The sequence below is a fragment of the Lissotriton helveticus genome, chromosome 3_1 (genome assembly GCF_964261635.1).
Source record: "Lissotriton helveticus chromosome 3_1, aLisHel1.1, whole genome shotgun sequence".
Lineage (NCBI taxonomy): Eukaryota > Metazoa > Chordata > Amphibia > Caudata > Salamandridae > Lissotriton > Lissotriton helveticus.
The window spans coordinates 528,269,265-528,413,443 of record NC_136061.1 but is presented as its reverse complement, the minus strand read 5'-3'; positions in this window follow the sequence as shown (position 1 = coordinate 528,413,443).

Below are 144,179 nucleotides of genomic sequence, written 5' to 3'. Positions count from 1 at the left end.
TGTGGGATGCCGTTGAACAAGACGTTCCCGTAGTCCAGGCGGGATAGGACCAGTGCGGACATGATCAGTTTGAGTGCAGGGAAAGAGAAAAAGCGAGAAATAGATCGGATAGTACGGAGAATAAGAAAGCAGGAAGAGACCACCGAACCTATCTGGGAGTGAATGGTGAGTTTATCGTTGAGCTTGATGCCCAACGTCTTGACAAAGAAAACTGGGGTAGGGGGAGAGCCAAAGGAAGGGGGCCAAAATAGAGAATTCCAGGGACTGGAGCAACCACCCGTAAGCAACAGTTCCGTCTTACCAGGATTGAGCTTCAGGTGGTTGAAGTTCATCCAGTCCCTGATAAAAGATAAGATTGATTGAAAATTAGAGATAGAGTCAGAAGAAGAAGACAGGTTGAAGATGAGCTGGAGGTCGTCGGCATAGTTGTATACCGTGACCTCCAGCTGCTGAAGAGCGAAGATAAGGGGAGAGATGTAGAGATTAAATAATAAAGGGGACAGAGAAGAACCCTGAGGCACCCCGCACTGGACCTGACAAGGGGTAGCTGAGAACTCCCCAAGACGAACCGCCTGGGTCCGGTCCCTCAGGAAGGATGAGAGCCAGATGAGGGCCGAGCCTCCGATGCCCGCCGCCCTGACACGGGAGAGTAGGATGGAATGATCCACCGTGTCAAAAGCGGCGGACAAATCAAGGAGGACCAGCGCCTGGGGTTGACCAATGTCCATACCCTCTCTGAGTGAGTCCAGCACAGACACCACCACTGACTCTGTCGAGTGCCTAGGTCGGAACCCCGCCTGGCAAGGGGCCAACACCCCATTTTCCTTGACAAAGGAGCTGAGCGCAGAGGTGACATGTCGCTCCAGTACCTTGCCTAAAAAGGGTAGCAGGGAAATGGGGCGGTAATTAGCCAAGGCAGAGGGATCGGCTCCTGTTTTTTTTTAAATGGGAACAATAGAGGCAGATTTCAGTGACGGAGTCACGACACCCTGGGCCAAGGAATCGTTAAGGAACCCAAGAGGGGGCGAGGTACAAACTGAATAGATCTGCCGTAAGATATGTGCAGGGCAGACATCTGCTGGGGAGCCAGATTTGATTTTAGGGAGAAGAGAAAGGAAGATTTCCTCAGTAAGAAGAGGAAAAGAATTAAGAGAAGCTTGGGCAGGGGGTAACTGGGGATCAGCAAAGAGGGGGGAAGGGGGGGGGGGATATTAGTTTTGATTGTCTCAATTTTTTCCACGAAATATGAGTTCAAGGAATCGCAGAGTTTTTGAGAGGGAAGAGGCTTCAATGAAGTCCTATCGGAGAAGGCCAGGTCGTGAGTGATGGAAAAGATCTCCTTGGGTTGATTCTCTGCCACTAGAATTTTGGCTGAGAAGTAAGCTTTCTTGGTCTCTAGGATGCTTTTTTTGTAAGTCCCTAGGAGAAGGACGTAACGGGAAAACGTAAGTATGCCTACTTTTGGTTCCGGACGCACGCTCACAGTTCCAAGAGGCTTGAACATATGCAGTCCCACCCTTACCCTCTTTCCACTATCCTTCCAAACGGACTGAGGAGAACGCCGACTGAGAAACATAGCTTACAAACCACAGAATGGGCATGGGAGTAGCGAGCACTCACCCGCTGTCAAATACAAAACATGGGCAACATGTTCAGAGATGGTCAATTACATACGTTGGCAGACTTGACAACAAACCGGGACATAAACACGTTGGACCTCTTTCTTGTGCATAGAACGAGAGTGGCACTGGTCACTGCGCTTCACCGTGAGACAGAGGAATCTACAGACTTCCTCCCACTAACAACAATTATTACCGCACCTGGTGGTGAGGATTTAATTTCCTGGCTGTATCGACAGGCGCAGGCACTCCGACCAATGATGGGTGGTGGAGCACGTGCGGCATGGGAGAGTGATCTATTGCAGCCTATGACTGAGAAGATGTGGGCCTACTGTTATGAGAAGACGCGCTTAGTTTCTAATAATTATAAGCATAAACTCCTGCACTTCAAATACCTACACAGCATCTATGTCACTCCTGTGTTGCTTGCAAAGATTGACTGTACGATAACAGGCTTCTGTCAGAGATGTGTGATGGTGCATGCCGACTTCATTCATTTGGCATGGAACTGCCCAGCGGTGCTGTCCTATTGGGAGCTGGTGTTTGGGCATTCTGAACAAATGATTGAGGTTGAACTCTCACACACACCGTTACTGGCCCTGCTGGGGTATGTACTCCTGCTGAGCAAGGGGATAAGACGCTTCACCACAATTGCGCTAGCGCTGGCTAAAAGGCAGGTGTCCCTGTCCTGGGGTGGCACGGCGATGCCGCAAGCTGGGACTCGGCTCAGAGATATGATGTACCATGATACAACTAGCAATGTATATGCATCCCTACTCCCACCAGCTTCCTGCCCTAAAAAACATTTGGTAGCCGCTCCATTCCTATCAGTGCATCCGGAACTTACTGACTGAAATGTATCAGATGATGCTATGATTGTTGGGTTAGCTGTCATATGGATCGGGAATGCCAAAATGTTTCTGTTAGATGAGCCTGTATTGTTGTTTCATGTTCATAATGACTGTGCTATCAATGCTCTGTGTGGCCAATTGTCTTTTTAACAATATTTGTCAATGAGTGGTTCGAGTGAGCAACACTGGGATATCAATGTAATTTCTTCTTTTCTTTGTATCATTTCTTGAAAAATGCAATAAAAACAAGTAAAAAAAATGTAAAAGCAATGCAAAAATTCAGTAGACTACAGCAATTTTCAACACATGATTCATAGTAAGACAATTGTAAAAGTTGCTTACCTTAGATCCTGGCGACAGGTAATTCATTAGGCATCATGGTGGAGTCGGAGCAGCAAAGAAAATAGATGATGGGTTTCAAGATGGAAACTGAAGTGGAAAACTGTAAAAAGGTAAGTTCTTGCCTTATTTACTTAGATTCTGTCAAATCAAAGTAGGAGGTATGCTCACCACAGTTGCCTTGATGGAAAGCCAAACCATGATTAGCTCAACAGTCATCTTGGCTTCACTTCCGCTGGCGTACACTTCTGCCTATGGTGAATGCAGGTGAGAATTCCTGGTAGAGTCAGTGGGACTCTGCTGGTCTTTTGTTCCTGGACCCACCAACGTCCAAATAGAGCAGGCCATCCTCCAAGTAGGCAGGCAATGAATCCATTGAAAAAGTGACAGCGGGACCATTACTGCCAAGATCTAAATCTGGCCCTAATTCCATTTCCAAACATAAGCCAACACTTCTCAAATTCACAGGCATCCAAACAATGGCCTAGGCATCCAGGCTAACATAACTGAATGCCTTGACCTTACTTTTCATTAGATGAAAAATAACTTTTTGTGTCTCAAACACGCAAAAATAAAGATCTTGTTTGTGGGAGGCAATAACCAACAAAGGCTTCTATTTGCATGGTTCAGAAACTTTGGAACTCCCTCAGACCATGCAGAGATAGCTGAAAACCTGGGAGCCACCTTTAATACGGATATGTTCTTTTCATCACCAGTAAATGGAGTAGTAAATGGGTGACCCTCTAAGTCTCTTTTTTCAGAACAAATATTCAGAATTCACAATCTAGAGTGTACAAGATCTTCAGTAAGAAGTTGTCTACACAACTGCAACATTATCTATATGGGGTTCTATTAGACAGCTCAAAAACTGACTTCAAATGCCACCAGAGCAGGCAGCACAATTATGCCTCAACTTGCGGAAATAAGACCAAGGGCATATTTTCAAAGAAATGACATGGCGCTGCATAATTTAAAAAACTTAGGATACAATTCCTTGACCTACCCTAAAAGTCCATAGTCCATAGTAGATCAGGGAGATTGAAACTACCTATAAGACCTAAGGGGTCTATTATGATGTAGGGTGGGTCACCACCGCCTGCATGGTGGTGACGATTCACCCAACATCATCCCCCGCTCACCTCCCATATCCCCCTTCCATAGTATGATGGTGGAGGACCGCAGCAGATGGGAAGTTGGGGGGTACATGTGGGGTACCTATGATACCCCCCTGCATTTGCATGGATGAAGTGGCAGGCATCATGCAGTGCCTGCCACATTGTGCATGCAAATGCACAAATACCTTTTTTGAATTGCGGCTGGTGCTACTGACAGCACTGCCCGCCGCAATGCAAAAAATGTGGTATGTGCCCGCCAGTGTGGCAGGCGCATCATAATTGCCCATGCGGGACCTCCCTACCCTCCGCCCGCCATCATAATAGACCCCTTAGTATATAATTGGGTCGGAAGTTTAGAGACAATCAGTCTTTCTTTGCACTTCCATGCATGCACTGCTGAGTGCTAAGGTCATTTTAAACGTTATAGCAAGAAGGGGTTTGGCCCTAGGCTGCTGAACAGGCCATATAATTGGAAAAGAAATTGTCCTAACCATCACATTCATATGCTGTTGAAGCAATTTAACACACTACAGACAATAAATTCAATTGATATGGACTTATAGCATTTATTTGCTAACTCATTCTATTAGTTAAAGGACCTTTCATCCACATTATTTCATGTTTCAGATAAGTACAGATGAGTTTCAATTAGTGCGTGTTATAACAAAAAATGTGGCAAAAACATAAAAAGGCACTCTAAACAACTTTGTGATGTGATAATGTGACAAAACATACACTATATAAAGAAAAATAAAGAAAAACAATTGTGTGTGATACAACACCAGTCTTGATTCACAACAGGAGCAGCAACTGGACAATCTAGAACATACAAATTGTCTATCACATTTTCAGTGCTGCTACCCACGGGGAAAAGCTATTGGGCCTAGTAGTTAGAAATGTAAACAGGAAAAAAGCATTGCGAACGGGCAGAACAAGCAATTCTGTGTGTTCGCGGAACTTTTGCGTGCTCGCAGAGATTTTTTACCGTTTTGCAAAGCTTTGCATAGCGCGACTACACAAATTCCGCTCACCCATTCAAATTGGTATGTGAATGGCACAATTTTCGCCGGGCGGGCGCAATATTTTGTTATTGCATTTAAGTTGCCTGCTGCCATGTGAACTCCTGATTCATGCGAAATAATATCTTCGTTTTGTCACTCAAGTTGGCTCACAGTTGGATGGATTATCGTCGCGTTTGATCGAAAGAGGGCAGAGCGTCTGACTGTATCCCGTTCTCAGTTGCTATTTGGCGTGCGCTACCGGTTTCCTGGATATTAGCTAATTTTAAAAGTAGCCCTGATCTGCAGCACTGCTTTAATAAGTAAATTAACTAAAAACTTAACTTTGGTTCGATCGGACTTTAAAAGTGATAGTCTACATTATTGTAACATATATTAGGTGCCCCCAAAGTCCCCCCTAAGTGTCCATGGGATGGAGAGTTATGTAACTGTAAGCAGGGTCCTTTTAAATGATGTTTTATAAACCCTGCTGAGGGAATTCTGTCCACTGTATTTTTGGCCCCATTGTAGAAACTTAGCCCATAGGCTAAAATTGCAATATTGTATGCATGCATAATTACTGCTAGGAAGAGAATAACATAATATTCAAAGTCTTAGAAGAATAGTATGGATAAATCCAATGAATTACATTGTTGAATTTATCATAACGTGTACAGAAAAGTATTTATAAGACTTTCTTTTCTGTAAGCTAAAATCCAGCCTTTCTGCAGTCTTTCCTGATAGTAAGGTCAAACAGGATTAGCCAGGCTACCTTGATCAGGTGACACATGACTTCAATGCCCAGAGATTATCCAATGGAGTGTGTTCTGCAGCTGTAAAGGAATGCCAGAGCAGGGGGGTGAGCCATAAAGCATGAGCCTCAAATGAGAACAGGACAGGCGAGAATGCTAGCCAGGCCCACCCCCTCTTCCTGCAAGATGGCAGGCCTAGCAGAGGAATTTGCAGATGTGGGGAGGGGGAGCTTATGGAAATGAACCACACTGTGAATGTATTTAGCTAGCTCTTAGTGCTCTGCCGAAATTTTAGCCATGATCGATTTTGGAGAAGCCTCAAGAAGGCTTTGTTATGTTATGTTATGTTATTATAATTTATTGTGCGCGCAGCTACTCCAGCCAAGGAGCCTCCCTGAAGCTACAGGTTTACAGTACCCACTTGCAACATCTCCATCAAAAATCCCCGCCCTGGAGTGTGCCCAGCAGACATTTAAGTATTTTGCCAGCTGCATTGTGGGAAATGTGGTCCAGCCCTTTCAGAGACCATACAGGAGATTTTAGACCTTGGGATTTGTGTTTTGGACACTTTAAATCTACAAGGAAACTGTCAGGAGGGAGATCCTGATGCTTGCAGTAGCCTGAAGAAGTTTGGAGTACTTTGTGGCGCAAGCTACACAGAAACCGGTGCAAGGCCACGTGAAGCTTCGCAATGCCTCACAAAGCTTCGCTGCGCAGCTCACAGCTTCTCAGTTCCGATGCAGGAAGACGCTGGAGGACGTGAGGCGTGGAAAGGCAATGCTGTGCTGGATTTAAGGTATTTGATCAGTGGGACCTGCGTGGTTCCTGTAGCTGGCCTGTACATTTACACAAATGCGACCTCAAACTTTGACTTTGTTCCAGTCAAGCACAACCAGATGTCCCAATTTGGCGCTGTTGGGTTATTAGCAATAGAATGTGTTTATTCATTAAAAATTAATATCCCTGTTTCTCTAGTCATTGGACTTTTATTATTTTGGTGTCATTTTAAAGATAGAAATATTTTCTATTTTTAAAAATTGGTGTGGGATTTTTATTGTGTATTGTGTCTTACTTATTTAATCTATTGGTGTTTCTACATGCTTTACATACCTGTCTCCTAAATTAGGCCAGACTGCTCGGTGACAGCTATCAGGGGTTGAGCAAGGGTCTAATTTATTGAGACCTTTACTGGACCCTATATCTTGTTAGTGGGCTTAGTACTAGTGGTAGGTGCATGCTTACCCCTACCAATAACGCACTTTCAAACAAGGGATGATTGTTTTAGTGCAGGAAGGGACACCTTCCTTCACATAAACAATCAGTAAACGTGAGTTGCCCCTTCTTTGTGTGCTGTAAAATGTAGGACACATATAGCAAAAAAGAGGAGATATAAAAGTGTTTCTTCTCATTGCGCCACTCTAATGTATGCTTTTCAGTGGTGTTAGTTGTTGGTACTGCCTCAGATTTACACATCCTTGTAAATCTGTGGCAGTGTCAAAAAGCAATGGGTGTTACTATGGAATTCCAAAAGCAACACCCATTGCATGCCCCTGTCACGCAGATACTTGTGTGACAGGGGATGATATTTACAAAGCGGCATTAAGCCACACAAAGCAGCTTGACACCGTTTTATAAATATGGGGCAGGGCATTGTGGCACTGGGGCATTGTAAAAAGTGACAACCCAATGACACAACCCCTTGTAAATATGCCTCCATGTCTAACAAGCTCTAAAAACCTTCCACTGCCCTGGTGGACTTGAACATAACATTCAGGACAATGCTATCAACAAGTATCACCTAAACAAGGGCCTTGTTTAACATCAACATCAGGCTCCTCGCTATATTCCTTCCAAAAGGTCAGCTTGCACATTAATCAACCTCGCAGGTTCAGATGACAAAAACATGAGGCCAGTTTATTGGAAGCCCAGGGACCAGCCTCTGGAACTTGTTTATACCCAGGTTGTGAGAAGAACTCAGACACCTCTAGTTCTGTAAATCTTTGAACAGTGAACTCATTCAAATATCATTTATCTAAAGACAGGACTTTTAGTGGTGCGCACATGAGATCATCCTATAAATATGGAGAAGCGTGTGAGGTCACACCTGCATTTGGTTGTACTACTCCTGGGTCAATACAATGATCCTCCTATGTTCATATGACGTAGTTCGCTGTAGTATGCGTTGGGCAACGTTTTACTGAAACTCTCTAATAAATTATGTGATCAGGCAGCGGTTATAAAGTAGGACAATTTAATATCAAAACAAGCAATCTGTGGTAGAATACACGTGGAAAAGTATCTCGAAAATAAGCGCTAAATAGGAATACAGCTAAGGAAGAGGGTAAAAAGCAGGGTCTTTTGGGGTACATATTATGGTACCCAGATAATCACAATACATTTTCTATGCATATATTCAAAGTTGATGTAGCACGCACGCTGCATTAAGGATGCGCTATGCATTCATGTGTGAAGCACAGCAGTGGCGTTCATTAAACAATTATTTTTCAATAGCACGATAACTGATTTCTTCCAAATATCTAAGAGTTTCTCGGCATTTCCCGAACTATCTGATTGTGTAATCACCGAACTACTTATTATAAAGTTTCAATCTCCTGTAGTATAATCTTGTTCTATAATGTGTGCAATCAATGTATCACGTGCATAGTAGTACTGTGAATTATTCTAAAAACTGAATTTTAGAATGATGACACTATTCTTATACTTTCCCAGCATTCATATAGCTACTCATAGAAATGTTATTATTTGAGTTCCTAAGAAATAGAAACTTTATGAAATATAACATAATTTGAACACATTGAAAGTATTTTACCTCTGATTTACCCTCATTTAGCAGGTGGCGCCAGTTATCTCAAATACCTCTACAGCGTTCACACTCCAGGAGCGAATATGATTTGTTACACTGATCTCTCTTACTGTGGCTTACACTATGGGAAAATACATCTACCTTGAAGAAACTCTTTCTGTGCAACTGCGAAAAAACAGCAGTTTGTGCAGAGATATGTTTTCTTCGTCTTACTTTTATGAGATTATAACCTTGCGTTTACCCCACACTGTGCATGCTGCTGTTTGAAAGGCACTTGTGGTGCAGTAAATTTACATCTGTATTTCCAGATGCTTGATAACAGCAGGCCTGCCGAGTCTTCTCCGTTTGGGAACTACTGCTTCCCAATGCAGTTGTTTGTGCAGTTCTATATTTAAATGCACATTCTCCTGAAAATGACACAGTCTCACCACTGGTCTCAGCATCTCATTTCATGCTGCAGAACTCCCTCATTTCCTGCCGTTACACTCTTCAGACGGTTGGAATCATGTGTATTTACCCATAATGGAGTAAATTGGCAGTTTCTTCTTCCATGCACGCTCCTCCAACTACATAATGGCGAAGGTGCTGTGAAAATGACACACGTCATCTCCGCCGTTTGAGGAATCGTTGGTTTGTGAAGACGCCGAAGGAAACAGCAACCCTTAGAAGTGAACGAAAGCGCTTCAAGTACACTTTGGAGAAAAGGAAACATACTTCGGATTATTAAAAGCATGAATACTGGAAGGACTTAACTCACTACAACCTGGCAGGAAGCCATTGCATCTGCGCATAGCAGTACCAACCTGGTGAAAAAGATATCCTATCTTAAATAAAGTCCAGCCCTTAACGTAAACAGAGTTTTCGGTCCCACCCACATAAGGTCGAATCGCGTCGGCACTGACTATATAGTGGCTCGGGGCGAACTAGGAAAAGAAGAGACTGATCCATCCTGGATAGTCCAGTGGCAAATTATTCTGCTTCCTTATACTAGCTTGTGAAAATAGTCTCCGACCTATACATGACTTCCAATTTAGGATGCTCTGAGGACCAAGAGATAAATGGTCCCAGGACAGTATGTTTCAAAGAATAGGACAAAAAAAGAGAAGAGGCAATTTAGCTTGTGAACCAAAAACTTCCTTTAAACTCTAATTGAGATTTTGTCTGTTTGGTGTGTATTGTTAAGTATTTTGTATATATATATATTCACTGAAAAAACCATAGGTTATAGACCATATATAGTTAGGAATTAGCATTTAAAAAACCTTATTTTACTCACACAAAACCATTGAAATTCCATATATAGTTAGTTGCACTAACTATATATCGCGCACCCGCAATCCACTGCTGATGATGTCACATATTACATCATTCATGACATGGTCAGTGACATCACTGATGACATCACTGATGACATCATCCAGTGACTGTGTGTTTCTGTAAAGTTAAAATATGTCTTACATATTGAAGAATGAGTGGAAGTATAAGTGTCTGGACGAAGGATTTAGTAGGTGCATGACTGAATGTATGAGTGAGTGATTAAATGTGTCTCACTGAGTGCATGGGTTAGTGACTAAACTGTCTTAATTTGTGCATCATTATGTCTGTTGTTCTGTAAACTGCTGCATGTGTTGATCAGTAGCTATATGAGTAACTATATGGGTTATTGATTGATTGCCCAAGTATTTGCATGGGAGACTGAGTGTGTGTGTGGCTGGCTGGGAGGTGTGTGACTGTGCAGATCAATGTGTACTTGTATCAATGATTGTATAAGAGACTAAGTATGTGTTAGTATATGGTTGAAAACGTAAGGTGCTCTATGTTTAACTGTATAGATTAGAAAATGGAAGTGTGATTGATTCTTTACAGGACTGACTAGGTGTGTGAGTAACTCCATGGATGAGTGGCAGAGTGTGAGTGTCTGTATAGGTGTATGAGTGCATATGATAGTGTTGTAAAGATGATTGATTGTATGTATGAATGATTGTATGGGTGAATGAGTGAATGTGTGTGTAGACGTAGGAATCAGTGAGTGCGTATGTAGTAACTAGTATTGGTGTGTCAATGGTTTCAAAAATTATACTCTGTATTTAACACTGAGTGTAACAGAGGTTATATTAAAATGTGAGGAGATGCATTGTATTGTCACATGAATGATATCATCAGTGATGTGGTCATTGATGTCAAATGAGATGTCATCAGTGATGTCATCCGTGATGTCATTTGAGATGTCATCAGTGATGTCATCAGTGATGTCACTGACCATGTCATGAATGATGTAATATGTGACATCATCAGCAGTGGATTGCGGGTGCGCGATATATAGTTAGTGCAACTAACTATATATGGAATTTCAATGGTTTTGTGTGAGTAAAATAAGGTTTTTTAAATGCTAATTCCTAACTATATATGGTCTATAACCTATGGTTTTTTCAGTGAATTTTCAAGGTTTTGTAAATGCTAATTCCTAACTATATATGGTCTATAACCTATGGTTTTTTCAGTGAATTTCAATGGTTTTTTAATAGCAAATATCATAAGCTGTCGAATGTCAAGTACGTGGTAAGTGAAAACATTTTCGTGTTTATGCACACTGATCTGCTTTGAATGGTGCCCCCCCCCTCATTTCTATTAGGAGTACTCCCTCTTTGCACATAGTGAAGGGTAGTTAACGCAGGCCTTTGCCCCCGTTGTAATACGTCGTGCCTGCTTCTCTCTCCATTTGATTGATTGTTATCCAAGTATTTACTGTTTTAGAATTGGTTCTCTTTGGTTCATTCTCTATTTACAAACAAACACAGAGTCGCAATACTCTGTTTAGTCTTCGCAGATAACGAAAAATCGTGTAAAAAAAAAGAAAAGGAATCGAGCAAAATCAGTAGGCCACTAATGGGATCTCTTTTTGACCTCGCTAAAATAGAAACATTAGGAACAACCCCTCATGACAAATACAAAACTAGTGAGATGAACTGAACTCCACACAATGAGGCTGCAAAACAGCTCGGCTCCGCCACCCACCCCGCCCAAAATAACGATAAAGAACGGCTGCCATGATTGGTTGCGGAATGACCACGACGGAGCTACGAAATGGTGCTGCTCTCATGCTAACGCCAGCTTCAGTCTCAAACATCCAGAAACACTGTAGACTACCAATTCGATCAGTTCCGGTAGCGCCCCAATGTAACCCGGTAGAGAAGAACTAGCCCTCCCCTCTTTGACTGATGGTTCTTGTTGCCTGTCCCTTCTGTTGCCATTTAACAGAACTATTTAGCCTGCTGAAAGGGGTTGTGTTCCGACCGCTGGTTGGTGGAGACATTTTGACTATATTCTGTACCTGCGTTGTCGCATAATGCGTCATATGACGCGCCGCGTTAGCGCATCCGGAAGTCATCCGGGGCACGCAGCGCGTAACGTAAGCATAACAAGTCATGTGACTTGTTAATAAAACTTTTCATTGGTTCATTTTACTTTTCTTATTGTAATGATGAAAGGCTTGGTCATATGACCTAAAAATTACGCTTTTCATTACTTCCGAACATTATTTTTTCTTAAATATATGTTATAATGTTCCAGGCTAATGTACTTTCCCGGAAATTTTACAACTGTCCTGCAAGTAAAATATATTCTTTTTTCGAGAAAAAGAGCGTTTCTTCGTCCCATGACGGAGCCGTTGAGCAAGAGGGTCGACCTGCTGTCTTAGTCGCCGATACGCCTGAATATGAGATTCTTATCGATCACTTTATGTTGCAGGAATAGAAAACACAACAGCCCTTGACCATTTATCTTTACTGCGTTCCTTCGTATTATACCTTTTACCCTTCATGTAATTGGTCTGCTTTATTTCACTTGCCTTTTAATGATTCTAAAACAGTCACTATTATTAAAAACTTTACCAATGTATATACTACTACCATGTTTTCTTTTAAAAACCTTTATTGTGAAAATGTCATTATACAAATACGAGCCTATAACCACGAGGGCCTGCCACAGAGCAAACTGTAATCGTATATGATGAATAGACATTTACACTGTAGAGGAACGTAACGGGCGGGCCATTAGGTTGCAAGAACTAAGGTGTCTAACAGTTACGGAATCGGTGGACGTACATTTTATAATTAAAATACGACAGGGCCAGTTACAATAAAATTATCTAGATATACATTTGCGGGCAAGTACCATGGGTGACGTTAATTCGAACTTTCAACAGTACAGTAATCAATAACACATCAGAACTTAATATCAATAGGGATGTCGAAATAGTCAATCAATTCTCGTCCCCGCCCGCCATGTACTTCAAAACTGCATACGTATCTCGTGATTTCAAGGTTCTGCAACCAGTACACAACAAGGAGTTACGAGTCCCATTTATTCCGGCGCCATTTTGGGCGAGGACGGGCAGGTCCAGGATATAGTCAAAATGTCTCTACCAACCATCGACTATGATGATGTTCATATGCTGTATTTATTAGAGTAACACTCATCTGTCCACATGAAATTAATTTGCCACAATCTAAACATGTCATTTTAGTCTTTCCAAAGTTCTTCTAAATATTTGGGACCGTTTCCCTTGCCTCTGAAGCTCTCAGTGCCACTTCTTTGATGAATGTACTAGCAGGTCAGGGGTTCTCCTCCAAATCTCTCTTTTATGCAGCACTATAATTAATTGGTGCCACCTCTCCATATGACGATGCATGGTATAGTTACCACAACTATATTTTTTTTCGGTTCCTCTGGAGAGTTCATCGTGGCAGATGAAGCGTGTAACGTACCGGGCATTTACCTTTTTTTGCATGTACAGGAAAGGAAAAAAAAATCGAGCGTCCGAGTTCTAAGGTGTCCCAGGGCCATTTTAGTGGACCAGGCCCAAATCCAAAGAACAGGCCGCCATTTTGAGAGTCCTCTTGCAGCCGCCTGTCGCTGTAGCATCAAGAGCAGCCGAAACTCAGCTGAATGGCAACTGAAACGGTAAAGGGGCGCCCCACTACAGCAGACGAGCCTCCACCTAGGAAGGCCCATTCACGCCGGCTCCCCCCCCTTCGGGCACCCCACGCCGTTATTCGGAGCAGTATTGTAGGATGGCCACACCAGTGCGGCAACTTGCTAGACATCACCTCGGTGGTAACCGAATCTCAACGCCTTGTGGTGTCTTCTATTCAAAAAACATTGTTATGCTGCCTTCGACCTATTCGCCGCAAGTGCGCACACAACTCAACTGCATAGCTTGCTAGACACCACCTCGGTGCCATCCGGATCTTGGAATGTCAGCACCTTTTGGTGTCTTCTCTTCAGAAAATATTGTTGCGCTGCCTTTGGCCCCATTCGCACATCAGTCCGCTACTGACGCCATCTCACAGGCTAATGGGGCGCCCCACGCCGACTTTCAGCATTGTAGAATGACCACACCAGTACAGCAACTTGCTAGACATCACCTCGGTGCCATCCGGATCTCGGCGCCCCACTGCAGATGAAGTGCCTCTCAACTATGAAACCACCACGGTGACATCCGGATCTTGGCGCGTTGTGCTGCCTTCGGCCTATTCGCACATCGGTCCGCTACTGACGCCATCTCACAGGCTAATGGGGCGACCCACGCCGAGTTTCAGCATTGTAGGATGACCACACCAGTACAGCAACTTGCTAGACATCACCTCGGTGCCATCCGAATCTTGGCATCTCAACGCCTAGTGGTATCTTCCATACAAAAAATATTGTTACGCTGCCTTTGGCCCCATTCGCACATCAGTCCGCAACTTAGACATCACCTCGGTGCCATCCGGATCTTGGCATCTCAGCGCCTTGTGGTGTCAGTCAGAAAATATTGTTGCGCTGCCTTTGGCCCCATTCGCACATCGGTCCGCTACTAACGCCATCTCACAGGCCAACGGGGCGCCCCACGCCGACTTTCAACATTGTAGGATGGCCACAGAAGTGCGACAACTTACTAGACACCACCTCGGTGCCATCCGGATCTTGGCGCGTTGTGCTGCCTTCGGCCTATTCGCACATCGGTCCGCTACTGACGCCATCTCACAGGCCAACGGGGCGCCCCACGCCGACTTTCAGCATTGTTGGATGGCCACACCAGTGCGGCAACTTACTAGACACCACCTCGGTGCCATTCGGATCTAGGCGCGTTGTGCTGCCTTCGGCCTATTCGCACATCGGTCCGCTACTGACGCAAACTCACAGGCCAACGGGGCGCCCCACGCCGACTTTCAGCATTGTAGGATGGCCACACCAGTGCTGCAACTTGCTGGACACCACCTCGGTGCCACCCGGATCTTGGCGCGTTGTATTGCCTTCGGCCTATTCGCACATCGGTCCGCTACTGACGCCGCCTCACGTGCCAACGTATTTTCTACGCATTTTATACCCTATGCCGCATAACAGGTCATGTGACTTGTTTATAAAACTTTTCATTGGTTCATTTTACTTTTGGTTTCCTAATGATGGAAGGCTTGATCATATGACCTAAAAACAACACTTTTCATTGGATGAAAACTTTTTTTTTTTCCCAAACGATGAAAGCCCCACCTTGTTTCTGGATGTTTCAGACTAAACTGGCGTCAGCATGAAAGCACCACCATCTCGTAGCTCAGTCGTGGTCATTCCGCGAGCAATCATGGCAGCCGCTCCCCACCAGAAGCCTGCAGGAGTCGGGGCCCCCAAAACTTTTGATGAATTCTCAAGGCGGAGGGGACGCTTTCGAGAATGGGGTCCAAGACCTAGCAGACAAGCGTCCGATTTCCAAGGTGTCCCAGGGCCATTTCAGTGGACCAGGCCCAAAAAGGAAAGAGCCTGCCGCCATTTTGAGAGTCCTGTGACAGCCGCCTATCGCTGCACCGCAAGAGTGGGCGCAACTCAGCTGAATTGCGGCTTTTGACACAGTGGACCAAAAACGGACGGAATGGCAACTGAAACGGTAAAGGGGCGCCCCACTACAACAGATGACACTCCACCTGGAGAGGCCCGTTCACGCCGCCTCCCCCGGGGCGCCCCACGCCGTTATTCGGAGCAGCATTGTAGGATACCAAAACCAGTGCGGCAACTTACTGGACATCACCTTGGTGCCATCGTTCTGCTGCCTTGGAACTATTCGCACAACAGTTTGCTACTGATGACCCACCCCCCGCGACGCCCCACGCCGTTATTTGCTGGGTGGCAACTTACTAGACATCACTTTCGTGTCATCTAGATTTCGGCGCGTTCTGCTGCCTTGGAACTATTCGCACAACAGTTTGCTACTGATGACCCACCCCCCGCGACGCCCCACGCCGGAAATCTGGACGTTGTGCTGCGTTGGGACTATTCGCACAGCCGACCGCTACTTCGTTGTTTTTCCCTAAAAATGTTTATATGTTATTACTATTTTTGTTTTCTTGTATATATTTATAAATTATTAAAGTTTTATAATCTTACTACTTTGTCGGAGTGCTATATATTTTTTATGTGACACATAATTGTAAAAACTTTGATGTACAAAGAGTCATCCCTGGAATCTTCCGCTTCACGCTCGGTCCCCTCCCCAATCACAATACAGGATGGTTTTCAGATAATAGCAACGCTTCTGCTGTGACGGATCTCATCGAGTGTGGGCCTTGATCTACTATAACTCCTTTGAAGAGGGGTGATTCTTTACAGCTGTGGCCATAAACTACATCTGCAGGGCTAGCTGATAGCCTAGGACCGGCCTGGACAATCGGACACAGAGGAAAAGAAGTGTCAGAGGGTGCGGTAGTGAATAGGGCGTAAGGGAGGTGTCGGGCGGGCACAGGGTGTGATTCTCAGGGAAGAGCAGCGCAGAGGGGGGGAGGTTTATTACCCATGCATAAGACAGAGAGCGGGGGTGACCACTGCCTGGGTGAGATGCTTGCGAGGGTGGGGAGCCATGCTAAGGATCGACAGCGTGCACAGAGTGGGTCTGGTCAAGGCATCTAAAATGGCTGCCGTGCACGACAAAAGTGTGGCATTTGAAAAAAGACAAGATGGCGCAGACAATGTTTTTCAACACTTCCTGATTTCCTTCGAATCGAACGTTAACAGACGTTGGGGCATATTACCAAAGTTAAGCGATATTTATCCCTAACGATGCATTGCAAAGATTTTTTTACCGTCAGAAATTATCGCAGATAAACCTTGCTATTATCAAGGTTTATCGCAAATACGATAAAAAACGACCGCAATGCATTAATATCGCTGAAAACTCAGCGATATTCATGCATTACCGAGCTAATGCTCTTAGCCATGTTATCCACCTCCCATTGGATAACATGGCTAAGAACTGCTCAGGGCAGCTGTTACTTTTTGGAGATATTCGCGCTTATCTCGAATATTTCCAAAAGTTGATAATAGGAGATAGCGATGTTAGCGACTGTTTCCAGTCGCTAACATCTTGGCATGCCCACTTTGCATGTCATTAGTGATAAATATCACTCACATGCAAAGTGGTCGCTATCTCCTACTAGCCGTCGCTAACTGGTGTTAGCAACAGCTAGGTAATACAGATATAATTTTATCTCCGCGAAGCGGAGCGCTGTTACAGATATATATCTTGTTTTTGAACGTTAATTTCTCAAAATGCACTGAAGCACATATATTGAGACCTAGCAAAGGCACATCGGGCTACCAGTCCCTAATATTTTACCAAGTTTCATGCAAATCCATTCAGCCGTTCGATTATTATTATTATTATTTTTTGCCCCGCGGGGCCCTTTTAAAACCTCCACATCAAACCTAGGGGGTCAGCGAGGATCTACTATGCCCCCTTATGGTCATTTGCCCCTTCGCTTTGGCCTCCTCTTGTCTCTCGATCCTACCGAGAGACAAGATGGCGGCCACTACGTACTGTTTGGAATGTTTACAGACACCGGAGAGCCAATCAGCTTCGCTTCGCAAAGCTCCGTAACGCGAAAAGTACGCGAAGCGGTGCGCTGTTACAGATATATATCTTTTTTTGAACGTTAATTTCTCAAAATCCACTGAAGCACATATATTGAGACCTAGCAAAGGCACATCGGGCTACCAGTCCCTACAATTTTGCCAAGTTTCGTGCAAATCCATTCAGCCGTTCGATTATTATTATTATTTTTTTTTTTTGCCCCGCGGGGCCCTTTTAAAACCTCCACATCAAACCTAGGGGGTCAGCGAGCATCTACTATTCCCCCTTATGGTCATTTGCCCCTTCGCTTTGGCCTCCTCTTGTCTGTCTCTCGATCCTACCGAGAGACAAGATGGCGGCCGCTACGGACTGTTTGGAATGTTGACAGACGCCGGAGAACAAATCAGCTTCGCTTCACAAAGCTCCGTTGCGCGAAAAGTACGCGTCCTGGAGCGCTGCCTGGTCCGCTGTTACAGATATGTATCTTTTTTTAAACGTTAATTTCTCAAAATCCACTGTAGCACATATATTGAGACCTACAAAAGGCACATCGGGCTACCAGTCCCTACAATTTTGCCAAGTTTCGTGCAAATCCATTCAGCCGTTCGGGCTAAAAGTGAGGCCAACGGCCCTATGGAAAACTCAATGTTAAAAACACGTTTTGGGACCCCCCTTTTTTCTCGACCCCCCCTGGACGAACCCCCCCCAATTTTCAGGGGCTGCTCAGAAACAAAATGTGCCATTTTCCAGAAAATTTCAGCCAATTCCGTCCACAAACGCCAAAGTTATTAGACATAGAATTTTCAAAAAACCCATAGAGAAAAAATCCTAACTATATATTACCTACTGGCGGTCGCCAGTAGGTATATATAGTTAGGATTTTTTCTCTATGGGTTTTTTGAAAATTCTATGTCTAATAACTTTGGCGTTTGTGGACGGAATTGGCTGAAATTTTCAGGAAAATGGCACATTTTGTTTCTGAGCAGCCCTTGAAAATTTGGGGGGGGTTCGTCCAGTGGGGGCCGAGAAAAAAGGGGGGTCCCAAAACGTGTTTTTAACATTGAGTTTTCCATAGGGCGGTTGGCCTCACTTTTAGCCCGAACGGCTGAATGGATTTGCACGAAACTTGGCAAAATTGTAGGGACTGGTAGCCCGATGTGCCTTTTGTAGGTCTCAATATATGTGCTCCAGTGGATTTTGAGAAATTAACGTTTAAAAAAAGATATATATCTGTAACAGCGGACCGGTTAGCGCTCTGGTTCGCGGACTTTTCGCGCAACGGAGCTTTGTGAAGCGAAGCTGATTGGTTCTCCGGCGTCTGTCAACATTCCAAACAGTCCGTAGCGGCCGCCATCTTGTCTCTCGGTAGGATCGAGAGACAAGAGGAGGTCAAAACAAAGGGGGAAATAACTATAAGGGGGCATAGTAGATCCTCGCTGACCCCCTAGGTTTGATGTGGAGGTTTTAAAAGGGCCCCGCGGGGCAAAAAAAAATAATAAAAATAATAATTGAACGGCTGAATGGATTTGCACGAAACTTGGCAAAATATTAGGGACTGGTAGCCCGATGTGCCTTTGCTAGGTCTCAATATATGTGCTCCAGTGGATTTTGAGAAATTAACGTTCAAAAAAAGATATATATCTGTAACAGCGCTCCGCTTCGCGTAACGGAGGTTTGCGAAGCTGATTGGTCATTCTGTCACTGGGCTATAGTTGGGCTACATCTGGCTGATATTTGGGCTACATTTGTTTTTTTGTGTGTCTGGCGGCCATCTTTGGGCTACATTGGGCTACATTGGGCTTCATTGGGCTACATTCGGCTAATTAGCAAATAGCTCATCGCAAACTAGGAATGGTAAAGAATCGCTATTTATTCCTTAAAGTTCGCTATTTAGGAAATGCAAATAACTTTGATGATACATATGGCGGTTCATCTCTAACAAGATAAGAAGCATAGGGATAGATTTATGATGACTGGCGCATCACCAGGGATGTGTTAGTCATTCTGTGCCGCTGTTCCGTCACCTATGGTGTGCTGCATTTACAATGCGGCGCATCACGGGGCAAAAACAGCACAGATGCGTGATGTATCTGTGCCGTAAAGGTGGCGCATTGCTGGAGTTGTATCGCAAGTGTGATGAAGGTCCAGCAAGGGTCGGGGGTGCCCCTGTCGCAGGGTTTCTGTTCTCACACAGAACTGTGGACAGAGGATTGGAACCTCGGCGAATTAGGGTGTCCCAAAACTCACGTTAGTAATCAAAAACTATTTAGCAAGCTAGGTACAGTGTCACATTGGATATAACAAACTCTCAATGTTTAGACAATCCAGAATATGAACTTATAGTACCTCAGGATACGTGGAACTCATGAACAGTCGGTCGTTATATATTTCTTAGAAACCAGAACATGGAGTTAAGAAGAACACATGTGTATTTGAAATGTTTATTTACTAATGCCGTCTTCTCAGGCGTAGTACCTTAGATAATAAAAGTACACATATTATCAGTAGCAAAATTACCAGCATAGTTACTAGTACATAAAAAGTGAATGGTGATAGTATGTTAACATGCTGTAAATGAATAAGAGTTAGCAACACTTATAAGCAGCCGCGGGCCGTGGAGGGAGTTACGGTGAGGCAGGGAGGCGGGGAGGGGGAGAAGCAGGGTGGAGAATACAAGTACACATATTATCAGTAGCAAAATTACCAGCATAGTTACTAGTACATAAAAAGCGAATGGTGACAGTATGTTAACATGCTGTAAATGAATAAGAGTTAGCAACACTTATAAGCAGCCGCGGGCCGTGGAGGGAGTTACGGTGGGGCAGGGAGGCGGGGAGGGGGAGGGGCAAGGTAGAGAGGGCTCCACCCTGCTTCTCCCCCTCCCCGCCTCCCTGCCTCACCGTAACTCCCTCCACGGCCCGCGGCTGCTTATATCTCACCCTCCCTAATACACATATTATATTATTTGCTAAGAAGGTCTCTTTGTGTTGGTTTAGGGCGTGCCCATACTTTAGTGTCTTAGATTTGAAGGAATCACATCAGCATACACCAGCTCTCTCTTCATGTGAACCGCATCAACTGTTGTGTATGTGTGTTCGGCAAAGCAATATAAAACCCGCCTCATGCCCAGAATTGGCAGAAGTTGCACTTATGTTATGAGTATGAAGTCGTGGAGATCAGACCTCATAACAATTCTGTACCGTGTTGTTCTTGAAACTTTAGCACTCGCTGTACAGATATAGTTTAACAAGTAAAGCAGATAGTAGACCAATAACATATTATTCTCATGTAAACCACGATGAACTACTAGGTGGAAAGCTAAAGCAACAACTAAATGTCGTGTGCAGAAGTTGCAAAAAAGGAAAAATGGCGTTTAAACCGGTAATGAGCCCATGCTAACTTAACACGGTGTAAAGATATCCAGGACCTAGATGACACCTCCTCATGATCCGGAAACGAACTGAATAAGATAATAGAAGTGCCATCTCATGAGAGCAGATTGCAAGTTTATATGTGGACGGTCCGCAAGGTAAAGCATTAAAAACTAGGAAAATTCAATGCTAAAGAAAAATAAAACAGCCAAGTACTTTATCGAGTCTTAAGCCAATAGGCAAGGTAAATAATAAAAACTTGACAATTAAGTCAATGAATTGTCAATGAAATGCTAGTACTCAGCATATGAAACATGAAAAAGGTCTATGACATAACTGTGTATGCAAAATAAGCTGCAACAGCCTCCAACAGGAAGTCACCGTCTTCATCCGAAAACAGTTCAGCCATCCAATTTAAAAGCGGAAAAGAACATACGTGCTCTCCCAGCACCGGATCCTCTATCACCATCAGAGGACAGCTCGGTGGGTTTTCAAGAAAGCTGTGTTCCAAGAAAGACTGTGCTGCCGCCAGTAAATTCCAGGGACCAAGTAGTCCATGCATCAATGCCACAGCCATAATCCTTTCGCCAGGACAAATCAACTCGTGAGTAATGATAGGAGTCATCAGCTGATTAAAGTCGACGTCAGGAGAAACCGGTCCGCAGAGACACAAATCAATGGCCCAATCGAAATCACAGGTCAGGCAGTGAAATACAGGCTGGACACAGGTGAAGTAGGAGAACCGAAAAGATAATCCATATGCCGTGCTTAATATCGCCAACGGCATTGTGCCATAATATTCTAGCATGCGATTGCGGAACAGTGTCAGCAGCTGCAGGGTCGGAGGTTGCATAGGAGGGACATCCATATTTAAAAATGTAAAAAAGTACAAGAGCGTCCGCTGGTAATGCAAGTAAAAATGCAATCCACGAACCAGAGTGGAGAAAATGGAATGAAAGGGAGCAGGGATGACTCCAAAGATTTTCTCAAATGAAGTCACGAGACCACTGGTAACAACTTTAAAAAAGTGTGCCAGGGATTTTGTGGAGGATGCGTTAAAGATAGTCGGAAACATGTTGCTGAAATTGAAAGGCAAACCTGTGTACGGGTGTTCGCTATGTGAAGTACGAAAGTTTCACGGGCCGAACTCAAGGCCACCTCTCTCTGAGACAAAAGAGCTCTTATTCTTGTCATGCCGTTGAAACGTGTCCCAAGGTTGGTATTTGTGGCCAGATTGAAAACTCCCTATGTTCATGTGTGGGAGGAAATAGAACATTTCTGCAGCAAATAACCCGTTCACTTACTGTTACGATAAAAGGAATACTTTTAATTAACTCAGAACAATCTTCATTATTGAGCATCAAATAACTACCATTTTCCAACAACTTGAACGTGGGGATGATAGCAGGAACTGGCGTGCCTTGCATCACGCAAGCCATATTTGGTCGCTGTTTGTTGCATGAATCGTGTAACTGTATGTGCCTACACATTAGTGAATGATCTGGCGTCTCAGTGCATTCCTCTCCATTCAGATAAACTTCTTGATCATCTTTGAAACATCTGTATGTGTATGGAAGCGACCAGACCTCATGAACAAAAGCACTACCTAAAGGTTCATAAAGACCTATTGGTATATATTTCATACAATTTGAAAACTTATATAAAGCAAAAGGCAGCGTTATTAAACCGTCGATAAGGCATGTTGCCAAAAAACCCGCAATCCTCTGCTGATGATGTCACTGAGCATGTCATGAATGATGTAATATGTGACATCATCAGTAGTGGATTATGGGTAATAGTATCTCTAGTTTACTCCCCTATAGCTGTCTTTCTTTTAACATAAGTGTGTGTTTCCTTCCCTTATTCTTACTGTTTTTGGTTCGCTTCCAGTTCGCGTACCAGCGAGCGAACTAGGAAGCGAACTAAGAGAAATAGAGGTTGGCACAGTTCCAAATATTGTACCAATTTTTTAATAACGGGGAGGTAGTTCTGAAAAGAACTTTTTTTTTTATTTTTCTGAACATTTTTTTACTGTAAGGTTCCCGATTCGCGAAGCGGGAACGAAGAAAAAAAAATATTTAAAAAAATAATTATTCATAAACATATAAAATATATTTTTGGATTTAAAGAAGAATAAATTTTACAGCTACAGATATTAGCTGTTAAAAAACCAATGAAATTCACTGAAAAAACCATAGGTTATAGACCATATATAGTTAGGAATTAGCATTTACAAAACCTTGAAAATTCACTGAAAAAACCATAGGTTATAGACCATATATAGTTAGGAATTAGCATTTACTAAACCTTATTTTACTCACACAAAACCATTGAAATTCCATATATAGTTAGTTGCACTAACTATATATCGCGCACCCGCAATCCACTGCTGATCATGTCACATATTACATCATTCATGACATGGTCAGTGACATCACTGATGACATCACTGATGACATCTCAAATGACATCACTGATGACATCTCACTTGATATCAATGATCACATCACTGATGATATCATTCATGTGATAATACAATGCATCTCCTCACACTCTAATATAACCTCCGTTACACCCAGTGTTAAATAGAGAGTATCATTTTTGAAACCATTGACACACCAATACTAGTTACTACATACGCACTCACTGATTCCTATGTCTACACACACATTCACTCATACAATCATTCATACATACAATCACTCATCTTTACAACACTATCATATGCACTCATACACCTATACAGACACTCACACTCTGCCACTCATCCATGGAGTTACTCACACACCTAGTCAGTCCTGAAAAGAATCAATCACACTTCCATTTTCTCATCTATACAGTTAAACACAGAACACCTTACATTTTTGAAACATATACTAACACATAGTTACTCTCTTATAGAATCACTGATACAAGTACACATTGATCTGCACAGAGTCACACACCTCCCAGCCAGCCATACACACACTCAGTCTCCCATACAAATACTTGTGCAACCAATCAATAACCCATATAGCTACTTATATAGCTACTGATCAACACGTGCAGCAGCTTGCACAACAACAGACATACTGATGCACACTTTTAGACAGTTTAGTCACTAACCCGTGCATTCAGTAAGACGCATTTAATCACTCACTCATACAGTCAATCACGCACCTACTAAAACCTTCATTCAGACACTTATACATCCACTCATTCTTCAATATGTAAAACATATTTAAACTTTACAGAAACACATAATCACTGGATGTTGTCATCAGTGATGTCATCAGTGATGTCACTGACCATGTCATGAATGATGTAATATGTGACATGATCAGCAGTGGATTGCGGGTGCGCGATATATAGTTAGTGCAACTAACTATATATGGAATTTCAATGGTTTTGTGTGAGTAAAATAAGGTTTAGTAAATGCTAATTCCTAACTATATATGGTCTATAACCTATGGTTTTTTCAGTGAATTTTCAAGGTTTTGTAAATGCTAATTCCTAACTATATATGGTCTATAACCTATGGTTTTTTCAGTGAATATATATATATATATATTGTCTAATTAATTCACAGTTTGTCTAAAAACTATGTAATTGTGTATATTGAATATATTCGTTTCTGTATATAGATGTTTTATGTGTTGATACAAACATAGGATATGTGTAAATATATTTGATGAAGGAAATTCTCAAATGGAAAAAGTTTCTGAAGTAAATAACAAATATGAGTTGATACCCCAAGTCAATAAAAAGGACTTTTGTGGCTAAAAGAAACGGTGTGATCAATAATACCAGAGGTATTTTGTTTATGAATTTGTGAAAATGACACAGAAATCACATATATATATATATATATATATATTACCTACTGGCGGTCGCCAGTAGGTATATATAGTTAGGATTTTTTCTCTATGGGTTTTTTGAAAATTCTATGTCTAATAACTTTGGCGTTTGTGGACGGAATTGGCTGAAATTTTCAGGAAAATGGCACATTTTGTTTCTGAGCAGCCCTTGAAAATTTGGGGGGGGTTCGTCAAGGGGGGGCCGAGAAAAAAGGGGGGTCCCAAAACGTGTTTTTAACATTGAGTTTTCCATAGGGCGGTTGGCCTCACTTTTAGCCCGAACGGCTGAATGGATTTGCACGAAACTTGGCAAAATTGTAGGGACTGGTAGCCCGATGTGCCTTTTGTAGGTCTCAATATATGTGCTCCAGTGGATTTTGAGAAATTAACGTTTAAAAAAAGATATATATCTGTAACAGCGGACCGGGCAGCGTCCTAGGACGCGTACTTTTCGCGCAACGGAGCTTTGTGAAGCGAAGCTGATTGGTTCTCCGGCGTCTGTCAACATTCCAAACAGTCCGTAGCGGCCGCCATCTTGTCTCTCGGTAGGATCGAGAGACAAGAGGAGGCCAAAGCGAAGGGGCAAATGACCATAAGGGGGAATAGTAGATCCTCGCTGACCCCCTAGGTTTGATGTGGAGGTTTTAAAAGGGCCCCGCGGGGCAAAAAAAAATAATAATAATAATAATCGAACACCTGAATGGATTTGCACGAAACTTGGCAAAATATTAGGGACTGGTAGCCCGATGTGCCTTTGCTAGGTCTCAATATATGTGCTCCAGTGGATTTTGAGAAATTAACGTTCAAAAAAAGATATATATCTGTAACAGCGCTCCGCTTCGCGTACTTTTCGCGTTACGGAGCTTTGCGAAGCTGATTGGTTCTCCGGCGTCTGTCAACATTCCAAACAGTCCGTAGCGGCCGCCATCTTGTCTCTCGGTAGGATTGAGAGACAAGAGGAGGCCAAAGCGAAGGGGGAAATGACCATAAGGGGGCATAGTAGATCCTTCCTGACCTCTTAGGTTTGATGTACCATTTTGCCAAGTTTGGTGTAATTCCGTTCAGCCATTCAGGCTGTAGACGTATGTAAATGTCCTATGGAAAATTGCATGGGGAAAACACATTTGAAAGTGTTGAAATTTAGAACCAATTAAAATGTTACTTTGGTTTTGTATTTGTGTGTGATGAAAGTTAATTGGTTATGTATATATGTCAAATGAGAGGAAACCACAGCCATTTTGTGATACTACTGTCTGAGGTACATTTGTGAGGAATTTTTGGTGGTGAATTTCTGGTGTTTGATTTACACAGTACTAACACTTCTGCTACTTTTAAAAAGGTGAGTTGTTAATTTGTAAGGGGAACTATGTTGTACACTTGAAGATAATTTGAAAAATGTTTTCTGTTATTTATTTGCAGTCCTTCTGTTATACTAAATACTTGATGAAGTTAGTTTTATATTATGTATTACTAAAAACGATAAATGAAAGTGATTATTTTTTTCTGCAATTTACAGCAAGCAATTTCAAAATAAAATGGCTCACAATGAAGAGACCGTGGCAATTTCTTTTGAATTGTCCACTACATTGATTGAAATTGAGAGCACCAATAATGAAATATTGTCACAAGGAGGACATGACTTGTATGATTCCATTAGATTGATTGAAATGGACAGCACCAAGAATGAAATATTGTCACAAGGAGATGACTTGAATGATTCCACTACATTGATTGAAATTGAGAGCACCAATAATGAAATATTGTCACAAGGAGGAGATGGCTTGTATGATTCCATTAGATTGATTGAAATGGACAGGACCAATAATGAAATATTGTCACAAGGAGGAGATGACTTGAATGATTCCACTACATTGATTGAAATTGAGAGCACCAATAATGAAATATTGTCACGAGGAGATGACTTGAATGATTCCACTACATTGATTGAAATGGACAGCACCAATAATGAAATATTGTCAGAAGGAGGAGATGACTTGAATGATTTTTTTGATCAATCTCTTGATGGCGAATTTATCGAGTGTTTGGAGACCATAGAGTTACAAGAATCATCATTGCAGACTTTTAATGAGGAGATTCCAGATGAGATGATTGAAGAGGAAATTACTGATGAGGACATGTTACTAGTTGTTTCAAATTTAGAAAATTTTGAAGAATAAATTTATATTTAGAAATCAAAAATTGTTTGAGACATTATTTATTTTTATTTTTAATTTATGAGGTTGTAGCGAAGTGATTGTAGTATAAAATGAGACTTATAGTATAGAGTGCAACATTTTTATGTTACATGGTAAGTTTACTCATATTTACTTCCCTTCTGCCACTATATTATCTCCAATGTGTATTTGACATGTCTTCTTCATCTCCGGCCTCCTTTCTCTCACTGTGTGTCTCCGATGCATCTTATCGCTGGTATTTTGTGTAATTACAGAAGAGAGTAAAATAAAATAGTTCGGAACGTGAAAAGGGGGCAAAGTAGAGTACTCCTCACCCCCTAGGCCTTTTTAGGCGGTCCCAAAAGGATCAGTTTCTGCTTTCCTGAGAGATTATGGTATGAGTTCCATATACCACAATAACTTGCATTACAACATGCAAGATATCTATCTCCTATTACCAACTTTTGGAGATATTCGCGCTAAGCGCGAATATCTCCAAAAAGTAACACCTGCCCTGAGCAGTTCTTAGCCATGTTATCCAATGGGAGGTGGATAACATGGCTAAGAGTATTAGCTCGGTAATGCATGAATATCGCTGAGTTTTTAGCGATATTCATGCATTGCGGCCGTTTATTATCGCATTTGCGATAAACCTTGATAATAGTAAGGTTTATCTTCGATAATTTCTGACGATGCTTAGTGGTAAAAAATTGGTTGGTAAGCATCGTTAGCGATAAATATCGCTTAACTTTGGTAATATGCCCCAACGTCTGTTAACGTTCGATTCGAAGGAAATGAGGAAGTGTTGAAAAACATTGTCTGCGCCATCTTGCCTTTTTTGAAATGCCACACTTTTGTCGTGCACGGCAGCCATTTTAGATGTCTTGACCAGACCCACTCTCTGCACGCTGTCGATTCGTAGCATGGCTCCTCACCCTCGCAAGCATCTTCCCCAGGCACTGGTCACCCCCGCTCTCTGTCTTATGCATGGGCAATAAACCTCCCCCCATCTGCGCTGCTCTTCCCTGAGAATCACACTGTGCCCGCCCGACACCTCCCTTTCGCCCTATTCACTACCGCACCCTGTGACACTCCTCTTCCTCTGTGTCCGATTGTCCAGGCTATCAGCTAGCCCTGCAGATGTAGTTTATGGCCCCAGCTGTAAAGAATCACCCCTCTTCAAAGGAGTTATAGTAGATCAAGGCCCACACCCGATGAGATCCGTCACACCACACGTGTTCCTACTATCTGAAAACTATCCTGTATTGTGATTGGGGAGGGGACCGAGCCTGAAGCGGAAGATTCCAGGAATGACTCTTTGTACATCAAAGTTTTTACAATTATGTGTCACATAAAAAATATATAGCACTCCAACAAAGTAGTAGGAATATAAAACTTTAATAACATATAAATATATACAACAAAACAAAAACAGTAAAAACATTTAAACAACGAAGAGACCGTGGCAATTTATTTTGAATTATCCAATAGATTTATTGAAATTGACAGCACCAATAATGAAATATTCTTGTCAGTAGCGGTCTGTTGTGCGAATAGTTCCAAGGCAGCAGAACGCGCTGAAATCTGGATGTCACGAAGGTGATGTCTAGCAAGTTGCCGCCCAGCAAATAACGGCGTGGGGCGCCGCGGGGGTGAGTGAGTCCAGTAGGCACCACAGCTATTCTTACCGGCATTGCAGAATTACTGCTGGGGACAATGCCTGTGCTGGAGCAGGGTCACAGCAGAAACAAAAAGGATTCTGTTGAAGATGTTGTTGGTTTTCAATTTGAAAACAGTTCTGGTGTCAACTGCTATGCTAATGTAGTGGTTAATGTTTTGTTTTCTCTAGAAAATGTAAAAGAGGGGGAGGCAGTCCAAAGTTCCGTTAAAAGGGCAAAGGAAAGGATCGGTGGTTTGAACTATCAGTCAAAAAGGGGAGGGGGTGCAACAATTTTTCCTACCGGGTCACACTGTGCTTTCACCGGAAGTGAGGTCTGCAGGATTCTAGTAATTCAAAGTGAGGCTGGCGCCGACGTCCCGCGGATACAGTTTCGTCACTCCACGGGTGATCATGGCAGTCATTCCCCATCGGGGGTGGGAGACTCCCGCGGCTCCTCTAGAATCTTCAAGGTCGTGGAGGACTACGGTGGTGGAGTCAACCAGTGACCGGGCCATTTCTTTATGCTGGGCCCGCTCTTGCCAGGTCGACCGCCATTTTGAGAGTTCGGTAGCTACTGGCGATCGCGGGGTCAAATGAACGGACGGGCTCCACCCTGCCGGGCGAGACGTTGCAGCATGGCCACAGTGGAAGAACTCTTTTCCGGGCGCCTGGACCGCTGAGGGTGCAGCTGGGAAGCCTACACTGGGGAGGCGGGAGAGGCCTGTTCGCACCGTCTCTCCCTCCCAGTGCACCCCACGGCGTCTCGCTTGAGATTTGTTATGGCCGGACCAGGCGATGAGGACGAGGGGGGGGTCGGAGGCATGTGCAAGACATCCCCCCCCAGTGTTGTCGCAGCCATTATAAAAGAAAGAAGTGTCCCGTCCGTCTTCGGGCCGGGCTTCCGGTGGATGTCGGCCGGACGCCCCTGGCTCTGGCCCCATGAACGGGTTTCTTGGTTTATCGGCTGCAGCCGGATTCCGTCGGCCTCGGCCCCCCGACCGTTGGTGGCCGGACCGGAAGAGCATGTGGCGGGACTACCTGCAACTCTCAAGGGCCACCGCGGCCGGACTGGGAGAGAGAGGGGAGGGTCGAGGAGACATTCCCCCCCCCCTGCAACTGTTCAGCGTTGTAAAGGCAATCCCCTGGCCGGGTCCCGTTGGTCTCGGCCTCTCCTCCGGCTACACCCTACGTTAGGATCTCCTGGCCGAGGCGTGGCAGCAGGACCTGCCTTATATGGGCTGCTCCCGGCTGGGCGTAGCCGGAACCCTGCCCCACCTTGGAAGTTTCCAGAGTGGGGGCGGATGTTCTACTGACTTGCATTTTCCCTAGTCTATCGATTTTTTTGGCGTGGCAGGCGGTGGGACAGCGAGGGGTGATTTGGTTTCTCTTACTGTTTTTCTGGTCTCTCACCACTGGCATATTTTAACGTTTTCTTGTTTCTAGGACATTAATAGGTTTTATCATTACGTTATGTTATCGTTTCTTTGTTCGTTGTTTAATAAAAGTTCATGTTCATCAGTGGCCTACTGATTTTCGTTTTCCTATTCTTTTCTTTCCAGGTTGTTTCATGCTAAAGTTTCTGTTAACAGGATACAGTGATCACTTCGTTATTATTGCATATGTCCTTTTCACTAGGGGTGCTCTCTGGTCGGGCCAGATGACGTATGTCTAGTAAATGGTCCGGGTGAAACAGGTGCATCAATCAGTGGGGATAGGCATGATAGATTACAACGGGGGAGAAAGGTCCGCATTACGTACCCTTTCACTACTTGCAAAGATTTTCCTACGTTTATTTGCAAACAGGGAATACCTCCAAAAAGAACTAATTCCCAAACAGTCAATGTTCGGACAATCAATCAATCAATGAGGAATGAAATAGGTACGACGTGTTAAAGGCTTGCGTTACCTACCCTTCACTATCTGCAAAGGGAGAGAGAATATTCCTATTCTTCCTCGTTTGCAGGTAGAGAAGATCCTTAAGAGAATTAACATCGAACAATTCAATGCTCGATTGAAACAATCAACAAGGGGTACTGTGAACACAAATGAACGCCGCTTATGTACATACGCATTGCTATTTTCAACAGGTTGTTCCTAATGTTTCTATTTTAGCGAGGTCAAAAAGAGATCCCATTAGTGGCCTACTGATTTTGCTCGATTCCTTTTGTTTTTTTACACGATTTTTCGCTATCTGCAAAGACTAAACAGAGTATTGCGACTCTGTGCTTGTTTGTAAATAGAGAATGAACCAAAGAGAACAATCAATCAAATGGAGAGAGAAGCAGGCACGACGGATTACAAAGGGGGAAAGGGCTGCGTTAACTACCCTTCACTATCTGCAAAGAGAGAGTACTCCTAATAGAAATGAGGGGTGGGGGGCAGCAATCAAAGCAGATCAGTGTGCATAAACACGAAAAAAAAAATTCTTACCACGTACTTGACATTCGACAGCTTATGATATTTGCTATTAAAAAACCATTGAAATTCACTGAAAAAACCATAGGTTATAGACCATATATAGTTAGGAATTAGCATTTACAAAACCTTGAAAATTCACTGAAAAAACCATAGGTTATAGACCATATATAGTTAGGAATTAGCATTTAAAAAACCTTATTTTACTCACACAAAACCATTGAAATTCCATATATAGTTAGTTGCACTAACTATATATTGCGCACCCGCAATCCACTGCTGATGATGTCACATATTACATCATTCATGACATGGTCAGTGACATCACTGATGACATCACTGATGACATCTCAAATGACATCACTGATGACATCTCATTTGACATCAATGACCACATCACTGATGATATCATTCATGTGACAATACAATGCATCTCCTCACATTTTAATATAACCTCTGTTTCACCCAGTGTTAAAAACAGAGTATAATTTTTGAAACCATTGACACACCAATACTAGTTACTACATACGTACTCACTGATTCCTACGTCTACACACACATTCACTCATTCACCCATACAATCATTCATACATACAATCACTCATGTTTACAACACAATCATATGCACTCATACACCTATACAGACACTCACACTCTGCCACTCATCCATGGAGTTACTCACACACCTAGTCAGTCCTGTAAAGAATCAATCACACTTCCATTTTCTACTCTATACAGTTAAACATAGAGCACCTTACGTTTTCAACCATATACTAACACATACTTACTCTCTTATACAATCATTGATACAAGTACACATTGATCTGTACAGAGTCACACACCTCCCATCCAGCCACACACACACTCAGTCTCCCATGCAAATACTTGGGCAATCAATCAATAACCCATATAGTTACTCATATAGCTACTGATCAACACATGCAGCAGTTTACAGAACAACAGACATAATGATGCACAAATTAAGACAGTTTAGTCACTAACCCATGCACTCAGTGAGACACATTTAATCACTCACTCATACATTCAGTCATGCACCTACTAAATCCTTCGTCCAGACACTTATACATCCACTCATTCTTCAATATGTAAGACATATTTTAACTTTACAGAAACATAGTCACTGGATGTTGTCATCAGTGATGTCACTGACCATGTCATGAATGATGTAATATGTGACATCATCAGCAGTGGATTGCGGGTGCGCAATATATAGTTAGTGCAACTAACTATATATGGAATTTCAATGGTTTTGTGTGAGTAAAATAAGGTTTTTTAAATGCTAATTCCTAACTATATATGGTCTATAACCTATGGTTTTTTCAGTGAATATATATATATATATATATATCTACCTAGATGCGTCACTTTGTATATATGACTCAACAAGGTGCATTTTTTACACCACTGGTGCGTCACAAAAAGTGACGCACCGGCGGCGTAAAAGTGACGCATGGCCTCATAAATGAGGCCCTCAGTCTTCTACTCTAACTTTTTCTTTCACTTTCTCTGTCTCTTCACTCCCTTACTCACATTGTCTCACACTCACTTGTCTTTATCCAGTCTGTATCTCCACACTTTCCTAAACATCACTGCTCTTTTCTTACCCTTCCACACCCCTGTTCCTTTACTACATTTTCTTCACTTATCCTCATTCCCCATGTTCACTCTCCTTCTCCTCACTCTCCTTCCCCACACTCACCTACTTTCAGTCCCCCTACTTCACTTCCCTTCCCCTCTCGTCCATTTCTTTGATTTCTCACTCATTTTCCTCTCCTCTCTCACTGCACTCCACTTCAGTTTCTCTTTTTCATTTTTTTAATAATACAGCTCTTTTTTGAGAATTGGAGGTAGTTCTAAAAATAACTTTTTGTTTTCTTCTTTTTTCATTTTTTTCTCAACACAAACAAAAACAGGGAATGGCAAACTGCTCAACAGGAGCAAAAAAAATAATCCAAATTAGGGCTGGGGACGGCAGCGGTGGTTCTCCAATGCTCGAGCAATGATCAAAATACTTTGTTCCCCGTAACAAAGTAGGGCATCACAATGTTTGCATTTGATGGAGGCCTCATTTAAAATAGCCTGAATATTTGGGATCAGCTGCTGTGGTCACCCCCTCACCGAAGCAGTTGCTCCTCCAGTTGAAGTTGAGGCACCATCTCTTGGAGCCTCTCGTGCCAGACCCCTGACACTCTCCCGGGCATAGTTCTGGGGATGCCTTCTCTGGACATGGCGAATCATGGTAGAATTACCAAAACTGTACTTCCTTCTGGGGTCTCCTCGGGAAAGTACAGTATGGCAGATCTTACACTCCACCTTTGGAGCATTTACTTTTTCATCAGTGATGTAATTTGAGATGTCATCAGTGATGTCATTTGAGATGTCATCAGTGATGTCATCAGTGATGTCACTGACCATGTCATGAATGATGTAATATGTGACATCATCAGCAGTGGATTGCGGGCGCGCGAGTTATAGTGAGTCCAACTAACTATAACGTGGGAATTTCAACGGTTTTGTATGAGTAAAATGTTCAGCTAACTATAACTGGTGTGAAACCTATGGTTTTTTCAGTGAATTTCAAAGTTTTTTAAATGCTAATTCCTAACTATAACAAGTGTTAAACCTATGGTTTTTTCAGTGAATATATATATATATATATATATATATATATATATATATATATATTACCTACTGGCGGTCGCCAGTAGGTATATATAGTTAGGATTTTTTCTCTATGGGATTTTTGAAAATTCTATGTCTAATAACTTTGGCGTTTGTGGACGGAATTGGCTGACATTTTCAGGAAAATGGAACATTTTGTTTCTGAGCAGCCCCTTAAAATTTGGGGGGGGTTCGTAAAGGGGGGGCCGAGAAAAAAGGGGGGTCCCAAAACGCATTTTTCCCATGTTAATTTCCATAGGGCGGTTGGCCTCACTTTTAGCCCGAACGGCTGAATGGATTTGCACGAAACTTGGCAAAATTGTAGGGACTGTTAGTCCGATGTGCCTTTGCTAGGTCTGAATATATGTGCTCCAGTGGATTTTGAGAAATTAACGTTCAAAAAAATATATATCTGTAAGCGCACTCCTGGCAGCGGTCCGGTTCGCGTACCTGACGCGTAACGGAACTTCGCGAAGCGAAGCTGATTGGCTCTCCGGTGTCTGTCAACATTCTAAACAGTCCGGAGCGGCCGCCATCTTGTCTCTCGGTAGGATCGAGAGACAAGAGGAGGCCAAAACAAAGGGGGAAATGACCATAAGGGGGCATAGTAGATCCTCCCTGACCTCCTAGGTTTGATGTGGAGGCTTTAAAAGGGCCCCGCGGGGCAAAAAAAAAAAAAAAAAAAATTGTTTTTTTTTGCGTGGGGAGGGCCCGGTACGCGCACCGGGAAGCGGTCTGGGGAGCGTACTATAAGGAAAAAAGAATGACAGACTATGATATTTTGAAATATTGTATGTTTATTGATTGTTCTTTTTGTTGTTTTTTTTGTTGTTTTTTTTTTATTTAAGTAGCAGTATTTATGATTATTAAATATAAATTTATTTTTGGGATTGTGCACAGTATACTATAAGTCTGACTTTACATTATAATCAATTTGGTACTAGTTTATGAATTACATATAAAAATGATTAAAGTCTCGAACAATTTTTGATTATAAAAAAAAAGTTTATTTTTGTGATTGTTTTTCAAAATTTAATAGAACGTCTAACATTTGACTGTCCGATATGTCCTCTTGTTGAGTGAACATAACTTCCCACATTTGACCGTCATCATAATGAAGTAACAAATCCACAGATTCTACACATTGTAGAAGTTCATGGTCCCGTGATTCATCCATGAATTCCAAGTCAATGGTTTCAATGATTTCCTCATTGTTCATCTCTAGGACAATTTAAAAGGAAACGGTCTGTTCTCCTTCCATTTTTGTGCTGAAATTTGCATAAAAAATAAATATATCAGTAGAGATAGGGCACTGTTGGGTTTAAGTTCAGACAGGTACTTGTGAGTTTATAACAGAGAAGTTATCTATGGGCACTGTATAGTTTCAGGCGTGAAGTAGTACTATTAAAAAGTGCCTGTGAAAAAGCCTAAGTAAATTCATAATTATACCACAGAAACCTAAATCAATCCATAATTATAATAAACAAGCCTTTCTCAATGTGTAACTCTTACAGAGGGATAGTATATAACTATCTGAAAATGTTTTCAAATTTATAAAATAATATCTTACCTTTTAAAAACAAGTTTAAGTTGTGAGTGAAAATGATCTTGCAATGTAGTTCAGGAAGTAGTAGTCAAAATGGCTGTGTTTCTCTCTCTTTTTTTATATATATTCAGGTACATAACCAATCAAATGTCAGGTAAAAAAAGTAGAAAATTAAAGTAACATTTTAATTGGCTGTCAATTCCAACACTTCAGATGTGTTTTGTGAAGTAATTTACCTCAGGGTATTTAGAGAGGTCTACAGGCTAAATGGCTAAATGGAATTCCAATCAAATTTGTGAAAATGGTAGGGATTGGTATGTAGTATGAGCTAATCTATATTTGGTGAAATTGTCTCCAGTGGTTTTTCTGTAAATTACTTTCCCACCTTTTTTAATCGAGCGCTTCCCGGTGAGCGCCCCGGTACGCGAACCGGCAGCGTTACGGGAGTCCTCCATTTTGTGTTTCGGTAGAATTGAGATACAAGATGGAGGGCAAATAATGTTCAGAATGGGTAGAAGGGGGCACGGTAGACGTATCCTGACCCCCTAGGTTTTCTGAGGGTGGCTGAGGAGGTCCATATGTGCGAAAAAATACATTTTTGTAAAAAATTTCACGCGGTTAGCGTCCGGTACGCGTACCGGGTAGCGCTCCAGAAAGCGCAAATTGTGAAAATTAGTAAAAAAAAAATTACATTTAAAATTTGTTTATGGTGATCATAGTTAGGGTAGCTCTGAGAAGAGCTTTTGGGTTTATGGTAGATTTAGGTACTTATAAGTAGGTACCAATGCACAGTCTTAAATTCAGAATGAAAATTCTGTTCCCCTCATCTGAGAAGTGAACTCCATCTCCTCTGTAGATATCTTGCATGTAGTAACGCAAGTTATTGTTGTACATGGAGCCAATTCCATGGTCTCTCATGTAAGCTGAAACGGACTTATTTACATGCTTCCTTGATTTCTCAATTTGTGGACAAAATTGGTTCGACCACCTCCATTTCTGTCTTTGGCATATATTTGAATATACCAAGGCAGTTTGAGGAAAAAGTGCCATCAATTGGTCAAAGGTGTCTATTAAAAGCATTTCCAGACCTACCCCAGTCAAAGTGCCCAAGTCATTTCCTCCACAGTGCACAATTAACAGGTCAGGTTTTGGCAAATGCAAAAAGGTTTTCACCAATGGTATCAATTGGTGACATTTTAATCCTCTGTGGCCAATCCACTTAATTTCCACATTTTATAAATTGAGGTTAGGTAAATGTCTGTTATCAGCATACCTTTGAGCCCAGTAGATGTAACTATGTCCAACAATCCAGACAGAAAACATGATGAGAGAAGGTTCTGCTGCAGTCAGATGAAGTGTGGCAATGAAATGGCAGTTGAAAAAATAAGAGTTTAAAATGAAAAAAATGTGGAGTTTCTGTGTTAATGAAGCAGTAGCAGTGATTGGTGGATTTTGATTGCTGAAAACAGAAAGTTAGGGTGCATGGATGAGTTCTTTGAAAGATGTAATTTGAATGGTCAAGAAAAAATCATTTTATGAAAGATTGCACTGGATATGCAGGTGTACTGAGAGTTCAGAGTTCAATTGAAACATTGTTGTGTGAACTTGCAAACATCAGAGGTCTTTCAGGAGGTGGTTGCTATGGAAAAAAAGGCAGAAAGGGCAGAGGGGGGAAGGGTGTTGATTTGAAAAAAGTGAGGGAAGAGTTTTGATTGGGTGACATGAGAGATATGTGTGATGAATTACAGCATTTCTGTGGCATTGTTGCTTGCAGACTCTGGAGTGCATACCTTTTGCTCTGCTAAAGACAAATTGGTGTGTGTCTGAGACTGTTTTGAAACAAATAAAGTATTTGCTAAGGTGAGAAAAGATTCATTTAATTTAGATAGAGAATAGTATGCTTTAGGGAGAAAATTATGAAGAAAGTTGTGTATTTAAAATGTTGCTTTGTGTCAAGTGTTTTACAAATAGATTTTGTTTCTTTGAGTTACATAGCCATGTTAAAAGTGACGCAAAAATAGTGCAAGGGTCTTACAAACATGCTTTCATGTGTCTTAGGGCATTTTAACTCACTTCCCCATGAATGTAGGAATATAATTGCTTTACAAGATGTGTTTAAAAACGTTTTTTGAAATCAATTAGGTTTCTTGATATGTACTGCTAGAATTTCATAGGTTGCTTGGGGCATATTTACAAGGCTTTTGAGTTCCTTTGATGTAATTTTTCCCATTTTATTTTAAGACATTTCCTTGTGGTGCAAGGTCCTTGTAAATACGCCCCCATGTGTGCTTGGCAAATTTAGATTTTGATTCTTTGAGTTACATAGCCATGTTAAAAGTGACCCAAAAATGGTGCAAGGGCCTTAAAAAAACGCTTTCATGTGTCTTAGGGCATTTTAAGTCATTTCCCCTTGAATGTAGGTATATAATTGATTTATATGATGTGTTTAAAAACGTTTTTTGAAATCAATTAGATTTCTGGATATTTACTGCTAGAGTTTCATAGGTTGCTTGGGGCATATTTATAAGGCCTTTGAGTCTCTCTGATGTTATTTTCCCCATTTTAATTTAAGACCTTTCCCGGTGGTGCAAGGTCCTTGTAAATACGCCCCCATCTGTGCTTGGCAAATTTAGATTTTGATTATTTGAGTTACATAGCCATGTTAAAAATGACCCAAAAATGGTGCAAGGGCCTTAAAAAAACGATGTCATGTGTCTTAGGGCATTTTAAGTCACTTCCTGATGAATGTAGGTATATAATTGCTTTACATGATGTGTTTAAAAACGTTTTTTGAAATCAATTAGATTTCTGGATATGTACTGCTAGAGTTTCATAGGTTGCTTGGGGCATATTTATAAGGCCTTTGAGTCTCTCTGATGTTATTTTTCCCATTTTAATTTAAGACCTTTCCCCGTGGTGCAAGGTCCTTGTAAATACGCCCCCATCTGTGCTTGGCGAATTTAGATTTTGTTTCTTTGAGTTACATAGCCATGTTACATAGCCATGTTAAAAGTGACCCAAAAATGGTGCAAGGGCCTTAAAAAACGCTTTCATGTGTCTTAGGGCATTTTAAGTCATTTCCCCTTGAATGTAGGTATATAATTGATTTACATGATGTGTTTAAAAACGTTTTTTGAAATCAATTAGGTTTCTTGATATGTAGTGCTAGAGTTTCATAGGTTGCTTGGGGTATATTAAAAGGCATTTGAGTCCCTTTGATGTTATTTTTCCCATTTTAATTAAAGACATTTCCCCGTGGTGGAAGGTCCTTGTAAATACACCCCCATGTGTGCTTGGCAAATTTTGATTTTGATTCTTTGAGTTACATAGCCATGTTCCATACAGTGCTCACCTTCTGCGTAGTCTTTGATATGCTAGACTCCATCTGCACAATGAGATATCTAAGCAAAGGAAACACAGGTGATGTGATTGTGAAATGAGCAAAAGAAATTCCACATTTTTCAATTACATCACCTGTGTTTCCTAACTTTACGAATCACATTGTGCAGATGAGGTTTATGCCTGTTCACAGACACAGAAGAGATTTGACCTTTGTTCAAGAGTGCAGTGGACATGACTCACTGCAACCCTGAGTAGGCCTCACCTCAAACAAACCTCTGAATAGGCCATACCTTATTGTCATCCTGAATCAATCATTTAAAATGTTAGGGACAAATTTATAATAGCCGTGTGCCTCTTTTGCGCCGCTGTGCGTCAACATTTAGGACTGTATGTTGCGACATATTTACAACATGATGCATCTAGGCAGATGTGTCATGCTGTAAAATCCTGTGCCACATGAAACCAATGCAGCAGATAAGGCCACACCTTATCGTCATCAAGAATCAATCATTTAAAATGTTAGGGACAGATAGCCGTGTGCCTCTTTTGCGCCGCTGTGCGTCACTTTCGTGACGCAGCGGCGGTGCAAAAGATGTGCTATGTTGCGACATATTTACAACTTGATGCATCTAGGCAGATGTGTCATGGTGTAAAGTCCTGTGCCACATGAAACCTGCGTCAGGTTTCATATAGGCGTTTTGTTGCAGGGTGGGCATTCATTTGCATGAAAGCCCTGTAAAACTAACACAGTGAAATTTAGAAGATTTCACTGAGTCAGCTTTATGGCATTGCTGAATCAAATCCTTACGCCTGTTTGAAACAGGCATAAGGAGTGATGCACCATGCAATGTGTGGCTTGCCCCTGTGCATTGCAGTAGACAAGTCGCTCTTACGACGTGATTCCTGCAATGTGATGCTTTTGCGACACAGATGCGTGACGCATCTGTGCTGTTTTTGCTCAATGGTGCTCCACATTGGAAATGCGGCACATCATGGGTGGCAGAACAACAATGCACGTTAACTGGTGCATCCTTGGGGATGCGCCTGTTAACATAAATCTGCCCCTTTACATTTAAGTATGAGCAGGGGACACAGAGTTGGTGAGGCTTATCCAAGGTTAACAAGAAATGAGTCCTGTTCACTGAAAAATTGGACATAGGCCTCACCTCCGCAGCATCGCTGGACATGGTTAAATAATATCTGCAAAATGTTACTCTTGTTAAAAAATTGTACAATTATAGTCTCTGAGATTTGTCTCTTACTCTTCAACATCTCATTGTTGTTCTCTTTCTTTAAAGATAACGACAACATCAAGCATGAGTGATAATGAGCAATCTGTTGATCTCGATATTATCATTGAAATTGTGATTGAAACATCAGTGGAAGTAGATCCCTTGGATGATTTAAATCCTGAGGATAATGAAGAACATGATGAGGATGCCGATTTGTCAGAATTGTATGACATAGGGTGGGAAGCTTACCTGCTTGAGCCTATGGAACTATAAACATTTTTTTTTAAAAGTTACTGGAAATGAAAAGTAAACATGTAAACCGTTTCATTTAAAATTAAACACAACTTCAAAAACAGGTTGTGTGTAGTGTCTTTAATAAAATAGTCAAATATGCTTATAAAATTAGTTCAGATTCACATATAAAACAGCACAGGTCAAATGTAGAAGCATTCCATTTCTTTGCTACTATTTGTGACTACTAAATTTGCCAATGCACTAAAAATTATTGTATGTAAAAATGACAAGTAGTGTGTTAAATTGTTGACGACTGTTATTGATTTACTGTTTGCTAATAGTGGTTAATAACATTTTTAATTATATTTTACCACAGATTCAACTGCAGGTCAATTCAAAAGTACGTAATGTCGTCTAAACAACGAAACCGAAAGGCTACAAAACGTCAAAGACAGCAGCTTACAAAATTTTTGCAGCAGTCCTCTACAATAAAAACTCGTCAAGTCACCAAGAAAGCTCCGGGTAAGACAACGAAATCATTCATAAGAAATATTTGTAGAAAAAAAAGTAATACTACAGAAAATGTTTTAGTCCAGAAAAGGAGAACGAATTTAAATGGAAAGGAAAGGCCAATCAAAAATGTTACTGCTAGAGCAGGAGATAACTCTGTGCATGGTAGTAGAAGGAAAAATCAGTTTAGGGACATTCGTAGACGAATGTTCCGCAACAGGATAATTGGCAATTTGTTAAAAAATATTAAGAAAGGTCAACAGAAAGTGGTTTTTTATAAGAGAAAAAAAAAATGGAGAAAATTATTGATCAGGCATTTGAAATTAAGCGAAAGTTATTTATTTTGATAATCAATAGAATTAGGAAGCTAAACAAGGCAATTTATGATTTCAAAAGAAATAGTAGATGGAAGAGAACAGTTAATTGTAGTAATTTTTGTGAAGTTTTTTCAGGAGAATGGATGCATAGTTCAAGTTGTGAGGCATTTTTTAATGAGGAGAGTTATTTCCAGGATAATGATTTGGTGCATGCAGTTGACACCAGTGGTCGAGCTTATGAGGTGAAAGATGGTTGTCCAGTTGAAAAAGAAAAACTTGTGACAACAGAGGCAGAAGAGGTGTTAGGTAATGAGGTTTTAGGAAGACGTCCTAAGGGACCAGTGTATATCTGGAAGTGTAGTAGTATTTGCAGTGTGCGACAGGATTCCATCAATTTGCTTTGTGATTTTGTACGGACATTTAATAAAAAAAGTTTAAAGCAGAAAATGAAGTTGTTGCAAGAATTAGATCCTTGCAGAGTGAGAGAAGTGACAGGTTTGCATGGTCATTCACTGGCTTGTCTTTCCAGGAGAGTATGCCAGAGTGTTTTTCATCATTTCAGGATGCTAGCAGTGCATCATAATAAAGTGAGGAAATTAGTTAGAATGTTGTATTATGCTAAGAGTCCAGCAATTATGCTTAAAATATTATGCACTGATCTTTTGCATGGTTCTGAAATAGATGTGAAGAATATTTGTGAAGAAATTGAGTTTTGTTACTTTGCAAGTAAAGAGGAGAATGTTGAAATTGACCCAGAAGAAGAGGGTAATGTGGAAGAGAGTGTACAGGTTTCCAGTACAGATAATTTTCAGAAGGAAATTGCCACGTTTCAGGTGAAATCAAGTGAAAGGCCTAATTTCACTTGTGTGTGTTGTCGACGCACTTATTATAAGAATCAGACTAAGTTAGTGGATTTATATGCGAAAAGTGAAAGGGAAAATAATAGTGAATGGAAGGATTTTGCTACATACTTGATGGTAGAAAATTGTTTTGATTTGGGATTGGATCAACGTGTGTGTACTTATTGTTGTAACAAATTAAATCAAAACCGGATGCCTGCTAGAGCGGTTCATAATAATCTGGAATTGGTTGAGATTCCTTCTGAATTGAAGGATTTAAATACTTATGAATCTATTTTGATTCAAAGTATCCATCCCTTTCAGGCTATTGTAAGAATGGAGCCAAAGACAGGGAAATTGCCTCCATCAGATTTACAGAGAGGATTAAAGGGAAGAGTTGTTTATTTGCCTCTAGATTTGAAGAAAAACATTAATACAATTGGAGTAGAAAAAGTGGAAGAGGAACCTCTGGTTATCTTAGTTAATGGGGTTCCGACAAAGAGTAAGAAAATATGGCAAGATTTAGTGGATGTTAGGAAAGTCAAAAAGGCAACATTGTATTTGAAGAAAAACAATAAGTACTACAAGAATGTATGTGTTGCAGAAGAGGAAGTAAGTGAAGAAGAGGATAGCGATTTGTGTGGTGGTCAAATTGAGAAAGTAGAACCCTCTAAAAATGAAGAAATATATGAACATTATAGTGTTCATCCTTTGCATTCCAAGGAAGTCATGGTGTTTCCCACAGCCATTTCCAACAGGTCAAGGAGGAAGATATGATGAGCGACCTGATCAAATTCCTGCTTCTGAATACCGGACTTTACGATTGTATGCAGAAGATCCTAGGTTTCGTCAATGCATTCCCTATTTGTTTCATCTCCTGTTTGAAAGCGATCTGTCTGGACTGTTATATGCAGTGAACCACATCTTGAAAAGTGGTGTACAGATGCAAAACATCTCGGCAAGTGACTTTATGGATAAAGTCAATGTGCAAGACAGTATTTTGGATTCTCACCTGATTAATCTCATGGCGTGTCAGCGTAGTACTAATGAGTACTGGTACCGTCGTCATGGTGATTTAAAATGTATGCTGAGGAACTTAGGAACTCCCACATGGTTCCTCACTCTCAGCTGTGCCGAGTATGGCTGGGAAGACTTACTTGAATTTCTACGAGAGGCAAATGGAAACATTGCAGGTACTTCAATCATAGATTTGAAGCTATGATGTCTTTCATCATGAACAAGAAAAATCCACCTCTTGGAGAGGTGTTGGATTTCTTCTGGAGAACGGAGTACCAAGCAAGAGGTGCTCCTCATATACATATGCTGCTGTGGATCAAAGATGCACCCAAATTTGGAACAGATCCGGATGACTTAGTGATGAGTTTCATAGAACAGTATTCTACATGTGCTGTTCCAAAGGCAAAGGAAGACAAAAGTCTAAGAGAACAAGTTTTACGCTTCCAAAGCCATCGTTGCGGAAAGTACTGTCGTCGTAAATTCAGAAACAAGGACAAGTTCTACACAAAATGTCGTTTCGGCTTTCCACGACCGGTGATTTCTAAAGGAAGAGTGAACAGTTTGATGTCTTCGCTGCGACATAATGTGATGAAGAAATCACCTAAAAACACATACAATTTGAAAAGGAACGAAGAGTCCAAGTACATCAACGACTACAACCCAGTGATTTTGTCCATGTGGAATGCTAACATGGATATACAGTTTGTGGCTGATAACTGTATGGCTGTGGCTCGGTATGTGACATCTTACATCACCAAAAAGGAAAAGACAGAATTGAAGGATATGTGGGAGGACATTTCCCATGAAAAGAGCCTCAGTAAGAAGTTGTACAGTCTGAAGATGTTGTCCCATCGAGAAATCGGAGCTTACGAATGTTCTGACCGGTTATCTTCAGCAAGTCTCTATGCCAAATCCAGGAGTATCATTTGGGCGAGTCTTGGTCTTGCTGGAACGCGTAATCGAGTTCTGAAACCTGTGTGGGAAATTGAGTATTTGGCTGAAAAGGAGCCAAACAGTACCGATATTTTGAAGACAAACATGTTGGATACATATTATCCAAATAGAAGCAGTCACCTCGAGAATGTTTGTCTGTATGAGGTTCTACAAAATTACATATTCAAGAGGAACATCAAAGAAGATATTGATAAAGGAGTGTATGCTGTAATTGGAAGTGAGGGATGTCTGGTCAAGCAAAGAAAATGCCACTTGGTAAACCATCGAAAATTGAGTGGCGAATCTCCTGAAAAAAAAGAGTTTTTCTATTTAGCACTTTTGCAACTTTTCAAGCCTTGGCGTGCAGAAGAGGAACTGCTTGGAGATTTCCTCTGTTACGAAGACTCTTTCAATGCCGCCAAGGAGACCATAGAATGTCCTGTTTTTCCCAAATATCTAGAAATGTTGAATGCGGAAATCGAGCAGGAAGCAACGATTGCAGCCGAGATTGCTAGAGACAGTATATGACGAAGTTACTAACCAAATTGATCATGGATTAAGTCATGAGAAGAAAGAGTGCTCATGTACGTCGTTGAAGCCTGTCCGACTGTACGTGAGTGGAGAAGCGGGAACTGGAAAAAGTTTCCTCATTAAAGCAATTTCATGTTATTTGCAGAAAAGGACTGAGTCATCGCTGTCTTGTGTTGTCACCACTCCAACTGGACTGGCAGCACATAACATTAAAGGTATTACTTTGCATCATCTACTGATGCTGCCAGTGGAGCATGATAACAAATTACAATACCACAAGTTATGGTAAGAACACCGTTTGCTTTGGGAAATACTCTGTTGTCCTTTAACTAATCCGTGCCCACCACTTTCTGTAAAAAAACATTCTTTTTTTTCAGGAAATAGTTAAAACTGAAAAATAACTTTTGACTCTGTACTATACTTATCCTCAAGGCCAAATAGTGTAGGAGCCATTAGAACCTCTTGAAATTCCTCAGAGCAAATCCCGAGATTCTTTCCCTAAACTTTTGGTTGTAAAAACACCAGGTAAGAATTTTTAAGGCCAAAAGGCAATTTTTTTTTGAAAGTTAAAACAGAATCATTGCAGAATGACCAGCCGTTTCTAGACTTCAAATAAGCTGTGTAATGTCCTGATGTTGTTGAAGGACCGTCATGATATATAATTGCTGCAGTTACAAAAGTCCTTCCTGATATTGACAACTGCGAAGCCACAACATTTTTAATTAAAGTTGTCAATTTTGTTCCATCAGGCCTACCTCGTTGGAACATGAAAATTACATACTGGCCATATGTTCGTATAAATAATGTGGACAACATTTCAGACTTACATTGGCTACACTCCATGTTGTGATCAGCTGCTTTTACTAGCTCATTAAAGGACACTGATTTACTGTCTGGCAAAGTTAAATATATACATTTTTCTGAGTCTACACTAGTAGTACTTGATACCCGAAAGTTCTCGCAGTCATGTTGCCATTGATAAGAAAGGCCAAACAGGTGATCTACATCTACACCTTCATCTTGCAATACATCAAGCATATACATTAAAAACTCCTGACAATCTTGCTGAATATTTTGAGAGAATTGCGTTTGACCTGAACATTTGTCTAACAGATTTCGAATTTCAGACACACTTTCTATTTTTGTTCTATCAGTGCTACATTTCTCTAACACAGAATTCAACAAACTGCAAAATCTTCGATCCGAATTGACCACAATCTCTTCTTTTAAATTTTCTAGAGAAAACAAAACATTAACCACTACATTAGCATAGCAGTTGACACCAGAACTGTTTTCAAATTGAAAACCAACAACATCTTCAACAAAATCCTTTTTCTTTCTGCTTATAATTTCTGGTTCATCGACTTTTCGTCTTTTTGCTACAACCTCTCTACTATTGGTCACATTTCTTCGTTTTCGGCCTACCACACGTTTCTCAAACAAAGGATATTGAGGCAAATGTGGCGCATACTCTCTTCTTTACCTATTGTATCCCTTAACACAATCTAGATCCGCACAAATGTTTGTGACATCACACTCAATCAAGTACAAACCCGATAAAGTTCTGACTCGTGACAATGCCACATATGCCATACCCTCCTTGAACACAGAACTGCCAATATTCACCAATGCACTGTCTACACTTAAACCTTGCGATTTATGGATTGTCACCGCATATGCCAAGCAAACAGGAAACTGCTTACGGCGAACATATAAGTCTTTTACAAGCAAAAACCTAGCAGAGCAACGACCAATTTGCTGTACTTCCTCAATGCCATCAAATGTAATTTTTAAAAATTCAATTCCATCTCTATTTCTGTATTTCTCAAAATCAACAACATTACCCATTGATCCATTTACCAGACCTCTTTCAACATGTAAATTCCTTCTTAATATTATACGGCAATTTAAGCACACATTCAGAGTCTTTTCAAAACCAGCAGTTTTAGATATAGTCTTCTCTAATGAATCCAATTTTGAGTTCAAATTCTCAGACAAAATAATTGTTGCTCCCATATGCTCTACTCTGTCAATAGCTTCCAGTTTCACAATCTCTTGGTTTTCTAAATGCAACATTTTGTTGTTGAAGATGGCACATTCTGCAAGAGTTGGCATCAAACATATTCCAGATTTCTTCTCAGTAATTTTCTGAAAAATATTCTCAGGCACAACGTCTTCTTCTGGATACAAATTTGACAGTAATCGTGCATGTAAAGCTTCTTTCCCATGCTCGGTCACTTTTCCGATTCTAACATCTTGTAGAATATTCTTATAATCTTCACCCTTAGCTTGACGCATATTTTCACGCAGTTCAGCATAATTGAAGTTTAACCATATATTGACGTTGCCAATACTCCCTAGGCACTCCCTGGTATCTTCATGCGTGAGCATTTTGAACACAGGTTGTCCTTTCACTGGTGTCAGCTGCAGAAGATTACCGAAAACAATGATGTGTTTGCCACCAAATAACACATCATACTCTGTTTTGAGAACTTCTTGCATTCTCAAATGCACAAAGGCAAGCATGACATTCGAAACCATGCTTACTTCGTCAAGACTCTTGAAACTTCACAACAAGCATCTCCAGATAACTTGTGGTATTGTAATTTGTTATCATGCTCCACTGGCAGCATCAGTAGACGATGCAAAGTAATACCTTTAATGTTATGTGCTGCCAGTCCAGTTGGAGCGGTGACAACACAAGACAGCGATGACTCAGTCCTTTTCTGCAAATAACATGAAATTGCTTTAATGAGGAAACTTTTTCCAGTTCCCGCTTCTCCACTCACGTACAGTCGGACAGGCTTCAACGACGTACATGAGCACTCTTTCTTCTCATGACTTAATCCATGATCAATTTGGTTGGTAACTTCGTCATATATTTTCCTCTGCTCAACGTTGAGTTTTATTTCCTAGTCTTCTAAGTTAACCGCATCCTCCTGAGCATGTGCCATGGCTCTTTCCACTTCAATCATGGCAGTGGCAGCTTCATTTTCGATAACTGGTCCTCCTAGTGGATCCTGACTCAAAGAAACAGAACTCTGACTGTCCTGAGAACTGTCTCTAGCAATCTCGGCTGCAATCGTTGCTTCCTGCTCGATTTCCGCATTCAACATTTCTAGATATTTGGGAAAAACAGGACATTCTATGGTCTCCTTGGCGGCATTGAAAGAGTCTTCGTAACAGAGGAAATCTCCATGCAGTTCCTCTTCTGCACGCCAAGGCTTGAAAAGTTGCAAAAGTGCTAAATAGAAAAACTCTTTTCTTTCAGGAGATTCGCCACTCAATTTTCGATGGTTTACCAAGTGGCATTTTCTTTGCTTGACCAGACATCCCTCACTTCCAATTACAGCATACACTCCTTTATCAATATCTTCTTTGATGTTCCTCTTGAATATGTAATTTTATAGAACCTCATACAGACAAACATTCTCGAGGTGACTGCTTCTATTTGGATAATATGTATCCAACATGTTGGTCTTCAAAATATCTGTACTGTTTGGCTCCTTTTCCGCCAAATACTCAATTTCCCGTACAGGTTTCAGAACTCGATTACGCGTTGCAGCAAGACCAAGACTCGCACAAATGATACTCCTGGATTTGGCATAGAGACTTGCTGAAGACAACCGGTCAGAACATTCGTAAGCTCCGATTTCTCGATGCGACAACATCTTCAGACTGAAACTGTACAACTCCTTACTGAGGCTCTTTTCATGGGAAATGTCCTCTCACATATCCTTCAATTCTGTCTTTTCTTTTTTGGTGATGTAAGATGTCACATACCGAGCCACAGCCATACAGTTATCAGCCACAAACTGTATATCCATGTTAGCATTCCACATGGACAAAATCACTGGGTTGTAGTCGTTGATGTACTTGGACTCTTCGTTCCTTTTCAAATTGTACGTATTTTTGGGTGATTTCTTCATCACATTATGTCGCAGTGAAGACATCAAACTGTTCACTCTTCCTTTAGAAATCACCGGTCGTGGAAAGGCGAAACGACATTTTGTGTAGAACTTGTCCTTGTTTTTGAATTTACGACGACAGTACTTTCCACAACGATGGCTTTGGAAGCGTAAAACTTGTTCTCTTAGGCTTTTGTCTTCCTTTGCCTTTGGAACAGCACATGTAGAATACTGTTCTATGAAACTCATCACTAAGTCATCCGGATCTATTCCAAAATTGGGTGCATCTTTGATCCACAGCAGCATATGTATATGAGGAGCACCTCTTGCTTGGTACTCCTTTCTCCAGAAGAAATCCAACACCTCTCCAAGAGGTGGATTTTTCTTGTTCATGATGAAAGACATCATAGCTTCAAATCTATGATTGAAGTACCTGCATACATTCACTGGATCCAAGGAGCACAGTTCTCCGGGTGTCTTGAATTCGATATTTTCAATGTTTCCATTTGCCTCTCGTAGAAATTCAAGTAAATCTTCCCAGCCATACTCGGCACAACTGAGAGTGAGGAACCATGTGGGAGTTCCTAAGTTCCTCAGCATACATTTTAAATCACCATGACGACGGTACCAGTACTCATTAGTACCACGCTGACACGCCATGAGATTAATCAGGTGAGAATCCAAAATACTGTCTTGCACATTGACTTTATCCATAAAGTCACTTGCCGAGATGTTTTGCATCTGTACACCACTTTTCAAGATGTGGTTCACTGCATATGACAGTCCAGACAGATCGCTTTCAAACAGGAGATGAAACAAATAGGGAATGCATTGACGAAACCTAGGATCTTCTGCATACAATCGTAAAGTCCGGTATTCAGAAGCAGGAATTTGATCAGGTCGCTCATCATATCTTCCTCCTTGACCTGTTGGAAATAGCTGTGGGAAACACCGAGCTTCCAAATGTTCCTCCCAAACACTAATGGGACTTCCTTTGGCTTGTTTCATTTGAAACAACTCTATAGCATTCCCCATGACTTCCTTGGAATGCAAAGGATGAACACTATAATGTTCATATATTTCTTCATTTTTAGAGGCTTCTACTTTCTCAATTTGACCAGCACTCAAATCGCTATCCTCTTCTACACTTACTTCCTCTTCTGCAACATATACATTCTTGTAGTACTTATTGTTTTTCTTCAAATACAATGTTGCCTTTTTGACTTTCCTAACATCCACTAAATCTTGCAAGATTTTCTTACTCTTTGTCGGAACCCCATTAAGTAAGATAACCAGAGGTTCCTCTTCCACTTTCTCTACTCCAATTGTATTAATGTTTTTCTTCAAATCTAGAGGCAAATAAACAACTCTTCCCTTTAATCCTCTCTGTAAATCTGATGGAGGCAATTTCCCTGTCTTTGGCTCCATTCATACAATAGCCTGAAAGGGATGGATACTTTGAATCAAAATAGATTCATAAGTATTTAAATCCTTCAATTCAGAATTAATATCAACCAATTCCAGACGATTATGAACCGCTCTAGTAGGCATCCGGTTTTGATTTAATTTGTTACAACAATAAGTACACACACGTTGATCCAATCCCAAATCAAAACAATTTTCTACCATCAAGTATGTTGCAAAATCCTTCCATTCACTATTATTTTCACTTTCACTTTTCGCATATAAATCCACTAACTTAGTCTGATTCTTATAATAAGTGCGTCGACAACACACACAAGTAAAATTAGGCCTCTCACTTGATTTCACCTGAAACGTGGCAATTTCTTTCTGAAAATTATCTGTACTGGAAACCTGTACACTATCTTCCACATTACCTTCTTCTTCTGGGTCAATTTCAACATTCTCCTCTTTACTTGCAAAGTAACAAAACTCAATTTCTTCACAAATATTCTTCACATCTACTTCAGAACCATGCAAAAGAGCAGTGCATAATTGTTTAAGCATAATTGCTGGACTCTTAGCATAATACAACATTCTAAATAATTTCCTCACTTTATTATGATGCACTGCTAGCATCCTGAAATGATGAAAAACACTCTGGCATACTCTCCTGGAAAGACAAGCCAGTGAATGACCATGCAAACCTGTCACTTCTCTCACTCTGCAAGGATCTAATTCTTGCAACAACTTCATTTTCTGTTTTAAAGTTTTTTTATTAAATGTCCGTACAAAATCACAAAGCAAATTGATGGAATCCTGTCGCACACTGCAAATACTACTACACTTCCAGATATACACTGGTCCCTTAGGACGTCTTCCTAAAACCTCATTACCTAACACCTCTTCTGCCTCTGTTGTCACAAGTTTTTCTTTTTCAACTGGACAACCATCTTTCACCTCATAAGCTCGACCACTGGTGTCAACTGCATGCACCAAATCATTATCCTGGAAAAACCTCTCCTCATTAAAAAATGCCTCACAACTTGAACTATGCATCCATTCTCCTGAAAAAACTTCACAAAAATTACTACGATTAACTGTTCTCTTCCATCTACTATTTCTTTTGAAATCATAAATTGCCTTGTTTAGCTTCCTAATTCTATTGATTATCAAAATAAATAACTTTCGCTTAATTTCAAATGCCTGATCAATAATTTTCTCAACTTTTTTTTTCTCTTATAAAAAACCACTTTCTGTTGACCTTTCTTAATATTTTTTAACAAATTGCCAATTATCCTGTTGCGGAACATTCGTCTACGAATGTCCCTAAACTGATTTTTCCTTCTACTACCATGCACAGAGTTATTTCCTGCTCTAGCAGTAACATTTTTGATTGGCCTTTCCTTTCCGTTTAAATTGGTTCTCTTTTTCTGGACTAAAACATTTTCTGTAGTACTACTTTTTTTTCTACAAATGTTTCTTAGGAATGATTTTGTTGTCTTACCCGGAGCTTTCTTGGTGACTTGACGAGTTTTTATTGTAGAGGACTGCTGCAAGCATTTAGTAAGCTGGTGTCTTTGACGTTTTGTAGCCTTTCGGTTTCGTTCTTTAGATGGCATTATGTACTTTTGAAATGATCTGCAGTTGAATCTGTGGTAAAATATAAATAAAAATGTTATTAACCACTATTAGCAAACAGTAAATCAATAACAGTCGTCAACAATTTAACACACTACTTGTCATTTTTACATACAATAATTTTTAGTGCATTGGCAAATTTAGTAGTCACAAATAGTAGCAAAGAAATGGAATGCTTCTACATTTGACCTGTGCTGTTTTATATGTGAATCTGAACTAATTTTATAAGCATATTTGACTATTTTATTAAAGACACTACACACAAGCTGTTTTTGAAGTTGTGTTTAATTTTAAATGAAACGGTTTACATGTTTACTTTTCATTTCCAGTAACTTTTAAAAAAAAATGTATAGAGTTCCATAGGCTCAAGCAGGTCAGCTTCCCACCCTATGTCATACAATTCTGACAAATCGGCATCCTCATCATGTTCTTCATCATCCTCAGGATTTAAATCATCCAAGGGATCTACTTCCACTGATGTTTCAATCACAATTTCAATGATAATATCGAGATCAACAGATTGCTCATTATCACTCATGCTTGATGTTGTCGTTATCTTTAAAGAAAGAGAACAACAATGAGATATTGCAGAGTAAGAGACAAATCTCAGAGACCATAATTGTAAAATTGTTTAACAAGAGTAACATTTTGCAGATATTATTTAACCATGTCTAGCGATGCTGTTTCAAACAGGCGTAAGGATTTGATTCAGCAATGCCATAAATGTGACTCAGTGAAATCTTCTTAATTTTACTGTGTTAGTTTTACAGGGCTTTCATGCAAATGACTGGCCACCCTACAACAAAACGCTCACATGAAATCTGACGCAGGTTTCATGTGGCACAGGACTTTACAGGATGACACATCTGCCTAGATGCATCAAGTTGTAAATATGTCGCAACATAGCAAATCTTTTGCACCGCCGCTGCGTCACAAAAGTGACGCACAGTGGGGCAAAAGAGGCACACGGCTATCATAAATCTGTCCCTAACATTTTAAATGATTGATTCAGGATGACGATAAGGTGTGGCCTATCCAGAGGTTTGTTTGAGGTGAGGCCTACTCAGGGTTGCAGATGAAATTTAGGCTTGTTGAGTACAGAGAAGATAATACATGTGCAGGCCTACCAATGAAGTGAGTCAAGTCCACTTCACTCTTGAACAAAGGCCAGACCTCTTCTGTGTCCGTGGACAGTCCTAAACCTCATCTGCACAATGTCATTCGTAAAGTTAGGAAACACAGGTGATGTAATTGAAAAATGTGGATTTTCTTTTCCTCATTTCACAATCACATCACCCTGTGTTTCCTTTGCTTAGGTATCTCATAGTGCAGATGGAGTCTAGCATATCAAAGTGTACACAGAAGCTGAGCACTGTATGCAAAAATTTTGACATTTACAGAAGATTCAGCTTCTCCATGCCCCCTACACAGTCCTAAATGTTTACAGTTTAAACTGACGGTATCTTGTTGGAGATGAAGTGAGGCCTATCTTGCAACATGGTGCATCTTTTGCATCACTGCTGCATCACAAAAGTGACGCAACAGCGGCGCAAAAGAGGCGCACGGCCATCATAAATCTGCCCCTAACATTTTAAATGATTGATTCAGGATGACGATAAGGTGAGGCCTATCCAGAGATTTGTTTGAGGTGAGGCCTACTCAGGGTTGCAGATGAAATTTAGGCTTATTGAAGAGTACAGAGGAGATAATACATGTGCAGGCCTACCAATGAAGTGAGTCATGTCCACTGCACTCTTGAACAAAGGCCACACCTCTTCTGTGTCCCTGGACAGGCCTAAACCTCATCTGCACAATGTGATTCGTAATGTTAGAAAACACAGGTGATGTAATTGAAAAATGTGGAATTTCTTTTGCTCATTTCACAATCACATCACCTGTGTTTCCTTTGCTTAGATATCTCATTGTGCAGATGGAGTCTAGCATATCAAAGACTACGCAGAAGGTGAGCACTGTATGGAACATGGCTAATTAACTCAAAGAATCAAAATCTAAATTTGCCAAGCACACATGGGGGCGTATTTACAAGGACCTTGCACCACGGGGAAATGTCTTAAATTAAAATGGGAAAAATAACATCAAAGGGACTCAAAGGCCTTGTAAATATGCCCCAAGCAACCTATGAAACTCTAGCAGTACATATCAAGAAACCTAATTGACTTCAAAAAACGTTTTTAAACACATCATGTAAAGCAATTATATACCTACATTCATGGGGAAGTGACCTAAAATGCTCTAAGACACATGAAAGCGTTTTTTTAAGGCCCTTGCACCATTTTTGCGTCACTTTTAACATGGCTATGTAACTCAAAGAATCAAAATCTAAATTTGCCAAGCACACATGGGGGCGTATTTACAAGGACCTTCCACCACGGGGAAATGTCTTAAATTAAAATGGGAAAAATAACATCAAAGGGACTCAAATGCCTTTTAAATACACCCCAAGCAACCTATGAAACTCTAGCAGTACATATCAAGAAACCTAATTGATTTCAAAAAACGTTTTTAAACACATCATGTAAAGCAATTATATACCTACATTCATGGGGAAGTGACTTAAAATGCCCTAAGACACATGAAAGCGTTTTTTTAAGGCCCTTGCACCATTTTTGCGTCACTTTTAACATGGCTATGTAACTCAAAGAATCAAAATCTAAATTTGCCAAGCACACATGGGGGCGTATTTACAAGGACCTTGCACCACGGGGAAATGTCTTAAATTAAAATGGGAAAAATAACATCAAAGGGACTCAAAGGCCTTGTAAATATGCCCCAAGCAACCTATGAAACTCTAGCAGTACATATCAAGAAACCTAATTGATTTCAAAAAACGTTTTTAAACACAACATGTAAAGCAATTATATCACACACATATCTCTCATGTCACCCAATCAAAACTCTTCCCTCACTTTTTTCAAATCAACACCCTTCCCCCCTCTGCCCTTTCTGCCTTTTTTCCATAGCAACCACCTCCTGAAAGACCTCTCATGTTTGCAAGTTCATACAACAATGTTTCAATTGAACTCTGAACTCTCAGTACACCTGCGTATCCAGTGCAATCTTTCATAAAATGATCTTTTCTTGCCCATTCAAATTACATCTTTCAAAGAACTCATCCATGCACCCTAACTTTCTGTTTTCAGCAATCAAAATCCACCAATCACTGCTACTGATTAATTACTACAGAAACTCCACAGTTTTTTTCATTACATACTCCTACTGTTTCAACTGCCATTTCATTACCACACTTCGTCTGACTGCAGCAGAACCTCCTCTCACCATGTTTTCTGTCTGGATTGTTGGACATAGTTATATCCACTGGGCTCAAAGGTATGCTGATAACAGAAATTTACACAACCTCAATTTACAAAATGTGGAAATCAACTGGATTGGCCAGAGAGGATTAAGATGTCACCAATTGATACCATTGGTGAAAACCTTTTTGCATTTGCCAAAACCTGACCTGTTAATTGTGCACTGTGGAGGAAATGACTTGGGCACTTTGACTGGGGTAGGTCTGGAAATGCTTTTAAAGGACACCTTTGAGCAATTGATGGCACTATTTCCTCAAACTGCCTTGGTATATTCAAATATATGCCAGAGACAGAAATGGAGGTGGTCCAACCAATTTTGTCCACAAATTGAGAAATCGAGGAAGCATGTAAATAAGTCTGTTTCAGCTTACATGAGAGACCATGGAATGGGCTCCATCTACAACAATAACTTGCGTTACTACATGCAAGATATCTACAGAGCAGATGGAGTTCACTTCTCAGATGAGGGGAACAGAATTTTCATCCTCTATTTAAGACTGTGCATTGGTACCTACTTGTAGGTACCTATATCAGCCACAGGACCCAAAAGCTCTTTTCAGAGCTACCCTACATCTGATCACTCACAATAATTATTTTACTCTAACTTTTTTCACTAATTTTCACAATTTACGCTTTCCAGAGCGCTACCCGGTACGCGCACTGGACGCTAACCGCGCGAAAATTTGAAAAAAATGGTTTTTTTTCGCACATATGAGCCTCCTCAGCCACCCTCAGAAAACCTAGGGGGTCAGGATACCTCTACCGTGCCCCCTTCTACCCATTCTCAACATTATTTGCCCTCCATCTTGTATCTCAATTCTACCGAAACACAAAATGGAGGACTCCCGTAACGCTGCTGGTTCGCGTACCGGGGCGCGCACTGGGGGCCGGTCTTTCAGCTGTAAGGCTCCCCAGCTGTGGAATACTCTTCCACTGGTGCTACGCAGTACCCCCAATCTGCTTCAGTTTAGGAAGAGCCTGAAAACTTGGCTTTTTAATCTCTAGTTTCTTTTGGGTGGGTTTTGTTTTGTCTGTTTCTGTATTTGCTTTTCTTGTTATGTTATTCGGTATTGAGCTGTCTGTGGAAAGCGCCGGGACACTCTTTTAGAGTAGCCGTGCGCTGTATAAACTTTGTTTAACATAACATAACATAACCGGGAAGCGCTCGCTCAAAAAAGGTGGGAAAGTAATTCACAGAAAAACCACTGGAGACACTTTCATCAAATATAGATTAGCTCATACTACATACCAATCCCTACCATTTTTACAAATTTGATTGAAATTCCATTTAGCCATTTAGCCTGTAGACCTCTCTAAATACCCTGAGGTAAATTACTTCACAAAACACATCTGAAGTGTTGGAATTGACAACCAATTAAAATGTTACTTTCATTTTCTACTTTTTTTACCTGACATTTGATTGGTTATGTACCTGAATATATATAAAGAAAGAGAGAGAAACACAGCCATTTTGACTACTACTTCCTGAACTACATTGCAAGATCATTTTCACTCACAACTTAAACTTGTTTTTAAAAGGTAAGATGTTATTTTATAAATTTGAAAACATTTTCAGATAGTTATATACTATCCCTCTGTAAGAGTTAGACATTGAGAAAGGCTTGTTTATTATAATTATGGATTGATTTAGGTTTCTGTGGTATAATTATGAATTTACTTAGGCTTTTTCACAGGCACTTTTTAATAGTACTACTTCACGCCTCAAAAGTACCTGTCTGAACTTAAACCCAACAGTGCCCTATCTCTACTGATATATTTATTTTTAATGCAAATTTCAGCACAAAAATGGAAGGAGAACAGAACGTTTCCTTTGAAATTGTCCTAGACATGAACAATGAGGAAATCATTGAACCCATTGACTTGGAATTCATGGATGAATCACGAGACCATGAACTTCTACAATGTGTAGAATCTGTGGATTTTTTACTTCAATATGAGGACGGTCAAATGTGGGAAGTTATGTTCAGTCAAAAAGAAGACATATCGGACAGTCAAATGTTAGACGTTCTATTCAATTTTGAAAAAGAATCAGAAAAATAAAATTATATTTAATAATAAAAAATTGTTTGAGTCTTTAATCATTTTTATATGTAATTCATAAACTAGTACCAAATTGATTATAATGTAAAGTCGGACTCATAGTATACTGTGCACAATCACAAAAATAAATTTATATTTAATAATCATAAATACTGCTACTTAAATAAAAAAAAAAAAAAAAAAAAAGAACAATCGATAAACATACAATATTTCAAAATATCATAGTCTATCATTCTTTTTTCCTTATAGTACGCTCCCCAGACCGCTTCCCAGTGCGTGTACCGGGCGCTCCCCAAGCAAAAGAAACAAAAAATTTATTTTTTTTTTTTGCGCCGCGGGCCCTTTTAAAGCCTCCACATCAAACCTAGGGGGTCAGGGAGGATCTACTATGCCCCCTTATGGTCATTTCCCCCTTTGTTTTGGCCTCCTCTTGTCTCTCGATCCTACCAAGAGACAAGATGGCGGCCGCTCTGGACTGTTTAGAATGTTGACAGACACCGAAGAGCCAATCAGCTTCGCTTCGCGAAGTTCCGTTACGCGTCAGGTACGCGAACCGGGGCGCTGCCCGGAGCGCGCTTACAGATATATATATTTTTTTGAACGTTAATTTCTCAAAATCCACTGGAACACATATATTGAGACCTAGCAAAGGCACATCGGGCTACCAGTCCCTACAATTTTGCCAAGTTTCGTGAAAATCCATTCAGCCGTTCGAGCTAAAAGTGAGGCCAACTGCCCTATGGAAAATTGCATGGGAAAAACACGTTTTGGGACCCCCCTTTGTTCTCGGCCCCCCCTTGACGAAACCCCCCCAAATTTTAAGGGGCTGCTCCGAAACAAAATATGCCATTTTCCTGAAAATTTCAGCCAATTCCGTCCTCAAACGCCAAAGTTATTCGACATAGAATTTTCAAAAATCCCATAGAGAAAAAATCCTAACTATATATTTATTTATTTTTATTTATTTTAAACATTTGTAAAGCGCGAAACGAAGGCCCTTGGGCATCTCGGCGCTAAGTAACTGCAATGTTTGGCCAACAAGGGGACTGGCAGATCATTGATTAAAAAGCCAAGTTTTGAGGTTTTTTCGGAAAGACCAGAGGGACGTGCTGGTCTTGATCGAATGAGGCAGTGTGTTCCAAAGTTTTGGAGCAGCCACAAGGAATCTTCTGTCACCCCAGTTGACAGATTTAGTTCGGGGGATCACCAGGTCCAGGGAGCTGGAAGAGCGCAGTGCTCTAGATGGACAGTAGGGAGTAAGGTTCTGGGTGAAGAATGCTGGGGCAGCGTTGTGTAAAGCCTTGTATACCAGGCACAAGGTTTTAAACTCAATCCTCTTCCTCACCGGAAGCCAATGGAGTTGTTTCATGGTGGGTGAGACCGGATGGAATTTGGGGATTCGCCCTAGGAGCCTGGCGGCCGCGTTCTGTATAGACTGCATTTTTGTTAGCACTCTCTCCTGGGCCCCTAGAAACAAAGCATATATACCTACTGGCGACCGCCTGGATTCTTGTTCTCTTGGGCTGAGGCGGTATTGGGGGACCAGAGGAGGCGCTTCGTTGTGGACTCTGAAGCTGACTTTGCTACACATTATTCATGTAGAGCGCACCCTGTGTCCCGCATCCCCGCCAAACTACAAGATTACCTTGGTTTCCCCCTGCATACTTTCGAGGATCCATCCACGAGGATTCTGGGACTGGTAGTTTCCTGACACTCCCGGAACGCTACCCAGGTGTGCTGTTACCAACAGGGGGAGGAGCGGGCCAAAGTACATCCAGGTTAAAAGGCGGGACTTACCTACGGAGTGCTGCATCATACTTGGGAGGCTTCTGGGCGCTGATGAAGGCCAAACCAGGCCGAAATGCATTCGCCATTGCTGCAATAAAGAGCCTCCAACTGATATCCCCCTGGGTCTCTGCTCTTTTTTTGGAAGGAGTTTGCCTGCATCAAATTGTGCGTCAGCCAGAGACGCATTTGAGAGCACCCCCGCCTCGTTTTGGGCTCGGACCTCACTGGCCTGAACTTTCGCAGTTCTTTCTTTTCTCCAATGTTGATTGGATGGTCCATAGTCCGCCCTGGAGCACGGGAGGAGAGGTGGTAGTATTGGGGTCAGTGACTCCACGCCGGGCAGCGGACATTGTTTCTGCAGCCCCTGCCGCATGGATTCTTGTTCTCTTGGGCTGAGGCGGTATTGGGGGACCAGAGGAGGTGCTTCGTTGTGGACTCTGAAGCTGACTTTGCTACACATTATTCATGTAGAGCGCACCCTGTGTCCCGCATCCCCGCCAAACTACAAGATTACCTTGGTTTCCCCCTGCATACTTTCGAGGATCCATCCACGAGGATTCTGGGACTGGTAGTTTCCTGACACTCCCGGAACGCTACCCAGGTGTGCTGTTACCAACAGGGGGAGGAGCGGGCCAAAGTACATCCAGGTTAAAAGGCGGGACTTACCTACGGAGTGCTGCATCATACTTGGGAGGCTTCTGGGCGCTGATGAAGGCCAAACCAGGCCGAAATGCATTCGCCATTGCTGCAATAAAGAGCCTCCAACTGATATCCCCCTGGGTCTCTGCTCTTTTTTTGGAAGGAGTTTGCCTGCATCAAATTGTGCGTCAGCCAGAGACGCATTCGAGAGCACCCCCGCCTCGTTTTGGGCTCGGACCTCACTGGCCTGAACTTTCGCAGTTCTTTCTTTTCTCCAATGTTGATTGGATGGTCCATAGTCCGCCCTGGAGCACGGGAGGAGAGGTGGTAGTATTGGGGTCAGTGACTCCACGCCGGGCAGCGGACATTGTTTCTGCAGCCCCTGCCGCATGGATTCTTGTTCTCTTGGGCTGAGGCGGTATTGGGGGACCAGAGGAGGCGCTTCGTTGTGGACTCTGAAGCTGACTTTGCTACACATTATTCATGTAGAGCGCACCCTGTGTCCCGCATCCCCGCCAAACTACAAGATTACCTTGGTTTCCCCCTGCATACTTTCGAGGATCCATCCACGAGGATTCTGGGACTGGTAGTTTCCTGACACTCCCGGAACGCTACCCAGGTGTGCTGTTACCAACAGGGGGAGGAGCGGGCCAAAGTACATCCAGGTTAAAAGGCGGGACTTACCTACGGAGTGCTGCATCATACTTGGGAGGCTTCTGGGCGCTGATGAAGGCCAAACCAGGCCGAAATGCATTCGCCATTGCTGCAATAAAGAGCCTCCAACTGATATCCCCCTGGGTCTCTGCTCTTTTTTTGGAAGGAGTTTGCCTGCATATATATATATATATATATATATATATATATATATACATATATATATATATATTACCTACTGGCGGACGCCAGTAGGTAGTTATAGTTAGGACCTACTTTCCATAGGAAATCCACAACATTCTATTTGGAATAACTTTGGCGCCGGTTGACGAATCTTCGCGAATTTCTCCAAGGTAATGGCCTGCTCGGTTCCGCTCCTTCCCAGAAAGTTTAGGGTTGATTTGTCAAGTGGGGGCTGAGAAAAAAGGGGGGTCCCAAAACGTGTTTTCCCCATGCAATTTTCCATTGGGACCTTTAGCCAGGGCTACAGCCCGAATGGCTGAACGGAATTAAAACAAATTTGGCATAGAGGTATAGTTCATTTCGCAGATTGTGCTTTTTGTTAAATGGTGTAAATCCGTTCAGTAGTTTCTGAGAAAATTACAAGTAAAATCATAGCGATATCTAGAGATGGAGTTCTACACGCGGACGGAGATCCGTTCAATTAGGAGCGTGAACTGCATGCTGATTGGCTGTCAACTGTCTGTCAACACTCGAAACCAGGAAGTGTTGGTGGCCATCTTGTACCTCGGTAGAACCGAGTCACAAGAAACCAGTAAAACAAAGTTGAGAAATAAACAAAGGGGGCAGGCTGGAAACATTCTGACCCTTTACGCTTGTTCAGGGGGTCGTACATGGATGTTTAGGCTCTGTTTTAACAAAAAAAACAAAAATCCCAGCGTACTCGTACGGAAATACGTACAATTACGAGCAGGAGCTGCATACTGATTGGCTGTCAATACTCCAAACCAGGAGCGCTATCTTGTTTGTCGGGAGAGCCGAGTCACAAGAAAACAGTAAAACAAAGTTGAGAAATAAGGAAAGGGGGCATGGTAGAAACATTCTGACTCTATAGTCTTGGTCAGAGGGTGGTACATGGATCTTTAGGCTCATTTTTTTTTTTTTAAATATAAAATAGCGGGGTACTCGTGAATTACTTGTACACGGTGGAAAAAGTGAAAAAAATCTAGAAGTCCGTTTTATTCATTAGGTCCCGGGGGGGCAAATTACGGGGGCCATTTTTTTGCATAATGGGGGCTTGTAAGGTGCCCCGAGTACTGGGGAACGGCACTCCTATGGTTTTATTTTGAAGTATGCGGGGGGTTACGGTCCTACACCCCACAGTCTTCGGGAGGGGCACCCCTAGGGTCTTTTTACAAAAAAATATGTTTTGAGCTCTCCCTCCATCTATCCCCGTACACGTCGCGGGGAACGTCACCTTTCTGGGGCGGTAATATGTAAAGTGACATTCCAGCTCCGGGTACCTGCATTGCCTGCTGTTTTTTATTAATGTTGGGAGGGTGGGCTTGATAATACGTCCTTGTTAATTCCCATAGAAGCCTATGTTCTGGTGTTAACATGGGCTTCTATGGGAAATAACAAGGCCGTATTATCAAGCTCATTATCGCCGTTTTATCGGCAGTTTCCTGCCAATAAAACGGTGATAATTTAAACACCGGTCCTTGATAATATGCACCTTTAGTTTACTGGTCAATAAAAGAGCAATGGGTCATATTATCAACAAAAGGCGATACATTATCGCCGCTTTTATCAGCAGGAAACTGCCGATAAAGCGGCGATAATGGGCTTGATAATATGCCCTTGTGAATTCCCATAGCAGCCCAGATTAACATCAGAACCTGGGCTGCTATAGGAATTTACAAGGGCCTATTATCAAGCCCATTATCGCTGCTTTAATGGCAGTTTCCTGCCGATAAAAGCGGCGATAATGTATCGCCTTTTGTTGATAACATGCCCCTTCATTTCTATGATAGTATATAAAACTTTCCCTTTTTTGTGTAGCAGTTGTACTCTACGCTTGCGCAGCCTCGTTTCAAAGCCCAACTTTTTTTCTTTTTCTTCAAGTTCCACAAGCAAACCTTTCTTTATTTCAGGTAGTAAATTTGTCGTTTTTTTTTCCCTGGTCGTGTGTGTCATCCGCTGCTGTACTTTTGTAATATATTAATAATCATATTTCTTCTATATTTATTTGAAAGGTAGTGCCGAGGTGCCAAACGTTGATTACGTACTCCGTCCACCGCCATTTTAGTAGTTTTTCACTGTTATTTTTATTATATCTGTTACTTAGAACTCAGAAGTTTTCAATCCTAGTCTTGAATACCTTACTATAGTATTTCAACATTATTTTTATTGTGGACCGTCATACCACCCCACAAAATAAAAGAAGTATGTCATTTTTTTAATTAACTTTTATTAAAACAATAAATGTGTCTATAAGTTTAAGAGAGAAAGAGAAATGATGTCACAGAGAGTGAGAGAGAGAAAGATAGAGAAAACAACATTAAAACTGTGTCGCAGAGTCTGGAGTTGAGATTTTTTCTTGAAAAGTCAGACGTACATTTACAAGCTCCTTACGTCACTTTACCCATGTTAAAAGTGACTCAAAAGTGGCATAATAAGGTTGTGGATCTGTTTGTCAGACTGTTGAAATTATGGATTTTACAGAGAAGCTGCTGTACACTCAGCACTCTGGGCCATAATATCAACCCTGGGCGATAAAATTATCGCCACTTTATCGGCAGGAAATTGCCGCTAAAGTGGCTATAATGGGCTTGATAATATTCTCTATGGAATTCCAATTGAAGCTCATGTTAGATGTCCTTCACAACCTGGGTTCAGCCCAGGTTAACACAAAAACCTGGGGTGCTATGGGAATTCACAAGGGCATATTATCAAGCCCATTATCATCGCTTTATCAGCAGTTTCCTGCCGATAAAACAGCCATAATTTGAACACCGGTCCTTGATAATATGTCCCTGTTTGTATTGTGATTATATTCGGTACATTTCAGCGATTACAAAAACGTTACTGCTATTGGGAAAAAAATTCAATATGTAAATTAATAAATTATATAGGAGTGCGTTCGTTTAAAATATTAAGTCGCAGTTTTGTATGTAGTCAGCTACAACCCTTTGACTCTTTTTGATGCGTAATCAAGTGTCACTGATCACCTTTTGGGAAACGAGTTTCTTCATGATGTAGTCACGATCTCCAACAAAGAAGTCTCATACTTGTTGCCGAGTCTTGATACCTCTATGGCTCACGACATACTTGTGCTCCCATCATCGCAGGTTCTTCACCCGCTCAGTGCTTCGGGCACTACTAACTCAGTGACCAAAGAGGCCACTCATGTAGCCCTTTGTTCGGTGCTTTGGGAACAACTCTAAAATGGCGTACAACACGTGCTCTCTGTCTTTTTTATACATAGGGTCACGCGTGTAGTGACGGATGCGCTGAATGGGTGTGGTGTGGGTGTATACCAGCCATGAGGGAGTGTGTGTGTCGATCTGACAACTAGACCTGCAACTAAGAAATCACTACAATGGAAGTTTGGGCCTTGTACTTTTGTTGGGTTTTCCTGGTAGTGTAAGAGTGGCTTTCTTTTTTCTATGTGACGTTATATAGTCACCATGTATGTAACCTATTTTGTGACTCATTTTATTGTACAATGCGTTTCAAAAACTAGTTGTGGTGGGTTGTTTTTCAGTTAAACTGTATACTCTGGTTACGAGTTTGTTGAGTGCAGAAGTATATATATATTTTTTCTATTTTATATTCTATCATAATTGTGCTGACTTTTCTGCTTTAGCGTGCAGTACTATATTATTTTATAAAATGTATAACAAACTGTTGATATCATGTTTGAAATTAGAATGTAAGCATGTAAGCTGCTCTCTGTGAGGAATAGCAATGCCGGCTCCCGCAGGAAGTGGGGAGCCGGCTTGGATTGTGGAGGCCTTGCGGTTGTTCCCACGGTCCGCAACGTTAGATTTGAGCCCCGGGGGATGGGGTCCTCGGGAATTATAGAAAATTAGTGATAATATGCTCTATCGAATTCCAGTCGAAGCTCATGTTAGATGTTCTTTCCTGTCGATAAAGTTGCGATAATTGTATCACCCAGGCTTGATAATATGCTCCCATATTCGCTCCTTTTTGCATATTTTCTACACTCTGGGCCATATTATCAAGGCCTGGTGTTAAAATTATCATCGTTTTATCGGAAAGAAACTTCCGATAAAACGGCAATAATGGTCTTGATAATACGCCCCTGTCAATTCCCATAGAAGCCCATGTTATGGTGTTAACATGGGCTTCTATGGGAATTAACAAGGGCGTATTATCAAGCCCATTATCACCGTTTTATCGGCAGTTACCTGCCGATAAAATGGCGATAATTTTAACACCGGGCCTTGATAATATGGACCTCTGTTGTCATACTCCCTCCTCTCTTGTCTTACTCCTTCCTCTCTCATTAAACCATCTTCTTTTTCATATATTCTGTTCTCTTTTTATACTTTTTTTCATACTTGCTTCTATTTTTGCATGTTTGTCATACTCTTTATATTGTCTCTTGTCTTTATATTCACCACTGTCATCATAGTTGTTACTGTCTTCTCGTAGTACTCCCTCTATGTGTCTTCTTACTACTGAGTTTTTCTTATGTTGCCTTTTGTCCTGTATTCCTTCTGTCTGTGTTCATATTTTCCACTGTTTCTTCATATTTCTTTTATATTTTTATTTTCTGTCCTCTCTGTTTATACTTAAATCTGTTCATATTTTTTGCTCACATCTGTTACTGCTCCTTGATTCACTGTATACACTCTGCAGCACTTTCCTCATATTCTCTGTCTTTTCATACTGACCTCTCTCTTTTTATTTGTTTTTTATCTTGTCATACTTTTGCCTCTTTTGTCATACACTTTTCACTCTTTATAATCCTCCATCTGTTTATACTCCTTCTTTTCACCTCAAACTGTATCCTCTGTTCTTCTTTACCCCTTTTTTCCTTTTGCTCCACTTTTCCTGAAATTGTTTGTGCTTTCTTCTGGTACTGTTCTCTCTGTCCTTATACATAGTGTCCTTTGCTAGTATTACTTTTTTATTCTTATAGTTGCGTATCTTTTCACATGTTCCTTCTTTTTTATTTAGAGTCTTTCTCCCTCTCCTTATAGTGCCCCCTCTGTCCTCTTACTCTCTTTTTTTCTTCTTATACTCTTTGTTCTTCTCATATTTCCATCTTTCTCTTCATACTCTCCCTTACCTATTCATACTTTCCAGTGTATCCATACTTCCTTTATTCTGTTATATTTCAGTGTCTATGTATACTCTCTTTTTTTATTATATTTTCCCTTATTTCATACTCCTTCTTCTTTTGTTGTAAGTCCTTTTATTTTTATAGTCCCAGGTTTGTCCTCATAATCCTCCATCTGTTCTTGTAAGTAATATAATAGAATATCTGATATATTTATTTTTGTAATGTGATATATATTTTTTTATTATAATTCTGTTTATCGATACTGAAAAAACTGTATGAAGCCTACTAAGTTTCAAAAGCGGAAACAACGAAAGAAAGGTGTGTATGTGAAGAGAAGTCATCAACAAGATTTACATGAACAGCAATGTGTTAACAAAGAGAAAGAAAGTCCTGGTAAGACAAGGAACACGTTTTTGAGGAAAATATTAAAGACTAAGAGTAGTGTGCCCAAACAGAAAAAAGTTATTAGGGTATCAGCAACGAAAAAAAATACAAATAAAGAGAACAATTATGGAAAATCAAGTGCAGAGAAAACTGTGTATAGTAAAAGGAGGAAAAATCAATGTATGGAAATTAGGAAAAAATGTTTTATAATAGATTTGTCTCAAATTTAAGTAAAGAAATTAAGGTATGTAAAAAAAAGACAGTATGTTATAAGAAAAAGAAAGGTATTGAAAATGTAGTTCATAAAGCTTTGGAATTGAAAAGAAAAGTGTTCATTTTAGTAATCAAAAGAATTAGATCACTAGATAAGCCAATCCATTTAATAAAGGCCAAAAGTAGGTGAGAAGAGTAATTTGCAGAAGTAATTTTTGTGAGTTTTTTGGGGGTGAATGGAAACATAGTTCAAGTTCTGAACCTTTTTTAATGAAGAAAGTTATCTTCAGAGTAATGATTTGTTGCATGCAGTTGAAACTAGTGGTCGTGCTAATGAGGTTAGAAATGGTTGTCCTATTGAGAAAGATAAAATTGTTCCTAGAAATGCAGAAGAGGTGGTAGCTGGTGAAGTTTTAGGGAGACGTCATAAAGCTCCAGTGTACACTTGGAATTGTAGTAGTATTTGCAGTGTGCGGCAAGAATCTATTGATTTTTTACGCAATTTCTTACGTAACTATACTAAGAAAAGTGTTAAACAAAAGATTAAGATGTTGCAAGGACTAGACCCTTGCAGAGTGAGAGAAAATACTGCTTTGCAAGGTCATTCTCTGGCTTCTAAAAAAGTATGTCGAAGTGTTTTTCACCATTTCAGGATGCTAGCAGTACATCATTCTGAAATGAGGAAATTAGTGAGAACATTGTATTATGCAAAAAGTCCAGCACTAATGTTAAAAAAGTTGAATAGTGCTCTTTTGCGTGGGTCTGTATCATATGTAACAAATGTTTGTGATGAAATTGAGATTAGTTACTTTGGTCCTCAGGAAGACAGTGCTCACACTGAGACATTAATAGAAGAAAATGTGAAAGAGAATGTAGAACATTGCAGTGTAGACAATTTTGAGCAATAAAATTATAAAGTTTAAGGTGATTTCAGGTGAAAGGCCAAATTATTCTTGTATCTGTTGTCGACAAATTCATTATAAAAATCAGACCAGGAGTGTTGATGTGTATTTAAAAAATTAAAAGGAAAATAATAATGAGTGGAAGGATTTTGCAACTTATTTGTTGTTTGAGAATTGAATTGATCTGGGTTCTGATCAGCATATTTGTAAATATTGTTATAACAAATTAGATGAGAACAAAATGCCTGCTAGAGCTGTGCATAATAATCTTGAGTTGGTAAATATTCCTTCTGAACTGATGGATTTAAATACCTATAAGTCTATTCTTATTCAATGTGTGCATCCATTTCAGGCTATTGTTCGTATGGAGCCTAAGACTGGAAAATTGCCTCCTTCAGATTAACAGAGAGGATTAAAGGGAAGAGTTGTATATTTGCCTCTACATTTAAAGAAAAATATTGAAACAATTGCTGTAGAAAATGTAGAGGATGAACCTCAAGTTATTCTTGTTAATGGCGTTCCTACTAGGAGTAGAAAATCTGGGAAGAATTAGTGGATGTTAGGAAAGTGAAAAAGGCAACGTAGTATCTGGTAAAAATCATCAATATTACAAAAATGTGTATGTGGCAGAAGAAGAAATAACTGTACAAGCAGATAGTGACTTGCCATCTGGACAAATTGAAAAAGTGGATGTGTCCAGAACTGAAGAAATCTACGAACATTACAGTGTTCATCCATTGCATTCCAAAGAAATGATGGGGAATGCTATAGAGTTATTCCAAATGAAAGAAGCAAAAGGAAGTCCCATTAGTGTATGGGAAAAAAGCTTGGAAGCTCGTTGTTTCCCTCAGTTGTTTCCTACAGGAAAAGGAGGACGATATGATGAACGACCTGTGCAGATTCCTGCATCTGAATACCGGACATCGAGATTATATGCAGAAGATCCAAGATTTCGACAATGTATTCCGTATTTGTTTCATCTTTTGTTTGAGGGTGATTTGTCCGGACTTTCGTATGCAGTAAACCATATATTGAAAACAGGTGTACATCTGCAAAATGTTTCGGCAAAGGATTTTATGGATAAAGTACAGCAGAAATATAATGTTTTGGAATCTCAGCTGATTAATCTGATGGCATGTCAGGGTGGTACTAATGAGTACTGGTACCGTTGTCACGGAGAACTCAAATGTATGCTAAGGAACTTAGGAACTCCTACATGGTTCCTTACTCTAAGCTGTGCTGAATATGCTTGGGATGATTTACTGCAATTTCTTCGAGAGGCAAATCCAAATATACTAAATATCGAATACAAGACACCTGGAGAATTGTGATCTTTGGATCCTGTTAATGTATGCAGGTATTTCAATCATAGATTCAAAGCTATGATCTCTTTCATCACCAATTAAAAAAATCCTCCTCTTGGAGAGGTTCTAGATTTCTTTTGGAGAAAGGAGTATCAAGCGAGAGGTGTTCCTCACATACATATGCTATTAAGGATCAAAGATGCTCCCAAATTTGGAACAGACTCAGATGATACTGTGTTGTCTTTTATTGAAGAATATGCTACATGTGATGTACCCAAAAGTACACAAGATAAGGACTTAAGACAACAAGTCTTACAATTCCAAAGCCATCGTTGTGGGAAATACTGTTGTCGAAAGTACAAACATAAGGACAAATTCTACACCAAATGCCGTTTTGCATTTCCACGACCTGTAATATAGAAAGGAAGAGTGAACAGTTTTATGTCATCTTTGCGACATACTATCACAAGAAAGTCTCCAAAAAATACCTACAACCTAAGAAGAAATGAAGAGTCAAAATACATAAATGACTATAACTCAGTCATTTTGTCCATGTGGAATGCTAATATGGATATTCAATATGTTGCAGACAATGCCATTGCTGTTGCTCGATATATGACATCGTACATAACAAAGTCAGAAAAGACAGAATTGAAAGAAATGTGGGAAGAGATTTCCCATGAGAAGAGTCTAAGTAAGAAATTATATTACAGTTCGAAGATGTTATCTCATCGAGAAATTGGAGCGTATGAATCCTCGGATCGCTTATCATCTGCAAGTCTGTACTCCAAATCTAGAAGAATCATTTGGGTGAGTCTAGGCCTTGCTGCAACATGAAACTGAGTACTTAAATCTGTACAAGAAACTGAATATTTAGCTGAAAAAGAGCCAGAAAGTACAGATATTGTGAAAACAAATATGTTGGATACATATTATCCAAATAGAAGTCATCATCTTGAGAACATTTGTCTTCATGAAGTGCTGCAAAACTATATTTTTAAACGGAATATTAAAGAAAACATCAATAATGGTATATATGCTGTGATTGGTTCTGAAGGATATCTGGTGAAAGAAAGAAAAGGACATTTGATTAATCACCGTAAACTGAGTTGAAAAACACCTGATAAAAGGGAATTTTACTATTTAGCTCTTTTGCAACTTTTCAAGCTATGGCGTTCAGAGTTGGAATTACTTGGAGATTTCGAGAGCTATGAAGATTCCTTCAATGCAACTAAAGATACTATAGAATGTCCTGTTTTTCCTAATAATGTTAAAATGTTGAATGATGAAATTGAGCAAGAAGCTAGAGTTGCAGCTGAGATTGCTAGAGACAGTTCTCAAGGGAGTCAAACTTCTGCTCCGTTGAGTCCGGACCCACTGAAAGAACCAGATGTTCAAAATGAAGCAGCAACTGCTATGGAAGAGGTGGAAACAGCAATGTATCAAGCTCAAGAAGATTTAACAAACTTTGGAAACTTGGAAGAACAACTAAATCTTGAGCAGAAAGAAATAGATGAGCAAGTGAGAGAACAGATTGACCATGGATTACTTCATGAGAAGAAAGAGTGCTCTTGCTCATCATTTGACCCTATCCGAATGTACGTGAGTGGACAAGCTGGAACAGGCAAAGGTTTTTTAATTAAAGTAATCACAACTTTCCTACAGGAAACAACTGAGTCACGTTTGTCTTGTGTTGTCACTGCTCCAACTGGATTAGCAGCCCACAATATTAAAGGAATTACTTTACATTGTTTATTAATGCTACCAGTAGAACATGAAAACAAATTAGAATACCACAAGCTATCTGGAATAGCTTGTTGTGAAGTTTCAAGAGTCTTGAGGAAAATGATACTTCTCATTATTGATGAGGTAAGCATGGTACCAAACTTAATGCTTGCTTTTGTGCATTTAAGAATGCAGCAAATTCTTAAAACAGAGTATGACGTATTATTTGGAGGAAAACACGTCATCGTTTTTGGAGATCTTCTACAACTTACTGCTGTAAAAGGACAACCAGTGTTTAAAACACTGTCGCATGAAGATACCAGAAAGTCTTTGGGGAGCATTGGAAATGTAAACATTTGTTCATATTTTGAGTATAAGGAACTTATTACAAATATGCGACAGACAAATGATGGTGAATATGGAACTATTCTTCAAGATATAAGAATTGGAAAAATGACTGAACATGGCAAACAAGATTTACAGAGACGATTACTTTCCAATTTGTTTCCAAATGAAAATATTGTCCCAAAGAAAAAATACATGAGAATTGCAGAAAACAAATCATTAATCTGCTTAATGCCAACACTACGTGAATGTTCTATACTCAATGAAGAAATGTTAAAGTTGGAAAATAAAGAAATTATAAATTTGGAAGCTATTGATAAAATAGAACATGAAGGAATCACTATTATTTTGACTCAAAAGTTGAAGAGGAAATTGGATTCTTTAGAGAAATCAATAAGTAAAACTGCTGGTTTAGAAAATAATTTGTATGCATGTGTAAACTGTAGGGTAATTTTACAACATAATTTGAATGTGAAAAAAAGGTTTAGTAAATGGTACAATGGGTAACATTATTGATGTTGTTAATTATGTAAATAGAGATGGGATTGAATTTTTGAAAATCAAATTTGATGAAATTGCTGAAGTACAACAATTTAGTCGTTGTTCATCTCGGTTTTACTTGTAAAAGATTTGTATGTACGCAGAAAACAGTTTCCTATTTGTTTGGCATTTGCGGTGACCATTCAGAAATCTCAAGGTTTAAGTGTAGATAGTGCTTTAGTGAATATTGGAAGTACCGTGTGTAAAGAGGGTATGGCATGTGTTGCTTTGTCTTGAGTCAGAACTTTATCTGGATTGTACTTGATTGATTTTGATGAGACAAAGGTTAGTGCAGATGCAAATTGTGTGAAAGAGTATAATAGGTTAAGAAGAGAATATGCACCCAATTTAGGTCAATATCCAGTATTTGAAAAGCGTGTAGTAGGTAGAAAGAGAAGATTTGAGAATATCTGTAGTGAAACTATAGAGAAAGAAAAAAAACAAGATGAAGTTGCGCCTGCAAGCAAAAAGAAAAAGGACAGTGTTGAAGAGAATGTTGGTTATCGGTTTGAAAATAGCTGTGGTGTCAACTGCTATGCTAATGTAGTTGTTAATGTTGTTTTTGCTCTTGAAAGTTTGCAACAGCAAATTGTTGAAAATTGAGATGAAAGATTCTGTTCATTGTTGCATTCTGTTTATGAGAAATGTAGTAGTGATAAAAGTAAAATACAAAGTGTTTCTGATATTCGAAATGTTTTGGACATATGTTCTGGTTCTAGTCAACTTACGCTGAATATTAAGCAAGATTGTCAGGAATTTTTAATGTTTATGCTTCGTGTACTGAAAGATGAAGGTATAGATATTGAAAACCTTTTTGGCCTGTCTTATAAATGGCAACATGACTGTCAAAATTGTTTGTTTACATGTAGCACTAACATCGACACTGAAAGATTCATATATTTGACTTTACCTGACTGTGAATCAGTGTCTTTTAACAGTCTAATTAGAGGAGCAAGTCAAAACATAGAGTGTAGCCAATGTAAATCAGAAATGTCATCAACATTATTTTTAAAAAGATATGGACAATATGTCATTTTAATGCTGCAACGTTGTAGAGCTGATGGACGAAAATTAGAAACTTTAATTAAAAATTTGTAGCTGGTCAAGTTTGAATATCAGGAAGAACTTTTGTAGCTGTTGCAATTGTTTTTCATGCTGGACCTTCTACGCCTTCTAGACATTACACTGTTTATTTATAATGTCTGAAAGGTTGGATACATTGTAATGATAGTCAATTAGTTTTTAAGCAACGTTTGCCTAAAGAGTTACCAAATTCTTACCTAATACTTTTGAAGCCAAAATGTTAAGATCAAAATTTGGCCTTACTGCTGTTAAGGTAGATTAGTCTGGTGTTGTAGAGAATTTTGTAAGTGAGGGTGAGGAGCTTGAAGGTGATCCTCTTGTTGATATTGAGGCAGTGTAGGTGTATCAGGTGGTGGGTGATGTGGCTGCAGCAGGGGACATTGAAGATCACTCAGGAGGAGGTCTTTTGGATTTGTTGTAGTTATTGTAGGTGTTTGGCTGCAATTCCTGTGTAGAGTGTTTTGCCACAATGTAGTCTGCTGCAGATGAGGGACTGTGTCACTGTTCTTCTTTTGGTTAGCATCCACTTGTAAATGTTGCGGAGCATGTGGAGGTTGTTATAGCAGTACGAGGAGATGGTGTTGGCTTGCTTACACATGGAGAGGGAGCAGTTGAGGATTAATCCTAGGTTGTGGATATGGTTGGTAGGTTTTGGTACTGTCCACAGTGTAGTCAGCTAGCAGGAGTCGTCCGAGGCTGAGGGGGTGGGTCTGAGGATGAGTACCTTCATTTTGTGCGTGTTCATGTTTAGAGAGCTGCTCTCTATGTAGTTGGTGACGTCCTTCATTGTGTTGTGAAGTTTGCTTTTGGTGGTATGTGGCTTCTTGGTGAGGAAGAGGATGAGCTGGGTGTTGTTGGTGTAGGAGATGATGTTGAGGTTGTGATGGTGGGCTAATTGTGTGAGGGTGGCCATGTAGATGTTGAATAACGTCGGGTTGAGGGATGAGCACTGGGTGACGGAGCAAATGATGTCGGTGGTTTTGGATAAGAAGGCTGGGAGGCTTATGGTCAGGATTACTATTGAACAATTTCCAAAGTAAGAATTTGACGGATACTATTTGGCCGTGCGGAAAAGTATGTGAAACCAATAAAGAGTTTTTGTTGTATATTTTTCAGCATATATTTGTAAGTAACATTATTTACAGTGTATGAAAATTAATCATAATGTTTTGTTATTTTGTGATTGTTTGAGATGTGTCATATTACGTAAGAAATTGCTCTTAGAAAAAAACATTTAAGATATGTTCTATTTCTATTTTTTAGATTGTTATTGAGAATTTTAAATGTTTTTTTTTAAGATAATCTTATTGATTGGCTTTTTTTTGCCCGCTGTTATGTGATGAGTACTATTGAACTCACTGTTTCTAGTGAAATTCAATATATTCTGAGAACAGCAAAAAAGGCAAATGTAATACATTACAAATTATTTTGTCTTGTAAAACATATATTGTAACTGTATTTTTTATATTATATATATTTTTTATTATTTATTATGCTTAAAGTTAGTGCAAGTAACTGTTAAAAATGTTCGATGGAATGTGCTTCAACTGAGCTGAAGTAATAAAACATGGATGGAGAACACAATGATATACTGAGTGTACCTGTCAGAACCCTTAATCAATCAGTGGATACGATAAACACTTATCTAAACCCTAGCTGGCGCGGGAGAGATAAAGAATCCACAAGGAAACAGACTTGGAGTGCTTTAGTGCAACAGAGGAATTCTAAGATGGCTGCCTCGAGGAAAGACGCGGTGGCGTTCTAGTCATTTACCACACACCTGTGGGGAATCCTTGGTGAGGCGCGCGCTCCCTAACGAGTGCGCACTTCACCTAAGACGTTCCCGAGTTCAGACCCATTTTGAATTGCTCCATAGATATTCCTAAAGAGAAAGCACAAATATTTCTGAGAGAGTTAAAGAAGGTTCCCGGTGAAACTTACCTTAGTTATCGTGCCCGCAACTAGAATTCAGCTTCCGAGTTGGATGAAGCCCGAACATTGCACAGTGGTTGATTTTCCCATCGCGCCTCCTTCCGGGCAGACAGACTCAGTCGTGTTCGGCACCTGAAGAGCAGAGAGTACAAGACACTATACAAGAAAGCTAAGTGATACGTTATAGTTGACAAAAGTATATTCTTGGAAAATAATCGTATGACAAGTTACTGAGTGACTAAACTTACCTGACATTATAGACAATATTCAATGTACTCAGTCAATGTATTTTCTCTAACCTAAAAGAAGAAATGATAAAATTCATGATTAGCAAGGTCTTAAGGGTAAAGTACACATTGAGTGAGGAATACCAGAAAGGCTCTTCAATTAAAAAGGAACATTAGTGAAAAACACAAGATATTCAAGGATTGACAGAATAGATAACAAGCAACTGCATAAAGAATGGTTGGTAGAAGAACACAAGGAAATTAATAATATAAAAATTAGACAATAAACTGAGAGGCCTAGGTTAATAAATGTTATGAAATTATAGGTTCTCAGCAGTGAGAAAAATAAAGAACCGCATGCTACAAGGTTTCAGATAAACACTAGAAGAGAGGCTAGTTAGAAAGACCAAGGGGTAGGTAATAAGTAGCGTTAGACTAAGTTATAGATAAGGAATAGAGCAGAGTAGGTTATTAAATAATTGTTCTTTGTTGGGGTCCGTTATGTATCCATGTGAAGGGATTGTCTGTGAATAAAACAAGACAGCCAGAGAGAAGGTGCCAAGGAGGAAATGCAGAGGTCACGAGCCAGTCTCTTTTACTTTATTATTTTTTCCCACCCCCCTTCTCCCGGGTGTTTTTTTTTAGAGACTAGATTAAAAAGTTTGGTCTCTGGAGGATCCTGGAGGGCCCTGGAGGCGGAGTTGGGATCTAGAGTCATCTGTTCCTGTGCAAGTATTATGTAAGAGTTTCTGGGCTTACTGTTCCTGACAGTACTAGTGTTCTATACCTGTTGTTGTGAGTATTTTCGAATTATATAAGGAATTACTACTTTTTAATTATGTTAAAAGGTAAGTACTTGATAGGTCTTTAAGAGTTTATTTGTGTGAAAACACATGAATTTTTAAAAAAGTATTGTGATAATGATATCTAAATATACATAGATACATAGTGTTATTCTGGACAATCAATAGTATCTCTTGCATTTTACTAAAACACATTTACTATTTTGGAATGGGTAAGGTGAATAGACATATTAGTCTTTTCCTATAGTCATAAGGAGTGACTGGTTTCAAAATTTAAGAAAACCTAAGAACAGGATATCCTTATAAGTAATTATATTTATATAACTCTGTAAAGGAGTAAAACTCTACTAATGGAATGTAATTAGATAATGATATTTATATAATATTTTTTGTATGCCAAAATAGGTGAAAAAGCTAGTTTTGTATTATATATTATGAAAACTGATAAAATTAACTGTTTATATTTTTATACAAGGAGCAACAACATAAAGGAAAAATTATGGAAAGAGAACAGCCTCATACTGAGGAGATTTGGGATATTACCTTGAGTGTAATTGAAGAACTAATCGTATCTGTCACAGGCAATGAGAGTGAAGAAGGGGAAATTAGAGCTGCAGACATGAGCTATGATTTCGAAGATGAAAGCTTTGATGCAGATGTTCTGGAGGCATTAAATTATGTTGAAATGAATTCCAAAACTCCTAACGAGGGAATTGATGTGTATGAAATACCTGATGAACTTGTTTCAGAAGGTCGGTTAAATTATGAGATGTTAGAAGTATAATTTTATTGTTTAAAAATAATGAAGGTTTGAGCACTATCTACTAATGTATTCATTGCACTAAAAGTGAAGCACTTATAGATTCAGTTATACATTCTTTACATTTTTGTATTGATTTAAAATATGCAAAGTGGGTCTGAGGGTATGGATTGCTTAAAATCCCTTTGGAGTATACATGCAGTCTTCTATGGACCTGTAAACTTGTGTTTTATACCTTCAATTCCCCAGTCTGTATCCTTAGACTTCCACCAAACACTCTGACACTGCTGTTTTAGTATTGTAGTGAGCCAGTCAGCAGTATGTTCTTTTCCATTGTACTGTGGTAAAACTGAAGCTGTAATAAATTTAGTGAGGATCTTTCTTTGCAGAACTGTAATGATCCACTCACTATCTAGATACTCATGGAGTAAAACAGGCGTTAGCCCATAGGCTGTTTAAACCCCTATAAACTGTGCATGCACTGTTCTATGCACCAGCAAACTTATCTTTTATACCTTCAATTCCTCAATGTGTATCCTACACTTCCAGCAAACACTATCATACTACTGTTTCAGTATTGTAGTGAACCATATAGTAGTATGTGTTTATCTATACATTGTTGTAAAAGTAAAGCTGCTATGCATTCAGCCACACACTCTGCTTGCAGAATTGTAATAATTCAGTCAGTACCTAAGTAATCTTGGTGCAAAATGGGCCTTAGGGCATGGGCTGCTTGAATCTGCTATAGACTCCCCCGCTCTCGCCCCCACAGCCGAGTAATCGCTGCTGGGGCCCCCGCCATCTTAGGTGAGGGCACGAGAAGGGCGAGCAGACGACTACTCGGCCCCTCCCACCCTCCCGCCATTTTCTTCAAAAAGCCACAATCCTCACTCCCCCACTGACTACTAGTGTGTTTGGGTGTGGTAAGAATCGTCCTGAGGCGGAAAGCCGGGACCACTTAATTTTAATCAAAAACGCTATTCTGGAGCGCATTTTTAAAACTGTGTATTATTAATGCTTTTACCTCCGTATATTTTTACTGACTGATTTTAAGAGTTAGCAAATTTTACAGTGTGATAATTTACCTGTGTTTTGACCCGCTGCCACCGCCTCTCAGAACCTCAGGTGTGCCGGTGTCTCGAGGCTCCCCCGCTCTCCCCCCCACAGCCGAGTAATCGCTGCTGGGGCCCCCGCCATCTTAGGTGAGGGCACGAGAAGGGCGAGCAGACGACTGCTCGGCCCCTCCCACCCTCCCGCCATTTTCTTCAAAAAGCCACAATCCTCACTCCCCCACTGACTACTAGTGTGTTTGGGTGTGGTAAGAATCGTCCTGAGGCGGAAAGCCGGGACCACTTTATTTTAATCAAAAACGCTATTCTGGAGCGCATTTTTAAAACTGTGTATTATTAATGCTTTTACCTCCGTATATTTTTACTGACTGATTTTAAGAGTTAGCAAATTTTACAGTGTGATAATTTACCTGTGTTTTGACCCGCTGCCACCGCCTCTCAGAACCTCAGGTGTGCCGGTGTCTCGAGGCTCCCCCGCTCTCCCCCCCACAGCCGAGTAATCGCTGCTGGGGCCCCCGCCATCTTAGGTGAGGGCACGAGAAGGGCGAGCAGACGACTGCTCGGCCCCTCCCACCCTCCCGCCATTTTCTTCAAAAAGCCACAATCCTCACTCCCCCACTGACTACTAGTGTGTTTGCGTGTGGTAAGAATCGTCCTGAGGCGGAAAGCCGGGACCACTTTATTTTAATCAAAAACGCTATTCTGGAGCGCATTTTTAAAACTGTGTATTATTAATGCTTTTACCTCCGTATATTTTTACTGACTGATTTTAAGAGTTAGCAAATTTTACAGTGTGATAATTTACCTGTGTTTTGACCCGCTGCCACCGCCTCTCAGAACCTCAGGTGTGCCGGTGTCTCGAGGCTCCCCCGCTCTCCCCCCCACAGCCGAGTAATCGCTGCTGGGGCCCCCGCCATCTTAGGTGAGGGCACGAGAAGGGCGAGCAGACGACTGGTCGGCCCCTCCCACCCTCCCACCATTTTCTTCAAAAAGCCACAATCCTCACTCCCCCACTGACTACTAGTGTGTTTGCGTGTGGTAAGAATCGTCCTGAGGTGGAAAGCCGGGACCACTTTATTTTAATCAAAAACGCTATTCTGGAGCGCATTTTTAAAACTGTGTATTATTAATGCTTTTATCTCCGTATATTTTTACTGACTTATTTTAAGAGTTAGCAAATTTTACAGTGTGATAATTTACCTGTGTTTTGACCCGCTGCCACCGCCTCTCAGAACCTCAGGTGTGCCGGTGTCTCGAGGCTCCACCGCTCTCCCCCCCACAGCCGAGTAATCGCTGCTGGGGCCCCCGCCATCTTAGGTGAGGGCACGAGAAGGGCGAGCAGATGACTGCTCGGCCCCTCCCACCCTCCCGCCATTTTCTTCAAAAAGCCACAATCCTCACTCCCCCACTGACTACTAGTGTGTTTGGGTGTGGTAAGAATCGTCCTGAGGCGGAAAGCCGGGACCACTTTATTTTAATCAAAAACGCTATTCTGGAGCGCATTTTTAAAACTGTGTATTATTAATGCTTTTACCTCCGTATATTTTTACTGACTGATTTTAAGAGTTAGCAAATTTTACAGTGTGATAATTTACCTGTGTTTTGACCCGCTGCCACCGCCTCTCAGAACCTCAGGTGTGCCGGTGTCTCGAGGCTCCCCCGCTCTCCCCCCCACAGCCGAGTAATCGCTGCTGGGGCCCCCGCCATCTTAGGTGAGGGCATGAGAAGGGCGAGCAGACGACTGCTCGGCCCCTCCCACCCTCCCACCATTTTCTTCAAAAAGCCACAATCCTCACTCCCCCACTGACTACTAGTGTGTTTGCGTGTGGTAAGAATCGTCCTGAGGCGGAAAGCCGGGACCACTTTATTTTAATCAAAAACGCTATTCTGGAGCGCATTTTTAAAACTGTGTATTATTAATGCTTTTACCTCTGTATATTTTTACTGACTGATTTTAAGAGTTATCAAATTTTACAGTGTGATAATTTACCTGTGTTTTGACCCGCTGCCACCGCCTCTCAGAACCTCAGGTGTGCCGGTGTCTCGAGGCTCCCCCGCTCTCCCCCCCACAGCCGAGTAATCGCTGCTGGGGCCCCCGCCATCTTAGGTGAGGGCACGAGAAGGGCGAGCAGACGACTGCTCGGCCCCTCCCACCCTCCCACCATTTCCATTACAAATGGAGCCACTGCCCCGGAAGCGCAGCGGATGGGCGCAGCGGGCGCGCCGTCAGCGCGCCGAAGGCGCGCCAAAGGCAAGCCCGTCTGTGCCCGTCCGTGACAGTCCGGGGCACGGGGCCAAAACCCCTGGCCCTTCCTATGGTTATCCTGACCCACATAGGATTGGCGTCACGACATACTCAGGCAGTGAACTAAGGCAACTAAACACCACTGGCACACCACATTATGCCATGTGTGCACAACTGGGCCCTTTGAACACCATGGGACCAGTTAGTTGTCGGAATTGCCACTGGCTGAGTGACCCCTGGCACGGTCCCAGTAATCCCACTACCCCTAACGTGACCTTAAAATGTATTCTGCTAAATGTAAGGTCCCTCCCCAAACATGCCATTGAAATCTGGGACACCCTCGAAAGTGACCAACCAGATCTAGCCTTCTTTACGGAGACATGGCTGGACAACCACAATACCCCGGACATCGCTACGGCCCTGCCTGATAACTATAAAATACTTAACTTGAACAGGGAAAGAAAGAAGGGAGGTGGAGTTGCTTTATTGTTCAAGGACTCCCTTACCTGCAGACAGGAAGTAATTACTCAGGCCAGCAGCCATGAAGCGATGGCTTTCTCGGTATCCATCAACACCACCATCATACTTGGCGGTGTTATTATCTATAATCCCCCAGGCTGCGCCTCTGATTTTAATACCCAACTCCTGTCACAAGTCATGCCTATATGCCTTCAGAACAAAAATATACTGCTCATAGGAGACTTCGACATCCACTACGACGATAGTAACAACCCCCTCACCAGACAACTGACTGAGAATATGGAGATCCTGCAGCTGTACCAAAAAATTAATCAGCCAACGCACAGGGCAGGACACACCCTTGACCTGCTGTTCTCCAATATCAACTCCATTTCTATCTCTGCTATTAAACCGCTATTGTGGACGGACCATTCTCTGGTCGAGTTCAACTTTCACCTACCCACAAAAACCCCAGATCCTCCAACCAAGTAACAACCCATAGGAGAAGTTATGCCAACTTCAAAGTTGAAACCTTTCAGAAACACTTTGTCCACCCCCCAAGCGGCGAGTCAGGAGTTGATGAAGCAACAGACAGACTTCAGAGCCACATAGCTTCAGCCTTGGAGTACTGCTCAAAACTCCGTTGCAATGTCAAATCTAGGCGCACTGTGTCCGAAAATTGGTACGGGCCAGATCTGAAGGCACAAAAAAGGAAATGTACCTTGCTCGAACACAAGTGGAGATTAACAAAAACTCAAGAGACGAGGGCTACTTACAAAAACGAACTATCACAATATACCAAAGCCATCAGAAAGGCGAAAAAAGATTACTTTTTTGGTAGAATCTTAGATAACAAGGACTCCTCGAAAGAGCTTTTTAAAATTGTAAAAGAGCTCTGCAGTCCTCCCAACCTCTCGGCCAACTTGACTCCCACTCAAACAGGCTGCGACAAAATGAACACCTTCTTTTGCGAAAAAATTGACAAGATCTATTCATCCTTCCCTAATCTCAACACCATCAGCCTGCTGGAACCCGAGTCCTCCTCCCCCCAAACCTGCTGTGCTAGCTTTGGCCCTTACTCCGAAGAGGAAGTAGGCAAAGCTATGCTCGAAATCAAATCTGGCTCCCCCCTTGACCCCTGCCCTCATCATATCTTCCGGCAGCTCATTCCCCTGATCTGTCCCGCTGTAACTCAGGTACTAAATCATTCATTAGAGGCTGCAGAGTTCCCATCCTGCTGGAAGATCGCCACAGTCACCCCCCTGATAAAAAAAGCTGGATTGGATATTAACAACCCGGCCAACTATAGGCCCATATCCCAACTTCCCTATCTATCGAAAGTCCTAGAGAAACTGGTCAACAGACAACTGGCCAGTTTTCTCGAAGCAAACAATCTGCTGGACATCACACAGACGGGCTTCAGGGCCAATAACAGCACAGAAACTACTCTCCTAGCAGTGCTGGATAACATCAGGATGCATGTCGATCAGGGAAAGACAGCGGCCCTGATACTGTTGGATCTCTCGGCGGCTTTCGACACCGTCCCCCACCACCTGCTTCTGGAAACCTTAGCATCCAAAGGTATAAGGGACAAAGCATTGGGTTGGCTGCGGTCTTTCCTGTCGGACAGATCACAGTCGGTGCACATGGGTAACTTCTCGTCCCCATGCCGGAACATCAAATACGGGGTCCCACAGGGGGCCTCACTAAGCCCAACTTTGTTCAATATTTTTGTTTCTTCCCTGGCAGAAATAGGCAGAAAGTGGGGCGTAGAAATCTGTTCCTACGCCGACGACACCCAACTTACGGTCATCCTGGATGAAAAAAACAACCCCAAAGAAAGGCTCCTTAACTGTCTTACTGAGCTGGCCGAATGGATGCATCAGCATTGCTTAAAACTCAATGCAGACAAATCCGAGATTCTTCTGTTCGGTAGCCACACCGAGCTGTGGAATGACAGCTGGTGGCCAAAAGGGCTGGGCACTCCACCAACCCCGTCGCAAACTGCGAAAAACCTTGGAATAACCGTGGATACTGCACTATCCATGAAGACTCATGTAGCTGCCATTTGTGGCAAAGGCTTCGGAATCCCAAAAATGCTTAAAAGAGTCTTCCCCTGGATCCCACTGGAGTGCAGAAAGATCCTGGTCCAGTCACTCTTGATGAGTAGGCTGGACTATGGCAACTCTCTGTTCGTAGGCATGGCCGAGTACCTTTTTAACAAACTCCAAATGGTACAGAACGCAGTAGCCAAGGCCATTTGTATGAAAAGGAAATACGACTCGGCCAAGAGCTGTCTGCGCCACCTCCACTGGCTACCAATGAGGCAAAGATCATCTTTTAAAATGATGTGCATCACTCATAGAGCACTTCACAAAACTGGTCCCCTCATCCTGAGAAATAGGATTCAGTTCTATGCTCCCACGCGGAACCTCCGCTCTCAATTCTTGGCTCGCGCAAAAACCTGCAGGGTAAAGAGAGCCAGGATGGGCGAGCGCGCTTTCTCCCATATTGCAGCCGCTAAATGGAATGAACTACCTACAGCTCTCCGACTCACAGAAGACCACCTGACATTTAGGAAACAGCTAAAAACTTTTCTCTTTCCTCTTCCCGAATAAATTCCTACTAGGCTTCCATTCATGCTACTTTCACATTAGCTAGCATAGCGCCGTGATATCCTACCCGGGATGATTGTTAGCGCTTTACAAGAACCTAAAATAAATAAAAAAATAACTATGCATGCACTGTTCTATGCACCTGCAAATTTACCTTTTATATGTTCAATTGCCCAGTCTTTATCCTTACACTTGCATGAAACACTCAGTCATTCCTGTTATAGTTTTGTAGTGACTCATTAATCAGTGTGTAGTAATCCATTCACTACCTTCAAACAGTAATCAGCAGATGTACAATAAGTGGTACATCCCCAGAGATATGTCAGCTATTGTGCACTGTGACATCACCACCATGGATGCACTGTATTTACAATGTGGTGTATTATGGGGCAAAACGGTACAGATATGTGCTGTATTTGTGTTGTGAAGGTGGCACATTGCTTGACTTGCGTTGGAAACATAATGCAGCTCCAGCAATGCTCTTGGGGCCCTATGTTTACAATGTTGTGTCAATCTTTACACCTGTTTCAAGCAGATGCAGGGTTTTGATGCAGCATAAGCATACAAGTGACTGAATGAAATCGTATAGATTTCACTTTGTCACTTTTAGGAGGCGTTCCTGAGCCAGAACACCTCCACCCCCTCCCCCCCCCCCTCTGCACAGGAAAGCCTCCTTCTGGTGCAGGGCTTTACAATGTGATGCACCTTCCATATGCATGTCATTGTGAATACCACACACTATGGCACAACTTTTGCACCACCGCTGCATCGCGAAAGTGCCGCAATAGATGTCTAAATGAGGCACAAGGGCGTTGTAAATCCGTTCCTAACACATACAAATTCACCCAGGTAGTTCCACTAGCAGTGAAAATTGAAGCATAGACTTGTAACATATTTATATGGATATGTTCCATTCAAGTGCTTCGGATGTAGTACACTATACTATAAATACCTTATAGATTCATGCTGTAGCACTTCCTTATAGTTCTGCAGTTTCGCATTCACCATACAGTAGTAACATATTCATTCATTCATTCATTTATGAACTACACATTTATTCTGACAAACTTTTACAGACTAACATTGAAATATAGTTCTTTCTTTGAGCAGTGTAGGTAGTTCTAAAAAGAACTGTTTTTTGTGTTTTTCAACAAGTTTTTTTTAAACTAAAAAAATAGAACAGGAACCCAAAATGTGTCCAACAGGAACAAAATGGAATGTGAAAAAAAAAGTAATGACGATGACAGCGATGCTCAAGCTTCCTGCGTTTTATGAGGTCGATGGACTGTTCTCCGTAACATAAAAGTTTGTCACAATAAATGCAGAGGTTTTTAACTTCACTAAAATCATGTTCGATCTGTGGTTGTGGACTGCTTTCCACAGGTGGTGCACTTGATGTACTTGCTACAGCAGCAGGTGGGTCCTCTTGCGACCTCCGTGTTGCAGCTCTTGCAAAATTGTTGGGGTGCAAGGTCTTCACGTGCCGCACCATACTTGAAATGCCAAATGAATATTTTTTTGCAGGATTGCCCTAGAAAGTGTAGTTTGGCAAATTTTACAGGTCACAAGAGGTGCATTGACCTTTTTTTCCCCTTCAGTAAATTCTCCATCAGAGGAGTGGCTGAAAGATGAGTCCATAGGTGTTATCATCGTTCTAATTTGACAGGCTTCAGAGAAGAGATACTTCTTCTTAGAAAGTCAAAGTACTATGATTTAAATAGGAGGGGTCTTTCAAGAGTTGGGATAGGAAGTGTTATGAAGCAATCTAATCTCCTCTTTTTAAGTCAGATGGCTTTGCGTACGCTTACGGTGCATTTACGGTGCTCTTACGATGCGAGTGTGCATGACGTACTTCCGTGATTTGCGTAATTGTTTTTAAAAGTAATGTATGCTTATTATAAGTTTAAAAAAAATAGTTTCACGATTATCCCAGATAATGTCTTCCCTTAATATGTACATTAAATACATAAATATATGTTTTTGAACAATTAGAAACTTTTGAGCCGTACGCGTATGGGACACCATACATGACGTCACGGAAGCGTAGATGCGCATTCGTGACGTGTATGCGTAGAGTATAAATTACAGTACAAAGTATAGTGCGATCACCGTACGCGTATGGTAAGATTATCCCCACAAAAAATCAATGGAAAAGGAATTATATAGAATTTTTTTAAATTTATTGAAAGAAAAATGTAATTAATAAACAAAAATGTTTTGAGTTTAGTTTTATTATTTTACATTAAGAATATGAAATATAACTTAAAAAATAAACATAAATATGTATACTAAAAATGTAGAAAATTAGCATAAAAAGAAAAAATATAATAATTAATACATTTACAAATTATCATTTACAAAACCTTTGAAATTCACTGAAAAAAACAGTGGTTTCACACACATTATAGTTAGGAATTAGCATTTAAAAAACCTTAGATATTCACTGAAAAAACCATGGGTTTCACACATGTTATAGTTAGCTGGACATTTCACTCATACAAAACCATTGAAATTCCCCCGTTATAGTTAGTTCATCTAACTATAACTCGCGCACCCGCAATGCACTGTTGATGACGTCACATATTACATCACTCATGACATGATCAGTGACATCATTCATGACATCACTGATGACATCTCAAATGACATCGTTACGTCTCATAGTAGTGGTTGGGCGATACAAACATAGCAGTAAAGCATCGAGGAGTGACCCCGGCATGTTACGATGAACAAACTCAAGTTGGACGGGAGGTAGAAGCTCCCACCTAATGACTCCCCCTTTGTACAGGAGTCACAGTGACATACAACAACTGGTAGTATCCCCTGCAACTTTTAGAATACCAAATATTTACTAAAGTTAAAAGGAGGGTTAGTGCTCTCGTGTGGCAACTCACCCGTAGTACAGGATCTACTGCCCAACGGGGGTGTAAAGGGGCACAATGTTGCTCCACTCCTTCAAGGAAAAGGAGGGCTTGGTTAATGAGGCTGGATAGATTACAAAGCACTAGCAAAGCTTACCGTGACAGCTGGGACTAGTAGTCACACTCACAGAAGGGTGGCGGCAACCTGCTAGTATGCCTACCCTCGCTCCGGTTCCCCGTAAACTGTAGTCCCATAAGCGGCGTATTAGAGAGGAAAACCTCGTATTGACTAGAGCGTAAACCTGAGCCACCATCTTGGGGTGGTATGTGAAGTTGGAAAAGTTTATTGAGACAAATGCCTGGGCTTCTCGAAGGGAGACTAGGTGATATCAGGGTCGCTATTCGAGACCAATGTGGATCCTATGTGAGTAACTATGGCCAAGTATGCATAAGTGACATCATCCCCCAAAAAATGAAGTCCGTAGTGGACATGCTATGTATCAGGTGGGATGTGTCATGTTGTGGGTGGGAATACATGAAAGCGAAGAGGGGTATCTTAGGAGCACTTGGTGATATCAGGATCGCTAATTGGAACCAACATGAGGCCTATGGGAGATGCTGTGGCCAAGAATGCACATGTGACACCATCCCAAGAAAATTAGTCCATAGGGGGCATTCTATGTGTCATGTGGGATGTATCTTCTTGTTGGTGGGCATACATGAAAGCACCTGGGCCATGTGGGGGTATGTTAGGAGCATGTGCCCGTTTCCAGAAGTGGGGTGAGGCAATGTAGTTCCTAGCTGGATGATCAAGGGGGTCACTGTCGATGACCCGAGGGGAATAATCGTTTTGTCATGAGTGATGGATTGCTGAAGTTGACCGGGCCATGAGAGGGTAGTTGGCAACGCATGACCTCCCCTAACAAAGGAGAGGGCCAGCCAAGGACAGGGTCGATGTTAGCTTAATGTGTTAGAGCCATAGGTTGGGTGGGACCCATCAGTGGTAGCAGTGACCATGGGATCTGGTTACATGGGGGTAGCAGGTATGCAATGAATTAGTGGGTGGTAATGCTGGTCAAATAGAGCAAATGAGAACAGCGCAGGTGGCTCAGGTTCCAAGGGGTTAGTGGTTCAGGGCTGCCCAAGGGATGTCGTCATTAAGTCCTAGTATGTGGGCGGACAGATTCAAAACCCAGCGTTGTTCCCTTTTGAACAGGGATTCTTGGAAATGTTTTTGTAGTGTTCTAGAATGGTCCATTGAAGATCATTGGGTGAGTGTCGTGCTTCCGCATAGTGTGTATACAACTTTGTAGTGGTCTTTCCACACCAGATATTACTCAGGTGTTCTGCGATTCTGGTTTTAATGATGAGTGTTGTCATGCCAACGTATTGGCGGTTGCAAGGGCATGTGAGCAGGCGCACACAGTTGTTTGTGTTGCAGTTGGTATGTTTTGTTTGTGTCCATACCCATGTGTCAGTTAATGCAATTGTTTTGGTTGCTTTTGTTAGAGGATATACCAGGCACTGTCCACAGGGAAAATGACCTGTGACAGGAGGTAATCCCCAGAGGGTGTTTGCATGTGTGGTCTGAAGTTTGGGTCTTGTGTTTACGACCATGTCTTTGATGTTAGACGTTCTTTTTTAGGCGAACCTGGGTTTCTCAAATGTTTTTTCTCCCACCTGTAGGATCCTCCAGTGTTTGTTGGTCACCTTTTTCAGTAGATTAGATACTGGGGTAAAGGTGGTAACACAGGTTAGGACTTCAGCAGTGGGTTTGTCTTGTTTCTCTAGAAGCGCCAGTCTATGAGTGTTCTGGGCTCTCTTCCGGGTGTTTTTAATCTATATAGATGGGTATTGGCATTTGGTTAGGTTGGTGCTGAGTTCAGAAGCCTGACTTTTAAAGTCCTCTAGCTCAGTGCAATTCTGCCTCAGTCTGAGGAATTGCCCATAGGGAAGGTTTTCCTTTAGGGCCTTAGGGTGGAAGCTCTGGTATTGGAGGGGACAATGACTGTCAGTGGGCTTCTTATAAGTGGTAGTGGTGAGTTTGTCGGGGTGTTTCTTGATCAGGAGGTCCATGAAGGGCACTTCACTATAAGAGCTGTGAGCTGTGAAGTTAAGATATGGATTGAGACCGTTGATCCAATATAGGAAGAGTGCGATGGTCGCACTTGAGCCTTTCCAAAAAACAGAATATCGTCGATATAGCGACACCACAATTGGATGTTGGTCCCGTAGGGGTTGGTTTCAGTGAGAATGTGTTTGCCCTCGAAGTCTGACATGTAGAGGCATGCCAGACTCGGGGCAAAAGTGCTCCCTATTGAGGTGCCCTGTGTCTGGTGGAAAAGGTTGTTCTTGAATTGGAAAAAGGTTTCCATGAGGGCAATGTGGGCACATTCCATTATGAAGCTGATTGGTGTTGGGGATGTCCATGTGCAAGTGTGCAGGAAGGACTCCACCACCTTCAAAGTGTTGAGTTGGGGAATGTTGGTGTACAGGGCCTCCACATCCAGTATAATGAGTACATCTGGTAGGAGGCCCTGTTCGTTGGTGGATTCAATTAATTTGAGGACATCTCTTTTGTCCTGAAGAAAAGAGGGCATAGTACGAACTAAAGGCTGGAAAAAATGATCACTAAACTTGGAGAGGGGTTCAAGGATCGACCCTATGCCTGAAACAATTGGTCTCCCCGGGGGTGGGCTAACCCCTTTGTGTATTTTCGGGAGGGTGTGGAAGTAGGGTAGTTTGGGAATTTTTTCAATGAGGAAGTCTGCCTCGTGTTTAGTGATCCAGCCTTGATTGAGGGCTGCTGAGACCATAGCGTTGATCATGGCGGTCAAGCGTCTGGTGGGGTCCGCTGCAATGGACGTGTAGTACTATCAGTTGTTTAATTGTCAGAGGCATTAATTTCTATAGTCGTGGTAAACATGATGACGATTGCTCCTCCTTTGTCTGCCTCTTTTATGGTGATCAGAGGGTCATTAGCCAAATTTCTTAGTGCCTCCATTTCTTTCATCGAAGTGTTCTGGTTGCCGGGTCTAGGACGGGTGGATGTTAAATCATCCGTGAAGAAGGCCTTCAACCGGATTTTGTGGAAGAAGTTTTGGAGCTCGCAATTGGTGCGAAAGTTGTCAATGGTGGGTGTGGGGACACACCCTGAATGCCTTTTGAGTACAGTGGTTTTGACGTCAGAGAGCACTTTTGCTGAAAGATTCACAATTCGTTTTTCTTCTCCTGGTGGCTGTGTAGCTCCCTGGTTGATGCGGGAGTCTGGTCTTGCCATTGTACTTATTTTTGTTGTTGTTGGTTCCCTCTTCTTCTTCTGACGCATCCTCTGGCCCAGCCTCTATCTAAAGAAGGTTGGGGTGGAAAGGGGGCAAAAAGTGATTGAGGGCCCTGTGGATATTGTGGGTAGTTCCCCATCTGTTGGCTGTGAAAGGGTAGGGGCACTTGATAAGCTGGTCCTGGTTGGTAGGCCGGTGGTCCATAGCCGAGTGTCTGGTTGTGTTGTTGTTGGTTACTGCCACCTGAGTCAGTACTGGAGTTGCTGCCTGACGAATAAATGCGTCTCCTGGCACTGTCATCTGATGAATAGTCATCTCTTGAAGGGGTATAGTCGTCCTTTAGATAGGGGTGTACCTTTTCTTTGCTGAACCGGACAATGTCCTTTTGTAGTTTGTTGACTTTCTGTTGCATTAGATAGTCCTTGCTATCATTGATCTCCTTTGTGATGTCTGCAAGTCTGGCTCTAAATGCAGCATTAACAATGGTGGCTTTTAGGGATCCTTCTGCTATAGTAATCTTAGTGATCAATTCTTCTGCTAGACATTTGGCTGTCCTGATAATTAAAACCAGAAGGTCACGGGCACATTTCCAGGAGACCACTGACCATTCCTCCATGAGTTGTTTATCTTCAAGAAAGATCCTGGGCGAGTTGGTGACTATCAGGCCGTTCTGGGTTATGTTGGCCCTCAGATATTTAGTCATTATGGCACCATGCATAATGATTTTCATTAGCTGGCGCTTCATATTGGTAATGGTAGTCCAGTCGCTGTTGTTGCTACCGCGGGCACTGCCACCATCCTGATCAAGTAGTGATGGGGTCCGTAGTATTTCTGACACTGCATCCTCGTCGAAGGCGAGTGCATGACTGAGTTCTATTGTGGAGGGTGGGGAGGGACTTGGAAGGAAAGGGGGTCAGGGGATAGTTCGAATGGGTATGGAAGGGGTACTGCAGAATCTTAGCACAGAGAATTGGTGGTAAAAAGGTCCCTCGGCTGGGCCGCCGTACTAAATGTTAGAGAAAGAGAAGGATCCCCAATGGTGAGGCCAGGCCCCAGGGATGGGGTACCCGGGGCCAGAAGTGGGCTGGGAGGGGCGATGTGGCTCCCCTCCCTTTCAATCAAAAAAAAGAATGGCCAGGCCCCAGGGGATGGGGTCCCATGGGCCAGAAGTTGCACAGGAGAGGGGCCACGTGGATCGCTCCCCTGTAATACATTTTTTTTAAACGGCAGGGTGGTCCCGGGGAATGGGGTCCTTGGGGCTAATAGTAGCATAGGGAAGGGGGGCCACGTGGCCCCCTTCCCAAGAAATAGATTTAACAAAGGAGGCCATGCCATGGGGGATGGGGTCTGGGGGCCCAAAATTGGCCTTGGGAGGGGGGCTATGCGGCCCCCTTCCCAATTAAAAAAAGAAAAGGGGTCAGGCCCTAGGGGATGGGGTCCCAAGTACCCCAAAAATATTAAAAGAAAGGGGGCCACAGCCCCCTCTCCTAAAACAAATATTTTTTTTAAAAACCATCATCTCGCTGGAGGCCCTGCCCTCTCCCTGCAGCACTCTGCAAATGCAGTTTGGAAATTAAGTACCTTTGATTTCTGAGGGTCCCAGGGGGCCAACTAGTCCATCAGGTACTTCCAGTAAGTGCCACATGGCTGGATTGCAGAGAGATAGTCTGAGGCTACACCCCTTCTTACACCCCTCTAAAAACACTCCTCTCGGTGCACTGCTGATGGGGCGATGAGGTCCACTTTTGCAGTGTGGTGTAAAAAGGGGGCATGGCCTTGGACCACTCTCAGCACTCCAGGTGTGTGGCGCTTACCTGGTAGGCTAGTTGGCCCTCTTGGACCCTCAGGAATGAATGGGACTTAATACCCCAACTTAGAATGCACTAGGAGGCACGTTTGCAGAGTTGTGGGAAAGGGGGTGTGGCCTTTGTCCACCTCTCAGCAATCCCACAGTTTGGGGCTTACTGGAGGTAAGAGGTAGGCTAGTTGTCCCCCAAGGATGTCCTTGGGGCCAACTACCCCTCTTGTTACCTCCAGTTAGTCCCACACAGCGGGATTGCTAAGACGTCTTCGGAGGCCATGCCCCCCTTTCTCCACCACTCTGCAAGCATGCCTCCTGGCAGACTACAGGATGGGGGATGAAGTCCAATTTACTCCTGAGGGACTTTGGTTTCCAAGAAGCCCTCCTGGTACCTCCTGTAAGTCCTATGCAGTGGAATTCCTGAGTGGTGGTTGGAGGCCCAGCACCCTGTCTCCAGCACTCTGCAAATGCGACTACTAGGTAAAGAAGTGTTTGGAATGTAATAGGCTTTGCATTTGAGAGAATTAGAGCTATTGGCGTTGTAAATGCAAATGTTTTTTACTAATGTTTTTTGGAGTGGAGTGGATGTGCGTTGTGTGTAGTGAAATTATGTGGCATTGTGCAGTGAAATTATGTGGATAGACAGTATGTGGTATGTAGTGTATAGGAATTATGTAGAGTGGTATTATGGAGAGTAATTATGTGATATGGTTGTCTGTGTTGTGAAGTGGTAACCTCAAGTGTAGTCTTCATCGTTTCCATAGAAGCTCAACTATGAACTCAGTGAGACAAAACAAGAAGGAATCACTGAGGAGCACTTGTGGACCTAGTACGGGGTATGAGCAGGGCCACTGGAATTATGTGACTGGCTGCACGGACTTTCGCACAATTATGCATTTTCTGCATTAGCCACATAATTCATCATCTGGTTCCTAATCTGCAGATTTGAACAAAAAAAGCCTTGTTTTTTAGCTCAAACGTTAACAAAAAAGCAGTGACGTATTACAGCATGGCGTTAGGCCCTTTGCATACCTAGAATGGTCACCTGTTACTTATTGTTAAATGTGGGTGGGCAAGCCACTCTTGCTTCCATCTGCGCCTCTCTTCCCTTTTTCTGCATTTCTATAGATTATTTCTGCATATTTCTATCTGTACTTCTTTTATCTCATTTTACAAATCTCCTGTACTTTCTGCACCTTTCTTGCTGCTTTCTGCACGTCTGTTGCCTCTTTCTGCCTCTCATTTGCTTCTTTCTTTACCCTCTTACGTCGTTCTGCATCCTTTTTGCCTCATTCTGAACCTCTATTCCTTCTTTCTGCACTTTTTTTGCTTCTTTCTGCACCTGTCTTGCTTCTTTCTGGACCCCGCTTGCCTCTCTCTCTACCCCTCTTCTCTCATTCTGCACTTCTGTTGCTTCTTTCTGCACTTATCCTGCTTTTTTCTGTACCTCACTTGCCTCTTTTTTGCACCTCTATTGCCTCTTTCTGTGGTTCTCTTGCCTCCTTCTGCACTTCACTTGCCTCTTTCTGTAACTCTCTTGCCTCTTTGTGCACCTCTCTTGACTCTTTCTGCACCTCACTTGCTTCTTTCTACACCCCTTTTGCCTGTTGCTTCACCCCTCTCCCCCTTTGTACAACTCTCTTGCCTCTCTCTACACCTCTCTTCCCTCTTTATGCACCACTCTTGCCTCTTTCTTTACCTCTGTTCCTTCTTATTTATTTATTTTTATTTATTTTAGTTTTATAGAGCGCGAACCAGACCTGTAAGGGTATAGAGCATTTTACCTAACTAAGGATGGAGTACAAAGCGTTGGGAAGGGAGGGATCACTTGGGTAAAATAGGGGATACATAATGCAAGAAACACGTAGTCTAAAGGCACATAGTCTCTACTCTTGGGGGAATGCCCAGGAGTGCAGGAATAGGTATCGTCCATAGGAAAATAATGTAACATGTTCAGTAGGCAAGGTAATTACCTGTTAAGAAGGTTTTGGTCTCCTTCTTAAGTGTGCCAAGGGCAGATGTCTTCTGATGGCGGGTGAGAGAGAGTTTCAAATCCTTGGAGCACCTCCAGTGAAAACCCGATTGTAGGTTTTTTCTTCCAGAAGCGTGCAGGTTGCAGCAGTAGGTCTATGGAAGATTGGGAGTTTCTGGGTCCTCCTGATATCACAGGTTTTTGTGCTAGAAATGTAGGGGAGTTTGTTATAAAGAGCTTTGTTAGTAATGCAGGCCAGTTTAAATTGGATTCTGGCCTCTAAGGGAAGCCAGTTCAGCGCTTTGAGGTGAAGAGAGATGTGGTTGAATTTCTTTGAGTCGGTTAGTAGTCCGGCGGCGATGTTTCAATGGGGCCAGAGATTTCCTGGGTAGCCCTGCAAGAATAGAGCATCCATATTCTAATCTGGAAATGAATAGTGCTTGTACTGCCATTTTAAGGTCGTACAAATCGAGAAAGGGTTTTAGGTTTTTTAGGTAAATCAGGTGGAATCTAGCCATTTTGGCCATCCAGTTTATATGGCCACACCTGTTCAGGCTGCCGTCCGGGGTTATTCCAAGAGATTTCACTGAGTCAACTATGGCAGGAGGGCAGTTTAGTGCTGAGATGGTCTTGATACATTCTTGGATGTCTGGATTGTGTTTGGGTGGAGAGATCAGAAGAAATTCAGTTTTATTTGCGTTGACCTCAGGGGAAGAGATTTTTATGTACATTTGTGTATCATCGGCGTACATAAGTCAGGAGATATTGGTGGCACGTAGAACCTCTGTGAGAGGTTCAAGGTAAAGGTTGAAGAGTGTAGGGGAGAGGGTTGAGCCTTGGAGGACTCCAACCATAACCGGAGAGGGGGCAGATAGATTACCACAGATGAGGACTCTCTGTGAGCGGTTTTGGAGGAAGGATCTAACCCATGCAAGGAGGGTGCCATCCAATCCCATCCTGAGTTTGAGGCATTCAAGGAGAAATTGATGGTTAACTGTGTTGAAGGCAGAGGACAGGTCTAGGAGGATTAGGAGACAGGTTTTTACTTGGTCGAGGGCTGGGCGAGCATAATCTACAATGCGGAGGAGGGTGGGTTCCGCGCTGTGTCCCGATCTGAACCTGGATTGGAAGACATCTAACAGGTGACATTTGTTGATGTGTAGGCTCAATTGCTGTTGCACACATTTTTCCAGAACCTTGGCTAGGAGTGGTATGTTAGATATGGATCTATAGTTCTCGCTGGAAGCAGGGTCCAGTGTGTTTTTTTTTAGGATGGGGACAACTTGGCCAGCCTTGAGTGAATCAGGAATTGAGCCCTGGAGGAGGGAGGCGTTGATTATTGAGATCCAGGAAGGGATGATAGCCTGAGAGGTTGCAGCTAGGCAGTTAGATGGAAGAGGATCATTGAAGGGATTGTTCGTGTTTAAGGAGGCAAGAATATTGTGATAGAGTGTTCCTCATAGATTTTAAAATTGGACCAGTGCGCTAGGTTTTTGGGTGAGGTTTCGGAGGGCAACGTGTAGAGAAGATGTAGAGCTGGCAGATTTAGATTTTGGTGGTGAGTTGCGGATTTGAGTTTGTTACCTAGGGCAGAGATTTTGTCGCAGAAGAAGGAAGAGAATTCCTCACTTGTTATTAAGGGTTTAGGTGTTTCTTTGGAGGTTTTTGCTAGTTTGTTGGATTGGTGTTTGACCAAGTCAAACAGCTTGCGAGGACAATTGTTGGGGTTCTCCAGTTCAGTTCTGAAGAATTATTTTTTTGAGTTGAGGATTTTCTTATTGTAGGCATTTCTCGCCTGGCGGAGAAGTTTTAAATGTGCTGCTGAAGGGTGTTGTTTCCAGTTAAGTTCAGTCTGTCGAAGGGATCTCCTCTCCTTGTTGAGGGATCCGCTGAACCAGGGATTTCTGCCTTTGATCTGGGTTCTTTTTAATTTTATTGGTGCCAGGTCATCGAGAATGTCGGATATGGTGGAGGAGTAATGATCCGCTAGGTTGGCGACCGAAGTGCACTGAGGAGAGGCCGGTCTCACAACGCGCTGCCAGTTTCTCATGTCAAGGTTCTTGGTGTCTCTAACCCATTGTTTGGGAATCACGGGTTGAGGTGCCCATGTCTTGTGGGTGCTGGACAGGAGGAAGGTGATGGCGTGGTGGTTGGAACAATCACAAGGGTCAATAGAGACAAGTTTGACTGCTGATTCTTTAGCAATGATCCAGTCTAGGGTGGTGCCTTTTGAATGAGTAGGGAGGGAGCAGGCTTGGGTAAGGGCTTGATCGGCCAAGAAGCCTCCAATGGCATTGACCTGAGGATAATTGATTTTGGAGAGACATTGGCTGTGATGATTTCCATGAGGAGGTCCATAAAGGTGTCATTCTTGCCTGGGGGATGGTAAGAGATGTGTAGTTTGCACAGTTGAGAAGTGTTGTTGGACATAGAGAGTGCAAGGTATTCGCAGGAGTCTGTAGGGTCCACCGGCAGTTCCAAGACAAGGAGGTTGGAGCCGTAGATACAGACAATGCCACCCCCTCTTTTCTTTGAGTGCCTTTCCATCCTTACGATGTTATAGTTGGTGGGGACTAAGATGTCTAGGTAGGGCGATGAGGATTCCTTGAGCCAAGATTCAGTCAAAATTGCTAGGTCCGATTTATTTCTCAGGATGAGGTAGGCGACATCAGATGCATGTTCTACAGCTGACCGGCAGTTTATTAGGAGGCCGGATAGGGAGGGGCCTGAGTGAGTGTCAAGGGCAGAAGCAGAGATGGGAACTCTAGCAAAGTTGCTATTTACCACCCTCAGATGCGGAGGGTAGCAGATCTGTTAGTGTTAGATGCCACCGTGTCGATAAGGAGTGCTTCCCTCAGGCCATGGGGTGGTCAAGGCAGAGTAGTGGCCACTGAGGAGGTCAGCCACTTCTTCCTCCAAGAGTTCTGAGGATTAAGCGTGCCAGAACTGGGTTTGTAGGTATGGAGGAGAGCAAAAATGTCCTCCTCCGAGAGGTGGCAGGGTTGCTTGTTGGGGCGCAGGTGTCTCAGGGAAAGTGGTAGGGGTGAAGAAGGACCTTTGTGATGGGGATCGGGGTCACGTTCTGCGAGAGCTAGAGATTGGAGAAGGAGAGTTCGGTGATGTGAAGAAGGTGCTTTAGGTCCAGAATGGACTTGAGGATACCCAGTGTTAATTCAGTGGCTCTGCGGTGAAGATTATCAATGTCTGTAAGAGAGGTCGTTTCTGGCCGGCAGGGTGCCAGTTGCATGGGAGCTGTCCTGATATTCTGTGCTGGCAGCCTAGAGGTGGGTTTAGGCAGGCCGAGGGCTGGTTGTAGGCACGCTATTCGGACAGAATGAGGGGGTCTAGTTCGATCGTTGTCATAATGAGAGGGAAAGTCTTGCAGACAGGGGGCCGATGGGGGGGATTTCGTCTGACAGAGTGTGTGGCCTAGTGGAGGGGGTAACTCGACCAAAGTTCTGGGCTCTATTAGGCTTTTCCATACCAGTATGGTGGGCCTAGTAGGAATTTCCGTATCCCGGAGTGCAGGAAGATTCAGTGGGCAGAAGTTTGAGGGTTTAGACACCCTTCTGAGGGTATGTGCTACACGCGTGATAGCAGGGCTGGGTTGGCATGTGAGGTGGGCCCTAGGGGAGTTTTTGAAGTCAACGGAGTGGGGAGCACTTGAAGGTCTAGGTTCGGTGTTGTGGGCGTGCAGTAGATGGCATGCATTGGTGGTGGGTGTAAGGGCTTGAATGCCCAGTGATGAGGTCACTGGCAGGAGTGTTTGGTGCGAGGTAAGGCACACTAGGCACATCAGGCGAGAGATGGAGCGGAAGGAGTGTGCACTGAGATGCGTTGTGAACATGTTTTTTAAGGAGGGTGAAGAGGTCTGCAAATTTGATGAGGTTTTTGGGAGGCCTTGAATTAGGATAATGCTGCTGTTGTATAAGGTGATGGTAATGTAGTGTAGTTCCTATATTCCCAATAGGCTCTGCGCATTGGAATAATAAATCCTGTAGTTTAGACGTAGGACTGAGGTCGACTAGGTCTCTACCGAATTTATTAGACTTAATTGTGAGTGCCAACTAGCTCAGAGGTCACTAGAAACGTTCTCGAATTCAAAAGAAGGGATTCTTTTCTGACAACCGCATAAACATAACAACTTTGTTTTCCAATAATAAGAAATCTATCTCTAGAGTCGAAACAATAAATAACTATTCTACTCAGTCAATCGAGCATGCTTCGTTTTACCAGCGGTGCAGAGAAAATAGAGAGACGGGTGTTTTCAATAAAAAGTATTTATTGAACAGTCTTCTTTCTCAAGCATAAGAAATGTACTGCTACAATCGTAATACTGGTTATAAAGTACAGGGCATATAATACGATAAGTATTATAAAGTAGTACTGTAAAAGCATGATATGATTTCTAAGCCATAAATTGCCTAAACATATAAAATACATACAGTGATAAAATAATGACTAAAAGTACTCAACTGGTGCCTCTAAAATACGCCTACCCCTGTGTACCTAACCTAAGTCTAGTAGAAGGGAAGAAGTAAGTGAGGAGTAGTTTAAGTTTAGCATTTCTCTGCCAAGAATCTAGCCAAGAGTTCTCTAAGTGTCTTATCAGCTCCGTACTTTGGTTTAGAATGAAGGCGGTTTTGTATCTCTATCTCAGGACTCAATTTCCCAGCAACCCGCAAGGGTAGCCTAGAAACACTGGAGCTGGATTTCTCGGCAGGAGAACAGACAGCGTCTCTCAGTGCGTCAGCTGGAGGGTCGGCTTCCTTCGGCACTTGCTGCTGCAGGGCGTCGGGCAAGTAGTAAGTCGATCAGCTCCAAACCACCGTGTCTTTGGGCAAATCTAGGCATATTTATACTTTGAAGGTGCCAAGTTTGACGTGTGATCGGACTTTATAACGTCATCAAATACTCAGTTCTTTGAAAAGTTTATGATTTCCTAGATAAATTAGTATTCAGGCAAGGGGAAGTCCCTAGCTGCTGAAGGCGGGTTTCTCTAAGAAATCGCTGTTGATTCTTGGAATTTAGTGGAAGTAGCCATGCCGTATTTGGGCTGCATAGGCTCAGTCTAAATATGGTAATGATTTTTATCCCTATATAAGGATTGAACAATCTATACCTATATAAGGGCATGAATCGGGAAAAATTGCACTAAAGTCTTAGATTCATTTACAACAGTATGATCAGCACGCAGGGTTGCAGATGGAGGGATTGAGAGTTTTTTCTGTGAGGGGTGTTCCTGGCTTCCTGTACATTGAGGAGGCTCGAGAAGGCATTGTGCCAGAGGGTCATTTTCCCGGAATAGAAAATGAGGTCATTGATGACAGTGCCCTGGTTAACGCAGAGATGATGGTCAGATATCAAGGTCTCGGGATAACTTTTCAGGATGGAGTGTTTAAGGGATTTGGAGGCAGATTTGGAGAGATTAGGAGAATAGATAGCGGTGTAGTAATTATCCCCCTTGGAGGTCAGGCAGGGCTCTGCCATGCTGGGGAGAGTGATGGGATTGCCGCCCCAGCATTCGGTTTGCGTCGTGAAATATATACGCAGGTCTGCCCTACTATCAAGGTTTGCTTCTGGAAAGTGCAGCCGAGCCCGGATAGCCCATCTGAATGGGCAGCTAAGAGCAAGTGCAAGTGCTGTTAGACATATGCCCATGCCTGGGTCGGGGTTTACCAGGTCACATTCAGTAGAGTAGATTGAGAGGGCGTAAGAACAAAGTCCATACTAAGATGGCCACTGTAAAGGTCTTCTTTCTGTTATTCTGTTCTATCTGGTAGCTTCTGGCCCAGTCCTCTTTCTATTGTTGTGAAAGCATGACTCAGTCCTCTTTCACTTACTATGACTGGGGCAAGTGAGGACATCTTCTACTGCGGGATGCAAGCATCATTAAAGTGGATAAACCAGCACATAAAGGTTAAGATGGCCATCTCAGACAGTTACAATCATAGGGTGTGTACAGAGCAGGCACCTCTAAAGTAGCGCACAAAACTATCACCCCTACAGTCATGGTAGCCAGCGTGGGGCTCACCGTCCGTTAGGTCGGGAAGGCTGTGACAAAAAACAGTAAGTGTCTCTCAAGTGGAACATATAGAGATCACCCCTACAATCATATTAGCCAGCTTGGCGCTCACCTTCCATTAGATAAGGCAGGCTTGTTGGCGGTTTTGTAAAGCAGGCGAGCCGGGATCCGAAGTTAGGGACTCAGGTGAGACTCCCTTCAAGGTGCTCCCCGCTTCCAATTAGTAATTAGGGTCAAGGCGGTCCACAGAGAGATATAGAGAGCAGGACCTGCTTGTCGGGACCCCCTCAGCAAGCAATGAGCGATCCGCACACCAGCCAGCTATTTCCTGGAGTGCCATGAGGAAAACGGCATCAGAGGCGGTCGGATCGCGGGCTCAACACCCACATCCAACTCCGGTGTCCAGCCTCAATTACAAGCAGGCGGGAAGCGGGCTAGGGTCTACATTGGAGGCAGGCTCAACATCGGCATCCAGTTCCGGTCCCACATGGCACCACAGGCAGGTGGATGGTGGGGTCAACACCGGCATCAAACTCTGGTGTCCAGTCACAATTACAGGCAGGCGGAAGCGGGCTCGGCTCTACATTGGAGGCATGCTCGACACCAGCATCCAGCTCCGGTCTCACACGGCACCCCAGGCAGGCGGGAGGCGGGCTGAAGCTGGCATCAAATACCAGGCACAAATTTCTTAAAATGCTCAAAGCTCGACACTGCAAGCAGGCAGAAGACGGGCTCAACAGGCATCAGAGACAGATGGAAACACCCGCACCAAACTCGGCATCAGAAGCGGGCGGAGGGCGGGGTCTACATCGGCGTCCACTCCGGCTGAGGACTTCATGGCAAGCGCGTCCAGCTCCTCACCAGAGCACCATTGAAGTAGAACAATTGAGGGTCCCCTTCACAGTAGGGCACCGATGTGACTCCTCGTGCAGCAGGCAAGACAGTCGGCGATGGAGGGAAAGCGGCGACCCTCTCCCAGAGATCGTCAAAATAGGTAAGCCCACTATCAGGAAAATCACAGCTTTTAGTGTTTCTGTAGAGTGCTGCAGCGCGAGTTGGATGGCAGGGTTATTCGGGGATAGATACCGATTTTGGTGATCCCCAACCCAAGAGCTCTTTCTGCACCCTTTGTACCTCTTTCAGCATCTCTGTTGCTTCTTTCTGCAGTTCTCTTCCTCTTTCTGCACCCCTCCTGCCTCTTTCTGACCCTCTTGCCTCTTTCTGCACCTCTTCTACCCCCATTCTGCACCCCTCTTGCTTTTTTCCACCTCTATTAGTTCTTTCTGCACCTCTTTTGCTTTGTTCCGTACTTTACTTGCCTCTTTCTGTACCCCTCTTGCCTCTTTCTGTACCTCTGTTGGTTCTTTCTGCACTGCTCTGGCTTCTTCCTACGCCTCTGTTCCAAATTTCTGCATCCCTGCTGCCTTTTTCTGCGCCCCCCTTTCCTGTTTCGGTACATCCCTTTGCTCAGCCTGACTACCTGTTTCCTCTTTCTGTACCTCTTTTGCCTGTTTCTGAAACTCTATTCCCTCTTTCTGCAGTTCTCTTGCCTCCTTCCGTACCTCATTTGCCTCTTTTTGCTCCTCTGTTGGTACCCTCTTGCCTCTTTGTGCACCTCTTCTACCCCCTTTCTGCACCCCTCTTGCTTTTTTTCCACCTCTATTAGTTCATTTGCCTCTTTTTGCTCCTCTGTTGGTTCTTTTTCAATGCTCTCTTTCTTTCTGCACCTTGCTTGCAAATTTCTGCACCTCTCTTGCCTCTTTCTACACCTCTGTTCCCTCTTTCTATACCTCTTTTGCCTGTTTATACATCTTTCTTGCCTCTTTTTGCAGTTCTGCTGTACCTCTGTTGCTTTTCTTACACTTATCTTGCCTCTTTCTGCACCTCCTGTTCCTTTATTCTGCACTTTCCATGCTTCTTTCTGCACTCTTCTTCCTTCTTTCTACACCCCTTGTGACTTCTTCTGCAGCTCTGTTGCCTCTTTCAGCACATCTGTTGGATCTTTCTGCACAGCTTTTGCTTCTTTCTGCACATCACTTGCCTCTTTCTGCACATCTCTTGCTTCTTTATACCCTGTTGTTGCTTCTTTAAGCAATTCTCTTGCCTCTTTCGGCACTTATCTTCCTTCTTTTTTGTATCCCTCCTACCTCTTTCTGTGCCATCTTGCCTCTTTGTGCACCCCTCCTATGTTTTTCCTGCACCCCTCTTGCCTCTTTTTGCTCCTCTGATGGCTCTTTCTGCACTGCTCTTACTTCTTTCTGCACCTCACTTGCCTCTTTCTGCACCCCTGTTCCCTGTTTCTGCACCTTTCCTACCTGTTTATACACCTCTATTGCCTCTTTCTATACCTCTTACTTAGAGATAGTTTTAATCCCCCTGCCCTATTATGTACTAGGGCCTTACATGGTAGGTAATGCCAATAACAAGGGTACCCCAACCCATAGTGCACCTTAGTGTATGTAGGTGTTTTCACTGTATTCCAAGTGTCTTTCAGCATAGCACTGGCTCAGGGCCTGGTTAGTCAGAGTCAGAGTCAGTTACCAACAGTACCAGTCAGTAAAAAGTTGGCGGTACAAGATGACTTTGCAACATGGCCTTCTTCTGCATCTCTGTTGGTTCTTTCTGCATATCTCTTGCTTCTTTCTGCATTGTTCTTCATCTTTTTAGACTTCTGTTACCTCTTTCTGCATTTCTCCGGCTTCTTTCTGTGCCTTTCTTCATCTTTCTTTACATATTCTACCTCTGTAGGCATAGTTAGAAATGATCATTTAAAAACACCTTTGAAATTTATTGAAAAAATCATAGGTTTCAGGGACGTTATAGTTAGAAATTAGCATTTAAAAGACCATAGAAATTCACTGAAAAAACATAGTTTTAGGGACGTTATAGTTAGTTGGACATTTCACTCATACAAAACCAGAGAAATTCTGCCTTTATAGTTAGTTGAGCTAACTATAACTCGTACCCCCGCAATGCACTGCTGATGATGTCACATATTTGATCATTCATGACATGGTCAGTGACATCACTGATGACATCTCAAATGACATCACTGATGACATCACTTATCACAATTCAATAATATAATCTGATGCACCTCCTCCTACCCTAATATAACCTTTGATAAACCCACTCTAAAATACAGACTACCATTTTTGAAACCATAGACACACTAATACCAGTTACTACATACCCACTCACTGATTCCTAGGTCTACACACACATCTTCTCATTCACCCACACAGTCATTCATACATGCAGTCACTTATCAATACACCACTATCATTTGTACTCATACACCTATGCAGACACTCGCACACTGCCACTCATCAATAAAATTACTCACACATATAGTCAGTCATGGAAAGAATCAATCACACTCCCATTTACTCACCTATACAATTATACACACACCACCTCACTTATTCATACAGAGACTAATACATACTACCTCTCTTACACAATCACTGACACAAGCACATACTCAACCATACAGCCACTCTTACAATCACTCACTCTTGCATATATTCATTTATATACTCCAACACTCCCATATGCTGCCTTTCACATACGCAGTTACTCACACATGTACCGCAGAGATATCCATTCACTCAACAAACAAACCCATGCACTCACCAACCCATACAGCCCTTCACAGATGCACTCTGCAACCCACACACCCAGTGAATCACCTCCTCACACATCTATGCACTGAGTCACACACCACCCACCATTCCACAGAGACACTCAGGTACCCATACACATTCTCAGACAACCAATCAATAACCCATATAGATACTCATGTAGCTACTCACCAACCCATTCTGCTGCTCAACACCAACTGACACACATTCACACAGTTTAGTCACAAACCCATTCATTCAGTAAGACACAATTAATCACTCACCTAATCATTCAGTCACACACCTACTAAATCATCGATTCAGACAATTATACACCCACTCATTCTTCAATAAACCTTGGCACACATATATATATATATATATTCACTGAAAAAACCATAGGTTTCACACCAGTTATAGTTAGGTGGAAATTTTACTCGCATAAAACCATTGAAATTCCCACGTTATAGTTAGTTGGACTCACTATAACTTGCGCGTGCAATGCACTGCTGATGACGTCACATATTACATCACTCATGACATGGTCAGTGACATCACTCATGACATCACTGATGACATCTCAAATGACATCACTGATGACATCATCCAGTGAATGTGTAACTTTCTGAAAAATAAATATTTTTTATATATGTATATCTAAAGGTTGATGGAAGAATAAATGGGTAAATAAATGTCTAAATGGATTTTTTTTGTGTAAAATTGATTGGTTAACTGACTTATTAAATGTATCTTAGTGAATACATATATTAGCGAGTAATGTTTAAATATTTAAATATCTGTATCTGTGTCTCACTTTGTGTGTAAGTGGCTGCATGGGTTAACTGGTGTGAAACCTATGGTTTTTTCAGTGAATATATATATATATATTACCTACTGGCGGTCGCCAGTAGGTATATATAGTTAGGATTTTTTCTCTATGGGTTTTTTGAAAATTCTATGTCTAATAACTTTGGCGTTTGTGGACGGAATCGGCTGAAATGGCACATTTTGTTTCTGAGCAGCCCTTGAAAATTTGGGGGGGGGTTCGTCCAGTGGGGGCCGAGAAAAAAGGGGGGTCCCAAAACGTGTTTTTAACATTGAGTTTTCCATAGGGCGGTTGGCCTCACTTTTAGCCCGAACGGCTGAATGGATTTGCACGAAACTTGGCAAAATTGTAGGGACTGGTAGCCCAATGTGCCTTTTGTAGGTCTCAATATATGTGCTCCAGTGGATTTTGAGAAATTAACGTTTAAAAAAAGATATATATCTGTAACAGCGGACCGGTTAGCGTTCTGGTTCGCGGACTTTTCGCGCAACGGAGCTTTGTGAAGCGAAGCTGATTGGTTCTCCGGCGTCTGTCAACATTCCAAACAGTCCGTAGCGGCCGCCATCTTGTCTCTCGGTAGGATCGAGAGACAAGAGGAGGTCAAAACAAAGGGGGAAATAACTATAAGGGGGCATAGTAGATCCTCGCTGACCCCCTAGGTTTGATGTGGAGGTTTTAAAAGGGCCCCGCGGGGCAAAAAAAAAACAAAATAATAATAATCGAACGGCTGAATGGATTTGCACGAAACTTGGCAAAATATTAGGGACTGGTAGCCCGATGTGCCTTTGCTAGGTCTCAATATATGTGCTCCAGTGGATTTTGAGAAATTAACGTTGAAAAAAAGATATATATCTGTAACAGCGCTCCGCTTCGCGTACTTTTCGCGTTACGGAGCTTTGCGAAGCTGATTGGTTCTCCGGCGTCTGTCAACATTCCAAACAGTCCGTAGCGGCCGCCATCTTGTCCCTCGGTAGGATTGAGAGACAAGAGGAGGCCAAAGCGAAGGGGGAAATGACCATAAGGGGGCATAGTAGATCCTTCCTGACCTCTTAGGTTTGATGTACCATTTTGCCAAGTTTGGTGTAATTCCGTTCAGCCATTCAGGCTGTAGACGTATGTAAATGTCCTATGGAAAATTGCATGGGGAAAACACATTTGAAAGTGTTGAAATTTAGAACCAATTAAAATGTTACTTTGGTTTTGTATTTGTGTGTGATGAAAGTTAATTGGTTATGTATATATGTCAAATGAGAGGAAACCACAGCCATTTTGTGATACTACTGTCTGAGGTACATTTGTGAGGAATTTTTGGTGGTGAATTTCTGGTGTTTGATTTACACAGTACTAACACTTCTGCTACTTTTAAAAAGGTGAGTTGTTAATTTGTAAGGGGAACTATGTTGTACACTTGAAGATAATTTGAAAAATGTTTTCTGTTATTTATTTGCAGTCCTTCTGTTATACTAAATACTTGATGAAGTTAGTTTTATATTATGTATTACTAAAAACGATAAATGAAAGTGATTATTTTTTTCTGCAATTTACAGCAAGCAATTTCAAATAAAATGGCTCACAATGAAGAGACCGTGGCAATTTCTTTTGAATTGTCCACTACATTGATTGAAATTGAGAGCACCAATAATGAAATATTGTCACAAGGAGGACATGACTTGTATGATTCCATTAGATTGATTGAAATGGACAGCACCAAGAATGAAATATTGTCACAAGGAGATGACTTGAATGATTCCACTACATTGATTGAAATTGAGAGCACCAATAATGAAATATTGTCACAAGGAGGAGATGGCTTGTATGATTCCATTAGATTGATTGAAATGGACAGCACCAATAATGAAATATTGTCACAAGGAGGAGATGACTTGAATGATTCCACTACATTGATTGAAATTGAGAGCACCAATAATGAAATATTGTCACGAGGAGATGACTTGAATGATTCCACTACATTGATTGAAATGGACAGCACCAATAATGAAATATTGTCAGAAGGAGGAGATGACTTGAATGATTTTTTTGATCAATCTCTTGATGGCGAATTTATCGAGTGTTTGGAGACCATAGAGTTACAAGAATCATCATTGCAGACTTTTAATGAGGAGATTCCAGATGAGATGATTGAAGAGGAAATTACTGATGAGGACATGTTACTAGTTGTTTCAAATTTAGAAAATTCTGAAGAATAAATTTATATTTAGAAATCAAAAATTGTTTGAGACATTATTTATTTTTATTTTTAATTTATGAGGTTGTAGCGAAGTGATTGTAGTATAAAATGAGACTTATAGTATAGAGTGCAACATTTTTATGTTACATGGTAAGTTTACTCATATTTACTTCCCTTCTGCCACTATATTATCTCCAATGTGTATTTGACATGTCTTCTTCATCTCCGGCCTCCTTTCTCTCAGTGTGTGTCTCCGATGCATCTTATCGCTGGTATTTTGTGTAATTACAGAAGAGAGTAAAATAAAATAGTTCGGAACGTGAAAAGGGGGCAAAGTAGAGTACTCCTCACCCCCTAGGCCTTTTTAGGCGGTCCCAAAAGGATCAGTTTCTGCTTTCCTGAGAGATTATGGTATGAGTTCCATATACCACAATAACTTGCATTACAACATGCAAGATATCTATCTCCTATTACCAACTTTTGGAGATATTCGCGCTAAGCGCGAATATCTCCAAAAAGTAACACCTGCCCTGAGCAGTTCTTAGCCATGTTATCCAATGGGAGGTGGATAACATGGCTAAGAGTATTAGCTCGGTAATGCATGAATATCGCTGAGTTTTTAGCGATATTCATGCATTGCGGCCGTTTATTATCGCATTTGCGATAAACCTTGATAATAGTAAGGTTTATCTTCGATAATTTCTGACGATGCTTAGTGGTAAAAAATTGGTTGGTAAGCATCGTTAGCGATAAATATCGCTTAACTTTGGTAATATGCCCCAACGTCTGTTAACGTTCGATTCGAAGGAAATGAGGAAGTGTTGAAAAACATTGTCTGCGCCATCTTGCCTTTTTTGAAATGCCACACTTTTGTCGTGCACGGCAGCCATTTTAGATGTCTTGACCAGACCCACTCTCTGCACGCTGTCGATTCGTAGCATGGCTCCTCACCCTCGTAAGCATCTCCCCCAGGCACTGGTCACCACCGCTCTCTGTCTTATGCATGGGCAATAAACCTTCCCCCATCTGCGCTGCTCTTCCCTGAGAATCACACTCTGTGCCCGCCCGACACCTCCCTTTCGCCCTATTCACTACCGCACCCTCTGACACTCCTCTTCCTCTGTGTCCGAATGTCCAGGCCGGTCCTAGGCTATCAGCTAGCCCTGCAGATGTAGTTTATGGCCCCAGCTGTAAAGAATCACCCCTCTTCAAAGGAGTTATAGTAGATCAAGGCCCACACCCGATGTGATCTGTCACAGCACACGCGTTCCTACTATCTGAAAACCATCCTGTATTGTGATTGGGGAGGGGACCGAGCCTGAAGCGGAAGATTCCAGGAATGACTCTTTGTACATCAAAGTTTTTACAATTATGTGTCACATTAAAAATATATAGCACTCCAACAAAGTAGTAGGAATATAAAACTTTAATAACATATAAATATATACAACAAAACAAAAACAGTAAAAACATTTAAACAACGAAGAGACCGTGGCAATTTCTTTTTAATTATCCAATAGATTTATTGAAATTGACAGCACCAATAATGAAATATTCTTGTCAGTAGCGGTCTGTTGTGCGAATAGTTCCAAGGCAGCAGAACGCGCTGAAATCTAGATGGCACGAAAGTGATGTCTAGTAAGTTGCCGCCCAGCAAAAAACGGCGTGGGGCGCCGCGGGGGTGAGTGAGTCCAGTAGGCACCACAGCTATTCTTCCCGGCATTGCAGAATTACTGCTGGGGACAATGCCTGTGCTGTAGCAGGGTCACAGCAGAAACAAAAAGGATTCTGTTGAAGATGTTGTTGGTTTTCAATTTGAAAACAGTTCTGGTGTCAACTGCTATGCTAATGTAGTGGTTAATGTTTTGTTTTCTCTAGAAAATGTAAAAGAGGGGGAGGCAGTCCAAAGTTCCGTTAAAAGGGCAAAGGAAAGGATCGGTGGTTTGAACTATCAGTCAAAAAGGGGAGGGGGTGCAATAATTTTTCCTACCGGGTCACACTGTGCTTTCACCGGAAGTGAGGTCTGCAGGATTGTAGTAATTCAAAGTGAGGCTGGCGCCAGCATGGGAGCGCCGACGTCCCGCGGATACAGTTTCGTCACTCCACGGGCGATCATGGCAGTCATTCCCCATCGGGGGTCGGAGACTCCCGCGGCTCCTCTAGAATCTTCAAGGTCGTGGAGGACTACGGTGGTGGAGTCAACCAGTGACCGGGCCATTTCTTTATGTTGGGCCCGCTCTTGCCAGGTCGACCGCCATTTTGAGAGTTCGGCAGCTACCGGCGATCGCGGGGTCACATGAGCGGACGGGCTCCACCCTGCCGGGCGAGACGTTGCAGCATGGCCACAGTGGAAGAACCGTTATCTAGGTCGTTCCGAAACTGTGCAGCACTGTAGTTGTTAGGATGCCACCGCCTGGAGCGCTGAGGGTGCAGCTGGGAAGCCTCCACCTGGGGAGGCGGGAGAGGCCTGTTCGCACCGTCTCTCCCTCCCAGTGCACCCCACGGCGTCTCGCTTGAGATTTGTTATGGCCGGACCAGGCGATGAGGACGAGGGGGGGGTCGGAGGCATGTGCAAGACATCCCCCTCCAGTGTTGTCGCAGCCATTATAAAAGAAAGAAGTGTCCCGTCCGTCTTCGGGCCGGGCTTCCGGTGGATGTCGGCCGGACGCCCCTGGCTCTGGCCCCATGAACGGGTTTCTTGGTTTATCGGCTGCAGCCGGATCCCGTCGGCCTCGGCCCCCCGACCGTTGGTGGTCGGACCGGAAGAGCATGTGGCGGGACTACCTGCAACTCTCAAGGGCCACCGCGGCCGGACTGGGAGAGAGAGGGGAGGGTCGAGGAGACATTCCCCCCCCCTGCAACTGTTCAGCGTTGTAAAGGCAATCCCCTGGCCGGGTCCCGCTGGTCTCGGCCTCTCCTCCGGCTACACCCTACGTTAGGATCTCCTGGCCGAGGCGTGGCAGCAGGACCTGCCTTATATGGGCTGCTCCCGGCTGGGCGTAGCCGGAACCCTGCCCCACCTTGGAAGTTTCCAGAGTGGGGGTGGATGTTCTACTGACTTGCATTTTCCCTAGTCTATCGATTTTTTTGGCGTGGCAGGCGGTGGGACAGCGAGGGGTGATTTGGTTTCTCTTACTGTTTTTCTGGTCTCTCACCACTGGCATATTTTAACGTTTTCTTGTTTCTAGGACATTAATCGGTTTTATCATTACGTTATGTTATCGTTTCTTTGTTCGTTGTTTAATAAAAGTTCATGTTCATCAGTGGCCTACTGATTTTCGTTTTCCTATTTTTTTCTTTCCAGGTTGTTTCATGGTAAAGTTTCTGTTAACACGATACAGTGATCACTTCGTTATTATTGCATATGTCCTTTTCACTAGGGGTGCTCTCTGGTCGGGCCAGATGACGTATCTCTAGTAAATGGTCCGGGTGAAAAAGGTGCATCAATCAGTGGGGAGTAGATAGGCATGACAGATTACAACGGGGGAGAACGGTCCGCATTACGTACCCTTTCACTACTTGCAAAGATTTTCCTACGTTTATTTGCAAACAGGGAATACCTCCAAAAAGAACTAATTCCCAAACAGTCAATGTTCGGACAATCAATCAATCAATGAGGAATGAAATAGGTACGACGTGTTAAAGGCTTGCGTTACCTACCCTTCACTATCTGCAAAGGGAGATAGAATATTCCTATTCTTCCTCGTTTGCAGGTAGAGAAGATCGTTAAGAGAATTAACTTCGAACAATTCAATGCTCGATTGAAACAATCAACAAGGGGTACTGTGAACACAAATGAACGCCGCTTATATACATACGCATTGCTATTTTCAACAGGTTGTTCCTAATGTTTCTATTTTAGCGAGGTCAAAAGAGATTCCATTAGTGGCCTACTGATTTTGCTCGATTCCTTTTGTTTTTTTACACGATTTTTCGCTATCTGCAAAGACTAAACAGAGTATTGCGACTCTGTGCTTGTTTGTAAATAGAGAATGAACCAAAGAGAACAATCAATCAAATGGAGAGAGAAGCAGGCACGACGGATTACAAAGGGGGAAAGGGCTGCGTTAACTACCCTTCACTATCTGCAAAGAGAGAGTACTCCTAATAGAAATGAGGGGTGGGGGGCAGCAATCAAAGCAGATCAGTGTGCATAAACACGAAAAAAAAAATTCTTACCACGTACTTGACATTCGACAGCTTATGATATTTGCTATTAAAAAACCATTGAAATTCACTGAAAAAACCATAGGTTATAGACCATATATAGTTAGGAATTAGCATTTACAAAACCTTGAAAATTCACTGAAAAAACCATAGGTTATAGACCATATATAGTTAGGAATTAGCATTTAAAAAACCTTATTTTACTCACACAAAACCATTGAAATTCCATATATAGTTAGTTGCACTAACTATATATTGCGCACCCGCAATCCACTGCTGATGATGTCACATATTACATCATTCATGACATGGTCAGTGACATCACTGATGACATCACTGATGACATCTCAAATGACATCACTGATGACATCACTGATGACAACATCCAGTGACTATGTTTCTGTAAAGTTAAAATATGTCTTACATATTGAAGAATGAGTGGATGTATAAGTGTCTGGACGAAGGATTTAGTAGGTGCATGACTGAATGTATGAGTGAGTGATTAAATGTGTCTCACTGAGTGCATGGGTTAGTGACTAAACTGTCTTAATTTGTGCATCATTATGTCTGTTGTTCTGTAAACTGCTGCATGTGTTGATCAGTAGCTATATGAGTAACTATATGGGTTATTGATTGATTGCCCAAGTATTTGCATGGGAGACTGAGTGTGTGTGTGGCTGGATGGGAGGTGTGTGACTCTGTACAGATCAATGTGTACTTGTATCAATGATTGTATAAGAGAGTAAGTATGTGTTAGTATATGGTTGAAAACGTAAGGTGCTCTATGTTTAACTGTATAGAGTAGAAAATGGAAGTGTGATTGATTCTTTACAGGACTGACTAGGTGTGTGAGTAACTCCATGGATGAGTGGCAGAGTGTGAGTGTCTGTATAGGTGTATGAGTGCATATGATTGTGTTGTAAACATGAGTGATTGTATGTATGAATGATTGTATGGGTGAATGAGTGAATGTGTGTGTAGACGTAGGAATCAGTGAGTACTTATGTAGTAACTAGTATTGGTGTGTCAATGGTTTCAAAAATTATACTCTGTTTTTAACACTGGGTGAAACAGAGGTTATATTAAAATGTGAGGAGATGCATTGTATTGTCACATGAATGATATCATCAGTGATGTGGTCATTGATGTCAAATGAGATGTCATCAGTGATGTCATCAGTGATGTCATTTGAGATGTCATCAGTGATGTCATCAGTGATGTCACTGACCATGTCATGAATGATGTAATATGTGACATCATCAGCAGTGGATTGCGGGTGCGCAATATATAGTTAGTGCAACTAACTATATATGGAATTTCAATGGTTTTGTGTGAGTAAAATAAGGTTTTTTAAATGCTAATTCCTAACTATATATGGTCTATAACCTATGTTTTTTTCAGTGAATATATATATATATATCGCTGCACACTTCTCGTATCCCATACGGTATCCAAAAGAAAGAAAGGCCGGCACGCTGGTATCCAATTGCAAAATTTTTAATCACCAAACCCCCCTCACCCCTTACAGACGCGTTTCGCCTTCACAGGCTTCGTCAGTGTAACGTTACTGTGCAGTTAAAATCACCATTTTAAAGCCAATGGTTTACTACACCCTTCATGAACATAAAAGAAGGACAAAAATAAAATAAAATTAAAAAATAAAATATATATATATATATATATATATATATATATATATATATATATATATATATATATATATAAAATTTCTATGGCAAAATGAAACCCCTCATTTTGTTCCTTTTCAAATTAAATGTATTAAGTGTTACCACTTTATTCCAATCAAGATGACTTCAGGTGTGCCATACTTTTGTCATAAGTAAGACTGTTAGCGTTCTAGTTGTTCTTTAGAACACTCTGGGACATTCTGTCATTGGGCTATAGTTGGGCTACATCTGGCTGATATTTGGGCTACATTTGGGCTCTTTTGTCTCTGGTGGCCATCTTGGGAGACTGCATATCAGAATTTTTTTAATGAAATATTAGAGGATTTGAGAAGTCACTCAAAATGTGCCCTAATTTTTCTGTCTTCAGCACTAATCATAATTTCTATGGCAAAATGAACCCCCTCATTTTGTTCCTTTACAAATTAAATGTTTTAAGTGTTAACACTTTATTCCAATCAAGATGACTTGAGGTGTGCCATACTTTTGTCATAAGTAAGACTGTTAGCGCTCTAGTTGTTCTTTAGAACACTCTGGGACATTCTGTCATTGGGCTATAGTTGGGCTACATCTGGCTGATATTTGGGCTACATTTGTTTTTTTTGTCTCTGGTGGCCATCTTTGGGCTACATTGGGCTACATTGGGCTACATTTGGGCTCTAACATATACAGCCCAATGTAGCCCAATATATATTTTTTCAAAGTTAATTTTCGTAAAAACCACTGGAGCATATATCTTCAGACATAGCAAAGGCACATCGGGCTACCAGTCCCTACAATTTTGCCAAGTTTGGTGGAAATCCATTCAGCCGTTCGGGCTAAAAGTGAGTCCAACCGCCCTATGGAAATTAACATAGGGAAAACACGTTTTGGGACCCCCCTTTTATCACGGCCCCCGCTTGGCGAATCCCTGCCAAACTTTTAGGGAAGGAGCGGACCACCGCGAGGCAACTTTGAGAAAAATTACAGGCAGATCCCTCAATCTGCGCCAAAGTTATTCCCAATAGAATGTTGCGTTTACCCTATGGAAAACAATCCTAACTATAACTACCTACTGGCGACCGCCAATAGGTAATATATATATATATATATATATCCACACAACAGTTCAAGTTTCCCAGGCCGTTTAGCGCTCATCGCGGGTGCGTATCCCTACAGCAGAACCACGCCGTTACATATTCCACGCTTCTTTCGTTTTCACCAAAGAATATGGGCGCACACCATCTGGATTCCACAATTAGATTTATTTCGATCTTTTTAGCATGAAAGCGGTTGATCTACGCGTTTTGATGCCACAAGTATCTTGCTCACGATCAACTTTACACGTTTTTTTAAAATCTTTTAAAGCATTTAAAAAAATATATGTGTTACATCACTTCTTGTGTTTCAAGTGCAATGCATTGTGGATATTGTAGTTTTTATATAAAAAGTCAACAAATTGGATTTATACCACTGGATTTCCAATTAGTGATAACCCCTTATTTTTCTTTTTGGTTGTATTTAGTTCCTTTCAGTGCAGTCCCACTTTTGTTGCAGTTTTTTGATCTCTTTTGAGATTTGACACCCTCTAGTGGGTCTACGTGATTTTAATCTTTATTTTTGATCCCTTCAGTGGGAATTGTTCTCTCCATTTTCATTGCTGGAATCATTTTACTTTCGATTTTTTGGGGGGATTATCTCGCTTTTGTTTTTTGTTTTTTATAGTTGATGTTGTTTTATTTTTTCTTCTTTTTTCCTTTTATAATTTCTTGCTGATCTTACTTCTTTTTTTCTTTTTTCGTTGGTATTTTTCCTTCTCATATTCTTGTTAAGATTTTTAATTTTATCCTGAATATGTTGTTTTTTAGAGATGAATATATAACTCCTCCGATTGGTTAAGGCCATACGGGCTCAAAGTCCTGAAATTTAAAATGTGACATGACTCTTTCTGCCTTAAGGTTTTTTCTCGGTCACCTCCTCGGAAGTTCTTCGGTATCGTCTCAATGCCAAAGAATTTCAGTTTTTGCCAATCTCCATTATGTGTTTGTTCCATATGTTTGGCAACAGCATTTGCCCTGTCCTTATGAGTGGTCGCTCTTGCATGCTCCATAATACGTTTTTTTTGTTCGCCTTTCGAATCGGAAATACAATCAAGGCAATGTGGAAAAATGCTGGAAAAAGGCGAATGAAAAACCAAGAGATGTTTGTCTAATACGCCCAACTCAAAATAAAAATGATGAACAGGAACCGATCAGACTCATCACGGATTACTCCGAAAGCAGAAGGGAGATCATGTACATTCTGAGAAAAAATTAGAAAATCCTGCATTTGGATGATACAGTTGGAAAAATAGTTGGGAAACATCCAACCATAACCTATCGGAGGGCATCAAATTTAAAGGAACAATTGATCCACAGTCATTGTAAAATGAAACAAGAAAAGAAAAAGGACTGGCTAAAAACAACTGGATTTGTCAAATGTTACGGATGCAAAATGTGCCAAATTGCGAAACAAACAAAGGAAGTACAAATGCCAAACAACAAAAAATGGGAAATACGCCAACTAATTACCTGCAAAACAGAATACACTGTATATGGGATAGAATGTCCCTGACCACTGATGTACGTGGGAAGCACGAAAGGCGAACTAAAAAAACGTATTATGGAGCATGCAAGAGCGACCACTCATAAGTACAGGGCAAATGCTGTTGCCAAACATATGGAACAAACACATAATGGAGATTGGCAAAAACTGAAAGTCTTTGGCATTGAGACGATACCGAAGAACATCCGAGGAGGTGACCGAGAAAAAACCTTAAGGCAGAAAGAGTCACGTCACATTTTAAATTTCAGGACTTTGAGCCCGTATGGCCTTAACCAATCGGAGGAGTTATATATTCATCTCTAAAAAACAACATATTCAGGATAAAATTAAAAATCTTAATAAGAATATGAGAAGGAAATATACCAACGAAAAAAGAAAAAAAGAAGTAAGATCAGCAAGAAATTATAAAAGGAAAAAAGAAGAAAAAAAAACCAACATCAACAATAAAAAACAAAAAACAAAAGCGAGATAATCCCCCAAAAAACGAAAGAAAAATGATTCCAGCAATGAAAATGGAGAGAACAATTCCCACTGAAGGGATCAAAAATAAAGATTGAAATCATGTAGACCCACTAGAGGGTGTCAAATCTCAAAAGAGATCGAAAAACTGCAACAAAAGTGGGACTGCACTGAAAGGAACTAAATACAACTGAAAAGAAAAATAAGGGGTTATCACTAATTGGAAATCCAGTGGTATAAATCCAATTTGTTGACTTTTTATATAAAAACTACAATATCCACAATGCAATGCACTTGAAACACAGGAAGTGATGTAACACATATTTTTTTAAATGCTTTAAATGATTTGAAAAAAAACTTGTAAAGTTGATCGTGAGCAAGATTCTTGTGGCATCGAAACGCGTAGATCATCCGCTTTCATGCTAAAAAGATCGAAATAAATCTAATTGTGGAATCCAGATGGTGTGCTCCCAAATTCTTTGGTGAAAACGAAAGAAGTGTGGAATATATATATATATATATATATATATATATATATATATATATATATATATATATATATATATATATATATATATAACCTACTGGTGGTCGCCAGTAGGCAGTTATAGTAAGGACCTGCTTTCCATAGGAAATCCACAACATTCTAATTGGAATAACTTTGGTGCTGGTGGGCGAATCTTTGCGAATTTCTCCAAGAAAATTGCCTGCTGTGCACCGCTCCTTCCCTGAAAGTGTGGGGTTGATTCGTCAAGTGGGGGCCGAGAAAAAAGGGGGGTCCCAAAACGTGTTTTCCCATGCAATTTTCCATAGGGACCTTTAGCCAGGGCTACAGCCCGAACGGCTGAACGGAATTACACCAAATTTGGGAGAGAGGTAGAGTTCGGTTCTCAGATTGTGATTTTTGTTAAATGGTGCAAATCCTGAGAAAATCAAAAGTAAAATCATAGTGATATCTAGAGATGAAGTACGGCACGAGTACCGAAATCCGTACAATTATGAGCACGAGCTGCATGCTGATTGGATGTCAACTGTCTGTCAACACTCAAAACCAGGAAGTGTTGGCAGCCATCTTGTGCCTGGGTAGCACAGAGGCACAACAAAACAGTAAAACAAAGTTGAAAAATAATGAAAGGGGCAGGGTAGAAACATGTTGACCCTCTAGGCCTGCTCAGGGGGTCCCACATGGATCCGGCTGCCAGGGCGTCATCGCATCGTCATCACCGCATCAAGGGTGCCATCTTCTCGCATCGCAACTGGATCATCGCATCGTCATCGTATTGCATCAAGGCGTCATCTTGCGCACCGCAACAGACCTGCAGGCCGAGAATCTACACATCACCTCTGCACCGGTAAGGCTCACGACGAGTCCCCTACTCTGCGCAAGAATTGAGGAAGGACGCAACCGTTCCCCCAGGTCACGGAACCGACGCATCTTCCCTTGTGTGAGTCCTTTTGTTTACTTTGCGTTACGCATCCAGGTACTTTGTTGAGAACTTTGTCGCATCTACCATCAACTTGAACAAAGAGACTTTAATCATCTTTTAAGTAATCTTAAGTGTGGTAGTGTGGATTTTTGTCGTTTATGGTCTTGTTTTTAAGTCTATATAAAAAATACTTATTTTTATAAAACCTGTGTTGTGTCCATCTGTAGTGTTATCACTGTATTACTGTGTATATTCACAAATGCTTAACACACTGCCTCTGAGATAAGCCTGTCTGCTCGTCAAGCATCCAAGGACCGGTTTCTGGACCGGTTTCTGGATGCTTGATTCCGGTCCAGGAAAGACATGGCTTCGCAGTTCGGGCTGGACTGTTCCCATGAGGCACAGGGTCAAAGCTGATTTGCATATGGCCATGTCTGGCCTGGGGTGGTGTGGAGTGCAAAAAAACGATGGATTTAGGCCCAGATCTCTGTCCTGAGGTGAATGTATGACAATGTTCTGCATTCTGTCCATCACCAGTTGTTTTTGCCTTTGTCGCCCCGAGTGGGATGGTATGGTCAGATGTGAGTCCCATGCTCTCCAAACCACTGGAGTCAAGCTATCCAGGCTGATGACGGCTGATAGCCAGAAACCGGTCCTTGGATGCTTGATTCCGGTCCAGGAAAGACATGGCTTGGCCGTTCGGGCTGGACTGTTCCCATGAGGCACAGGGTCAAGGCTGATTTGCATATGGCCATGTCTGACCTGGGGTGGTGTGGAGTGAAAAAAACGATGGATTTAGGCCCAGATCTCTGTACTGGGGTGAATGTATGACAATGTGCTGCATTCTGTCCATCACCTGTTGTTTTTGCCTTTGTCGCCCCGAGTGGGATGGGTATGCTCAGACATGAGTACCATGCTCTCCACACCACTGGAGTCAAGCTATCCAGGCTGATGACGGCTGATAGCCAGAAACCGGTCCTTGGGTGCTTGATTCCGGTCCAGGAAAGACATGGCTTGGCAGTTCGGGCTGGACTGTTCCCATGAGGCACAGGGTCAAGGCTGATTTGTATATCGCCATGTCTGACCTGGGGTGGTGTGGAGTGCAAAAAAACAATGGATTTAGGCCCAGATCTCTGTACTGGGGTGAATGTATGACAATGTTCTGCATTCTGTCCATCACCTGTTGTTTTTGCCTTTGTCGCCCCGGGTGGGATGGGTATGCTCAGACGTGAGTCTCATGCTCTCCACACCACTGGAGTCAAGCTATCCAGGCTGATGACGGCTGATAGCCAGAAACCGGTCCTTGGATGCTTGATTCCGGTCCAGGAAAGACATGGCTTGGCAGTTCGGGCTGCACTGTTCCCATGAGGCACAGGGTCAAGGCTGATTTGCATATGGCCATGTCTGACCTGGGGTGGTGTGGAGTGCAAAAAACCAATGGGGTTTAGGCCCAGATCTCTGTCCTGGGGTGAATGTATGACAATGTTCTGCATTCTGTCCATCACCTGTTGTTTTTGCCTTTGTCGCCCCGAGTGGGATGGTATGGTCAGACGTGAGTCCCATGCTCTCCACACCACTGGAGTCAAGCTATCCAGGCTGATGGCGGCTGATAGCCGGAAACCGGTCCTTGGATGCTTGATTCCGGTCCAGGAAAGACATGGCTTGGCAGTTCGGGCTGGACTGTTTCCATGAGGCAAAGGGTCAAGGCTGATTTGCATATGGCCATGTCTGACCTGGGGTGGTGTGGAGGGAAGAAAACGATGGATTTAGGCCCAGATCTCTGTACTGGGGTGAATGTATGACAATGTGCTGCATTCTGTCCATCACCTGTTGTTTTTGCCTTTGTCGCCCCGAGTGGGATGGGTATGCTCAGACGTGAGTCCCATGCTCTCCACACCACTGGAGTCAAGCTATCCAGGCTGATGACGGCTGATAGCCAGAAACCGGTCCTTGGATGCTTGATTCCGGTCCAGGAAAGACATGGCTTGGCAGTTCGGGCTGGACTGTTCCCATGAGGCACAGGGTCAAGGCTGATTTGCATATGGCCATGTCTGACCTGGGGTGGTGTGGAGTGAAAAAACGATGGATTTAGGCCCAGATCTCTGTACTGGGGTGAATGTATGACAATGTGCTGCATTCTGTCCATCACCTGTTGTTTTTGCCTTTGTCGCCCCGAGTGGGATGGGTATGCTCAGACATGAGTCCCATGCTCTCCACACCACAGGAGTCAAGCTATCCAGGCTGATGACGGCTGATAGCCAGAAACCGGTCCTTGGGTGATTGATTCCGGTCCAGGAAATACATGGCTTGGCAGTTCGGGCTGGACTGTTCCCATGAGGCACAGGGTCAAGGCTGATTTGCATATGGCCATGTCTGACCTGGGGTGGTGTGGAGTGCAAAAAAACGATGGATTTAGGCCCAGATCTCTGTACTGGGGTGAATGTATGACAATGTTCTGCATTCTGTCCATCACCTGTTGTTTTTGCCTTTGTCGCCCCGAGTGGGATGGGTATGCTCAGACGTGAGTCCCATGCTCTCCACACGCCTGGAGTCAAGCTATCCAGGCTGATGAGGGCTGATAGCCATAAACCGGTCCTTGGATGCTTGATTCCGATCCAGGAAAGACATGGCTTGGCAGTTCGGGCTGCACTGTTCCCATGGGGCACAGGGTCAAGGCTGATTTGCATATGGCCATGTCTGACCTGGGGTGGTGTGGAGTGCAAAAAAACGATGGATTTAGGCCCAAATCTCTGTACTGGGGTGAATGTAAGACAATGTTCTGCATTCTGTCCATTACCTGTTGTTTTTGCCAATTTCATCTGTTGCCAAGAAGAAAATGTATATAACAAACATAGCGCGTAGCGGACATTTCAAATCATATGATGACAAGAGGCAGCCCCTACAAGTATAGTCATATTTAATGCGAAATTCATAGATGGAGACAAATCATACGTCTTCGATTCTTGGAGACAAGGGAAAGAACATATTCTAATGCAGACAATACACCGTAAGTAAATCCCTCCTTAGCCCCCCAGATGCACAGCCAATTCCTCACCGCTATTAAAACCTTTAGGCGTTTTACTCTGTAGATCGATAATATATTGTGACTCAAGACGTCTGAGTCTTTGAATCCTGGGGTTGATGGGTACATTAACTAAACAAAAGTATGTCAATAAATTTCTGTCACATTTATGATGTTGATTAAAATGCCGCGCAACAGGATATGACTCATCTGCATTAGCAATTGCCTGCAAATGTTCAAGAATTTGAATTTTTGCGGGATGTATGGTGCTCCTGATAAAACGGAGCCCACACCGACAAGTCAGATAGTAAACAGTGTATGGGGTAAGACATGTAAGGAACTTGGTTATTTTTTTAGGTGCTTTAAGGCCCGGAACGTTATATGACAGTACACGTTTGCTCTTTCTACACGCCTTGCATTTACCACAAGGGTAAAATCCATTAAGTACTCCAAAAGGAGACTTAGGATCTGCAGTGTTTTCATAGCTGTGGACCAGAGTATCCTGAAGGGATCTAGCTTTTCCTATATGGCTCACAGCCCCGGGGCTTCACTCATGTTGGGGGGGTTGCGCGGTCCCCCTTCTGGAGCCTTCCATGTGCTTATAACTTTGGCGTCGATAGACGAATCTTTAAGAAATTTTCCAAAAAGTTTCTCTTTTTTGAACAGCGGCTATCTTGAATGTTTGGGGCTGAAAAAAACATAGGGTCCCAAAAAATGTTTTCACAATACAATTTCCATTGGAAATTTTAGACACGACTACAGGTCAGACTGCTGAACGGAATTACGCCAAATTTGGCAGGAAGAAAGGTCTTGGTCCAGAAAGCACACTTTTGTTTAAAAGGTGTAAATCTGTTCAGTGGTTTTTTAGAAATATCACATTTTACAGATATAGATATTTGAGAATTCTGACATCTGATTGGCTGAGGGAATGCGAGCAGGAGATTGCAGCTCATTGACTGTGAAGTGTTGAAACTAGGAAGTCTTGGCAGACATTTTGAGATTCAGTCCGTCAGCTCGCACCTCTCCGTCTACAAGCCATCGGTCCATAGTTCTACCTCTGAGAGGCAACACTGAAAATATACTGTAGCTCTCTCTCCGTGAGATACCCCTTTCACGGTTCCTTTCCCCACATCACAAGTTAGAGGGTATTCTTTTAGAAGCCAGTGTGTCAGGTTGCAGATCTGGGTCTGCAAGCTGTCAGATATTTTGTGACTCATTCTGGGAGCTTGCATCTCTCCCTCTACAAGCCATCGGGTCCGTAGTTCTACCTGTGCAAGGCCACTCTGAAAATATTCTGCATGTGTGACCCCTTTCACGCTGCCTCTCCCCACATCACCAGGTCGCGGTTATGCCTTTAGAAGTCAGTCCATCGGCTCGGAGATCTGTGATTCAGTCCATCGGCATGACCCCCTGCCCTACCCAAACACCACTGCACTACCCTAAACACTAAAACTACTCCCAGCACGACCTCCTACACCACTGCACTATTCTAAAATGCTACTCTCAGCAGGACATCCTACACTACGCAAACACCACTGCACTAACCTAAAACCTAAAACTCTACTCCCAGCATGACCTCCTATACTACATAAACACCACTGCCCTACTATAAACCTTAAAACACTACCCACAGCATAACCCCCTACACTACGCCACTGCACTACCCTAAACACTAAAACACTACTCCCAGCATGACCCCTACACTAGGCAAACACCACTGCATTGTCGTAAACCATAAAACAATATACCCAGCATGACCCCCTACAGTACACAAACACCGCTGCACTATCTTAAACCCTAAAACACTACTCCCAGTATAACCCCCTACACTAACTACCCAAATACTACTGCACTGGCCTAAACCCTAAAACACTGCCCCAACACCACTCACAAACAAATGTGAGAGCAACCATAAGAAATCTGGAACGTAATAAATTGGCTGATTTCGCACAATTATAATAAAAAAGATGCATGTGATGTTGGACAGATCAGAATCTCAGTCATCTATGGATTTACATATAAAACATTTTACTTAAACAAAACAACAACATAAAAGTAGGTACAGCCATTGTGAATCAAAGCCTGCAAGACAAAAAGAAAGATAAGATTGTGCTTCATGTGTCCATCAAAGGAGAGAGAGAAAGAGTGGGAGAGAGGAAGAGAGAGCTAAAGAAAGGAAGAGTGAGAGAGAGAGGAAGATAGCAAAAGATAGAAAGAGTGGGAGGAAGACAGAGAGAAAGAGTGAGAGAGAGAGGAAGAGACAGACAAGAGACAGACAAGCAGTGAGAGAGAGGAAGAGAGAGACAAATAGAGAAACAGCGTGTGAAGGAGGAAGAGAGAAGAGAGAAACAGAGGAAGAGTGAGAGAGAGAGAGAGAGAGAGAGAAAGAGTGAAAGAGGAAGAGATGAAACAGTGTGAGACAGAGGGAGAGATAGAGTGAGAGAGAGAGAGGAATAGAGAGAGAAAGATAGTGACCGAGAGAAAGGAATAGATAGAGAGTGAAAGAGAGAAAAAGAGTGTGAGTGACAGAAAGGAAGAGATGGAGAGGGAGAGTGAGTGTTGACACTGTAGAGAAAATCCTCACAGCTCACCTTTCTGCCACCGGTGTGTCTCCAACCATGTGCCGGGATATAGGGCAACGCTCAAGCTTAGTCATCTGAAACATAGTATGGAATCATTAATGGTTGAGTACATACAACTGCACACGCCTAAATCGCTGTCCCGCCTTTGTGTATCCAGTCTAGTGTACCACATTGGCTTCCACTGCCCAGAGGTGTCGACCCGCTGCTGTACACCCAGGCAGCTGCACCCCATCCACTCCAACTGTCCTTAGGTGTTTGCCCGCTGCTGTGCACCCAGGCTGCTGCACCCCATTCACTCCCACTGCACAGAGGTGTATGACAGCCGCTGTGCACCCAGGTTACTGCACCCGATGCACTCCCACTGCCCAGAGGTAACTGCCTGCTGCTGCACACCCAGGCTGCTGCACCCAATCCACTCCCACTGCGCGGAGGTGACTGCCCGCCGCTGGGCAAACAAGCCTCTCAGCTCACCTTCTGCCGCCAGCGTGTGTCGAAGAGCGGCCGCACATGCCGAAGCAACCTCCTCACCCATTGTGTACACGCGGGAAGCCAAGCTCACAATTTAGGTTGAGTGTTGATTGCAGGATGGCCAGGCATCTTCGCAGGCCTGCTAGACAAAAAGCAAGATAACATTGTGCATCATGCGTCCATCGAAGGAGAGAGAGAGAGATACAGAGAGAGAGAAAGAGTGAGAGAAAGGAAGAGAGAGGAAGACAGAAAGGAATAGTGAGAGGAAGATAGAGAGATGGAGTGAGAGAAGAAGAGAGAGACACAGAGTGAGAGAGAGAAAGAGAGAGAGAAAGAAAGAAACAGTGTGAGAAAGAGGAATTCCTAGTCATCTGGACTCTAACATTCCCACCAAATCATTCTGTGTCTGCCCAGACACCTATCACAAAATCTGAATTAAGACAGAGATATGTATTGTTTTTCAAAACTTTTGAATAAATATATAATTTTCATATCAATGTAAAATATATTGTGGAAAATGTGAATTATTGATGAGTTAATCAATTTTATCGCCAGGCATGCCAGGGACACGAAAACGTGTGCGTCTCTCTTTGTTTCAGTTGTCACTTCATACTAAAAAAACTGCTTTGGAGGAACTCAATGTAAAATATTTCAGAACTATCACAATGATGGTAAACCCAACAAAATGGTTTATCCGTTCAGAAAAGATATGCAAACAGCAGCTTCCAGTATTAAACCCAAACTAAATCAAAATGATAATGCATTTTACACAAAGGGATGGTAGCCTCTGTGAATGTGGCTTCGCAGCAAGATATTATTAAAGTATTTCAGATAGTGTTATCCTCCGTTCTGTGCTTAACATGTTTTAATGCACAATTATTTGATTCTAAAAATCTATATAAAACAACATACTTGTTGTGTACATTGGATTCCAGAAAATATCGGTTCCTTCATTCAAATGACTTAGAATACACATTCTATATGTCGGCACCTGCCTACCCAAGAGGTCGTAAACCCTCGAATAAGGTTCGTCTAATTCCTTCGTTCTAATCCTATTGCGAGCAAGATCATAGTTTTTGCCCACGAGCATTCCCTTTTAACTTTTTTTTATCACAACCAGACTGTTAATTAGATCGCAGACTTGGCTTATTTTACCGGGAAACATAATTCTGTTATCAGAAAAAACACATTCTGCCCTGGGTAATTTAACTGATGGCATACGTTCTGTTCTTCATCCCTTGAAATGCGCAGTATTTCTTTGCCACGCTGAGGCGGATAGCCCTCGGTCTGAAAGGCATTCTTTTGGCTTCAGATATCTGATATGCTAAACCTCTGTGAAGTTTGATAAAAGACAACTTTGAGGCTTTTAATTAATTATGTACACATTCTTGGCAGGCCTCTGCTGGGAGCGGTTGTTAACAATCCAGGCATGTGATATCGCGGGAGCATTGTTTATAAATGTAAATGAATCAGAAGGGTTTAACCCTGCAACAAAAGAAGAAAAATCATCCGAAGCTGCCAACCTTATAGCTAAATGTACTACGATTACATAACTTACTTGAGCTCTCTGCATTAATCTTTACTATCGACATAGTTCAGGGATTACTGAAGTCATGTTGCTTTGGCCTTGTCGGGAGGTCAATCAATAAACTTTAATTCGATTTTCAAAGAAAATCATAGAAGTAAAGAATAAAAAGAAATTCATCATAACACGCAGGATTGGATAGTTCATAAAAATACATCAATCCATTAAACATTAAAAGCAATAAATATTTTTTTTAAACTGCTCTAAAAATATTAACAAAGCATTCCACAGAAAAATAAATAAATAACTATTGGGAAGAGCTTAACCGCATCGCTGCGGCGGCTATTCCTCCACAGCGCTAAGGGGGCGGGGAGCCACGTGGCGCGCCCATGCTGGTGACGGAATCGCTCCGTCACCAGCCGCGGTTGAGCTGTGCTCATGACGGAGCGGTTCCGTCATGGCCCGCCCGCTTAATAGAACGGGCCGCGCAGGCGCAAAATCAGCGCCGCACAGACGCATCGGGCGGGCCATGACGGAACCGCTCCGTCATCAGCACAGCGCCACCGTGGCTGATGACGGAGCGGTTCCGTCATCAGCACGGAAAGGGTTAAAACCCCAGAAATAATTGGGAAACAAAAAAGACAGGGCTCAACTACGATGTTGGGCGGAAGGACTCAGACTCGCTATCGGAAGCTTTTCTCCCAACATCATAGGTTTCAGTCTGACCGCTGTATTAGGATGATGGCAGCTAGAGTGAAACCTGTGGGGGGATACTGGTGCACTTCTGATGGGCTCAAGGAGCCTGTTGGAGCGCCAGAAGCCACCATAATACCCTAATGATGGCGGAGCCAGGCTTTGCTCCATGGCTGGATTATGACGGCACTTTACAACAGCCTGTTCATGTTGGCTGTTCTGACATGGAAAGGCTGTCAGAAAGTATCTTTGATGGTACCCTGCAGTACCCCCTTCCCTCTGGTCCTCCGCTATGGGGTCTCCACCGTGTTTGAAAACATCAATTTTCCAATGGCAGCTTGTGCTGCAGGCCTTTTTCCACAGTCCGCACAAGCTGCCATTGGGGAATGGATGTTTCTTACCACCGCATCCAAATCTGCCGGTCAGAACCGCAGGCCTATGGTTGGTCAGTTCCAGAGCGCAATGGTATCGTCAGTTTCGGAATATCCAAAAGCTGTAAGTAGAGTCTGATCTGGTTAAGACCACAGGCAAGCAATATAGGCCTTAGATATTTATGTCAAATGGTGGAGAAAATTGGACATAAAACTATGGACTATGTGCATGGAGGAACAGATGGAAATATTGTCACAGGTGCATGGTGGCTGGTTTGTTTGAGAAAACCAACCCTTCTTTGGGAATAAAAGTTTATGGAAAATATTCAGTCTCAGAAATGTTAACAGACACCGATGATGATTAGGCACATCCACAAGGAGGTACGGATCCATGCCCAGGGCACATTTAACCAAGACATAACCACAATACGACTGCTTCGTTAAGGTTGAATTCTACCTTTCTGTAATCACTCTCTGTCCAAAGGCCAGCGTGAGACAAATTAGGTCCTTGTTTGTGATACTCACAGGATCATAAAAGAGGTCTGGGTGGCAAGATCCTGGGAGCGTTTTCTTATGTATGAGATCCATGGGATATGATCCGCTTTATCTAGTGACAGAAAGTCTTGTAGGATTTGTCTATTTACGTGCAATACTTCTTTTGACCAGACAGAACACCACAAAAGAAGTGGGTATATACGGATGAGATCAGAAATAAAGGCCATCCCCAATTCCTCAGCAGGGGTAACTTGACTTACAGCCCAAAAATTCCTCAAAAAGTTATTCTCAACCATTTGAATTTGGTCAATTTTGGCGTACCCCCAAATTTCTCACCTAAACTTTGACATCAGAGTACTCTTGGCCTTGTTCCTTTTTAAAATAAGATCAGGTGGTTTATGACCAATACGTATAGCAAAGGTATGCACTCCTGAAATGTCTCTTCGCAACATTTTCCCATTTTTAACTTACCTTTAAGGTGTCCAAATAATACCGGATCTCAAGAGAAGGCTCAAGTAAGAAAGGTCATTGACCCTGGATACAACTGCAATTTATTTAGGCCTGCTACAATATAAAATGATTTTTCAGAGTTGATAGAAAAATCCAGGGGCCAGATGTGCAACCCTTTTTTGTGGTGGCAAATGGGAAATTGGCCCATTTTGCAATCGCTAAAAAGGTTTGTGGTATGTGCAAACCCGATTTTGTGAGTTGGTATCCTATTTACGACTCGCAGAATAGGGATTGCCAGTTGCTATTAGAAAGGGGCGTGCCAAGGGTGTCCCTTCCTAATAGTGGGTCACACTGGTATGTACGATTGTTTTGCAACTGCGGTAACAAAGCAATCGCAGTTACCACCTACTTCCCATAGACCACTGCCTTCTCTTAAAAAATGAAACAGATATGTTGCATTTTTTTAAAAATAATGCATCCAGTTTTCCTTTAAGAAAAATGGGGTGCATTTAACATTTTTGTAAACTGCTTTATTTAAAAAGCAGTCACAGACATAATGGTCTGCTGACCCTAGCAGGCCACCATCCCTGTGAGTGCTAGCCGTTCCCAATGGGTCACATATTGCTCCCTCCTTCCTTGGGTGGCAAAGATTACAGAGGCTCATGTTAACAACATCTTAACAAACCATCTGGCATCTGCACATCTTTTGGACCCGACACAGAATGGTTTTAGATCTGGACATAGTACAGAGACGGCACTCCTATTTATGGTTGAACACCTCCGCTCTGTACTAGATGCAGGTCAAACGGCGGCACTGGTCCTTCTGGACCTTAGTGCCGCCTTTGACACTGTATCTCACACCATTCTTATTTGAAGGCTCAGTGAGGCAGGCATCTCAGGCAGGGCGCTAGATTGGTTTCAATCGTTCCTTTCGGAACGATCTTTTCAGGTGGTGGTGCCACCGCTCAGATCCAAGCCCCACGCTATCACTCAAGGTGTTCCGCAAGGCTCGGCGTTGAGCCCCACTCTTTTTAACCTTTACGTCCAACCTTTGGCGGAGGTTGCGAAGAGTTGGGGCCTCACTATGGTATCTTACGCCGATGATACCCAGTTGGCGGTGGCTCTTAATGGGGACTCTGACCAAATGGCATCGAACTTTGCGGATGGTTTGAGGGCTGTTGCAAGCTGGCTTATGGCCAACTGTTTACAACTCAACGCCCTCAAAACTGAGGTGATGGTGTTGGGGAAACATCCTGATCTGTGGGGTGCTAGCTGGTGGCCCAAGGAGCTAGGACCCCCCCCCCCCCAAAACCTGTCTCCGAACTCAAAAACCTTGGCGTCTGGTTGGATTCCAAACTAACCTTCTCGCTCCATACTAAGAAGGTGGCATCCATGAGCTTCATCATTCTGCGTGGGTTGAGGCCTATCCTCAAATTTTTCGATGCTCCCACCCGCCAGATGGTGATCCAAGCTAGCGTTCTATCGAGGCTCGATTACGCGAGCTCACTGTTCTTGGGTGCCAATCAGGCGGAAGTCCTGCGACTCCAACGAGTGCAGAACGCGGCAGCTAGGGCCCTGGTGGGCCTGCCGCGTTTCTGCTCAGTCCGTAGCACTATTTCCAACTTACACTGGCTGCCAGTAACCAGACGTATGGAGTTCAAGGCCCTCTGCTTTGCATTCAAAATTCTTAAGTCTGACACCCCAATCATACTTCAGCACCTTTTGTCTTTATACACTCCTTCGCGCAGCCTTCGATCTGCTGGCCAAAATTTGGCACTTGTTCCCCGTTTCCAAAAATGTAGATTGGGTGGCCGATCGTATACGGTTTTGGCCTCTAAACTATGGAATGCACTCCCGACCCACATTTTTTCTCTGGAGGACCTTTTTGCTTTTAGAAGAGCTGTCAAAACTCATCTCTTCCCTTTGTCTTATTGATCACTCCCTACTTTTCTCTGTGTTATTGGTTGTGTTATCTGTTCTAGAGACAGCGCCGGGACGCCCCTTAGCTGGGGCAGCTGTGCGCTTAAAAAAATCCAAATAACATAACATAACATAACATGCCTGATGAATATTAATGAGGCAGGTCATTTGCAACCCCATTGGGAATTGCAAACAGTGTCTCAGACACTGTTGTACATTCCATTATGAGAGTCGCAAATTGAAATTTAGGAATCAGCAGGGAAACATAATTCTGTTATCAGAAAAACACATTCTGCCCTTGGTAAGTTAACTGATTGCATACGTTCTGTTCTTTATCCCTTAAAATGTGCATTATTCCCATACCACGCTGAGGCAGACAGCTCACTGTCTGAAAGGCATTCTTTTGACTTCAGCTATCTGATATGCTAAACCTCTGTGAAAGTTTGATTAAAGGCAAGTTTGAGGCTTTCAATTAATTATGTACATATTCTTGCCAGGCCTTAATTGATCAATCAATCAGGGGGTTTATAAAGTGTGCTACTCACCTGTGAGGGTCTCCAGGCGCTGGGGTGAGCAGCTCTGGTTCAGTCGAAGAGCCAGGTCTTGAGGTTCTTCCTGAATGTGAAGGGTGGGGGAGCATCTGGTGTTCACTGGGAGCTCATTCAGCCTCTTCTAGCAGTGGTAGTTAACAATCTATGCATGTGATATGGCAGGAGCATTACTTATAAATGTAAATGAATCAGAAGGGTTTAACCCCGCAACAAGAGAAGAAAAATCATCCGAAGTTGGTACCCTTTTAATGAAATGTGCTGTGACTAACTAACCTACTTGGGCTCTCTACATTAATCTTTACTATTGATTTAGTTCTGGGATTACTAAAGCCATGCTGCTAGTTAGCCCTGTTGGGAGGTCGTTATAATAGTCGATTAACAGTTTTCTATTTTTTTAAATTCAATTCAATGTTTTATTAGTATTTGAAACTCCAAAAAGTGCTACATAAAAATGAGAAAAATTGCAAACAACAAATCTTACAGTTATTAATAAACAAGATAAAATTCATTCCATAAGCTCAGAGTATAGTAGTCTAAAAATTGAATATGTACAAACAGAATATATAGCAGTGACATTCAAGATAATAACACTCTCCACATATGATGAAAATCCTTAACTTGTGAAGTGCAAGTTAGCTTAATAGATCTAAAACCTAACCAACATGCAGAATACAATGGAAATGATTGTGCAATTGTAATTCAGTACATCAAAGTAATTCAGTGCAATCAGCATTAGGCATTATTAATACTATAACAACTTCGACAATACAGTTCTTATTACCCTAGAGATCTACATATGGTATGCACATTTTTCCAAAATTCACCATATTCAGCATGACCACAGCTAAAAATAATATTGTGATGTAATCTAATTTTTTTTTAATTGATACAAAAAGTATTCTTTTTAGAGCATGCTGATTTAGAAGGTGGAAAAATAACAATACATCCTTTGGTTGGCAAATACTGAGAGAACTTTTACACATTCACTCCCCTAAATCACACATATTCAATCATGGGGGATACAGTACCGATTGAAAAAGCAGTGTGCAGTGCACCAGAAAAATATTGGAAATGTTATGTATCAATTTAATAAAAGCATATAAAACAATTATAGGAAATAAAAAAACAGTTAATTTTACAGAGTATATTTATATTCAAAATAAAATAAAATCACACTATAAATAAACAAATGAACAAACTCAATAAAAAAGACAATTAGACAAGAGTATTAAAAAGACTCTATACATGGGCACATATGACTGATCCTTACCTGTAAGTGTGTGGGATGTACAGTTAAGGTTATGGTCTATAGTTGTGTGAGTAGGCCAAGGACTGCCACTACATTTTTCCAAGTTTTGTACATGATGGCCCTGTGCAGCCATCTTGACAGGGCATTTGCATTCACTCTCAAGGACATCATAGTGACAGGTGTGTTCTTGTGGAACAGGGAGGGACTAGTCATTGCCTCAACTCCTCCTCCCACCCAGGACAAATGGGCCAGCATGTTCCAGGGTTACATGACAGTGTGTACAGAGTCACATTCAAGATGTCTGACAGTGGTGCCAGCAGTATTGCTGTACACAACTGCCAACAGGGCATTTTGTTCCCGACACCGATGGCCAGTGTCAGCCATCTTGACAAGGCATTTGCATCCACTCTCAGGGACAGTATAGTGACAGGTGTGTTCTTGCAGGACTGGTGACTAGTCATTGCTTACACTCCTCCTCCAAACCATGTGTACAAAGTTACATTCAAGATGTGTTGCTGTGGTGTCTGTGTCTATGTATTTGGGGTGAATTTACACTATTTGTACATGTGCTCACCAGGTTCTGGGATTCCATCTAGTCCAGTTATGGCCTCCCCTGGGAGGAGGTCCGGCACCTTCACCTCCCAGGTGGTGAAATGCACCGGTTTATGACGTCCACCACCAGTCTTGGCGCTCAGGGCATATTCTCAGGCAATGAGCCTCTTTACCCTCCTGCAAAAGTCATAATACCGGTTCTGGATATCCTCCTTTGTGCGCAAGGTAGGTGAATGGGCATTCACCTTGTTGACAATCCTCTCCCACAACCTGGTTCTCTGGGATTGGGGCTCAACTCAGATGATTTCATCTATCATCACTTCCAACTCAGCAGCTAAGAACTGTGGATTCTACTTTGGGGGCATGGTGATGAGTGTTGGTAGAGATTTGTGTGTGTTTGAAGGTGAGGGTGAGTGTGTGTGAGTGGAGGTGTGTATCTTTGGTGCTAGTTGTGTGGAGGTTGTTTGGTGGATGAGATGTGTGTTTTTGAGGTAGCTAGATGTGTTATCTGTCTAGAGGTGTGGACTGCTTGCATGTCTGTCAAAGTAGCCAATGGTGTTAGGAAGTTTTAGCTCCCTTTATATAGGTTGGGTTGTGGGTGCGTCTTATTAATTGAAATTGTTATTTTTTTTGGCAGCGACAATACGTTTTTTGGTAGTCTTTTTTCTGTTTCCATGGTAAGATTGTTTTCACTTTTTGTAAGTTGTTTTGACAGTACCTGATGGTTGTTCTTGTGTAAATTGTTTTGGACAAGTTCCATTCATACTGGGCTATGTGGCATCGTTTGCGCCTGAGTCAGTCGGGTCATGTAGATGCTTGGCTATGTGGCATCGCTCGCGTCTGAGTCCGTGGCGTCAGGTTGACGCTTGGCTATCTCGGGTCTTGCGCATACAAGTCTATCGCGTCAGACTTCTTTCCTGCTGTTTTACATATAATTTAATTTCTGGTCGAGTTGGTCGTAAATTTCAAGCATTGCATCCTACTCAGCTATTTGAGAGGCGTGTATACGGTTCGGTCAGAACATTTGACGGGTCCGTGTCGGGTAGAACGTTTTCCGGACAAAAGTGTTGAGTACTTTTGCATACCAAGTTAAAAAAATTATTAGCATTGGCCTATGCGCCTGTAACTGAGGTAGCAGAGGACTATAACCTCCTAATAGAAAGACCCTACTACAAAAGACATTAAGAAAAACTAAGCCCACTATTAGATTACTTTGAAGATACCTGGTTAGGAAGACTCAATAGATCAGGGCATAGAAGACAAACTACATTTCACATTCCATGGGGGAATGTATATTTGAGCAAACTAAACAAACAAGCCAAAACAAACAATGCTGTTAAAGGATGAAATAATGCCTTCCAATCAACAACAGGAAGAGGGATACCTACCCTACAGAAACTACTCCAAGCCCTAAAAAAGGAACAAAATTACCAGGAACTTAGAATGGAACATTCTGTAAGTCAGATAGGCCCTTAACTCACAAAACAAACAAAGAAAATGTACGAATTACTACAGAGCCAGGTAAAACCATACCCAACTGTAAGAGGCCTGGAATACCTATCACTAATAGCAAGAATAATTATTTAAATAATTTCCTAAAAAACACAATTCGTAACTTTATATATAATTTTTGTAAAGTTTGTAAAATATGAAAAATGTGTCAAATATATTTAATGGAATTAAAAAATATATATTGACATATTAATAACATTTTATCTAAACATAACACATATATAAAATAATATAGTCAACATACCCTCCCACAATTATGAAATTAGACACTTACAGTTTCTGTAGCAGAAGAAAACGTAATCCAAAAATTGTCAATCTACCCAGGTATCTCTCAATCCACATAAAGGTTTTGGCATTATACACGGGGGCCGGTCCGGACGCTACACTACCTCGAGAACGAGCATATTTGGCAGCTTATCAAGGTCTGCGCATTTTCCCAAGACGGCATCAACACTCGTTTTTTCTGATATTGACATTGCTTTATTCAGCAACAGTATAATACTGGAACCTGACGCATACGTTCCACGGCCCCCTCTTCACCTGGATTTGCACAATGGAGTATCGTGTTAATTGTTATTGATTTTGTTTAAGAGTACTTCTTTCTGTTTACTCGGACTCCAATTGAGCTACATACCTCCTCTCCGCGTGTGCATTTGGCACCATTACAGCGGTGCGATTTCTATCTGACTCTGGTGACATTGACCATGGTGTATTTTTGATTCACTCTGCCCTGACGAAGCTCCCATGGTTGGGGAGCGAAACGCGTTGGCTGTCCTGTGCACCTTTGAAAGAATAGAACAATAAAAAGAAAAATATATTTTTACAATATTCTGTGCTTCTGCGACTTACTTTGAATTTGGTGCTGCCTCCATGCATTTTCATATCTCTCAATCCACATAAACATTAAAATGAACCCCCCCAAAAAAATAAAAAATCCAACTGTTGCAAAATAAAAATCTAGTATCGATAAGTTCAACAACGTTAAACCATAAAAACCACGAATCTAATGTTTAAAAAAAAACGCTCCAGGAAAAGCCAAAAAAAATAAGAAAGTGTGAAATATATATTAGTATTAAATACTAATAAACACTTCTTAATAAAAAAACGATATCCTCTTCAAAACGTGATTCCGATAACGAAACCTGTAAAAACAAAAATAAACATTCCCACCCACACAAACATACACATACAATATAATGAATAGGTGTGGGCGTAATTTGCGTAACTGTGTTTTGCAAATGTCCGCGAAATGGTAAAAAATCTCCGCAAACATGCAGAAATAATGCGAACAGGCGGAATTGCTTCTTCGCGATGCTTTTTTACTGTTCCCAATCGCCGTTTGCGTGCTCAGGGGGAAATATCTCGTCAACACGCATTTTGGGAACGCGAACAAGTAAAAAATTTTGCGAAGTCGCGGAACACACAATTTTGGGCAATTTCGCGTTCTCTGCAAAATTACCCAAATTCCTCAAATTCCACGAGCGGAACGGAATTTACTGCCCAGGCCTAATAATAAAGAACATATAAACACACTATATATACCATAAACACACATTTAGAAACATATTCTACCCTTTCTACTCTAGGCCGCAAACACAAACTATCGACATCTCGCTAAACTATAATTAACTGCCAAAACGCACCAAACCTGCTATTACACATACTAATTACCACTTAACAAAATGCAAATACAAGTACAAATGTAATTAAATATAGCAAATTAAACTTACCTACTTAGCTACACAGCATCTAACCGCAAGCTTCTCTCCTGTAAAATGGTCCAAAAATAATAATTTATCATAAATGTATAATATTATTTTGAAATATACATAAGATGTAAAAAAATAACAAGGGATCCACTAGAATGTCGGGTGGATTGCTACCGCCCACATGGCGGCGATCCACCCGACATTCTCCTCCTCCCGCATGCCATTCCCCCCGCCATATTAGTATGGCGGGGGACCCCGGCGGAGGGAAAGATTGTTTGCCGGTTTTCCACCAGTCACACAGGTGACCTGGCGGAAGAGGGGCCTGATATGGTGGTGTGTCTGCTAGAGACTGCCATCCATATTAGAACGGCAGCAGGCCTTTCCGCCACAGAAAGGCATGCAGATTTCGCTGTTGGGGGCTCGTTGCGGGCCCCCAGGAAGTTGGGGTGTGTGGGGCTCATTGGGGGCACCAATGGTACCCCCCTGCATTTGCATACACAACATGGCAGGCACTGCGCAGTGCCTGCCATGTTATGTGTACAAATTCACAGTGTGCAACCACATCATTGTGGTGGCCAGTGCTGTGTGCAGCGCCCGCCACAATGATGTGGATGGGGAATGCCTCCGCCACCGTGGCGGTGGCATCCTAATTGCAAGGGCAGGACCGCTTCACCATTGGCGGCTGGTCCCTGCACCGCAAGGGTGAGCGACCCTAATAGGCCCATTACAATGGTGGGCGGACAATGTCCGCCCGTCACCGTTATGGTGATCAGGACTGACCGCAAGTGGTGTAGCAGTCCCGCTGTGCCTATTAGGATGCGAACGCCACCATGGCAATCGCATCCTGTATATTTAACATTGTGGTGGGCGTTGCTGTATTCAGCACCCGCAACAATGTTAAAAGGGCATTTGCCTGCACACCATGACAGGCACTGCCACCATGTGCATACAAATGTCAGGGGGTACCATGGGTAACCCCCAAATATAGCCACCCACCCCCCAATTGTCTTCTAGGGCCCACAACGGGCCCCCAATGAACAGACTGCATGCCTTTCCATGGTTGAGTCTCCGCCATGGAAAGGCATGAGACCGCCAACATCATAATATGGATGGCACATATTGCAGGCCTTTTCTGCCCGGGAGACAATCCGATGGATTGCATACCGGCGGAAAACTGGCGGATGGTCTTTCCGTCCGCCTGGGTCCCCACCACCATCGTATTATGGCGGGGGAAATGTCAGGTGGGCGGACGAGAATGGCGGGCAGATCGCCACCATCATACGGGCGGTGGCGATCCGCCCACCATCCTAATGGGCCCCAAAGTATTTTTATGTGAAATAATGTATAATATGATATACCATACATACAAAAATATATATAATTATTTAGTAAATATGATGATTGCAAAAACAAAACAGTAAAAACATGTTGCAAAATTATGTTTATTTCAAAGATGTTAAAAATAAAATGTTTAAAAATGTTTCCTACTGCAAAGGTGCTGCACACTAAAGATATATAATTTACTATTCCCACTCTAGTCAGTATTAAGTCAGGGATGGTGCTGGACACCAAAGATATATAATTTACTATTCCCACTCCAGTCAGTATTAAGGCATGGACCGTCCTGGACACTAAAGATATATAATTAACTATTTCGACTCCAGTCAGTATTAAGTCACGGAAGGTGCTGGACACTAAAGATTCATAATTTACTATTCCCACTCCAGTCAGTATTAAGTCAGGGAAGGTGCTGGACACGAAAGATATATAATTTTCTGTCCCCACTCCAGTCACTATTAAGTCAGGGAAGGTGCTGCGCACTAAATAGACATCATTTACTATTCCCACTCCAGTCAATATTAAGTCAGGGAAGGCGCGGGACATTAAAGATATATAATTTACTATTCCCACTCCACTCCAGTCAGTATTGAGTCAGGGAAGGCACTGGCCACTAAAGATATATAATTTACTAATCCCACTCCTGTCAATATTAAGGGCTCCATTAGGATATCCGGTGGATTGCCTCCGCCAGGGTGGCAATCCGCCCGACAACCACTCTCGTTTTCCCCTCCGCCTGATTAGGATGGCGGAGGGGACAATGGCGGACGGAAAGACCGTCCGCCGCTTTACCGCGTAATAGATTAATATGGTGGCGGTGTCCAATGGACACCGCCAGCCATATTACGATGGCTTACATTAGGGGCCTTTCCGCAGCGGCAATGCCGCCACGGAAAGGCAGGCGGTGATTGCTGCGGGGGCCCCCTGTGGGCCCCCAAAGTGACAGCCAGAGGGGGTTGGCACATGGGGGGTACCTGTGGTACCCCCTGCATTTGCATAATCGCAGCGGCAGGCACCGCGCGGTGCCTGACGCTTCGATTATGCAAATGCGTGCATTTGTTTTTCACATTGTGGCGGGCGGTGCAGTGAGCACCGCCCGCCACAATGTAAACTTGAGGAATGCGCCCGCCACTGTGGCGGGCGCATCCTAATGCCAATCTCAGGACCCCCGCCCTTTAGGCGGGCGGTCCCGATCTCCGTTAGGGTGGCGGGCGGACAAAGTCCACCCACCATCCTAATGGACCCCTAAGTCAGGGAAGTTGTTGGACACTAAAGATGTATAAAATACTATTCCCACTCCACCTTCTAATATATATGGGGGAAAGCAAATAACACTAAGTATATTTAATGCAATATTCACACTGTAAATATTAATAATACAGAGAACATGTTTAACTTTAAACTTCATATTATCGCAAATATTTAAAAAAGAATACTTTTACATAATATCAAAATTAAACAATTAGTCTAAATATAAAGAATTAATACAGTATTTGTAATGTGTTCAGGAAATATTGTAACATTTTCATAACTTTAACAGTTTAGAAATATCCTACTATGTAATATAAATATAAATGAATATTATTCAGTACATTTTTGATATAAAATTTAAAAAATAAATAATTAAATTAAAAAAAGCAAAATCCATTAATTAAAAATTCTATTTAGCAATACTAACAACTAAATATACAAATACAAAAAAATACAATTATAACATAATTTATTGTTTGTAATTTCTATAATGTATTGAATATTTTTTTTAACATTCCCTATCCACTTCATCCAAAAACCTGACATCCCACTCCAAAACACAATTATTATTTAAATATCAAATTTGCAATGTAATTATTTTTTATTTCCTTAAAACTTAAACAACTAGTACCTCATCCTTATCCCATAATAAAACAACAATCCCCACCTACTACATTTACCATTTTACATTTTTAAATGTTTTCTAGTTTAGAAAAACTCCCCAGCCTTATCCCCTAAAAACTCAACATCCAACGCCTAAAACAACATTTTTAAATTTCATTTTTAAATTAAAATTAATATTTGAAATTTAAAACTAATAATTTTAAAACACTCCTTACCCTTATCCCCTAATAACCCAACATCGCACCCCTAAAACAACATTTCAAATTTCACATTTACATTTTATAATTAAAACTAATATTTTTAAAACACTCGCCACCCTTATCCCCTAATGACCCAACATCCCGCTCCTAAAACAACATTTCAATTTTTAAATTTTAAATGTAATTTTAAATTTTAAACTAATATTTTTAAAACACTCCCCACACTTAACCCCTAATAACCCAACATCCTGCTCCTAAAATTTAGATTACAATTATTATTTTAATACAATTTAATACAACTATTAATACAATAAAAACAACATTTAAAAAAAACTACTATTTCAACATTTTCAAAAAAGATATTGCATAAATTCAGTATTATTTATTCGAGATTTTTACAACACTATCAAACAATATTTTTGTCATCGATATAAAAAACATTGATATACTGGTATTGTCAATATTTTTTTTTCGATATTATGGTCAGTCGATATTAAAAATTCGATATTATGACCATTTACCCCTATACCAAACATGGCTAATGCCTTCACATAGTTTCTAAAGATAACAATTTTTCCCTTCAAGCTAGAGAAGATGTCGTGTTTTCTTGTTTATCTCATCTCATTATTCAATATAGCCTTACGCCACCTTAAGCTTGCTACCGTAGCCAACATGTTGATTAAGATAAGCCTAAATTCCAGCTGGAGGGCCGCTGGTGCAACTACATGATTCAAGTTACATATTTGGTGCCAAATATCCCCTTCCACCTTATCAGATCTCAGTGCTGCTCAACCATTGACTTGCAGGCGTTACTCAGTGAGGGCAGGATTTTATTCTGATAAACTGCTAAAACCCATGCAAAGTGTATTTGTCCACAACATTTATATAGTTTACCAATTGCAAACTGACTAATATGATCACTGCTAACAGAGTTGCTTATGAAAATTTTGCCTAAAAATGTGTACAACCTCACTGCTGCCAGCTTATCTTGCTCCAAAAACCAGTACAAATCTTACCAAACCCTACATCCCCGGGACCTAAAAATGATGATTTTCCTATTGGAAATGTTTCTTTTTAAGAAATATTCATCAGCATAGTTGCCTTACTAATTAAGATGCCCTTGTAAGCCTATCAGAGTTAAGTGTAACAGAATGGCATCATCCGCATACACTAAACAACGATGTGTCATTGTTCTTAGCTTTGAAGGGTCCCCCTAGCAATGGCCCATACTATGGGGCAAGTCATTGATACAAAGGGATAAAAGATGGGGTGCTAGTAAGCACACTTGCTTCTGCCCATTATATGTTTCTACTTTACTCAACAAACCCTGATTCCTTCCCATCAGGACCAAGTCCAAGTAGATGAGTGAAATGCAATACCAGCCTGAGCAAGTGTGCGGGGATCCCCATTGCAGCAAGTTTCATTCACAGTGTCCCTCTGCCACCTCTGAGGAACTCTGTGGAGAAGGCTATAAAGGCAGTATATAAGGCTATACCCTTAGCTACTGGGTGCTTCTAAATCAGGATTTGCAGAGCTGTGATATTATCTAAAGCACCACAGAGCTTATGAAAACCTGTTTGCTCCGCAGGAACAAGGTCATTGCCAAAAACCCAATCCTGAAGGTGTAAAAGTATACTCTTGGAAAACAATATTCCGATCGAGTTCAATAATGCGATCTGCCTAAATATGGCTGTAGAGGTTCCAGGATCCTTTTTATATAAAGGTAACACTATGCTTCCTTGCCAAGAGGATGGGATAATCCCAAGTAAACAGCAGTGTTGAAACACTCGTTGGAGAACGGAAGCCTGATTTCTGGTTAGCTGAGGCTTGCGCCAAAGCCAGGCAGAGACCACCACTCTAGTCAGGGCAAGGGAGTTACACGCCAAAGATAACCCCTGCTCACCCCCTTGGTAGCTTGGCACGAGCAGTCAGGCTTATCCCAGAGGCCATGGGTAAAGCATTTGCACACGCACACAGCACCAACTTCCCAGGCACACTACAAAAGGAACTCCACACAAGGTTATATCAAAAATAGACTTTGTATTCTCATAACACATTAGAACAGTAAACACATAATACACACTGTGCCAACTGGCATGGGCAATATTCACAAGGGATTATATACACATGACAGGGCCACATGGGCCACTCTCAGAACCATCACAAAGCAAACTTGGTAAAAGTTAAACAGATCATAAACGTACAACCAGTAACCACTGGTAATACCTGTACTTAGCATCAGCCTGTAACATAAACTACATTATGCACAGTCTCACATCAGGCGCAAATTACATTCTGCGCCAACCTCACCAGCATAAACACATTATGCAATCATTTCTCAAGTCAAAACACATTAGACCCTAACCTCCCAAGTATAACTCACATTAGGGGCAGAAATCACACAGTGAAACATAATCGCACTAGCATAAACCATGATATGCAAAACAACCCCATAATCATAAACTACAGTTGAGAGGTATAAAACAGCGTGCGTAAAACATACTAAATGCATTACATTTCCTAGCACCACATCACATTAGGGCCTGGCGCCCTACCAATCTAACAATCCCCCTGGCCAACTGGCTAACCAAAAAGGGGCTCAAGTGCCCTGTGTTCAGAATGTCAAAGTGTGCTGCCTAGCAGAGGAACCCAATTGTACTACTGCGCAAACCTAAACGGTGCAGCTGGCACTAAGTGCTGCGCAGCTGTGTCAGGGGCAAAGGAGTGCTATTTACTCCTAACTCAGACATGCCCCGAAAGTCGAAAGAGAGACCTAAACGGTGGAGCTGTCCACTACTTGCTGGGCAGCTGGGGATCTCCACATGAGGCCTGGCACAACTGTGCCGCTTCTGTCCCTCTCAGGGACTCTCTTAATAGCTGCAGAAACGGGAGGCACCGCTGTGCCACACCACAGGGGAAACCATGGCCCCTCTGGGCCCTCTAGGAAATAATTGTGCCCCTCGTTGGAGCCTGCAGGTTCAGAAACAAACATGTCCATCGTTTGAGCCACCTGGGCTTGATAACCAAACATGGCACCTGCTGGAGCTGCCTGCTGCTAGACGGTGCCGCTCTGACTGCCACGGAGCCTCCACAGAGACTCTGCACCTTCGCTGGGGTAGCCCTCTGCCAGACGGGGCTGCCCAGCACCATCAATGTGCCTGGAATAGGCCCCAACACAACCGAGCCCCAACGGAGCCCCACTCACCGGTTCTGGGGGCACTGGCAGCAGTCCTCTCTCGGCGGTGGCAGAAGGTGGGCCTCTCTCGCTCTTAAGAGCCTCGCGGGGGATCCGCTGCACTGCGCTTCACCCAGACCCCCTCCTGGGACCCGGGACCTCCTCCAGATACCGCGGGGCTCCCTCCGCTCATAGGAGCCCCGCTGACTAGCCCCTATACTCCTTGCCTCCCCGCTCAGGAGTCCAGCGCGGCACGGCTTCCCCCAGGCAGGGGAGAGCCGAAGTGAAGCACTCCAGGCCCAGCCCACAGTCATGTGGGCCAGGCCTAGCTTCCGGCTTGCCGCCGATCGCGGTGGCTTCCGTTTCACAGCCGCACTGTGGGGTGGGCACCCGCTTGTCTTCAGAAAGGGAGAGCGGGGTGGGCACCCACTCTTCTAATATGCTGCAACCATAAGAGAACCAGTATGCGGGGTGGGCACCCGCTCCCGGCAGTATCTCAGGGATTCCCTCAGGCAATATGCAGCGGCACGCTGCAGATCCCCAGTGCTCCTTCAGGAGTCCAACTCCAGCGCTCCAAGGGCGCAAAAGCAGAGAGGTAGCAAAGTGCTCACCAGGTGCTAGTAGTAAGCTCACTGTCCTTAGGGGTAAAGAAAAAGCAGAAGGTCCCCCAAGAAGTCTTTAAGCATCCAGGGGCAAGGCAGGGCTCAGGGGGGCAAGCCCTCATGGCAGCCCCCCCAGGGCCCCAGCAGCAGCACAACCTGCAGGGTCAGGATCCAAGGCAGAACATTTCCATGGGGTCACAGCCCTTTCTTTTAAACACCATTTTGCTTTGTCTAAAGGTGCAGGCAAGTGGAGAACCAGATACAACTGGTTCAGGGGGGCTCCTGAGCACTTTGATTTGCTCAGCTACTCTCTCCTATTCACAATACAGGCCAGGGACATCAGACACACCACAGGAGGTGGAGCCAGCATTGTGGAGGGAAGGCACAGCCCTATTCAGGTCCCAGGTGCAACTCCTCCCTCCAATCTACATGCAGATCTCCCGGCAGACCCATCCTGGCTCCTGGAGCCAACCACACCAGCCAGTCCCTGTCAATCACAAGCCAAACATGCAATTCACATCAGGCAGGCAGACACACTGCACACAGAAATGCCCACTTCTAAAAGTGTCACTTCTCCACTAATCAGAATAAATCTGCGCACACCATTGCACAGCATTTATTCTCACGAGTTTGCACATACTAAACTCGCCCCTACACACCTCTCATACCAGGAACTAGCAGGGACACACATCTCCCTATGCCTTTAGGCATTTGAATATACACCAAGATTCAGCGCTTCAATAAGGACTCTAAGTGATATGATTTGATTGGACTTATTGTGCAAATGGTGCTGTGCCAAATATTCTCCACTACTCTCTACTACTTACCCTCTACTACTCCACTACTCTCTAATACTCACTCTCTACTACTCATTCTCTACTACTCTACTACTCTTTATTACTCTCTCTCTACTACTCACTATCTACTACTCTCTACTACTCACTCTCTACTTCTCACTCTCTACTAATCTCTACTACTCACTCTCTACTACTCTCTCTCTACTACTCTCTACTACTCACTCTCTACTACTCACTCTCTACTACTCTCTACTACTCACTCTCTACTACTCTCTCCCTACTACTCTCTACTACTCACTCTCTACTACTCTCTACTATTCTCTCTCTCTGCTACTGACTCTCTACTACTCACTCTTTACTACTCTCTACAACTCACTTCCTCCTGCTCTCTACTACTCACTCTACTACTCTCTACTACTCACTGTCTACTACTCTCTACTACTTACTCTACTATTCACTCTACTACTCACTCTCTGCTACTCTCTCTACTGCTCTCTACTACTCTCTACTACTCACTCTCTACTCTATTACTCACTCTCTTCTCTCTACCTCTCTACCTCTCTCTACTTCTCTCTCTACTAGTCTCTACCTCTCTACCTCTACCTCTCTACCTCTATCTCTCTACCTCTACACCTCTACCTCTCTACCTCTCTCTACACGCACACATATACACATATATATATGCATATATATGCATATGCATTTATGTATGTGTATATATATATATATACATACATATATAATCTGCATATCTATATAAATACAAATATAAATGCATGCATACATATACATATATGCATACATATGCATGTTATTTACATGAAAGTTTTAAAAACACTAATAAAAGCAAAGCTAAAAAGCCACCTTATTACAAACAGAATGGCTTTAACTTAAACGAGGGCGAGATCTATTGCATTTTCAATGCTTGTTTACTTTGGTTCCATCAAGAAGGCATTCAGATGTGTCACACATTTGCCATAAATTCTGAATGTTAGCACTCTAGTTGCTCATTAGATCACTGTAGTAAAGCTACTACTCACCAGGGAAGTCTGCTGCTAATCATACTTTCTATGGCAAAATGAACCCCCTCATTTTGTTCCTTTTTAAATTAAATGTTTTCAGACTTACCACTTCATTCCAATCAAGATGGCTTCTGGTGTGCCATACTTTTGTCATAATTAAGACTGTTAGCGCTCTAGTTGTTCTTTAGAACACTCTGGGACATTCTGTCATTGGGCTATACTTGGGCTACATCTGGGTGATATTTGGGCTACATTTGGGCTCTTTTGTCTCTGGTGGCCATCTTGGGAGACTGCATGTCAGACTTTTTTGTAATGAAATAGAAGAGGTTTTGAGAAGTCACTCAAAATGTGCCCTAATTTTTCTTTCTGCAGCACTAATCATACTTTCTACGGCAAAATATACCCCCTCATTTTGTTCCTTTTTAAATTAAATGTTTTAAGAAGTTACTACTTTATTCCAATCAAGATGGCTTCAGGTGTGCCATACCTTTGTAATAAGTAGGACTGTTAGCGCTCTAGTAGTTCTTTAGAACACTCTAGGAGGCTGCAGTAGAACACAAAGGAATCAACAGGAGGTTACAATCACCCAGGAAGATCTGCGTGCCTTGGAAGTCAATGTTGGCCGAAAAATTGTCCATGGTCTGTTCTGTGAATGGAAGGTTGTCACACGGGGTGGTAGAACGTGTGCAGTTTGCGTGAGTGATTATTGCCCCCGTCACATCAATGCATAAATATTCACAAGAGGGCAGGAGGTCGGCATGAATGACTATCACTATTAGATTACTACGATGTAAGCAAGCAATGCCTCCTCTGTGACCAATAGTTCTGTGTAACCTAATGATATCAAAGTTGGGAGGAATTAGAAAGTCCAGGATGGGAGCGGCTGAGTCATTTAGCCAGGTTTCGGTCAACATCACGAGGTCCAGATCCTGGACAAGGATGAGATCGTCAATATCCGCAGCCGATCTACAGTTTAGTAGTGCACATTTGGGACTAACTGGGGTGTCCATTGGCAAAGGCAGAGTGGGGGTGACAAATGTGAGGTTATTTCCATTTAAAGTTCTTGAGTTTGGCCTAGGTTACCTTTAGTAATCAGTGGGGATTGATTCAATTATATGCAAGTTTGATGGAGAGGAAGGCAGTGCCAGGTCATATGAGAGTAGGAGAGAGTTAATATCACTGTCTGAAAATGAGGCTCTACATCTGGAGGGTCGAGAGGGGTCATTAGGTAATGAAGTGGAAGGCCAACTATGACGTGGGAGGGTGGAGTTGGAAGAGGAACGCCTAGGCTGGGGGAAGAGAGGGCACCAGACTATAACATATAATAAATATAATTTAGACTGATTACTCAAAATAAATGAAATAACATTTATAAATGGAGATATTTGGTTTCTTTGTTCTTTAAGGTTGTTTTTTAATTTTGGTTGGAGTGTTAGGTTTTTTACAGCAAGAACTGTTTTTTGTGTACACATTGCTTTTAGAAGCACCACTTTAGGAATGGTAATAAAAAGCCCACCGGACAGGAGGAAACTACTAATCTGGGAGACGACCTCCCCATGGGTTTGGCGGTGTGGCGGCGAGGAAGATCCGGTGTTGCACCGCCAAACTCGTAATCGGGCCTTTAGTAGGGCTTGGAAGGGGTTGTGCATTCCTTCCACTGCATTGTTTGCTGTCAGTTGTTGCGTCATGATGCATTTCACCACAGTATTTGATAATTGGGTTTGTGTGTGCTGGCTTGGTGTGTCACGGTTCTGTCATAAACCTTCCACCATGATATTTGAAAATTGTGTTGGCCGCTGTAGTCATAACTGTGAACTTTACCAACCCAAGTATCTTCAAAATAGTACATAAGGGGACTTAATTTGTATTTGTGTGTTTGGTAGTAATGGTGCTCTATGAGGAGTTTTCGGTGGTTAGATACTTCTGTGACTGTACATATGCTTGGCATTTGTTCTGAAAGCTCAAAGTCGTCACTGCATCAATTTTGATGGTTCTGTATAGCAGAAGTTAGCTTTCAAGAGCCCTAGGATGGATTGGCACCACTTGGCAGGGCAGGACTCACAGATGGCAGAGTCGAAGGTGCCGTTGCAGGGTTGAAGGAAGTTGTAGATGAACCTGAGACTTCAGATAAGGGGATAAGCCAGCAAGCACCTGTAGTCACTCTGGGTTCAAGAGAGATGGGTCCAGTCCTTGACCTCATTAGAGCAGAGATCAGCAGGCAGCAGCACGGCAGCATAGCAAACCACAAAAACAGTTCTTCCAGGGCAGCAGATAATGCTGATTGGCAATCCTTGTAACACAAAGGTCTTGATCCTGACAGAGTTCTTCACAGGTCCAGTAGTGCACTGTATTGGTAGGGTCAGAGTCCCATTACTTTGTAGTGGAGTAGTGTGGCTCACTGGTTAGAGGCGGCAGGCCTGTGAGCAGAAGTCAGCCTGCGACCAGGGTTCAATTCCCGACGCGGCAGGGTCGTGGACCTTGGTCAGCGGACTCGATAATTCTCGCTTCGGTGCTTACTCTAATCAGGGGTTCCACTCGGCAACTCTGGGCATTAGCTTGCCTAATCTCCACAACGGCCCCACCAATTCCGGGGATGCCTGGCTCCACCTTGGGGACTCCCAGCAAGGGACCATCCCACAGGGAAAGCCAGGACGGGTTCCCCAGAGTTATACAGCGCCGGGACGCCCCGTTGCTGGGGCAGCTGTGCGCTTTACAAATATACTACATTTACATTTACATTACATTTACATTTACATTTACAAGTGACATCAAAGAAGGGTATTTTAAGTGTACACAGGTCCTTCCTTCCAAGCCCTGGCCCTAGACTACCAGTAGGGGTAATCTACCCTTTGTGTGGAAAGCTGGACATTTCCTATTCATGTGTATCATCAGATCAGATCAGAATGCAGGTGAATGCAGATTATTTCTCTGTCACACATACCCTTCCTGTGTTAATGACTGTCTAGAGGGAATACACAACGTGCAGCTGTCACTCACACCAGATGTGTATTGGAGACAGCTGAAGGTACACAGAGCAGTAGGAGAAGAGAAATGCTCACTTTCTAAAAGTGAAAAAGAAAACTAGGAGAAATGTCCTTTTCACTTTGAACTAGGTGGTTGGGCCGAGCCTCCTCAGAGGGTGCACACTGTACAGATTTACTTTGCTTCTACTGATTACTTTGTATTTCCGTTTGTTTACTTGAGTGCAACTAGCTGTTATCTTGCATCAACACTTTCTAAAAGGGTCATTTCTAAAATAGTAATGTTAAAACAAACTTTACCACTAAGTGAATTTATCATTACCATTCCAAAGTATAAAAAAGGGTGCAGCCACTCCTTTCTGATTGAGAATGACAGCATAAAAGTGTATTTAGGTATTCACAATGCTAGTGTATGAGAGGAGTAGGCCTCATATAAAGAGAAACATTAATGTGGGTCTACCTTAGGGGTGACTTTTGTGTAATAAAAGGGGATTACAAGGCTTGGCAAGTAGCTTTAAATGCCAAGTCGAAGTGGCAGTAAACTGCACAGACAGAGGCTAATTGTGTGGGTGGAACAAACAATACTGCAAGCATTTAAATTACAGGGCCTGAGTATATAGTATACCACTTTACAAGGAACTTATAAGTAAACTAAAAGTGTCAATTGTGTATACACCAATGCTACCATGTTTAGTGGAGTAAGGCACATGCAAGTTCATTCATTTATAGTTGTTACCCTAACACAATATGCATAATATTCTGTACATTTCCATTGTATACATTCTGTGTTCATGCTCACTTGACTATAAGTATATCCCAGGAGTGAAAATAACTCTTTTCCTTTGGGATGTGAGGTAAGTGGCTCATCCTGCCA